The 104,387-nt window shown below is 41.3% G+C and overlaps 2 protein-coding genes and 1 long non-coding RNA gene across 6 annotated transcripts; all 3 read left to right on the top strand.

The window, feature by feature from the left end:
- The first annotated feature begins 1,851 nt into the window (after positions 1-1,851).
- LOC106583736 (NLR family CARD domain-containing protein 3-like) lies at positions 1,852-35,786 on the top strand. Of its 3 annotated transcripts, XM_082972277.1 has the most exons (15): positions 1,852-1,974; positions 2,277-2,510; positions 6,367-6,483; positions 7,491-7,580; positions 10,380-10,496; positions 12,418-12,534; positions 13,610-13,694; positions 13,818-14,046; positions 16,456-18,253; positions 18,536-18,709; positions 26,016-26,189; positions 33,242-33,415; positions 34,053-34,226; positions 34,490-34,536; positions 35,166-35,786. In XM_082972277.1, the coding sequence occupies exons 2-15, from the start codon at positions 2,293-2,295 to the stop codon at positions 35,693-35,695; spliced, it is 4,044 nt and encodes a 1,347-aa protein (XP_082828403.1). In that variant the 5' UTR covers positions 1,852-1,974; positions 2,277-2,292; the 3' UTR covers positions 35,696-35,786. The 3 variants fall into 3 exon arrangements, with proteins under 3 accessions (XP_082828403.1, XP_082828404.1, XP_082828405.1); XM_082972278.1 differs by lacking the exon at positions 7,491-7,580; XM_082972279.1 differs by lacking the exon at positions 35,166-35,786 and having other exon boundaries at positions 34,446-34,536.
- Positions 35,787-56,935: 21,149 nt separating this feature from the next.
- Positions 56,936-81,540, top strand: LOC106593326 (NLR family CARD domain-containing protein 3-like). 2 transcript variants are annotated; one of them, XM_082972259.1, is made up of 9 exons: positions 56,936-57,012; positions 68,379-68,446; positions 70,527-70,625; positions 76,687-76,803; positions 78,070-78,186; positions 78,475-78,559; positions 78,671-78,899; positions 79,261-81,052; positions 81,336-81,540. In XM_082972259.1, exons 3-9 carry the CDS (start codon positions 70,543-70,545, stop codon positions 81,523-81,525), a joined length of 2,613 nt encoding a protein of 870 aa, XP_082828385.1. In that variant the 5' UTR covers positions 56,936-57,012; positions 68,379-68,446; positions 70,527-70,542; the 3' UTR covers positions 81,526-81,540. The 2 variants fall into 2 exon arrangements, with proteins under 2 accessions (XP_082828385.1, XP_082828384.1); XM_082972258.1 differs by having other exon boundaries at positions 79,255-81,052.
- Positions 81,541-85,886: 4,346 nt separating this feature from the next.
- On the top strand, positions 85,887-88,237 carry LOC145876907 (uncharacterized). The gene is made up of 3 exons (XR_014391561.1): positions 85,887-86,100; positions 86,348-86,394; positions 86,884-88,237. It is a non-coding gene; the product is annotated as an uncharacterized LOC145876907 (long non-coding RNA).
- The last annotated feature ends 16,150 nt before the right edge of the window (positions 88,238-104,387 follow it).

Genomic DNA, 104,387 nt, shown 5'->3' with positions numbered 1-104,387 from the left:
CCAGGAAGAGGGAATGAGAGAGGGAGGGAGACTGAGGTTAAGACCTCACACCACCACCAGGAAGAGGGAATGAGAGAGGGAGGGAGACTGAGGTTAAGGCCTCACCTCACCACCACCACCAGGAAGAGGGAATGAGAGAGGGAGACTGAGGTTAAGACCTCACACCACCACCACCACCAGGAAGAGGGAATGAGAGAGGGAGGGAGACTGAGGTTAAGACCTCACACCACCACCACCACCAGGAAGAGGGAATGAGAGAGGGAGGGAGACTGAGGTTAAGACCTCACACCACCACCACCACCAGGAAGAGGGAATGAGAGAGGGAGGGAGACTGAGGTTAAGACCTCACACCACCACCACCAGGAAGAGGGAATGAGAGAGGGAGGGAGACTGAGGTTAAGACCTCACACCACCACCACCGGAAGAGGGAATGAGAGAGGGAGGGAGACTGAGGTTAAGGCCTCACATCACCACCACCACCAGGAAGAGGGAATGAGAGAGGGGGAGACTGAGGTTAAGACCTCACACCACCACCACCACCAGGAAGAGGGAATGAGAGAGGGAGGGAGACTGAGGTTAAGGCCTCACACCACCACCACCACCAGGAAGAGGGAATGAGAGAGGGAGGGAGACTGAGGTTAAGGCCTCACACCACCACCACAAGCAGAACACAGCACTGCGCCCCAGGGTTGGGGTCAATTCCATTTTAATTCCAGTTATTCAGGAAGTACACCGACATTCCAATTATCTTCAATGTTTCTTAATGAGGTTTACTTTCTGAATTGACTGGAATTGAAATGGAATTGACCCAAACCATGCTGTGCCCACTGACCACCAGAGGAGGCTGGTAAGGGGAGGATGACCGGCTCATAATAAGGTCTGGAATGAAGTGAATGGAACTGTACATGTGTGTTTGATGTGTTTCATACCATTCCATTAATTGTATTCCAGCCATTATTATGAGCCTGTCCTCCATGCCACCAGCCACCACTGCTGACCACAGACCACAGACCAGAGACAAACATTCTGACTGGCAACCAACCCATGGATACATTAGTCTGGTCCCAGATCTGTGTGTGCTTTAGCCAACTCCTTTAGATATACATGGCATGACAATGACAATCAGAAGAGTTGGTTTAAACCGATCTGAATCAGTAAACTAAGAGTTGGTTTAAACAGATCTGAATAAGGAAACTAAGAGTTGGTTTAAACAGATCTGAATCAGGAAACTAAGAGTTGGTTTGAACAGAACTGATTCAGGAAACTAAGAGCTGGTTTGAACAGATCTGAATCAGGAAACTAAGAGTTGGTTTAAACAGATCTGAATCAGGAAACTAAGAATTGGTTTGAACAGATCTGAATCAAGAAACTAAGAGTTGGTTTGAACAGATCTGAATCAGGAAACTAAGAGTTGGTTTGAACAGATCTGAATCAGGAAACTAAGAGTTGGTTTGAACAGATCTGAATCAGGAAACTAAGAGTTGGTTTGAACAGATCTGAATCAGGAAACTAAGAGTTGGTTTGAACAGATCTGAATCAGGAAACTAAGAGTTGGTTTGAACAGATCTGAATCAGGAAACTAAGAGTTGGATTAAACAGATCTCAATCAAGAAACTAAGAGTTGGTTTAGACAGATCTGAATCAGGAAACTAAGAGTTGGTTTGAGGGTGTCAATAATTTGGACCCCACTGTATACTTCAAAGTTAGAGATATGTTGAAACTGGATCCATCATAATGATTCTGCATTTTATAGTATGTCATGGCCTTTACTGGCCAAAGGTTAAACTACTGTTATGTTTCTGATATACTATGGTGTTTTGTCACTAGACTTTGACCAGATATTATTGTATCCAAAGATCAACTGTACCTAGAACATAGATACAGAGCCACTTGTCATCAGGAAGGTGCTCTCTCAGCACAACGGAAAATATCTCAATGACTTGACATGTTCTGGTTGTGAATTCAGGCTACAAGGTAAGAATCTTCCCAGGGATTATTGTAAAGTGTGTAGGGACATTAAATGTATGGTGTTATTTTAGTATAGTGAATGACAGTAAAACACTCAGATCTAACAGTCCATTTCACCTGGGACAGCTACGTGACAGTTCAATCTTACAAAATGGCGCTAACTGGGCGTAGGCAAGTCAAATTCAAAAACATATTGTTCATATCTCGTATTATACGATTCGTCACTGTGTTAACCACAACCAACATGTTGGATCTCTGTTTAGTTGTCACTGTGTTAACCACAATCAACATGCTGGATCTCTGTTTAGATGTCAGTGCTCTAAAATGAATCTCTCTGGAGCGAGAAATGAGGGGGTCCTTGCCTCTAAAATGAGTCTCTCTGGGGAGAGAAAGGAGGGGGTCCCTGCCTCTAAAATCAGTCTCTCTGGAGCGAGAAAGGAAGGGGTCCATGCCTCTAAAATTAGTCTCTCTGGGGAGAGAAAGGAGGGGGTCCATGCCTCCAAAATGAGTCTCTCTGGGGAACATGACATCAAAGCTAAGAGGTGAGTTGACAATGTTGTTTAAGAACTTTCTTTCCAAAACATTATATCCACAATTTTTTCATATTTGTTATTTTTCATCAGAAATTATTGCTTATGGGTACCTTGTATGGAAAATATTGTTGTTCCATGATTTCAATTCATAGATTTTTGTGTATGAATTTTTGTTTTGCAAAACGCTATATAGCTGGAATGAAATGTTTGTATCCTGTATATTTGACTGTGATATGTGGTTGTCTCACCAGCACACACACACACACACACACACACACACACACACACACACACACACACACACACACACACACACACACACACACACACACACACACACACACATCTTTACCAGCATACACACACACACATCTATAGAATTTTAGCATGACACAATCATTTAGCCTACTCTTAGTTATTGCCAAATATGTTGGCAGGCATAACTTTATTGTTTTTATCAATTCTGATCGTTGTTGCAAGCTGAATTTGGACAATATATCCGTTATATCAACACACTTCACTCCTGTTTAAACCAAAAAGGGTTCTATCTTGCTTAATATACTGAACCACTAAAGTTCTATACAGAACCCTTTATAGGAGGTTAGGAAGTGTCTGAGTATACAGTATATATAGAATATATATAGAACCCTTTATAGGGGGTTAGGAAGTGTCTGAGTATACAGTATATATAGAATATATATATAACCCTTTATAGGAGGTTAGGAAGTGTCTGAGTATACAGTATATATATATTTTGTTTTATTTATTTTATTTCACCTTTATTTAACCAGGTAGGCAAGTTGAGAACAAGTTCTCATTTACAATTGCGACCTGGCCAAGATAAAGCAAAGCAGTTCGACAACATACAACAACACAGAGTTACACATGGAGTAAAACAAATATACAGTCAATAATAAAGTAGAAAAATAAGTCTATATACAATTTGAGCAAATGAGGTGAGATAAGGGAGGTAAAGGCAAAAAGGCCATGGTGGCAAAGTAAATACAATATAGCAAGTAAAACACTGGAATGGTGGATTTGTAGTAGAAGAAAGTGCAAAGTAGAAATAATGGTGTGCAAAGGAGCAAAATAAATAAATAAATAAATACAGTAGGGAAAGAGGTAATTGTTTGGGCTAAATTATAGATGGGCTATGTACAGGTGCAGTGATCTGTGAGCTGCTCTGACAGCTGGTGCTTAAAGCCAGTGAGGGAGATAAGTATTTCCAGATTTTAGTAGTTCGTTCCAGTCATTGGCAGCAGAGAACTGGAAGGAGAGATGGCCAAAGGAGGAATTGGCTTTGGGGGTGACCAGAAAGATATACCTGCTGGAGTGCGTGCTACAGGTGGGTGCTGCTATGGTGACCAGTGAGCGGAGATAAGGGGGGCTGTTCGATGCTAATGCAGAACGCCACAGGATGTTTTTGTGTTGATAAGAGCAGTCCAGTCTGGAGAGAACCAAGAGCTATATCTGTTCCTGGTTCTAAATTTCTTGAATGGAGCATGCTTATTTTAGATGGAGAGGAAGGCATTTAAAAAAAAATAACCAGGCATCCTCTACTGACGGGATGAGGTCAATATCCTTCCAGGATACCCGGGCCAGATCGATTAGAAAGGCTTGCTCGCTGAAATGTTTCAGGGAGCGTTTGACAGTGATGAGTGGAGGTCGTTTGACCGCTGACCCATTACGGATGCAGGCAATGAGGCAGTGATCGCTGAGATCTTGGTTGAAAACAGCGGAGGTGTATTTAGAGGACAAGTTGGTTAGGATGATATCTATGAGGGTGCCCGTGTTTACGGCTTTGGGGTGGTACCTGGTGGGTTCATTAATAATTTGTGTGAGATTGAGGGCATCAAGCTTGGATTGTAGGATGGCTGGGGTGATAAGCATGTCCCAGTTTAGGTCACCTAGCAGCACGAGCTCTGAAGATAGATGGGGGGCAATCAGTTCACATATGGTGTCCAGAGCACAACTGGGGGCTGAGGGTGGTCTATAGCAGGCGGCAACGGTGAGAGACTTGTTTTTAGAGAGATGGATTTTTAAAAGTAGAAGTTCAAATTGTTTGGGTACAGACCTGGATAGTAGGACAGAACTCTGCAGGCTATCTCTGCAGTAGGTTGCAACACCGCCCCCTTTGGCCGTTCTATCTTGTCTGAAAATGTTGTAGTTAGGGATAAAGATTTCAGAGTTTTTGGTGGACTTCCTAAGCCAGAATTCAGACACGGCTAGGACATCTGGGTTATAGAGGAGGTTAGGAAGTGTCTGAGTATACAGTATATATAGAATATATATAGAACCCTTTATAGGAGGTTAGGAAGTGTCTGAGTATACAGTACATATAGAATATATATAGAACCCTTTATAGGAGGTTAGGAAGTGTCTGAGTATACAGTATATATAGAATATATATAGAACCCTTTATAGGAGGTTAGGAAGTGTCTGAGTATACAGTATATATAGAATATATATAGAACCCTTTATAGGAGGTTAGGAAGTGTCTGAGTATACAGTACATATAGAATATATATAGAACCCTTTATAGGAGGTTAGGAAGTGTCTGAGTATACAGTATATATAGAATATATATAGAACCCTTTATAGGAGGTTAGGAAGTGTCTGAGTATACAGTATATATATAGAATATATATAGAACCCTTTATAGGGCTCTTTGATCAGAACTCTAGAGGTTCTTCTTCACTGAACTGATCTTCATTATATCCAAACACACTGGTGGTCAGGGAGGCATCTCTTTGTTTGAATGATGGCCCACGTCAACTCCGGCTGACTTTTTTACAATACAATATAATACAATATATTACAATACATTACAAAACAACTTTGTTACAGCAAACAACACACATGTCTCTTCTGCTCCGTTCTTAACCCCAGCACCATATAACCATAAGAGTAAATTGTCTTTATTGTCAGCACTTCTACGACCAATTTTCTACTCTGAGATGCTTTGTGGATATGGGCCCAGATTTCAAAATATTGTTAAAAAAAACTTTGAATGTTTGTTTAACATAATAATAAAAAATGAATATCACTAATGTAACCCACTGTAAAGACTGGGTTTAGTTGTTTTTGCCACTGTTCTGGAACTTCCCGTACAGAACTGTCCGTGTCAACATACGGTGTGGCGCCAAGCGGTTACGTGCAGAGTGGGCTGAGGTGATCTTGGGGAATAACTACAGAGTTCACTACAGTGTTGAGATGCTGAAGTTTATTATTCAATTTGCTTTTTGCTTAATGGTCAGGGACAGTATGACTGTAGCCAGATCCTTTTCTCTCTCTATCCTTGTTTCATTTTGTGGTTCACTGGATTCGTGATCATCATCGAGACGAGGTACAGAACAACCTGCTAGCTAGCCAAGCTAGTCGGTACAGCTCGGTAAGCTAGCTAGCTACTCTACCAGCAGCATCCTAGTTAACCTAGCTAGTCGGTACAGCTAGGTAAGCTAGCTATCTACTCTACCAGAAGCATCCTAGTTAACCTAGCTAGTCAGTACAGCTAGGTAAGCTAGCTAGCTACTCTACCAGCAGCATCCTGGTTATTTTCCTGTGAGGGGGAGTGGTGGTGTATCCAGGGAGAAAACTAAACTAATCTACTGAAATATAATTTGTGGTCTTATGCTTCCATCTACTGGAATTATTTAGCAACTACAGTACTACTGAATAATGGGTAATTCCTTACTAAAGTGGTAATTACTCAGAATTGCAAAATATAACATTTTCTAGTTCATTTTACCACTTACAACCATTAAATAACCATTTATAGCATAACAAACATTGAAACTGACATAAACCAAAAATACCATACATTTAGTAGATGAGAGATGTAATGTTTGTCTCTGTTGTGTTGAAGTCCAATCAAGCAGGAGAGACCAGCCTCCCCTGTACCCAGCTGTGTGTCCATGAAGAGTAACAAGTCTATGGATCGTCCTATAGATTTTAGAGAGGGAGATTTTTCTACTGAACAAAGGTAAGAAGAACTCATGGGTCATGGTCAGTGAGTTAAACAACACTGTCTCTAGTCATTTCTCCTCTTCCATTTTCCCATTTATTGTTGTTGTTTTCATAATCCATAGGCTTTTCCTTTTGTCCATTTTAATAGTCATAAAACAATATTAAACAAACACAACATTCCCCCCACGTGTGTCTGAACTCCCTGGATGAGGAGCTGTGATCTCTACTTTTATTTTACTTTTATTTAACTAGGCAAATCAGCTAAGAACAAAATCTTATTTTCAATGACAGCCTAGGAACAGTGGGTTAACTGCCTTATTCAGGGGTTGAACGACAGATTTGTACCTTGTCAGCTCAGGGATTTGAACTTGTCACCTTTTGGTTACTAGCCCACTAGGCTACCCTGCCGCCCCTATCTATCCTGATTGCCTAGTCACTTTTACCCCTACCTACATGTGGATATTCCCTCAATTATCTCAACTGCTTGGTACCCCTGCACATTGACTCAGTACTGGTACTCCTTATAGCCTCATTATTACCTCAACTACCTGGTACCCCTGCACATTGACTCAGTACTGGTACTCCTTATAGACTCATTATTACCTCAACTACCTTGTATCCCTGCACATTGACTCAGTACTGGTACTCATTATATACTCATTATTACCTCAACTACCTGGTACCCCTGCACATTGACTCAGTACTGGTACTCCTTATAGTCTCATTATTACCTCAACTACCTGGTACCCCTGCACATTGACTCAGTACTGGTACTCCTTATAGTCTCATTATTACCTCAACTACCTGGTACCCCTGCATATTGACTCAGTACTGGTACTCCTTATAGTCTCATTATTACCTCAACTACCTGGTACCCCTGCATACTGACTCAGTACTGGTACTTCTTATAGCCTCATTATTACCTCAACTACCTGGTACCCCTGCACATTGACTCAGTACTGGTACTCCTTATAGCGTAATTATTGTTATTTTGTGTTACTATTTCCTTTTTTTATTTACAAGGTATAAGGTCAACGTAGCAAGTCTGGTGAACAGGGCAGAGTTCCATATCCGCAGGCAAACCAGTACAAACTGGATCAGCAGCACTACAAGGTATCACTTCCGGTGGAGCATGTATCAATACTGATAGGATGAAAAAAAAGGGAGTGCTGCTCTCGGGATCAGTTCTCTCCATTCAGATATTTCCTTAACATTATAATCATGTCTCAATACTGACCCAGGATCAGCTTCCATTATCACCTATGGCTGCAAGTATTGAGGAAGCTTAGTCTAATGCTTACCCAATAAAAATGCACTAAATCCCAGATTTGGCACATCATTGTGTTCATGTTAGGATACACAACATTACATATATTAAGACATATTTCAGACAGTAGCCAACAAGTATCAAAATATTACTCAATATATTGAACAATATGATTGAAATAGGCCTACTCTTCATATTTTAATGCAGTCATCTCAGTTTATATTTGAAGCAAATTTGTATAGATCCCTTGTTTGAATCAATTGCAAATCAAATCAAATGTATTTATATAGCCCTTCGTACATCAGCTGATATCTCAAGGTGCTGTACAGAAACCCAGCCTAAAACCCCAAACAGCAAGCAATGCATGTGAAAGAAGCACGGTGGCTAGGAAAAACTCCCTAGGAAAAACTCCCTAGAAAGGCCAAAAACCTAGGAAGAAACCTAGAGAGGAACCAGGCTATGAGGGGTGGCCAGTCCTCTTCTGGCTGTGCCGGGTGGATATATAACAGAACATGGTCAAGATGTTACAATGTTCATAAATGACCAGCATGGTCAAATAATAATAATCATAGTAGTTGTCGAGGGTGCAACAAGCACGTCCGATGAACAGGTCAGGGTTCCATAGCCGCAGGCAGAACAGTTGAAACTGGAGCAGCAGCACGGCCAGGTGGACTGGGAACAGCAAGGAGTCATCATGCCAGGTAGTCCTGAGGCATGGTCCTAGGGCTCAGTTCCTCCGAGAGAAAGAAACAAAGAAAGAGAGAAAGAGAGAATTAGAGAGAGCATATTAAAATTCACACAGGACACCGGATAAGACAAGAGAAATACTCCAGATGTAACAGACTGACCCTAGCCCCCCGACACATAAACTACTGCAGCATAAATACTGAAGGCTGAGACAGGAGGGATCAGAAGACACTTTGGCCCCATCCGATGACACCCCCAGACAGGGCCAAACAGGCAGGATATAACCCCACCCACTTTGCCAAAGCACAGCCCCCACACCACTAGACATTGGCAACTTTGTATTTGTAGTCAACTTTGTTCTGAATTCATCTGCGGTCACAGAGAGACTGATAAACCATGTAATTCTATGTTTAGCTGAGATCTTCTGTGTATAAAGTCACGCGGGAGGTTAAAAAAAGCATCTAACGACTCACTCAGCTGTTCTAGTGGTCTGAGACAGGAGGTAGATTACTCAGCTGTTCTAGTGGTCTGAGACAGGAGGTACATTACTCAGCTGTTCTAGTGGTCTGAGGCAGGAGGTAGATTACGAGCGTTTTCAAAGTTAATGACAATGGTTTTTTGAAACAGCTTAGAGATTTAACGATGGCTCCCACAAAGATTCTAATGATGAACTTGGCCTTAAAATGCTTTTGGGAAACCAAGCCCTGAATAAAAACATCTGTTAAATGACTAAAATGTCAAATGTAAATTTTTTACATACAGATTTTTACATATAGATTTTACATACAGATAGAAAAAATAAAAAAAAGATTAGTTTCCACCTTCCCCATGGAACTGCAACAAATTCAATGATGTCAATTTCTTCATGCAGGTTCCTGTGCCATCTTTGCACTACATATTATTGTTTATTTGATCTCATATTTAAAGCTGTATTGAATTCTTATTTTTTTAAATGTAAATATTGATGTCATAAGTGTATAATTTGCCCAGTCTTTTATAAAAAATGTAGTTATTTGTTATATTTGAATGTGTAAAACCTAACAGTACTACTGATTTTTCTGAGAGTGAGGCAGCTGTATATTATTACTGTGTAAAACCTAGCAGTACTACTGATTTCTATGAGAGTGAGGCAGCTGTATATTATTACTGTGTAAAACCTAGCAGTACTACTGATTTCTCTGAGAGTGAGGCAGATATATATTATTACTGTGTAAAACCTAGCAGTACTACTGATTTTTCTGAGAGTGAGGCAGATATATATTATTACTGTGTAAAACCTAGCAGTACTACTGATTTCTCTGAGAGTGAGGCAGATATATATTATTACTGTGTAAAACCTAGCAGTACTACTGATTTCTCTGAGAGTGAGGCAGATATATATTATTACTGTATAAAACCTAGCAGTACTACTGATTTCTCTGAGAGTGAGGCAGATATATATTATTACTGTGTAAAACCTAGCAGTACTACTGATTTTTCTGAGAGTGAGGCAGATATATATTATTACTGTGTAAAACCTAGCAGTACTACTGATTTCTCTGAGAGTGAGGCAGATATATATTATTACTGTGTAAAACCTAGCAGTACTACTGATTTCTCTGAGAGTGAGGCAGATATATATTATTACTGTATAAAACCTAGCAGTACTACTGATTTATCTGAGAGTGAGGCAGATACATAGCATTTGCAACAACAACAAAAAATGTGACTCTCTGAAATGAAACCAACAAGTGTTAGGTTATGAACAAATTCTTGTCTGTCATTGAATATCCCAATGCCATGATTAGACAGTGAAAAATCACACCAATCTCTTTCATAATTTCTTTAATCAATAAAAGCTAATTTACAACATTTCTGAAAAGTGATATATAGTGTTTTGGAATGAAACTCTTCTTTTGTTTCCCCATCTGAGTTCAGAGTAGATGAGAGATGTAATGTTTGTCTCTGTTGTGTTGAAGACCAATCAAGCAGGAGAGACCAGCCTCCCCTGTACCCAGCTGTGTGTCCATGAAGAGTGACAAGTCTATGAGTCAACCTATACAGTTTAGAGAGGGAGACTTTTCTACTGAACAAAGGTGAGAAGAACTCATGGGTAATGGTCAGTGAGTTAAACAAGACTGTCTGAGGTAAATGCGAAAAAAGAGGCCTTATTTCAGGTCATTTTTCACCCTGCCAGCTCCTATTAGTTCTACTGAGCACCATGGCACCAACTCACCTTCTGAACGTTCTATTCCCAGCTCTTTGTTCTGCTCATTGTAGGTTTACCTCAAGTATTATTATTATATATTTTTTTTTTTTATTAGAGTATTAATATTAATATTATTAATTATTATTATTATTATAGCTACTTGGTGCTCACTTCGCCTGGGTACACATTGTGGTGACCCACAGTGCTAGTGATGTTTGGCACAAATCGATCAAACATTCAACTTTTTCTGGTCATGGTTAACCATATTTGTTTTCAGAAAAAGGTATACAACCTAAACAAAACACATGTCACTGGCCTCATTTTCAAGATGTGGCCCATTTAAACAGTCAGAATATTTTTTTTATTAAGAAATAACACTTTTTTGGACGACTTATTGTTTCTGAATGGCTAGTGGGTAATTTGATGTGCATCAAAATCTTCATTCGTAGGCATCGGATTGAGCGAATGCTCAGCAGGTTCACTGAGTTGCAAACCAAATGGATAGGTCTAGCTCATTGATTTGTTGATCTGACGCAGTTCCTACCTCAGATTATGAGCCTAGCAGATGTCGTGAATGAGTTATGTAGTACCCACAGAAGGCCACAGGAGGAGCAAGAGAGATATAAACACATAATGTTTTTTGCCTTAAAAACCCTGAACCTAACAATCAATCACATGTATTTATTAAGCCCTTTTTACATCAGCAGATGTCACAACGTGACATGCAGAAACTCTAACCCTACGTATTACCTGTTTTAGCCTTAACTTTAACCCCTAACCCTAATTCCAGGGTGGGGTAGCCTAGAACACTTTTAGAAACTATTTTAGTAATAATATTATGTTAGTAAATACAATTATAGTACTAAATAGCATTTTGATTATTTTGTTAATCAAAACCTGTCTAAGCATTTAGCTTTTTGTTTTTTGTTATTTTATTAAATGTATTATTGCAAGGCAGAACACTTGATAAACAAGACAGATTAGTTTTATTTTTCAAATATGGTTTGAACTGGGTGACCAAGCAACCTCTATGTTAAAGTCCAGGAATTGGTGTGGGATAGGTGGGGCAGGTTTGAGACTTATCTAAGGAATTAACAACAAAAATGCACTTATTTCACCAATGTCTGTCCGTGAATTAATCACTTTTAATTGCTACATTTCCAATAGATGGCAGCATAAGACCATGAAGCATCAGTTATAGGCTACAAGCAGCAATATGATTGACATAAAATAGCATGCATCCACAGACTATATGTCCCATGATTTTCTAAAATGGTCACTCATTACTTTAGGTAGCTATAGATCTCGTATTAGGGCTGTGTTGCTTTTGGGAGAGCAAAAAAATTGTGACTATAGCAGGTATTTAACCCTGGGTAAATAATCACTAGTCAGAACCTCAACCTCAACCTCAACATGCATTATAAAAAATTATCTTAGTATCTGATATTGCGAGTAAACAACCTCGGAATAGAAAAGACAAGAGTGCGTCTTCCAGCCCGCCAATAAATTACATCATGCAACCATTGTGTTTAGTAAATTTACCTCAACATGCTCCTCACTTGTGCGAGAAGGCAGAGTGGGTCATTGCTGGTTGATGAATTTGACAATGAATGTACTAGGAAAATACGTTTTTCTTGACCAGAGGTGACTGAATTAATGTTCAGGCATATTGAAATCATTATAGTAATGAAGTATAATTTAAAAACATGAGTATAAAAACAGGTAATAGTAAACATGAATCATCATTATATTATTTCACGGCCATTATATAGATGAGAGATGTAATGTTTGTCTCTGTTGTGTTGAAGCCCAATCAAGCAGGAGAGACCAGCTTCCCCTGTACCCAGCTGTGTGTCCATGAAGAGTGACCAGTCTATGATTCAACCTATAAAGTTTAGAGAGGGAGATTTTTCTACTGAACAAAGGTAAGAAAACTCATTGGTCATGGTCAGTGAGTTAAACAAGACTGTCTAGTCATTTCTCCTCTCCCATTTTCCCAATATTATTGTTGTTTTCATAATCCATAGGCTAATACTTTTGTCCTTTTCGCAGTCCTAAAACAATATTAATCTAGCAGGTGTCGTGAATGAGTTATGTAGTACCCACAGAAGGCCACGGGGAGGTGCAAGGAAGCTATAAACCTATACAGTTTTTTGCCTTAAAAACTCTAAACCTAACAATCAATGAAATGTATTTATGAAGCCCTTTTTACATCAGCAGATGTCACAAAGTGCTGTAGAGAAACTCTAACCCTAGCTATAACCTATTTTAGTCTTAACCCTAACCCCTAACCCAAATTCTAGGGTAGGGTAGCCTAGAACACTTTTAAAAATTATTTTAGTAATAATATGTTAGTAAATACAATTATAGTACTAAATAGCATTTTGATGATTTTGTTAATCAAAATCTGTCTCCACATTCAGCTTTTCCATTTTGTTATTTTAATATTTTATTGCAAGGCAGAACACTTGATAAACAAGCCTCATTAGTTTTATTTTTCAAATGTGGTTTGAACTGGGTGACCTGGTAACCTCTATGTCAAAGTCCAGCAATTGGAGTGGGATAGATGGGGCAGGTTTGAGACTGATCTAAGGAATTAATGAGAAAAATACACTTTATTACATCATGCAAAACTCCCTGTTAGTAAATTACCTAACAATCAATCAAATGTATTTATAAAGCCTTTTTACATCAGCAGATGTCACAAAGTGCTGTACAGAAATTCTAACCCTACGTATAACCTATTTGATCCTTCACCCAAGTCCTAGGTATAACCTATTTTGTTAATTTCCATAGTCCTAAAACACTATTAAACAATCACAACATTCCCACCCGTGTGTGTGTGTGTGTGTGTGTGTGTGTGTGTGTGTGTGTGTGTGTGTGTGTGTGTGTGTGTGTGTGTGTGTGTGTGTGTGTGTGTGTGTGTGTGTGTGTGTGTGTGTGTGTGTGTGTGTGTACACTCCCTGGATGAGGAGATGTAATCTCATGTTTTGTCCACAGAAACCAACAGGAGAGATCAGAGTCAGAGATTCTCAGTGGTCAGTCTTCCCAGAGTCATCAAACAGACCTGGCCTCCATATTCATTGTATGTGATCCTGTTATGTACATTTGTTTACCTCAAGTTAAGTTGGTCTGTCAATCATTAATTAATGTGTTAATGAGAAAACATTTATTCTCTTGCAAAACTTATTTACTTGATTTATTTCAGTTGCTTGAAGAGAATATTATGACATTTGTGAAGAACGAGCTGAAGATGTTCAAGAGGATTCTGAGTCCAGAACTCCCAGAAGGCTTTGAGAGTCAGAAGCAGGATAAGGAAGTAGTGGGTGCTGAAGATGAGAAGCAGGAGAGCAGTGCCAGAGAGGGGGCTCTCAAGATCACACTGCACGTCCTGAGGAAAATGAACCAGAAGGAGCTTGCTGACACACTGGAGATAAGTAAGAGCTGTCTGCTCCATGATGAATGCTGTTTTATAACATTTAAAACTAGTGTGGGCTAATTGGGACACACTCCCAACAGCCTGTGAAATAGCAGGGTGGCAAATTCAAAACAGTAAAAATCTCATAATTCAAATTTCTCAAACATCGAACTATTTTACACCATTTTAAAGATACACTTCTCCTTAATCCAACCACATCATCTGATTTCAAAAAGGTTTTACGGCGAAAGCAAAACATTAGATTATGTTAGGACAGTGCCTAAAAAATAAAAGCCACACAGCCATTTTCCAAGCAAGGACAGGCGTCACAAAAACCAGAAATACAACTAAAATTTAGCACTAACCTTTGATGATCTTCATCAGATGGCACTCATAAGACTTCATGTTACACAATACATGTATGTTTTGCTCGATAAAGTTCATATTTATATCCAAAACCCCCATTTTACATTGGCCCGTAATGTTCAGAAATGCTTTTCCTCTGAAAACTTCCGGTGAATGAGCACATCAATTTAAAGAGATACTCATCATAAACGTTGATAAAATATTAAACTGTTATTCAAAGAATTATAGATAAAAATCTCCTTAATTAATGCAACCGCTGTGACAGATTTCAAAAAAGCTTCACGGGGAAGGCACACTTTGCAATAATCTGAGATCAGCGCTCAAAAAACATCAGGCAATACAGATACCCGCTTTTTTGGAGTCATCTAAAATCATAAATAGCATTATAAATATTCACTTACCTTTGATGATCTTCATCAGAATGCACTCCCAGGAATCCCAGGTCCACAATAAATGTTGTTTTGTTCGAGAAAGTCTATCATTTATGTCCTTTTTGTTAGCGCGTTCAGTAAGCTACTCCAAATGTAGGAAGCGCACCTAAAATTTCACGATGAAAAGTCAAAAAAAGTTATATTTACATTCGTAGAAACATGTCAAACGATGTATAGCATCAATCTTTAGGGCCTTTTTAACCTGTTTAGGATAGGGGGCAGTATTGACACGGCTGGATAAAAAACATACCCGATTTAATCTGGTTACCACTCCTACCCAGTAACTAGAATATGCATATACTTATTACATATGGATAGAAAACACCCTAAATTTTCTAAAACTGTTTGAATGGTGTCTGTGAGTATAACAGAACTCAAATGGCAGGTCAAAACCTGAGAGATTCCTTTACAGGAAGTGGCCTGTCTGACCATTTCTTGAACTTCTTTTCCATCTCTATCATTTACTAAGGATCTCTGCTCTAACGTGACACTTCCCACGTCGTCCATAGGCGCTCAGAGCCCGGGAAAAAACAGAATGTCGTCATTCCAGCCCCAGGCTGAAACACATTATCGCCTTTCTCAAGTGGCCGATCAAGGGACACTGGGCTTATGCTCGTGACCCCGACCGCCCCCGCCTTTGGGATTTTTTCCTCTGTTTGCCGAAAAGGAGATTCCCTGTCGGAATATTATCGCTTTTCTAAAATGTCGTAAAAATTGATTTTAAACAGCGGTTGACATGCTTCGAAGTACGGTAATGGAATACTTAGAATTTTATTGTCACGAATTGCGCCATGCGCGCGACACTTCTTTACTATTTCGGATAGTGTCTGGAACGCACGAACAAAACGCCGCTATTCGGATATAACGATGGATTATTTTGGACCAAACCAACATTTGTTATTGAAGTAGCAGTCCTGGGTGTGCATTCTGACGAAGACAACAAAAGGTAATCAAACTTTTAACTTTTCCACTTCTGAGAGCCTATGGCAGCCGTAGGAAGTGTCACGTAACAGCAGAGATCCTTTTTAATGGATAGAGATGGCAAAGAAGGCCAAGAAATGGTCAGACAGGGTACTTCCTGTACAGAATCTTCTCAGGTTTTGACCTGCCATTTGAGTTCTGTTATACTCACAGACACCATTCAAACAGTTTTAGAAACTTTGGAGTGTTTTCTATCCAAAGCCAATAATTATATGCATATTCTAGTTACTGGGCAGGAGTAGTAACCAGATTAAATCAGGTACGTTTTTTATCCAGCCGTGTCAATACTGCCCCCTAGCCCTAACAGGTTAACACAACACCTAGTGACCTCATCAAGTAGCAGCAGGGATATGTTGTGGTGATTCATTTAGAGAGAGAAAATGAGAGACAGAGGAGAGAGAGATGAGAGAGAGATGAGAGAGAGAGAGACAACATTAATAATACCATCAATAATAGCAATAATAATATAATCAGTCACACCAGTCTGTAATGCATTATGAAAACATTTACACATTTATACAGTCAGTTAAGGGAAGAAATTATTATCATTTAACCTCCATAACAGTCCTAATTTAACACTTTATAACATTCCTTCAGTACTGTAGGCGTTAAAACAGACGTAATATGAATATCCTCTGTGTTACTTATAGATTCAGATGAGCTTGCTGTGATTTGCCAACGTGAACTCAAATCTAATCTAAAGAAAAAGTTTCAATGTGTATTTGAGGGGATCGCCAAACAAGGAAACCCAACACTTCTCAATAAGATCTACACAGAGCTCTACATCACAGAGGGTGGAACAGGAGAGGTCAATAATGAACATGAGCTGAGACAGATTGAGACAACAACCAGGAAACAAACAAGACCAGAGACTTCAATCAAATGTAACGACATCTTCACACCCTTAACTGGACAAGACAAACTTATCAGAACTGTGCTGACAAAGGGAGTCGCTGGCATTGGAAAAACAGTCTCTGTGCAGAAGTTCATTCTGGACTGGGCTGAAGGAAAAGCAAATCAGGATGTCCAATTTGTATTTTCCTTCCCTTTTCGGGAGCTGAATTTGATGAAAGGGGACAAACACACATTGAATGAACTTCTGAATCACTTCTCAATGGAAACAAAACAATCAAGAATCTCCAACTACAACAAGTACAAAGTTCTATTCATCTTTGATGGTCTGGATGAGTGCCGACTGCCCCTAGACTTCCAGAAGAACAAGATCTGTTGTGACGTCACAGAGTCAACCTCAGTGGATGTTCTGCTGACAAATCTCATCATGGGAAATCTGCTTCCCTCTGCTCTCCTCTGGATAACTACCCGACCTGCAGCAGCCAATAAGATCCCTTCAGGGTGTGTTGACCAGGTGACAGAGGTACGAGGGTTCAATGACCCACAGAAGGAGGAGTACTTCAGGAAGAGATTCAGTGATGAGGACCTGGCCAGCAGAATCATCTCACACATAAAGACATCAAGGAGCCTCCACATCATGTGCCACATTCCAGTCTTCTGTTGGATTTCTGCAACAGTCCTTGAACACTTGCTGAAACATAAGAGAGAAGAGATGCCCAAGACTCTGACTGAGATGTACACACACCTTGTGGTGTTTCATACCAAACAGAAGAATGAAAAGTATATTGGGAAAGAAGAGACAGGTCCACACTGGAATAAAGAGAGCATTCTGTCACTGGGAAAACTGGCTTTTCAACAGCTTGTGAATGGCAATCTGATTTTCTATGAAGAAGACCTGAAAGAGGCTGGCATTGATGTCAATGAAGCCTCAGTGTACTCAGGATTGTGCACAGAGCTCTTTAAAGAGGAATGTGGGCTGTACCAGGACAAGGTGTACTGCTTTGTTCATCTGAGCATTCAGGAGTTTCTTGCTGCTGTATATGTGTTCCTCTCATTCATCAACAACAATGACAATCTCATGGACAAACTGCAAACAAAATCCAATAACTTTTCTTCGCTTTTCAGAGATGAGCCTGAAATTACTTTTTACAAGAGTGCTGTGGATAAGGCCTTACAAAGTGAGACAGGAAACCTGGACCTTTTCCTCCGCTTCCTTCTGGGCCTCTCACTGGAGTCCAATCAGAAGTACTTACAAGGTCTACTGACAAAGACAAGAAGCAGCTCAGAGACACATGAAGAAACAGTCAAGTACATCAAGGAGAAAATCAGGAAGAATCCCTCTCCAGAGAGGAGCATCAATCTGTTCCACTGTCTGAATGAACTGAATGACCATTCTCTAGTGCAGGAGGTCCAAAGCTACCTGAGGTCAGGAAGTATCTCAGAAGCCAAACTGTCACCTGCACAGTGGTCAGCTCTGGTCTTTGTGTTGCTGACTTCAGAAAAGGAGCTGGATGTGTTTGACCTGAAGAAATACTACAGATCAGAGAAAGGTCTTCTGAGGCTGCTGCCAGTGGTCAAAGCCTCCAGAGCTGCTCTGTGAGTACATCAAATGACATATAAGAACTAATCATCAGGAAGAAATATTCAGTTTAGAGAAAAATATATTATAAAATGTATACAATATTATATTGAAATACATATTGAAGCAATGCATTGATTATCACATTAGTATAACATATTTACTGTACAATTCTAGGAGACGGAAGATTAATCTATATGTTGTTTGAGAGAATAAACCAAATGCATCAGCCATTGTCCTTCTACACTACTCGTTAAATTAACAGTGTGTTTGTGAAGTCATGATGATCTCTTTGTCAGGCTGTCAGGCTGTGGAGTCACAGAGGAAGGCTGTGCTTCTCTGGTCTCAGCTCTGGAGTCAAACCCCTCACACCTGAGAGAGCTGGACCTGAGTAACAATGACCTAAATGATTCAGGAGCGGAGCTGCTCTCTGCTGGACTGGGGAATCCCCACTGTAAACTGGAGACTCTGAGGTCAGTATTCCTGTAGTTGGTCAACAAGTGATAACTGTTCACCAGATTCACATGCGTTTACACATAGTCAACATCATATGTGTTTGGACAGTGAAGCTTACAGTTTTAAATTTGGTGCTATGCTCCAGCATTTTGTATTTGAGATAGAATGTTTCATGTTAGGTGACAGTACAGAATGTCACCTTTAATGCAAAGGTATTCATACATATATATTTTACTGTTTAGAAATGAAAGCACTTTATGTGTGAAGTTCTCCCATTTGAAGAAGTCTTAATTATTTTGACAATTTCACTTATATTTTGTTAAAGTTGTCATCCGTTTAGTATTTGGTGCCATATTCCATGCCTGCAGTGATTACATCAAGCTTGTAACTCTACAAACTTGTTGAATGCATTTGCAGTTTGTCTTGGTTGTGTTTGGATTATGTTTTGACTAATAGTCATTGAATGGTGAGTAATGTCCTGTCATTTTGGAGTCACTTCACTTGTATTGTCAGTAAGAATAGAAGATGTTTCTGAACACTTCTACATTCATGTGGATGCTACCATGGTTATGAATAATCAGGAATGAATCGTGAATAATGACTAATAACAAAGTTATAGAGGCACATAGATCAGAATAAATGCTAACCTCCCCTTTTATTGGTAATGGTGAGATTAGCATGTTTTGTTGTAGCCTCTGTAAATTTCTCATTCATTATTATTCAATATTCATTCATTGCAGCCTCTGTTATTGGTAATGGTGAGAGGTTAGCATGTTTTGTTGCATCCTCTGTTATTGGTAATGGTGAGAGGTTAGTATGTTTTGTTGTAGCCTCTGTTATTGGTAATGGTGAGAGGTTAGCATGTTCTGTTGTAGCCTCTGTTATTGGTAATGGTGAGGTTAGCATGTTTTGTTGTAGCCTCTGTTATTGGTAATGGTGAGAGGTTAGCATGTTTTGTTGTAGCCTCTGTTATTGGTAATGGTGAGAGGTTAGTATGTTTTGTTGTAGCCTCTGTTATTGGTAATGGTGAGAGGTTAGCATGTTTTGTTGTAGCCTCTGTTATTGGTAATGGTGAGAGGTTAGCATGTTTTGTTGTAGCCTCTGTTATTGGTAATGGTGAAGGTTAGCATGTTTTGTTGTAGCCTCTGTAACTTTCTCACTCATTATTATTCATGATTAATTCATGATCTTACTCAATCATGGAATCATCAGGTTTAATTTAGTAGTGTTTAGAGACAATTTATCTACTCACTTATAAAGAAAATTACTCCAGCCACCATTAATACTGGGCAAAACTGTGTTGTTTGTTTTGTTGCAATGCTTTGCTTTATCTTTGCCAGGTCGCATTTGTAAATGAGAACTTGTTCTCAACTGCCCTACCTGGTTAAATGAAGGTGAAATAAAAATGAAAAAAAACTCAAAAACTATAAACTCAACCAAAACAAAATGCACATGGAATCAACAAGTTTGAGTCACAAGCTTGATCTAGTCGTTGCTTTCAAGGAATATCGGACCAAATACTAAACTTTTAACTACTTTAATACACTATGAGTGAATTGGTCAGAATACTTATGACTTCTTCAAATGGGGGGACAAGATACATAAAGTGCTTTCATTTCTAAGCATGAAACAGATATGTATATAAGGGAACACCCCCTTGAAATGGACAAAATAACATGGGAACATATTGGCACCGCACAATCATACAAACAATGGACAATACCACCCAATTTCGTCCACATTCATCCAAATCATATTGCAAATTTCATATGGAAAATGCCAAGTGTCAAACCCCAAAAATCCTATAGATGGCAAGCGCGCTCCACCGTGAATTTTCTTATTGCAAATGTAACACAAGTCAAGACCCAAGAGTACTTTTTTTTTTTGCTTGTCCATAAGGCATATGTTTTGTGCATTTGCAATATGATTTCATAGGAAGTCAAAAGTCGAAGACAAAAGTCACTTTTTTAAATTTTTTATGCCAAATTCCATAAGAAATTTCCAAATACAATATGAAAGTATTGAATGTGCCAAATCAGGATGTTTTGTCCATTTGCCATGTACGATCATAGGAAGTCGGTTTCCAAACCCAAAAGTCAGTGAACCATGTCCAAATGGCATTTATACTGCCCAAATGATATATAGCCCTTTGTTAAGCCATGAATCAACCTAGATGGTCTATTTGTCATGTATGATGAGGGAGAAGTGGGACACTTGTTTTTAAAGGATTTTTTGAAAAACGTCCAAAATGACCAGGGGTGCCCCCTATTGGATGGATACGAGTGGGGGGTGCTCCCTACCCAAACCTTAGTCCCCTTGCTCCCCCCTAAAGGCATTAAAAACCATTTTAAAAATGTGCTTCTGATAACCCATTCCAATCACCAGGTGCACGGCTGTACATTGACTGGTCCAATGAACTCGGGATGGCCGGGCAGTGACTGTGGTTCCTCTCCATAGCTCGTTGTGTTGATTTCATCATGTACATTTGGTGATGTTTTTTCACTGTTGAATCATATTGCAAATGCACGTTACATTTGCAACATGTTTCAATGGACATTTAGCATCACGAATTTGACATGCTCAAAAATACTGCAGAAATGCGTAATCGACTGGCCCAATGAACTCGGGATGGCCGGGAAGTGACTGTGGTTCCTCTCCATCGCTCGTTGTGTTGATTTCATCATGTACATTTGGTGATGTTTTTTCACTGTTGAATCATATTGCAAATGCGCTTTACATTTGCAATATGTTTCATTGGGCATTTAGCATCACGAATTTGACATGCTCAAAAATACTGCAGAAATACGTAATCGACTGGCCCAATACACTCGGGATGGCCCGGAAGTGACTGTGGTTCCTCTCCATCGCTCGTCACCCAGCAAGTCATCGTCCATCAGTCAATTAGATGTCATTCTGACACCAAACTGATACCATCTGACACCAAATCCACTTTTTCCAACTCGTTTAGAAGCCAACTATCACATATATCAGAGCAGGCCCATAAATCACAGCACCTTCAGTTTAAACCATAATCAAAGAATAAAACACGTAGTTACGTTTTAGCTGTGGGTCCAGCTCTGACATTATGTATAGGCCTATGTGAGGTGACCCTGAATCCCGAGTTTCAGCTCGATAGGTAATTCGGTGCCGGAGCAACAACCTTAATTGGTGCTGAAAATCCACTTTTTCCGGGCGTTGCTACGGGGTCCTTGAATGAGCTATCGGACAGAAACGTTGGTGTCCGTCTCTATGGGCCGAGGTGGTTTAAATGCACAGTTTTGCGACCATGGGACATTTCTAAATGTCGCCGTTTTCATGATGTTAAAATGAATTGAAGATATTGCAAATGTACGAGGCTGTTTCTCGGTCTGAGAACCATCTAGAGCCACATAACTCACCGAGCACTATCAACTTGAGCTCTAGAACAGGTTTCTAAAGTTTCAGAGCTCTAGGTCTGATGGTTCTTTGACAGTTTGAACAAAAGTAACTATTGCGGGCTCTGTGTGTCTCTAGGCCCCACACTATCACTCCATCCGTGCTGTTTGTGTGTATTATTTTTTCTTGCAAATCCGATGAGATAAATTACTGATTGACAGATAAATTACTGATTTACAGTTCATGAGGGTTACCTAGTCACACATATGAGGTTTTGAAATGATCTGACTTTTTTAACCCTTCAAAACAGCCCCTGTGACCCATATTTAAGGCACTTCCAGTTTGCACAGGAAGCTATAAGTTTAGACATATACTGATTGGGGTATGCTCTTACCGAATCCTGAGATTAAAGTCTCTATGTTAAGAATTGACTGATCTACACAGGGTTGAATGCAGTGCTTTTCACAATCTGCAGGCTGGTTATATCAAAACACCTTTAGGGTGTTTATAACAACTTCCGGTTGCTCCAGGACGCTTAGAATCGACACGGGTAGACCTCATAGTGGCCTGATTGATAATCATCAAAGACAGGTTCATAAGGCATTCATAACCCACATAGGCTTCAGGTAGAATATAGGGTAATAGGCAATGAAATTCCTATGGGGAGAGATGTCATTGTAAACTGTGAGATTTAAACACCTTCTTTTCACTGTTAACCTCTATGGGCTAGGTGGGACGCAGGCGTCCCACCCGTGGTGCACTCCATCAACAGCAGGTGCATTTCAAGAGCGGCAAATTTGAATCCAAATAAATGTCAAAATTCAAATTTTTCAAACATACAACTATTTTACACCCTTTGAAAGATAAACATCTCCTTAATCTAACCACGTTTTACGATTTCAAAAAGGTTTTATGGCGAAAGCATAAATTTAGAGTATGTTAGGACAGTACATTTACAAGAGTTGTGTGTAATGTTTTGTCAATTCAAAGACAGGGTCACCAAAACCATAAAACCAGCTATAATGATGCACTAACCTTTTACAATCTCCATCAGATGACACTCCTAGGACATTATGTTTGACAATGCATGCATTTTTAGTTCTATCAAGTTCATATTTATATCCAAAAACAGCGTTTTACTATGGCATTGATGTTTAGGAAATCGTTTCCCTCCAATAACCGGCAGTCAAGTCAGCATCACAAATTAAATAATTAAAATTAGAAAACATTGGTAAAATATTATATTGTCATTTAAAGAATTATAGATTTACATCTCTTGAACGCAATCAACTTGCCAGATTTAAAAATAACCTTACTGGGAAATCACACTTTGCAATAATCTGAGCACTGCGCCCAGAAAAATACGCGTTGCGATACAGACTAGTCGTCATGTTGGGGAGATCTAAAATCGAAAATACTATGTAAATAATCCATTACCTTTGATTCTCTTCATCAGATGTCACTTCCAGGTATCACAGGTCCATAACGAATGTAGTTTTGTTCAAAAAAGCTCATCATTTATGTCCAAAAATCTCCGTCTTGTTAGCACATGATCTAAGCCCGCCGGACTTCACTTCATGAACGAGGGGAAAAAATATATTTACGTTCGTTCAAACATGTCAAACGTTGTATAGCATAAATCATTAGGGCCTTTTTTAACCAGAACATGAATAATATTCAAGGTGGACGAATGCATACTCTTTTATAACGTATTGGAACGAGGGTACCCAACATGAACTCGCGCGCCAGGTGTCTAATGGGCCATCATAGTTCCATGGCTCTTGTTCGGTCAGATCTCCCTCCAGAAGACTCAAAACACTTTGTAAAGGCTGGTGACATCTAGTGGAAGCAATAGGAAGTGCCAAAATATTCCTCAGCCCCTGTGTTTTTCAATGGCATAGGTTTAAAGGTAATACAACACATCAGATATCCACTTCCTGTCAGAAAATGTCTCAGGGTTTTGCCTGCCAAATGAGTTCTGTTATACTCACAGACACCATTCAAACAGTTTTAGAAACTTTAGAGTGTTTTCTATCCATATATAATAAGTATATGCATATTCTAGTTACTGGGTAGGATTAGTAACCAGATTAAATCGGGTACATTTTTTTTATCCAGCCGTGCAAATACTGCCCCCTAGCCCTAACAGGTTAATGGTTAATGCCACACGGTCAAGGTTAGGCTTGCACAGATTGGGAGGACCTCAGGAACGTTCCTGAGGTTGAATTGTGCTTCTAACCCTAACGGTTCTCTCGCTGTCACCCAAAAGCACTTGAAATTTAGGGCCAGGCTTCATTATGGGCCTACTTTTTCTCACGGTCGCTGTGCTCAGACCGAGCGAGCTACGGTCAAGCGGGGCATCTCGTTGAACTCGGCACAGCCTAGAGATAATGGTAATGCCATTGCAGGCTCTGTTTGTCTTTAAGCACCGCACTCTGTCTCTCCATCCTTGCTGTGTGTGTGTGTGTGTGTGTGTGTGTGTGTGTGTGTGTGTGTGTGTGTGTGTGTGTGTGTGTGTGTGTGTGTGTGTGTGTGTGTGTGTGTGTGTGTGTGTGTGTGTGTGAGAGAGAGTTTTTCTTTGACATCTGATGGGATATATGACTGATTTACAGTTCAGGAGGGTTGCCTAATCACACATATGAAGTTGTGGAAAGATCAGACCTTTTTAACCTTTCGAAACAGCCCCTATGACACCACTTTAAGGCACTTCTGGTTGACACAGGAAGCTGAAAGTGAGCACATATCCTCCTTGGATTAGGCTCTTATAGAATATTGAGATGTAAGTCTTTACATTAAGAACTGACTTATTTACAGAGGGTTGAACGGGTGTGTGTTATTTCAGAAAATCACAGATAATCACAGAAATCTCACAGAGCTCTGAAACCCGCCTTAACGGATTCATCTGAACACGCTGCAACTGGATCTGTAACTTTTTTGAAAAACAAAAACCTTTTTTTGAACATCACCAATTGTACAAAGTACAATTTCTCTTAAATTACAATAGATAAATGGCTGGTTCTTTTTTCCTGAAACCGTAGGATCATGTACTTTGACGTGAAGCAGTCAAATTAGCGCTCTATTTTCATTTTTGACCTTTAATCCCAGAAAAATGGCCATAACTCAAAAAGCGTTGAGGCCTAGACTCCATCTTGTTCGGGGCCAACTGCCCATTATGCCAAACCTATGCTCACCAAGTTTCGTCTTCGAAGTCTTTTCCGTTTAGGAGAAAAGGCCACGTCGTGATTGGTGATGTTTGTTACATTTGCAATATGTTTCCATTTGCCCTCTTGTGGTATAATCCGGGACAGGTGAAAAATGACAACAAATTTAACATTTTATAAAGCGGAAACCGAATGTTCGAGAGACTCCGTTCGATGACTTCCCGGAAGATCCGGCCCCTGTGCACGGCCCAACGCCACCTGGAAATTTTACAAACGTTCGCGGACGTCTAGTAAGGGACTGTAAATTTGCAATATGCACTTTCTCATCGATCATACAGCAAATACCGAAATGTTCCCTTCAAGTATGAAAATACGCTTAAATACAAGGTGACATTATATACTGTCACCTCATATGAAACATTTGATCTGAAATCCAAATTGCTGGAGTATAGAGCAACATTTAAAATGTTAGCTTCACTGTCAAAATAGATATGGTGTGGACTGTATACTCAATACAATCTAAATCTGATACCTCACTGTCTGTCTTTTGACTGATACTGCTTTTAAAACTGGTCTGGTCAATACTCAAATATTTGTACTATACATGTTTCTATCTGCAGGTAATACTTGGATAATTTGTTATTTCTACTAATGACACATTAATTTATGAATAGATATGGAAGGTTTCAGGACACTGATACCTAAATATGTTGAAAAAAATATACTGCCACTATTTTCACCAACAAAGAATAGCAGTGTGGTTTTAATATTATTTTATTCTTTGCAGGCTGTCACGCTGTCTACTCACAGAGGAAGGCTGTGCTTCTCTGGTCTCAGCTCTGAGGTCAGACCCCTCACACCTGAGAGAGCTGGATCTGAGTAACAATGACCTGAAGGATTCAGGAGTGAAGCTGCTCTCTGCTGGACTGGAGAATCCCTACTGTAAACTGGAGACTCTGAGGTCAGTATTCCTGTAGTTGGTCAACAAGTGATAACTGTTCACCAGATCCACATGTGTTTACCAGGCACACAAAGTCCACACCATATGTGTTTGGACAGTGAAGCTTACAGTTTTAAATTTGGTGCTATGCTCCAGCATTTTTGGATTTGAGATATAATGTTTCATATTAGGTGACAGTACAGAATGTCACCTTTTATTTGAGGTTAATGGTGAGGTTAGTATGTTTTGTTGTAGCCTCTGTTATCGGTAATGGTGAGAGGTTAGTATGTTTTGTTGTAGCCTCTGTTATTGGTGATGGTGAGAGGTTAGCATGTTTTGTTGTAGCCTCTGTTATTGGTAATGGTGAGAGGTTAGCATGTTTTGTTGTAGCCTCTGTTATTGGTAATGGTGAGAGGTTAGCATGTTTTGTTGTAGCCTCTGTTATTGGTAATGGTGAGAGGTTAGCATGTTTTGTTGTAGTCTCTGTTATTGGTAATGGTGAGAGGTTAGCATGTTTTGTTGTAGCCTCTGTTATTGGTAATGGTGAGAGGTTAGCATGTTTTGTTGTAGTCTCTGTTATTGGTAATGGTGAGAGGTTAGCATGTTTTGTTGTAGCCTCTGTTATTGGTAATGGTGAGAGTTTAGCATGTTTTGTTGTAGCCTCTGTTATTGGTAATGGTGAGAGGTTAGCATGTTTTGTTGTGGCCTCTGTTATTGGTAATGGTGAGAGTTTAGCATATTTTGTTGTAGGCTCTGTTATTGGTAATGGTGAGAGGTTAGCATGTTTTGTTGTAGCCTCTGTTATTGGTAATGGTGAGAGGTTAGCATGTTTTTTTGTAGCCTCTGTTATTGGTAATGGTGAGAGGTTAGCATGTTTTGTTGTAGCCTCTGTTATTGGTAATGGTGAGAGGTTAGCATGTTTTGTTGTAGCCTCTGTTATTGGTAATGGTGAGAGGTTAGCATGTTTTGTTGTAGCCTCTGTTATTGGTAATGGTGAGAGGTTAGCATGTTTTGTTGTAGCCTCTGTTATTGGTAATGGTGAGAGGTTAGCATGTTTTGTTGTAGCCTCTGTTATTGGTAATGGTGAGAGATTAGCATGTTTTGTTGTAGCCTCTGTTATTGGTAATGGTGAGAGGTTAGCATGTTTTGTTGTAGCCTCTGTTATTGGTAATGGTGAGAGGTTAGCATGTTTTGTTGTAGCCTCTGTTATTGGTAATGGTGAGAGGTTAGCATGTTTTGTTGTAGCCTCTGTTATTGGTAATGGTGAGAGATTAGCATGTTTTGTTGTAGCCTCTGTTATTGGTAATGGTGAGAGGTTAGCATGTTTTGTTGTAGCCTCTGTTATTGGTAATGGTGAGAGGTTAGCATGTTTTGTTGTAGCCTCTGTTATTGGTAATGGTGAGAGTTTAGCATGTTTTGTAGCCTCTGTAACTTTCTCACTCATTATTATTCATTGTTCATTCATGATCTTTCTTGATCATGGCAGTCACATGCCTGATGTAGTCATTGTGTTCAAAGAATATGGGACCAAATACTCAACTTCTGACTACTTTAATACAATATAAGTGAATTGGTCAGAATTCTTATGACTTCTTCAAATATGGGGACTAGATACATAAAGTGCTTTTATTTTTATAAATGGTGAATCAGATATGTATGAAAATATCCTCAAATTGAAGGTGACATGATATACTGTCACCTCATATGAAACATTTGATCTGAAATCTAAAATGCGGGAATATAGATCCACATTTAAAATGTTAGCTTCACTGTCAAAATAGATTTGGTGTGGACTGTATACTGAATACAATCTTAATCTGATACCTCACTGTCTGTCTTGACTGATACTTTTTTATTTTATTTATTTCACCTTTATTTAACCAGGTAGGCAAGTTGAGAACAAGTTCTCATTTACAATTGCGACCTGGCCAAGATAAAGCAAAGCAGTTCGACAACATACAAAAACACAGAGTTACATATGGAGTAAAACAACATACAATCAATGATACAGTAGACAAAAATAAGACTATATACAATGTGAGCAAATGATGTGAGATACGGGAGGTAAAGGCAAAAAAAGGCCATGGTGGCAAAGTAAATAAAGTATAGCAAGTAAAACACTGGAATGGTAGAATTATAAATTGAAGAAAGTTCAAAGTTAAAATATAAATAATATGGTGCAAAGGAGCAAAATAATAAATAAAATAAATAAATACAGTAGGGGAAGAAGTAGTAGTTTGGGCTAAATTATAGATGGGCTATGTACAGGTGCAGTGATCTGGGAGCTGCTCTGATAGCTGGTGCTTAAAGCTAGTGAGGGAGATAAGTGTTTCCAGTTTCAGAGATTTTTGTAGTTCGTTCCAGTCATTGGCAGCAGAGAACTGGAAGGAGAGACGACCAAAGGAGGAGTTGGCTTTAGGGGTGACCAGAGAGATATACCTGCTGGAGCGCGTGCTACAGGTGGGTGCTGCTATGGTGACCAGTGAGCGGAGATAAGGGGGGACTTTACCTAGCAGGGTCTTTTAGATGACCTGGAGCCAATGTGTTTGGCGACGATTATGAAGCGAAGGCCAGCCAACGAGAGCGTACAGGTCGCAGTGGTGGGTAGTATATGGGGCTTTGGTGACAAAACGGATTGCACTGTGATAGACTGCATCCAGCTTGTTGAGTAGGGTATTGGAGGCTATTTTGTAAATGACATCGCCGAAGTCGAGGATTGGTAGGATGGTCAGTTTTACGAGGGTATGGTTGGCAGCATGAGTGAAGGATGCTTTGTTGCGAAATAGGAAGCCAATTCTAGATTTAACTTTGGATTGGAGATGAGTGATGTGAGTCTGGACGGAGAGTTTACAGTCTAACCAGACACCTAGGTATTTGTAGTTATCCACAAATTCTAAGTCAGAACCGTCCAGAGAAGTGATGCTGGACAGGCGGGCAGGTGCAGGCAGCGATCGGTTGAAGATCATGCATTTACTTTTACTTGTATTTAGGAGCAGTTGGAGACCACGGAAGGAGAGTTGTATGGCATTGAAGCTCGTCTGGAGGGTTGTTAACACAGTGTCCAAAGAAGGGCCAGAAGTATACAGAATGGTGTCGTCTGCGTAGAGGTGGATCAGAGATTCACCAGCAGCAAGAGCGACATCATTGATGTATACAGAGAAAAGAGTTGGCCCAAGAATTGAACCCTGTGGTAGCCCCATAGAGACTGCCAGAAGTCCGGACAGCAGGCCCTCCAATTTGACACACTGAACTCTATCAGAGAAGTAGTTGGTGAACCAGGCGACGCAATCGTTTGAGAAACCAAGGCTACTGAGTCTGCCGATGAGGATGTGGTGATTAACAGAGTCAAAAGCTTTGGCCAGGTCAATGAATACGGCAGCACAGTATTGTTTCTTATCGATGGCGGGTACGATGTCGTTTAGGACCTTGAGCGTGGCTGAGGTGCACCCATGACCAGCTCTGAAACCAGATTGCATAGCGGAGAGGGTGCGGTGGGATTCGAAATGGTCGGTAATTTGTTTGTTGACTTGGCTTTCGAAGACCTTAGAAAGGCTGGGTAGGATGGATATAGGTCTGTAGCAATTTGGGTCAAGAGTGTCACCTCCTTTGAAGAGGGGGATGACAACAGCTGCTTTCCAATCTATGGGAATCTCAGACGACACGAAAGAGAGGTTGAACAGGCTAGTAATAGGGGTTGCAATAATTTCGGCAGATAATTTTAGAAAGAAAGGGTCCAGATTGTCAAGCCCAGCTGATTTGTAGGGGTCCAGATTTTGCAGCTCTTTCAGAACATCAGCTGAATGGATTTGGGAGAAGGAGAAATGGGGGAGGCTTGGGCGAGTAGCTGTGGGGGGTGCAGTGCTGTTGAATGCAGTAGGGGTAGTTAGGTGGAAAGCATGGCCAGCCGTAGAAAAATGCTTATTGAAATTCTCAATTATAGTGGGCTTATCGGTGGTGACAGAGTTTCCTATCCTCAGTGGGCAGTTGGGAGGAGGTGTTCTTATTCTCCATGGACTTTAGTGTCCCAGAACTTTTTAGAGTTTGAGTTGCAGGAAGCAAATTTCTGTTTGAAAAAGCTAGCCTTGGCGTTTCTAACTGCCTGTGTTTATTGATTTCTAACTTCTCTGAAAAGTTGCATATCGCGGGGGCAGTTCGATGCTAATGCAGAACGCCACAGGATATTTTTGTGTTGGTTAAGGGCAGTCAGGTCTGGGGAGAACCAAGGGCTATATCTGTTCCTGGTTCTAAATTTCTTGAAAGGGGCATGCTTATTAAAGATGGTGAGGAAGGCATTTAAAAAAAATAACCAGGCATCCTCTACTGACGGGATGAGGTCAATATCTTTCCAGGATACCAGGGCCAGGTCGATTAGAAAGGCTTGCTCGTTGAAATGTTTCAGGGAACGTTTGACAGTGATGAGTGGAGGTCGTTTGACCTCTGAACCATTACGGGTGCAGGCAATGAGGCAGTGATCGCTGAGATCTTGGTTGAAAACAGCAGAGGTGTATTTAGAGGGCACGTTGGTTAGGATGATATCTATGAGGGTGCCAGTGTTTGCGGCTTTGGGGTTGTACCTGGTGGGTTCATTAATAATTTGTGTGAGATTGAGGGCATCAAGCTTGGATTTTAGGATGGCTGGGGTGTTAAGCATGTCCCAGTTTAGGTCACCTAGCAGCACGAGCTCTGAAGATAGATGGGGGGCAATCAGTTCACATATGGTGTCTAGAGCACAGCTAGGGGCCGAGGAGGGTCTATACCAGGCGGCGACGGTGAGAGACTTGTTTTTGGAGAGGTGGATTTTTAAAAGTAGAAGTTCAAATTGTTTGGGTACAGACCTGGATAGCAGGACAGAGCTCTGCAGGCTATCTCTGCAGTAGATTGCAACACCGCCCCCTTTGGTCGTTCTATCTTGTCTGAAAACGTTGTAGTTAGGGATGAAGATTTCTGTCACGTCCTGACCAGTAGAGGGTGTAGTTGGGTCAGGACGTGGCAGAAGCGAGTGTGTGTTTTTTATTGTTTCATTGATTTTGGCCGTGTGACTTCCAATCAGGCACAGCTGTAGAGGGTTGTGGTTGATTGGGAGTCACACATAAGTTGCCTACGTTTCCTTTGTGTTTCGTGGGTAAATGTTCTTGTCATTGTGGTTGCACCTGACAGGACTGTGTTGGCTGTCAGTTTTGTTGTTTTTGTAAATTGCATAGTGTTCGTTTAAATAAATATGACGAACCTTAACTCCGCCGCATTTTGGTCCACTTCTTCCTCAGACAGCCGTTACAATTTCAGAGTTTTTGGTGGATTTCCTAAGCCAAGATTCAGACACAGCTAGGACATCCGGGTTGGCAGAGTGTGCTAAAGCAGTGAATAAAACAAACTTAGGGAGGAGGCTTCTAATGTTAACATGCATGAAACCAAGGCTATTACGGTTACAGAAGTCATCAAAAGAGAGCGCCTGGGGAGTAGGAGTGGAGCCAGGCACTGCAGGGCCTGGATTCACCTCTACATCCCCAGAGGAGCAGAGAAGAATGAGTATAAGGGTAGGGCTAAAAGCTATAAGAATTGGTCGTCTGTGACGTCCAGAATAGAGAGAAAAAGGAGCAGGTTTCTGGGGGCGATAAAATAGCTTCAAGGTATAATGTACAGACAAAGGTATGGTGGGATGTGAATACAGAGGAGGTAAACCTAGGCATTTAGTGATGATGAGAGAGATATTGTCTCTAGAAACATCATTGAAACCAGAAGATGTCATAGCATGTGTGGGTAGAGGAACTGAGAGGTTGCATAAGGTATAATGAGCAGGGCTAGAGGCTCTACAGTGAAATAAGCCAATAAACACTAACCAGAACAGCAATGGACATTGCATATTGACATTGAGGAGAGGCATGCTTAGCCGAGTGATCAAAGGGTCCAGTGAGATTCAGACAGCTAGCCGGGCCATAGGTAGCAAGCTGGTGGAAGATGGAGGGAGGTCTGTTTTTAGCCACCTTGTGCGTTTCCGTCTGTGGGTTAGTGGGGTTCCGTGTGGAAGGGGGGGACCAGTCCAAGTTGGCAAAATAGTTAGTTATAGTGGCCCAAGAAAAGTGTCCGATAGACCTATTCAGATCGCAGCCGATAAGACAGCTAACGATTAACGATTAGTGGGCCGCAGATGGGCGATCAGGTTACGTCGCGACGGAGGGGCCAGTTGGATAACTCCCTCGGGCAGATAACGTCGGTGGTCCAGTCGTGAGGGCCCGATGGGTCTCCGCATCGGCAGTAAAGTTGGTCAGGATAGGTGATTGTAGCCCAGGGGACACTTCAGCTGGCTAGCTCAGGAAAAGCCCACGAGTGGCTGACGGAACTCTTCAGCTGGCTAGCTCCGGGATAATGTGTGTTAATTCCGGGACCGACGTTGCCAATAGTCACTCAGGTAGCAGCTAGTTAGTTGCAAGATCCAGGTGTAAATGTCCTGAGCCTGCGGTAGAAATCGGGGAAAGGAGAGAGAATAGGTCCGGTGTGCTCTGGTCTGAGTCGCGCTGTACAAAAACTGCCGATAGCTTTTCGAACTAATGGATAGCTGAAGACAGCTAACCGTGGCTAGCTGAACTCCAACGTTAGCCAGTGAAAATGGCTAACCTCTGGCTAGCTTCTGTTGTGGATTTCGGATTTGAGGTAAATAATACTTTCTTTTTTAAATTGGTGAGGCGGGTTGCAGGAGAGTGCTTTGAGGTTGAGTTGTAGAAGAAAAAAAAAAATGTAAAAAGATAATGCGAAGAAAAATATGTAAATATATATATACACGGGACACGACAAGAGGAGGGTAAAGGACGTCTGAACTGCTACGCCATCTTGGAAGAACTGCTTTATATACTTTATATACTGGTCTGGTCTGTCTACTCAAGTATTTGTACTTTAAATTTTTCTCTCTACAAGTGATATTATGATCATTTTTAAAAATGATACATCCATTAATTTATGAAAAGATATGGCAGGTTTCAGGACACTGATGTATCTGAATATATTGAAAAAATATACTGCCACTATTTTCACCACCAAAGAATAGCAGTGTGATTTTAAGATGATTTGACTCTTTGCAGGCTGTCAGGCTGTCTAGTTACAGAGGAAGGCTGTGCTTCTCTGGTCTCAGCTCTGAGGTCAAACCCCTCACACCTGAGAGAGCTGGATCTGAGTAACAATGACCTGAAGGATTCAGGAGTGAAGCTGCTCTCTGCTGGACTGGGGAATCCCCACTGTAAACTGGAGACTCTGAGGTCAGTATTCCTGTAGTTGGTCAACAAGTGATAACTGTTCACCAGATCCACATGTGTTTACCAGGCACACATAGTCCACACCATATGTGTTTGGACAGTGAAGCTTACAGTTTTAAATTTGGTGCTATGCTCCAGCATTTTGGATTTGAGATATAATGTTTCATATTAAGCGACAGTACAAAATGTCACCTTTTATTTGAGGATATTCATACATATCTTTGTTACTGTTTAAAAATGAATAGTGAATAATGACGAATAACAAAGTTATAGAGGCACAAAGATCAGAATAAATGCTAACCTCCTCTGTTATTGGTAATGGTGAGAGATTAGCATGTTTTGTTGTAGCCTCTGTTATTGGTAATGGTGAGAGGTTAGCATGTTTTGTTGTAGCCTCTGTTATTATTGTAGCCACATTTAAAATGTTAGCTTCACTGTCAAAATAGATATGGTGTAGACTGTATACTCAATACAATCTAAATCTGATACCTCACTGTCTGTCTTTTGACTGATACTGGTCTGGTCAGTCTACTCAAATATTTGTATTTGTATATTTGAATATGTTGAAAATAATATACTGCCACTATTTTCACCACCAAAGCATAGCAGTGTGATTTTAATATGATTTGACTCTTTGCAGGCTGTCAGGCTGTCTAGTCACAGAGGAAGGCTGTGCTTCTCTGGTCTCAGCTCTGAGGTCAAACCCCTCACACCTGAGAGAGCTGGACCTGAGCTACAATCACCCAGGAGACTCAGGAGTCAGACTGCTCTCTGCTGGACTGGAGGATCCACACTGCAGACTGGAGAAACTCAAGTATGTAGAGGGTTTATGTCAATATTCATATCAGACATGTTTGACTTATCAGGCTAGTTAATACTAACATTCTTAGTTATATGCTGACCGTGTGTGTGTTTGTGTGTGTGTGTGTGTGTGTGTGTGTGTGTGTGTGTGTGTGTGTGTGTGTGTGTGTGTGTGTGTGTGTGTGTGTGTGTGTGTGTGTGTGTGTGTGTGTGTGTGTGTGTGTGAGTTCAGGTGTATCCCTCAATGACTGTCTGTTCTTCTGCTTACCGCTACAGTGTGGAACATGGTGGAGCGAACACAATGGAACCTGGGCTTAGAAAATGTGAGTGTTGACATCTGTGAAGAACATTTAATTTTATTCTTTATTTACCTAAGAACAAATCCTTATTTTCAATGACAGCCTAGGGGTTAACTGCCTTGTTCTTCAAGGGAAGAATGACAGATTTGTACCTTGTCAGCTCGGGGATTCAAACTTGCAACCTATCAGTTACTAGTCTAACACTCTAACCACCTGTCGCCCCAAATATGACTAAGAATAAGTCTCAATTCAAGTTAAGTCAAAGTCAAAGACCACCATCTTTACTTACTTGGTCATATTAAATACCAGCAGTAGTTCTACAGAAGCAGAAATCAGGGACACCAAAGTTTACAAAGAGTTGATATGACAATGTGTGTGTGTCTGTGTATGTGTGTGGTGCGTTCATGTTACATAAGAAATGTGTGTTTGTGTTTATGATGAATACAGGTGATTGTTTGTGTAATTAATGGGAATAAGTGTGTTTTATATTACAATACAGTATAACATATGATCATTCAACAAGTCTCAAGTTACCTTAACTTCTCCTTTTGATACCTACAAACATCTACATTAAATGAATTAGTGAAAAGTGAGTTAACATTCTAATGTGAATGATGATGATTTGTAATATTGTGTCTGGTTTCATCCATCAGATGTCTGTGATCTAACACTGGACCTAAACACAGTAAACAGACTCCTCTCTCTGTCTGAGGAGAACAGAAAGGTGACATGTAGGAGAGAGGAGCAGCCGTATCCTGATCACCCAGAGAGATTTGAGGTCTGTGAACAGGTGCTGTGTAGAGAGGGTCTGACTGGGCGCTGTTACTGGGAGGTAGAGATGACTGGGAGAGGGGCTGTTATAGGACTGACATATAAAGGAATCAAAAGGAGAGGAAGGGTTAATGACTGTGGGATTGGATGCAATGACAAGTCCTGGAGTCTGATCTGCCATGACAACCGTCACAGAGCCTGGCACAATAATATCTCCACTACCATAGACGTCCCCTCCTCCAGCTCCCACAGAGTAGGAGTGTATCTGGACTGGCCAGCCGGCACTCTGTCCTTCTATAGAGCCTCCTCTGACACACTGACCCACCTGATCACATTCACCTCCACATTCACTGAGCCTCTCTATCCAGGGTTTAGGGTTTATGATGTTGACTCCTCAGTGTCCCTGAAATAATAACCTGATACACACACTGGACACACACACACACACACACACACACACACACACACACACACACACACACACACACACTCACTCGCACACACACACATGGACTCGCACACTCACACACTGGACTCGCACACTCACACACTGGACTCGCACACTGCACCACACACCTGGCACACTCACACACATACTGGACACACGAACACACACACACTGGACACACACACACACTAGACACACAAACACACACACACACACTTGACACACAAACACTGGATACACAAACACACACTGACACACATACACTGACACACATTGGATACACACACACACACACACACACTGGACTCACACACACACACACACACACACACACACACACACACACACACACACACACACACACACACACACACACACACACCCCCCCCTGGACTCACACACACACTGGACTCACACAAACTAGACACTCACACACACTAGACACTCACATACACACACACAGGACACATACACACACACACAGGACACATACATGCACACACTGGACACATACACACGCACACACTGGACACATACACACACACACACTGGACACATACACACATACACACACTGGACACACACACACACACACACTGGACACATACACACACACACACACACACACACACACTGGACACATACACACACACACTGGACATACACACTGGACACAAACAGACACACACACACACACACACACACACACACACACACACACACACACACACACACACACACACACACACACACACACACAGACTGGACACACACATACTGGACAGACACACACAGGACACACACACACACACTGGACTCACACACACTGGACACACTCAACACACACACACACACACACACACACACACACACACACACACACACACACACACACACTGGACACACACATACTGGACAGACACACACTGGACTCGCACACTCACACACTGGACTCAAACACACTGCACTCACACACACTGGACACACACACACACATACTAGACACACGAACACACACACACTGGACACATACACACACTGGACACACACACACACTGGACACACACACACTAGACACACAAACACACACACACACACACTTGACAAACAAACACTGGATACACAAACACACACTGACACACATACACTGACACACATTGGATACACACACACACACACAAACAATGGACTCACACACACACACACACACACACACACACACACACACACACACACACACACACACACACACACACACACCACACACACACACACACACTGGACACATACACACTGGACACATACACACATACACACACACACTGGACACATACACACACAGGACACATACACACACACACACACTGGACACATACACACACACACACACCTGGACACATACACACACACACTGGACATACACACTGGACACAAACAGACACACACACACAGACACACGCACACACACACACACACACACACACACACACACACACACTGGACACACACACACTGGACATACACACTGGACACACTCAACAAACACACACATACACACACAGACACACACTCACACATCTTCCTATAATTGTGAGGACCTTGACCCAGGATCTTCAAATGAGGACACCTCATTCCAGCACTAAGTGGTCCCACAAACACAGAGGTGAAAATATTACCAGAATATTCTGCAAATGTTGATGAAGACGTCGCTCAATCCACCCAAAACAACATGTAGTCTTTCCACAAGACTCCCATGAAGTTATAGTGTGACGTTATGAGTCGACGTTAAAGTAACATTCTCAGAACATACTGCACTTGTTTTATACTGTTTTAGATGTATCCTCTGTTTAAATATTTAAACTCTTACAATAACACCGTTAAAATACCAATGTGATAATTAGTTGTATGTCTTTTATGTTGAGTAACTAATTGTATAATTATATATGGACATACGCTCCATAGTTGTACAAGTATACAAGGATATATTGTACTTTTCATAATAAAACATACTTGAAAACAAGAAAAAACATGTTATTTGTGAAAACAATTTTGTTATTGATTTTACATTGCCTCTGTCAGTCTCAGGTTGACGTTTGTCATGAATCTTGACCTGGAGGCAGAACTGTGTGATTTCCTCTAGATATGCCAGCTGCAAAATCAAACTTGGCTGTGGAAAATAATGTTGTTTTATGGTCTTAATTTAAGGGAAGGATTAGCAGTGTGGTTAGGGTTAAGGTTAGGATTAAAATATGGTTTTATTACTTTGTAACTGTGCCAGCTAGTGACCACTTTGCTGAACTGCCTCCAGGGCAAGATTCATGACAATAAATGCCAACCTGCCTCCCAGTCATCCCCTCCTTATCTTTACAAGCCTGCAGAACATGCAAGCTAGTGATGTGGGGGTTCTCTCATAACCCTCAGTCCCCAGGTGGGTAGATGGCAGGTTTTCTAAAGAGAAGCTAGTGATGTGGGGGTTCTCTCATAACCCTCAGTCCCCAGGTGGGTAGATGGCAGGTTGTATTAAGAGAAGCTAGTGATGTGGGGGTTCTCTCATAACCCTCAGTCCCCAGGTGGGTAGATGGCAGGTTGAATAAAGAGAAGCTAGTGATGTGGGGGTTCTCTCATAACCCTCAGTCCCCAGGTGGGTAGATGGCAGGTTGTATAAAGAGAAGCTAGTGATGTGGGGGTTCTCTCATAACCCTCAGTCCCCAGGTGGGTAGATGGCAGGTTGTATAAAGAGAAGCTAGTGATGTGGGGGTTCTCTCATAACCCTCAGTCCCCAGGTGGGTAGATGGCAGGTTGAATAAAGAGAAGCTAGTGATGTGGTGGTTCTCTCATAACCCTCAGTCCCCAGGTGGGTAGATGGCAGGTTGAATAAAGAGAAGCTAGTGATGTGGGGTTTCTCTCATAACCCTCAGTCCCCAGGTGGGTAGATGGCAGGTTGTTTAAAGAGAAGCTAGTGATGTGGGGGTTCTCTCATAACCCTCAGTCCCCAGGTGGGTAGATGGCAGGTTGAATAAAGAGAAGCTAGTGATGTGGGGGTTCTCTCATAACCCTCAGTCCCCAGGTGGGTAGATGGCAGGTTGAATATAGAGAAAACAATAGGCTACATAAAAAAATCCATAAATGTATAATTATTGTGCAGTTTACACTAAGTGTACAAAACATTAAGGACACCTTTCTGTCCATGACAAACTGACCAGGCTTAACTCAATATTAGGAAGGTATCCTTAATATTTTGTCCACTCAGTGGCTCTGACCCTTTACGTAACAGACAATCCTCTATTCCGGGAACCTTCTTTAAATGTTCCCAAATGTTCCACACTGATACTCTCTCACAGCTGCTCCAGGGCCTCTTGGGTTGAGGAGTCATTCTCTTCTAACCTAATCACAGCTGCTCCAGGGCCTCTTGGGTTGAGGAGTCATTCTCTTCTAACCTAATCACAGCTGCTCCAGGGCCTCTTGGGTTGAGGAGTCATTCTCTTCTAACCTAATCACAGCTGCTCCAGGGCCTCTTGGGTTGAGGAGTCATTCTCTTCTAACCTAATCACAGCTGCTCCAGGGCCTCTTGGGTTGAGGAGTCATTCTCTTCTAACCTAATCACAGCTGCTCCAGGGCCTCTTGGGTTGAGGAGTCATTCTCTTCTAACCTAATCACAGCTGCTCCAGGGCCTCTGGGTTGAGGAGTCATTCTCTTCTAACCTAATCACAGCTGCTCCAGGACCTCTTGGGTTGAGGAGTCATTCTCTTCTAACCTAATCACAGCTGCTCCAGGACCTCTTGGGTTGAGGAGTCATTCTCTTCTAACCTAATCACAGCTGCTCCAGGGCCTCTTGGGTTGAGGAGTCATTCTCTTCTAACCTGATCACCGCTGCTCCAGGGCCTCTTGGGTTGAGGAGTCATTCTCTTCTAACCTAACCACAAACAAAGAAAGGATTCAAACAAATAAACATGATGGTCCAACACATTAGGGGATGGGGCGGCATAGGGAAGGTAGGGGAGAGGAGAGGGGGGGCATAGGGATTGTAAGGGAGAGGAGATGAAAAGGAAAGACTTCCTCCGTGTCAGGTAAGCAGCCTCAGTCTACCCTCACCAACTTACCAGACTGAGTGAGTTCTGAACATCCCTCTCTGTCCTCTGATGCTGTCAGGTAAGCAGCCTCAAAGTCTACCCTCACCAACTTTCCAGACTGAGTGAGTTCTGAACATCCTTCTCTGTCCTCTGATGCTGCGTCCAAGTCTTCTTGGGTCTCTTTCTGGTGTTTTTGTCTTGACTCTGTTTTTTCAGTTAGTTGCCAGGCTGCCTGAAAAGCACAGAAAGATGGCACATACATAAGAGTTATAAACTATCCAAATAAATAAAGAGAGTCCCACACTCCATATATAAACTCCCAGTAATTTATTGGGTATTTACCAACGTTTCAGCATCACTGTGTCTTCTTCAGGGTGATGTCATGAATACTTGAACCAAGTTATGTAGACAAACAGTGCAATTAGTGCAACCAATCACAATAGTGAGGGGTGTGTCATAATTTTTTTAATTAATTAGAATGAATTAATGAAACTGTTAAAAATAACAATAGTTTATGGAATATTAAATATAGTAGGCTATATTATATATATATATCCCCTCTTCATTATGATCTTGGATCAGGTACCCCCTCTCCATGTAATCTGATTCATTATGATCTAGGATCAGGTCCTCCTCTCCATGTAATCTGATTCATTATGATCTAGGATCAGGTCCCCCTCTCCATTTAATCTGATTCATTATGATCTAGGATCAGGTCCCTCCTCTCCATGTAATCTGATTCATTATGATCTAGGATCAGGTCCCTCCTCTCCATATAATCTGATTCATTATGATCTAGGATCAGGTCCCCCCTCTCCATGTAATCTGATTCATTATGATCTAGGATCAGGTCCTCCTCTCCATGTAATCTGATTCATTATGATCTAGGATCAGGTCCCTCCTCTCCATGTAATCTGATTCATTATGATCTAGGATCAGGTCCCCCTCTCTCCATATAATCTGATTCATTATGATCTAGGATCAGGTCCCTCCTCTCCATGTAATCTGATTCATTATGATCTAAGATCAGGTCCCTCTCTCCACGTAATCTGATTCATTATGATTGTTTTGTCTCATGTCTTTATATTCATATAGCTTGGGGGCCATGTAATCTGATTCATTATGATTGTTTTGTCTCATGTCTTTATATTCATATAGCCCGGGGGCTATGTAGCTGTATTGAAATGACCTTGTTTTATAACCTTCTTTGTTGCTCAGTGGTACTTCAATTGTCCTGACCATGTCCAATTCTTTCACACAGTAATGCTCCAGCATCCACTCAGAGCTTATGCATCTAATGCATTCCTCAAATACTGCAGAGTTGTTAAGAAAGTCCCTGAGATTGTCATGTTCAACCATATTTATTTGTCAGATGAAACCTGAGGGGATCACTGTAGTGTGTCATAAACGCATCCAAATTGGTTCTTCGGTCCTCAACAATGTTATTCTCTACCATAGCTGGGATGCAGTGTTCTTTCCTGATTTTCTAAATAAAAAGACAGATACTGTTTTAGAGACCTTCAATTAGCTGCTCAGTGTTGATCTCTGTGGCTTGAACATATTCAGTCTCTGACAGACTCTCTACATCGCTCATGTCATCTTCAATGGGATCAGTCCCAGTCTCAGATTCATCATGAGGACAATTCTCATCTAAGTTGTATCTTAAAGCTCTGTGTGTGACTGATAGACGCTGAAACATCTATTTGTTTTCCCACACCCATTAACTCCACAGGTAATTACAACATGTGGTTCATGCTGGTGATAGAGGACAATATGTGTCAGTAGTCTGGACACAGAGAAAGGATGCTCGTTGCAAAGTGGACAGTTGAATAGAGTTGGCATTCTTCAGAAAGATTGTGAACCTTGGAATGATGGGATGGAATCATTGGTACTCAGACACTTGCAGACATCATCAAGGGACCAGTCTTCCACAGCCACACTCTAAATCAAGTTGACACTAAAAGCAGAAGTGAAATGTATTAGAGTTGAGGCTCAAACACCTATCCCAGAGCTTGTCAGGAAAGGTGAAGATATCCGTCTCTTATTTATCTGAGGCCATATTTCTGCCTGTCATTAGTATTTCATTTTATTTGTTTATTGGGATCCCCATGATCTGTCACAAAGCAGCAGCTACTCTTCCTGGAGTCCAACAACTATAAAGTTGTATCCAGGTATATTAGACATCTCTTTACAGGACAATGGAATAGTGGTGGTAGCAGCAGCTACTCTTCCTGGAGTCCAACAACTATAAAGTTGTATCCAGGTATATTATACATCTCTTTACAGGACAATGGAACAGTGATGGTAGCAGCAGCTACTCTTCCTGGGGTCCAACAACTATAAAGTTGTATCCAGGTATATTATACATCTCTTTACAGGACAATGGAACAGTGATGGTAGCAGCAGCTACTCTTCCTGGGTTCCAACAACTATAAAGTTGTATCCAGGTATATTAGACATCTCTTTACAGGACAATGGAACAGTGGTGGTAGCAGCAGCTACTCTTCCTGGAGTCCAACAACTATAAAGTTGTATCCAGGTATATTAGACATCTCTTTACAGGACAATGGAACAGTGGTGGTAGCAGTGGATGGACTTTTTGGTTTTCCTGGAAAAAGGGATCTGGATCAGGTTATGAGCCACCAAAACATGGGGAAAAGTACTTTACAAACCAAGCTGATGTGGATGGATTCGTTTGTAAGCCCATATCACCGACAGGGGTAATGCCTGAATGTAATATGCGCTGCATTTTAAGGATACCTTCCATTGTTACCTTAAGCACAACTGGAAGGGAATGTGAACAACATCTAGAATGATTTGAACTCATGATATCAAACCTGGCCACTAATTCATATTTAAATGATGCAGTTGTCCCTCCACTTCATCTGGTTGACTCAGTGGTCTGATGGTTGGAGACGGTATGTTGGTATTGTGTATGTTGAATGTAATATTATTGGTTGACTCAGTGGTCTGATGGATGGAGACGGTATGTTGGTATTGTGTATGTTGAATGTAATATTATTGTTTGACTCAGTGGTCTGATGGTTGGAGACGGTATGTTGGTATTGTGTATGTTGAATGTAATATTATTGGTTGACTCAGTGGTCTGATGGTTGGAGACGGTATGTTGGTATTGTGTATGTTGAATGTAATATTATTGTTTGACTCAGTGGTCTGATGGTTGGAGACGGTATGTTGGTATTGTGTATGTTGAATGTAATATTATTGTTTGACTCAGTGGTCTGATGGTTGGAGACGGTATGTTGGTATTGTGTATGTTGAATGTAATATTATTGGTTGACTCAGTGGTCTGATGGATGGAGATGGCATGTTGGTATTGTGTATGTTGAATGTAATATTATTGTTTGACTCAGTGGTCTGATGGTTGGAGACGGTATGTTGGTATTGTGTATGTTGAATGTAATATTATTGGTTGACTCAGTGGTCTGATGGATGGAGACGGTATGTTGGTATTGTGTATGTTGAATGTAATATTGTTTGACTCAGTGGTCTGATGGTTGGAGACGGTATGTTGGTATTGTGTATGTTGAATGTAATATTATTGGTTGACTCAGTGGTCTGATGGTTGGAGACGGTATGTTGGTATTGTGTATGTTGAATGTAATATTATTGGTTGACTCAGTGGTCTGATGGATGGAGACGGTATGTTGGTATTGTGTATGTTGAATGTAATATTATTGGTTGACTCAGTGGTCTGATGGATGGAGACGGTATGTTGGTATTGTGTATTTTGAATGTAATATTATTGGTTGACTCAGTGGTCTGATGGATGGAGACGGTATGTTGGTATTGTGTATGTTGAATGTAATATTGTTTGACTCAGTGGTCTGATGGTTGGAGATGGTATGTTGGTATTGTGTATGTTGAATGTAATATTATTGGTTGACTCAGTGGTCTGATGGTTGGAGACGGTATGTTGGTATTGTGTATGTTGAATGTAATATTATTGGTTGACTCAGTGGTCTGATGGTTGGAGACGGTATGTTGGTATTGTGTATGTTGAATGTAATATTATTGGTTGACTCAGTGGTCTGATGGTTGGAGACGGTATGTTGGTATTGTGTATGTTGAATATAATATTGTTGGTTGTCTCATGCAACATCCATTTAGACACTGAACCTGGTACCACTGTGTGATCTGCTTCAGGCAACAGCTCAGTACATTATACCTGTACTGTACTAGATATTATTAGTTATCAACAGCTCAGTACATTATACCTGTACTGTACTAGATATTATTAGTTATCAACAGCTCAGTATGTTATACCTGTACTGTACTAGATATTATTAGTTATCAACAGCTCAGTACATTATACCTGTACTGTACTAGATATTATTAGTTATCAACAGCTCAGTACATTATACCTGTACTGTACTAGATATTATTAGTTATCAACAGCTCAGTACGTTATACCTGTACTGTACTAGATATTATTAGTTATCAACAGCTCAGTACGTTATACCTGTACTGTACTAGATATTATTAGTTATCAACAGCTCAGTACGTTATACCTGTACTGTACTAGATATTATTAGTTATCAACAGCTCAGTACATAATACCTGTACTGTACTAGATATTATTAGTTATCAACAGCTCAGTATGTTATACCTGTACTGTACTAGATATTATTAGTTATCAACAGCTCAGTACATTATACCTGTACTGTACTAGATATTATTAGTTATCAACAGCTCAGTACGTTATACCTGTACTGTACTAGATATTATTAGTTATCAACAGCTCAGTACATAATACCTGTACTGTACTAGATATTATTAGTTATCAACAGCTCAGTATGTTATACCTGTACTGTACTAGATATTATTAGTTATCAACAGCTCAGTACGTTATACCTGTACTGTACTAGATATTATTAGTTATCAACAGCTCAGTACATTATACCCGTACTGTACTAGATATTATTAGTTATCAACAGCTCAGTATGTTATACCTGTACTGTACTAGATATTATTAGTTATCAACAGCTCAGTACATTATACCTGTACTGTACTAGATATTATTAGTTAACAGCTCAGTACATTATACCTGTACTGTACTAGATATTATTAGTTATCAACAGCTCAGTACGTTATACCTGTACTGTACTAGATATTATTAGTTATCAACAGCTCAGTACATAATACCTGTACTGTACTAGATATTATTAGTTATCAACAGCTCAGTATGTTATACCTGTACTGTACTAGATATTATTAGTTATCAACAGCTCAGTACGTTATACCTGTACTGTACTAGATATTATTAGTTATCAACAGCTCAGTACATTATACCCGTACTGTACTAGATTAAGCCAGATGAAGCCAGAACATCGATCTCATCTTCATGGAGGACATTGATGCCAGATTCAGCCACATGTGAAGTAATTAACCTTTTTTATTCAAGATCTCATTGACTTGAACATTTGAAAAGCAGTTTTCTCCAAAAACAGTTTTAACATGAACATTTTGTCCATAACTTTTTAGAGAAACTTTCCTGAATTGAATCATGGGACCAGATTGGTTGTTCCAGTTTTTCATGCTGATGGACATGACTTGCCATCTCAGGTACTTGAACAGGATCATTAATATTGTCAGTAGGTGTTTATTCATATTTTATAAGGTTTAACCAAATAACCCTTTTACCATGGTATGACATGATTTTATACTTCTAGATGAAATTCAACACCCGATATGTGGAAGGTGCTGGACTGGTAGATGGGGTCAGCAGATGGAGAGGCTGTGGTCGTATCTGAGGCGCTTTGGGAAGGTCACCGTCCCATCTTATTGACCTCCTGACTGATGCACTTCTCCACCATGGGAAAAATATACGCCAGAGGCAACGTTAGTACACTTCGAATTGTTCTTAATTTACTTGATGCTGGTTGACTCTAGTCATGTTCCTAACATTTCCTGTTGTTTTGTTGTAGTGGACTCTCTGCCACAGAGGTTTTCACCAGCAACAGAAGTTGCAACAGAGGCAGAAAGGGAAATGGCAGAAATTGCAGTCTCTTCCAGGTAAACCATTGTATCAATAATCTAAGCATAGAATTTCAGTAATGATTAGAAATGTTGTCACATCTGTCATTGTTGTTATGTTGTAGGAACAACACTGGACACCATTAGGGATTGGGGCAGGAATGTCAGTGTCACCCTTGAGAGGCAAAAACCTGCTCTGTGCTGGGAGAAGCAATATGTTGCAATGCTCCAGCAACATACAATTGCAATGTATGTAATTCATTTCAAATGACTAAACAAAGTTATTTTTCGGCATCATTATTGTATGCCTTCTCTAATCCATGTTTTATTTTCAAGGCACAACAGGAAAGTGGAGATGGAACAGCTGTTTTTCAGCTTGTGCAAATCGAGAGGTACTTCCTCAGTTTTTAACAGTGTAATTGTTAGATCAATTAATATAATTGATCTCCCTGGTCAAAGTATTTAGAACCTTTCTGATGACAGAAAACTGAAGACGATGGAGAGGAAGAACAGCATCCTCCATCGATGGTCCCCCACCAGCAGTCTCTTCCAGACTGCACTCCACAGACTGCAGAGTAACAGATTGATGGTTGTTAAAGGAATTGATGATCTTGACGATAATAATCAATAATCAATTCGCCTTGACTAATGCCCAAGGTTTGTAGGACAATGGGTTAAAATAATTAGGCAAGGACTCAGCTTTCTGCAAAAGGTTTCTGTAGCTTTATTCATGAGAACGTTCTGCCGTCAGGATAACAAAACAGTCATTATATAGTTCTTGCTTACGCACATGCATTTACACACAATCTGTTGATGACCTGCAACCCCCATAAACTTCTCACACTGTTTATCACCTTCTGGCTCAGCCTGTTCCTTTCCTTCAAGGTTAGGAACAGGCTGAAGTTTTACTCCCTTGACCATCTGCTTCTCTATCTCTCTATACTAATTGCATACACACATTTCTTTCCCTCTCCAGTGGTTCCTGGACCTTCCGGAACTAATCAGACTTATCGATCCCTACATTGATCATTACATTGATTATTCATTAAACCTGCTGTATGACTAATAATTCATCATGGTTTATTGATTAATTTACCTTTATTGGATAATTCTCTTATCAATTCCACCCTTAAATGGTGTATTTTACCTCACGTCCAGTCTCATTCCAAACGTCGTAAATTGTTGTATCTGCACGAACCCAGCCTTTACTAAGAGTCATCCATACATCAATTGTCTTAAAATCATTTATTTACTAAACTAAGTAATTCACAGAAAGCATACAAACAGTAATTATCGTCACAAAGAATTGGTAGAGTAATGTGCCCTAGTGGGCTATACCGGCAAGGCTGGTGTCTTGTTAACGAGAGTCTTGTCTTTAAATAGCTGTAAAATAGTCATATGTTTGAGAAATTGAAGTAATAGGATTTTTAAGGTTTTGAAAATCGCGCCACAGGCTTCAACTGGCTGTTACGTAGGTTTGTACGAATTCGTCCCGCCTAGCCCAGAGAGGTTAAACAAAGGGTCATAAAAGGTCAGCTGAGGAGGCACACAGAGTTCATTAATATTAACAATTGATATGCTAATCCTTTGCACCTGAACGCTCACTCATTCGGGAACAATTGCAATCAATATATATCTACGCTCAGTGTGTCGTCGGGATCCTTGTTGGAGAGTCGTTGGAGAGTTCTCTCTCTCTCTCTCTCTCTCTCTCTCTCTCTCTCTCTCTCTCTCTCTCGGTTAGAATGGATCTTTCAAAGCGACATTCATTAATGTCATCATAGAATGGATGTCTCGTCGGTCTTCGCGTTCAATTATATAATTTCTAGCTGCAGACTATTAATTTATATCAAAGACTTGTTCTTATTCTGTCGCTATCCATAGTCTAAAAGTTAACCACGTGGTATAGTTCACTTTCAGTAGAGGAATTGGATGGTCAAACCTATTGGCCAACTCGCAATGGAGTGGAGGCCTGGTCTGAAGAAAGTAAATCAGGGTGGGGTTTTATAGTGAACATAGAACAGGCTTGTCACATGACGCCTGGTCCTGTCTGTGTCCCTGGGGGCATGCCGATGACTGATTTAATCTTTGAACATAAATACATTCTATCACATTAACATCAGTACACAGCATCTCAATGTATTACAAAATAGATTTATCCTAATTAATACATTCTATACAACCATTTGAATGCAAGTCCCATAGCCGAGGCTATTATATAAACAGTTTTATGGTAATATGGCTATATTGTCTCTTCTGAGTATCACAAAATTGTACCAAGCGGACCAGTTCGTAGCTGGATTCTTCACCAATCTTCCATACCTTCTCCAGAACATAAATGTCATTCAGTTCCCCAATTCTGTGAGTTGGAAGAATTTCCTGTGTCTCTCTATGGGCCATGTGGCAAGAGATTCTCCTCTGGAATTTTACCACCCCTTCACACAGGGCCTGGGTGGGGGGAGGTAGGTTGGGGGATGGTGCAAGGGGGGAGGGGTCAACTGTCCTCCCTGTACTCAAAGAGGGCAACGTCATGACAATTGTATGTATTTTTCAATGACAGCCTGTGTTGTGATGTCAGCAGGAAAACTTTCTGGAAAGTAGCATGTTATTATAGACAGTGACAGAGATTCGCCATTTTTTAAAGTTACCTTTAGGTCATTTGACTAGAAAATGTCTGATTAACCTGTTATGGCTAGGGGGCAGTATTTTCACGGCTGGATAAAAAACGTACCCGATTTAATCTGGTTACTACTCCTGCCCAGTAACTAGAATATGCATATAATTATTGGCTTTGGATAGAAAACACTCCAAAGTTTCTAAAACTGTTTGAATGGTGTCTGTGAGTATAACAGAACTCAAATGGCAGGTCAAAACCTGAGAGATTCCTTTACAGGAAGTGGCCTGTCTGACCATTTCTTGAACTTCTTTGCCATCTCTATCTTTTACAAAGGATCTCTGCTCTAACGTAACACTTCCTACGTCTTCCATGGGCGCTCAGAGCCCGGGAAAAACCTGAATGTCATCATCCCAGCCCCAGGCTGAAACACATTATCGCCTTTCTCAAGTGGCCGATCAAAGGACTGTGGGCTTAGGCGCGTGCCCTGGCCGCCCCCGTCTTTGTGATTTTTCCTCTGTTTGCCGAAAAGGAGATTCCCGGTCAGAATATTATCGCTTTTTTACGAGATAAATTGCATAAAAATTTATTTTAAACAGCGGTTGACATGCTTCGAAGTACGGTAATGGAATATTTAGATTTTTTTTGTCACGAATTGCGCCATGCGCACGACCCTGATTTACCATTTCAGATAGTGTCTGGGATGCACGAACAAAACGCCACTATTCGGATATAACGATGGATTATTTTGGACCAAACCAACATTTGTTATTGAAGTAGCAGTCCTGGAAGTGCATTCTGACGAAGACAACAAAAGGTAATCAAACTTTTATAATAGTAAATCTGATTTTGGTGAAGGCTAAACTTGCCGGGTGTCTAAATAGCTAGCCCGTGATGGCTGGTCTATGTACTTAGAATATTGCAAAATGTGCTTTCACCAAAAAGCTATTTTAAAATCGGACATATCGAGTGCATAGAGGAGTTCTGTATCTATAATTCTTAAAATAATTGTTATGCTTTTTGTGAACGTTTATCGTGAGGAATTTAGTAAATTGTTAGTAAATTCCCCAGAAGTTTGCGGGGGGTATGCTAGTTCTGAACGTCACATGCTAATGTAAAAAGCTAATATGAACTTGATTGAACAAAACATGCATGTATTGTATAACATAATGTCCTAGGTGTGTCATCTGATGAAGATCATCAAAGGTTAGTGCTGCATTTAGCTGTCTTCTGGGTTTTTGTGACATTATATGCTAGCTTGAAAAATGGGTGTCTGATTATTTCTGGCTTGGTACTCTGCTGACATAATCTAATGTTTTGCTTTCGCTGTAAAGCCTTTTTTAAATCGGACAGTGTGGTTAGATAAAGGAGAGTCTTGTCTTTAAAATGCTGTGAAATAGTCATATGTTTGAAACCTTATGGAAACTTCCCAAACGTTATGGACATGCTGCCTATGCTTGCATATTAAAATGTAGGGCCCCTAACCTCCATTCACTATTCCAGTGCAGGCTATGGATGACATGGTTTTGTTGTGGACCATTCTAAATAAAAAATAATTCCACACATACAATACCAGTCAAAAGCTTGGACACTCCACTTCTTTATTTTTAAACAGAAGCTATTGATAATAAGAGGGGCCAGCATATGAAGTGTTGTTGTGTAGCTACCAGTCTGTCCTAGAAGGGAATGTCGATGTGGGTGGTAGTAGTCATGCGGAAGCTATTGATAATAAGAGGGCATCAGCATATTGAAAGGTTCCTCCTGGAACCTAATATGAATCCATTGATTAGGAAAGGTTAAATTATGAACCCAATGATTAGGAAAGGTTAAATTATGAACCCATTGATTAGGAAAGGTTCCCAGAGGAACTCTAAAGATGAAAAGGTTCTTGTAAGAATCTTTTATACGTTTCAACTTTTTTAAATTTAACCTTTATTTAACTAGGCAAACCAGTTAAGAACACATTCTTATTAACAATGATGGCCTACCTATCACGTCCTGACCAGTAAAGGGGTTATTTGTTATTGTAGTTTGGTCAGGACGTGGCAGGGGGTGTTTGTTTTATGTGGTTCGGGTTTTTGTTAGTCTATGTATTATGTAAGAGGGGTGTTTGATTTATGTGTTCCGGGGTTTTGGGTAATGTTCTATGTTTTGTATTTCTATGGGTTTTCTGTGTTGTGTATTTCTTTGTTGGCCTGGTATGGCTCTCAATCAGGAACAGCTGTACATCGTTGTTGCTGATTGAGAGTCATACTTAGGTAGCCTGTTTTTCACCTGTGTTTTGTGTGAAGTTGTTTTTGCACTGCTAGGGTTAGCCTGCAAGACTGTTTGTCGTTCGTTTTCTTGTTTTTGTGTAGTGTTCAATAAAGTTTAAAATGAGCATTCACGTCCCTGCTGCATTTTGGTCCACTCCACACGACGACCGTTACACTACCCCAGCCAAACCTGGATGACACTGGGCCAATTGTGCGCCGGCCTATGGGACTCCCAATTACAGCCGCTTGGGATACAGCCTGGATTCTTAGTGTGTTCTTCTGAAATAGATTTTCTTCATATCATATCATCAGTTTCTTTAGACATGTCTAAAATAAATAATGGATTTATTGTGAAGGTGTAGGCTATATTACATGGATTTATTAGACTTTTTAAAATGTAGATGTTCTAAAGGTCTGCATCAGTGGCTTGTAGGCTGTGTGTGGAATCCAGGAGATGGTTAATGTTTTGATGTTAATTAAGGGTAAATTACCATGAGACTGACAGTTATCAGGGTAACAAAATGTCATGACCGACACAGCCCTAGGTGACATCAATAAGGGATCATAGCTTTCACCTGGATTCACTTGGTTAGTCTATGTCATGGAATAAACAGGTATTCCTAATGTTTTGTACACACAGTGTATATCATGTGTATATAATAAACAAACTTGATCTGAGTAGGGAAGGGGGCAGGGCAGCCAGAAAGGGAGGGGAAAAGATTGTAGGTGAATAAAACATGAAAAATACATAGGCCCTTAAATTATGTGTCCTCAAATATGATGTAATCTAAACATCTCAGATGAGCCAAGGAGGACAGATGACAACAGCAGGTCAGTGGAGCACTTAGAACAGCAGCAGCCAGGAGGACATGGAGGGAAGAGGATGATTTAGGAAACCCAGACACAGACCTAGAGCTGTGGAGTCATGATGTAGGAGACCCAGACACAGACCTAGAGCTGTGGAGTCATGATGTAGGAGACCCAGACACAGACCTAGAGCTGTGGAGTCATGATGTAGGAGACCCAGATACAGTCCTAGAGCTGTGGAGTCATGATGTAGGAGACCCAGACACAGACCTAGAGCTGTGGAGTCATGATGTAGGAGACCCAGACACAGACCTAGAGCTGTGGAGTCATGATGTAGGAGACCCAGACACAGACCTAGAGCTGTGGAGTCATGATGTAGGAGACCCAGATACAGGCCTAGAGCTGTGGAGTCATGATGTAGGAGACCCAGACACAGACCTAGAGCTGTGGAGTCATGATGTAGGAGACCCAGATACAGGCCTAGAGCTGTGGAGTCATGATGTAGGAGAAACAGACACAGACCTAGAGCTGTGGAGTCATGATGTAGGAGACCCAGATACAGTCCTAGAGCTGTGGAGTCATGATGTAGGAGACCCAGATACAGTCCTAGAGCTGTGGAGTCACGATGTAGGAGACCCAGACACAGACCTAGAGCTGTGGAGTCATGATGTAGGAGACCCAGATACAGGCCTAGAGCTGTGGAGTCATGATGTAGGAGACCCAGATACAGGCCTAGAGCTGTGGAGTCATGATGTAGGAGACCCAGATACAGTCCTAGAGCTGTGGAGTCATGATGTAGGAGACCCAGATACAGTCCTAGAGCTGTGGAGTCATGATGTAGGAGACCCAGATACAGACCTAGAGCTGTGGAGTCATGATGTAGGAGACCCAGATACAGACCTAGAGCTGTGGAGTCATGATGTAGGAGACCCAGATACAGGCCTAGAGCTGTGGAGTCATGATGTAGGAGAAACAGACACAGACCTAGAGCTGTGGAGTCATGATGTAGGAGACCCAGATACAGTCCTAGAGCTGTGGAGTCATGATGTAGGAGACCCAGATACAGTCCTAGAGCTGTGGAGTCACGATGTAGGAGACCCAGACACAGACCTAGAGCTGTGGAGTCATGATGTAGGAGACCCAGATACAGGCCTAGAGCTGTGGAGTCATGATGTAGGAGACCCAGATACAGGCCTAGAGCTGTGGAGTCATGATGTAGGAGACCCAGATACAGTCCTAGAGCTGTGGAGTCATGATGTAGGAGACCCAGATACAGTCCTAGAGCTGTGGAGTCATGATGTAGGAGACCCAGATACAGACCTAGAGCTGTGGAGTCATGATGTAGGAGACCCAGATACAGACCTAGAGCTGTGGAGTCATGATGTAGGAGACCCAGATACAGTCCTAGAGCTGTGGAGTCATGATGTAGGAGACCCAGACACAGACCTAGAGCTGTGGAGTCATGATGTAGGAGACCCAGACACAGACCTAGAGCTGTGGAGTCATGATGTAGGAGACCTGGACACAGACCTAGAGCTGTGGAGTCATGATGTAGTAGACCCAGACACAGACCTAGAGCTGTGGGGTCATGATGTAGGAGACCCAGATACAGACCTAGAGCTGTGGAGTCATGATGTAGGAGACCCAGATACAGTCCTAGAGCTGTCATGATGTAGGAGACCCAGACACAGACCTAGAGCTGTGGAGTCATGATGTAGGAGACCTGGACACAGACCTAGAGCTGTGGAGTCATGATGTAGTAGACCCAGACACAGACCTAGAGCTGTGGAGTCATGATGTAGGAGACCTGGACACAGACCTAGAGCTGTGGGGTCATGATGTAGGAGACCCAGATACAGACCTAGAGCTGTGGAGTCATGATGTAGGAGACCCAGATACAGGCCTAGAGCTGTGGAGTCATGATGTAGGAGACCCAGACACAGTCCGAGAGCTGTGGAGTCATGATGTAGGAGACCCAGATACAGGCCTAGAGCTGTGGAGTCATGATGTAGGAGACCCAGATACAGACTTATAGCTGTGGAGTCATGATGTAGGAGACCCAGACACAGACCTAGAGCTGTGGAGTCATGATGTAGGAGACCCAGACACAGACCTAGAGCTGTCATGATGTAGGAGACCCAGACACAGTCCGAGAGCTGTGGAGTCATGATGTAGGAGACCCAGATACAGACCTAGAGCTGTGGAGTCATGATGTAGGAGACCCAGACACAGACCTAGAGCTGTGGAGTCATGATGTAGGAGACCCAGATACAGGCCTAGAGCTGTGGAGTCATGATGTAGGAGACCCAGACACAGACCTAGAGCTGTGGAGTCATGATGTAGGAGACCCAGATACAGGCCTAGAGCTGTGGAGTCATGATGTAGGAGAAACAGACACAGACCTAGAGCTGTGGAGTCATGATGTAGGAGACCCAGATACAGTCCTAGAGCTGTGGAGTCATGATGTAGGAGACCCAGATACAGTCCTAGAGCTGTGGAGTCACGATGTAGGAGACCCAGACACAGACCTAGAGCTGTGGAGTCATGATGTAGGAGACCCAGATACAGGCCTAGAGCTGTGGAGTCATGATGTAGGAGACCCAGATACAGGCCTAGAGCTGTGGAGTCATGATGTAGGAGACCCAGATACAGTCCTAGAGCTGTGGAGTCATGATGTAGGAGACCCAGATACAGTCCTAGAGCTGTGGAGTCATGATGTAGGAGACCCAGATACAGACCTAGAGCTGTGGAGTCATGATGTAGGAGACCCAGATACAGTCCTAGAGCTGTGGAGTCATGATGTAGGAGACCCAGACACAGACCTAGAGCTGTGGAGTCATGATGTAGGAGACCCAGACACAGACCTAGAGCTGTGGAGTCATGATGTAGGAGACCTGGACACAGACCTAGAGCTGTGGAGTCATGATGTAGTAGACCCAGACACAGACCTAGAGCTGTGGAGTCATGATGTAGGAGACCTGGACACAGACCTAGAGCTGTGGGGTCATGATGTAGGAGACCCAGATACAGACCTAGAGCTGTGGAGTCATGATGTAGGAGACCCAGATACAGACCTAGAGCTGTCATGATGTAGGAGACCCAGACACAGTCCGAGAGCTGTGGAGTCATGATGTAGGAGACCCAGATACAGACCTAGAGCTGTGGAGTCATGATGTAGGAGAACCAGACACAGACCTAGAGCTGTGGAGTCATGATGTAGGAGACCCAGATACAGTCCTAGAGCTGTGGAGTCATGATGTAGGAGACCCAGATACAGTCCTAGAGCTGTGGAGGTCATGATTTATTGTCAGACGTTTATTGTCATGCAAAAGACTGCTGGTCTCAAGGTAAATTACTGTTAATTAACATAAACACGTTTATCAACTTCAGGCTTCAGCTGTATACATGCCATATACAAACCACTGATGAGCACCTTTGGAACATGTACATTTAACAAGTCTAAATGTATTATTCACCAACACAATGAATCAATAATTTATTTTAGGCAGATCTAAAGAAACATGTATTTCAGAAGAACAGAATATGAGTTGACCTACTGTATGTTATCTGGCTATGGTCCATGTCATAGGATGTTTATTTATTTATTTTTATTTTATTTATTTCACCTTTATTTAACCAGGTAGGCAAGTTGAGAACAAGTTCTCATTTACAATTGCGACCTGGCCAAGATAAAGCAAAGCAGTTCGACAACATACAAAAACACAGAGTTACACATGGAGTAAAACAACATACAATCAATGATGCAGTAGAAGAAAAAAAAATAAGACTATATACAATGTGAGCAAATGATGTGAGATAAGGGAGGTAAATGCAAAAAAAGATGCCATGTAGGCTTGTTCATTTAGTAGACTAGATACTGTATGTTATCTGGCTATGATATAGACTGTAGGCTTGTTCATTTAGTAGACTAGATACTGTATGTTATCTGGCTATGCTCCATGTTATAGACTGTAGGCTTGTTCATTTAGTAGACTAGATACTGTATGTTATCTGGCTATGATATAGACTGTAGGCTTGTTCATTTAGTAGACTAGATACTGTATGTTATCTGGCTATGATCCATGTCGTAGACTGTAGGCTTGTTCATTTAGTAGACTAGATACTGTGTGTTATCTGGCTATGATATAGACTGTAGGCTTGTTCATTTAGTAGACTAGATGGGCCTATGCTTATAAGTCCTGTGCCATTATTTTATATTACATGATTATTAGTAAGAAAAATATAATTGAATTTAGCTGAATAAAATTGAAAGGATACTTTTCTCATTCCAGAGTGAGTGTTCATATGAAGTGTCTATGTTGAGTATAAAAGTGGTCATTTGAAACAGTTATTTGGCAACTTTAGTTGTGATTGATACAAACCTTATTAAAGCCAATTCTAAAGGGTAGTTTCACCAGGACATCTAACTGAGTCATTTCAACAGTGGTACAGTAACAGGTAGTCAGGGAGACATGCACTTATTAAACACATCCCCTACATTCATCTAGAAATATAACAGACTTTATTATAGTTTCACCAGGACATCTAACTGAGTCATTTCAACAGTGGTACAGTAACAGGTAGTCAGGGAGACATGCACTTATTAAACACATCCCCTACATTCATCTAGAAATATAACAGACTTTATTATAGTTTCACCAGGACATCTAACTGAGGCATTTCAACAGTGGTACAGCAACAGGTAGTCAGGAAGACATGCACTTATTAAACACATCCCCTACATTCATAACAGACTTCATTCTAAAAATATAATGTTGAGTATATTATCAAAATATTGCCACTTTATTCTCGAAATATTGCCACTTTTAAAAGTACTATCAAAAAAGTGTGACTTTAGAGAGAGAGAAAAAAAGAAAGAAGGGATTGAGGGGTAATTTAATCAGATTGGCTTTTTGGACAGGTCAGAGTCAATGTTTGAAGTTGTTGGCAATACACTGTAGATGTATGTGTTCAAAAGTAGCTCCCAATGTCTTCAAATCCCTGGGGAGAGAGGAGCTGCTACCCCTGGGGAGAGAGGAGCTGCTACCCCTGGGGAGAGAGGAGCTTCTACCCCTGGAGAGAGAGGAGCTGCTACCCCTAGGGAGAGAGGAGCTGCTACCCCTGGGGAGCTGCTACCCCTGGGGAGAGAGGAGCTGCTACCCCTAGGGAGAGAGGAGCTGCTACCCCTGGGGAGAGAGGAGCTGCTACCCCTGGGAAGAGAGGAGCTGCTACCCCTGGGGAGAGAGGAGCTTCTACCCCTGGGGAGAGAGGAGCTGCTACCCCTGGGGAGAGAGGAGCTGCTACCCCTGGGGAGAGAGGAGCTACTACCCCTGGGGAGAGAAGAGCTGCTACCCCTGGGGAGAGAGGAGCTGCTACCCCTGGGGAGAGAGAGGAGCTGCACATTGTAAGAGCTGTAAAGAGAGAGGGAGTGGAGAGAGAACAGGCAGAACCTGATATGTAAATGAGCAGAGCAAACGAAAGTAACTTTCGAAGACCGAATGATCATTCCAGACTCTGTTTCTATTGAGAGAGAGATAAAAGGTAAGATGATTATTGTGTATTCATATAGTTGATGATATTGTTATGTGTATTCATATAGTTGATGATATTGTTATGTGTATTCATATAGTTGATGATATTGTAATGTGTATTAATATAGTTGATGATATTGTTATGTGTATTAATATAGTTGATGATATTGTTATGTGTATTCATATAGTTGATGATATTGTTATGGTATTCATATAATTGATGATTTTGTTATGTGTATTCATATAGTTGATGATATTGTTATGTGTATTCATATAGTTGATGATATTTTTGGTGGACAGTGTTATAATAGTCCTACTCTCCTTAAAATGTTTTTGATATAAATTAGATGTGTGGGGTGAATTTGTTCTGTGCCCATCTGTGTGCCCCAGGGTGATCGCTCCTACACTATCTAGAATCTAAAAGGGTTGTTTGGCTGTCCCCATAGGATAACCCTTTGTAGAACATATTTTGGTACTAGGTAGAACCCTTTTGGGTTCCATGAAGAACCCTTTCCACAGAGGGTTTTACACTGAAGCCAGAAGGGTTCTACCTGGAACCCCAAATAATCTCCTATGGGGACAGACGGAGGACCTGTTTGGAACCCTTTATTCTAAGAGTGTACTGGATCATAGGTCTACAGACAAGTCTTCTCAAAACATTTTTAAAACATTTTGTGGAAAGCCAAACAATAACTTACACTTCCTCAAAACAGGTTGTGTGTATTCATTAGTGCCGACCGTAGCAAAACGTTTGGCAACAGAAATCGTTTAGGTCACATTGTACAGTGTTTGGAGTAAACTGTTTATGCATCATTTTAGAACTGTTGGCTGTGGAGTAAACTAATGAATACAACCCAGTTTGTAGCCAACAACTCGGCTGTTTATACCTGATGCTGAAACCTGAACATAGCCTGAGGGGTGTCCTATGATGCAAGCTAGATATACTGGTTTTCTAAAGTTAGCCAGCTTCAGTTATCTTCACATTCCATCTCAGGCCTCATCCATCAGAATATACAGAGCGCTAGTCATCAGGAAGCTGCTCTCTCATCAGAACAGAAAATATCTCAATGACTTGACATGTTCTGGTTGTGAATTCAGGCTACAAGGTGACAATCCTGTCAGGGATTATTGTAAAGTGTGTAGATAAATTAAATGTAATGTTAGTATAGTGAATGACAGTAAAACACTCCTAACGGTCTACTACTACTGAGACAGGTTGGTGTAATGTTAGTATAGTGAATGACAGTAAAACACTCCTAACAGTCTACTACTACTGAGACAGGTTGGTGTAATGTTAGTATAGTGAATGACAGTAAAACACTCCTAACAGTCTACTACTACTGAGACAGGTTGGTGTCAGTTTAATCAGACAAAATGGAGCTGACTGGACGTGGTCAAGTCAAATTCAATATATCAATATTCAGATATTATAGTTCTACATTTAACATTTCAATGTAATTGTATCATAGTTCTACTATAGTGTAGTGACCCTCTACATTTCATATGATAATGTAATTGTTTCATAGTTCCTCTATAGTGTAGTGATCCTCTACATTTCATATGATAATGTAATTGTATCATAGTTCCTCTCTAGTGTAGTGATCCTCTACATTTTATATGATAATGTAATTGTATCATAGTTCCACTATAGTGTAGTGATCCTCTACATTTTATATGATAATGTAATTGTATCATAGTTCCACTAAAGTGCAGTGATCCTCGCTATTTGAGCCACTTCACAATTCCAACCAAGTGACCCAATTGGTGCCAATGGCACGATGCGTAGGTTGTTGGCCTTTTACATGTGCGATCTGGGTTCGCTTCCCTGCCCCGCTGTTCGCTACATTGGTGTCAGAAGTGGTATGGTGTCTGGGAGGCCATCAGAATGCATGGACCGGATGTGTGAGGGGTTCTGGTAGTTGAAGCACGGGACTTGCTTTTATAGGGAGCAGTGTGAGCCAGGTTACAATTCCCATCGCAGCTATAGGACCCTGTTTATACTGATACTGGCCCCGCGGGTTAACCCTATTTATACTGATACTGGGTTAACCCTGTTTATACTGATACTGGGTTAACCGCTGATGTGGGATACCCTCGATACTGGGCCGTCTGAAGGGGCCCTATTTATACTGATACTGGGTTAACCCGCTGGGTTCCTATACTGATACTGGGTTAACACTATTTATACTGATACTGGGTTAACCCTATTGATACTGATACTGGGTTAACACTATTGATACTGGTACTGGGTTAACACTATTGATACTGATACTGGGTTAACACTATTGATACTGATACTGGGTTAACACTATTAATACTGATACTGGGTTAACACTATTAATACTGATACTGGGTTAACCCTATTGATACTGATACTGGGTTAACCCTCTTTATACTGATACTGGGTTAACCCTATTGATACTGATACTGGGATAACCCTATTAATACTGATACTGGGTTAACACAATTTATACTGATACTGGATTAACACTATTTATACTGATACTGGGTTAACACTATTTGAGCACATCAATTTACAAAAATACTCATCATAAACGTTGATAAAATTTACAACAGTTATAGAAATAATTATAGATATACTTCTCCTTAATGCAACCGCTGTGTCAGATTTTAAAATAGCTTTACGGAGAAAGCATATTTTTCAATATTCTGAGTACAGACCTCAGCAATCAAAGCAAGCTATACAGATACCCGCCAAGTTCTGGGTTCAACTAAACTCAGAATTAGTATTATAAATATTCTCTTACCTCCGAGGACTCCGACTTCCACAAGAAACGTTCGTTTTGTTCAAAATACTCCATATTTATTTCCAAATACCTCCGTTTTGTTCGTGCGTTCAGATCACTATCCAAAGGCATAACGCGCGAGCGTAAATCATGACACAAAAAGTCAAAAGTCAAAAGTATACTGATACTGGGTTATACCTATTTATACTGATACTGGGTAAACCCTATTGATACTGATACTGGGTTAACACTATTGATACTGATAATGGGTTAACCCTATTTATACTGATACTGGGTTAACCCTATTTATACTGATTCTGGGTTAACACTATTGATACTGATACTGGGTTAACACTATTTATACTGATACTGGGTTAACACTATTGATACTGATACTGGGTTAACACTATTTATACTAATACTGGGTTAACTTCTATGGGCTACGTGGGACGCTAGCGTCCCACCCCCGGTACACACTATCAACAGCCAGTGAAATATCAAGGGCTCCAAATTTCTCAAACATACAACTTTCTCAATCTTACACCCTTTGAAAGATAAACATCTCCTTCATCTAACCACGTTGTCCGATTTCAAAAAGGCTTTACAGCGAAAGCATAAAGTTAGATTATGTTAGGACAGTACATTGACAAAACATTACATACAGCCATTTTCAATGCAAAGACAGGCGTCACCAAAAGCAGAAAACCAGCTAAAATTATGCACTAACCTTTGACAATCTTCATCAGATGACACTCCTAGGACATTATGTTAGACAATACATGCATTTTTTGTTCTATCAAGTTCATATTTATATCCAAAAACACGAAAGTATTGCCACGAAAGTACAAAAAAAAAATATTTACGTTTGTTCAAACATGTCAAATGTTGTATAGCATAAATCTTTAGGGCCTTTTTCAATCAGAACTTCAATAATATTCAAGGCGGACGATTGCATTGTCTTATAAAATGTTTCGGAACGAAACAGTCCTCACATGCATGCGCGTCATAGTAGTATAGGCCATCCGCTTATGACAAACTTTCCAGGCTTCTCGATCGGTCAGTTTTTACCGGAGAAGACTCAAACCACTTTGTAAAGACTGTTGTCATCTAGTGGAACTCACTGTGTGTTTCATAGGCAAAGGCATGAAAGTAATTCCACACATCAGCTTTCCACTTCCTGTTAGGATTTGTCTCAGGGTTTTGACTGCCATATGTTCTGTTATACTTACAGACACCATTCAAACAGTTTTAGAAACTTCAGAGTGTTTTCTATCCAAATCTAATAATAATATGCATATCCTAGCTTCTGAGTGTGTGTAGGAGGCAGTTTAATATGGGCACATTTTCAAAATTCTCAATACTGCCCCCTAGCCCCAACAGGTTAACCCTACTTGGGGCGGCAGGTAGCTGCACTCCAACGCTTTAGTGGTTAGAGCGTTGGATTAGTACCCAAAAGGCTGCAAGATCAAATCCCCGAGCTGACAAGGTAAAAATCTGTTGTTTACCTCTGAACAAGGCATACCTGGTTGGGGCTAGGGGGCAGTATTTGCGCGGCCGGATAAAAAACGTACCCGATTTAAACTGGTTACTGCTCTTGCCCAGAAACGAGAATATGTATATAATTAGTAGATTTGGATAGAAAACACTCTAATGTTTCTAAAACTGTTTGAATGGTGTCTGTGAGTATAACAGAACTCATATGGCAGGCCAAAACCTGAGAAGATTCTATACAGGAAGTGCCCTGCCTTACAATTTGTTCTCCTTCTGTGGCATCTCTATCGAAAATACAGCATCTCTGCTGTAACGTGACATTTTCTAAGGCTTCCATTGGCTCTCAGAAGGCGCCAGAAAGTGGAATGACGTCTCTCCAGTCTCTGGGCAAAAAACAGAAGGAGATTTTGTAAGAACAGTGACACTGGAGATGCGCGTTCATGTGAATTCTCCATGTTTTTCTTTCTCTCTTTGAATGAATACAATGTCGCCCGGTTGGAATATCATCGCTATTTTACAAGAAAAATTGCATAAAAATTGACATGCTTCGAAGTACGGTAATGGAATATTTTGACATTTTTTGTCACGAAATGCGCTAGCGCGTCACCCTTAGGATACTGACCTGAACGCACGAACAAAACAGAGCTATTTGAACATAACTATGGATTATTTGGAACCAAAACAACATTTGTTGTTGAAGTAGAAGTCCTGGGAGTATATTCTGATGAAGAACAGCAAAGGTAATCCAAATACTCTTATAGTAAATCTGAGTTTGGTGAGGGCCAAACTTGGTGGGTGTCAAATTAGCTAGCCCTATCTACTCAGAATATTGCAAAATGTGCTTTCACCGAAAAGCTATTTTAAAATCTGACATCGCGATTGCATAAAGGAGATCTGTATCTATAATTCTTTAAAAAAATGTTATGTATTTTGTGAACGTTAATCGTGAGTAATTTAGTAAATTCACCAGAAGTTTGCGGTGGATATGCTAGTTCTGAACATCACATGCTAATGTAAAAAGCTGGTTTATGATATAAATATGAACTTGATTGAACAAAACATGCATGTATTGTATAACATAATGTCCTAGGAGTGTCATCTGATGAAGATCATCAAAGGTTAGTGCTGCATTTAGCTGTGGTTTTGGTTTTTGTGACATATATGCTTGCTTTGAAAATGGCTGTGTGATTATTTGTGGCAGGGTACTCTCCTGACATAATCTAATGTTTTGCTTTTGCTGTAAAGCCTTTTTGAAATCGGACAACGTGGTTGGATTAATGAGAGTCTTATCTTTCAAATGGTGTAAAATAGTCATATGTTTGAGAAATGGAAGTTATAGCATTTTTGAGGTATTTGTATTTCACGCCACGCGATTCCACTGGCTGTTGACTAGGGTGGGACGCTAACGTCCCACTGCCCCAGAGAGGTTAACCCACTGTTCCTAAGCCATCATTGAAAATAAGAATTTGTTCTTAACTGACTTGCCTAGTAAAATAAATAAATAAATACTGGGTTAACCCTATTTGTGCAATGCATAGGGTGTTTTCCTTGTTCACCAGTGACCTGGGTTCACTGCCCTGCCCCACTGTTTGCTACAATATTAATATCATAGATTACCTGTTAACCTCTATGGGCTAGGCGGGACGAATTCGTCCCACCTACGCAACAGCCAGTCTAATCCTGTGGCGCGATTTTCAAAACGTTTGAAATGCTATTACTTCAATTTCTCAAACATATGACTATTTTACAGCTATTTAAAGACAAGACTCTCGTTAATCTAACCACACTGTCCGATTTCAAAAAGACTTTACAACGAAAGCAAAACATTAGATTATGTCAGCAGACTACCCAGCCAGAAATAATCAGACACCCATTTTTCAAGATAGCATATAATGTCACAAAAACCCAGAAGACAGCTAAATGCAGCACAAACCTTTGATGATCTTCATCAGATGACAACCCTAGGACATTATGTTATACAATACATGCATGTTTTGTTCAATCAAGTTCATATTTATATCAAAAAACAGCTTTTTACTTTAGCATGTGACGTTCAGAACTAGCATACCCCCCGCAAACTTCCGGGGAATTTACTAACCATTTACTAAATTACTCACGATAAACGTTCACAAAAAGCATAACAATTATTTTAAGAATTATAGATACAGAACTCCTCTATGCACTCGATATGTCCGATTTTAAAATAGCTTTTCGGATGAAGCACATTTTGCAATATTCTAAGTACATAGCCCGGCATCACAGGGCTAGCTATTTAGACACCCAGCAAGTTTAGCCTTCACCAAAATCACATTTACTATAAGAAAAATGGTCTTACCTTTCCTGTTCTTCGTCAGAATGCACTCCCAGGACTTCTACTTCAATAACAAATGTTGGTTTGGTCCCAAATAATCCATCGTTATATCCGAATAGCGTCGTTTTGTCCGTGCGTTCCAGAAACTATCCGAAATGGCAAATAACGGTCGTGCGCATGGCGCTTTTCGTGACAAAAAAATTCTAAATATTCCTTTACCGTACTTCGAAGCATGTCAACCGCTGTTTAACTTGTTAGGGCTAGGGGGCAGTATTGTCACGGCTGGATAAAAAACATACCCGATTTAATCTGGTTACTAATCCGACCCAGTAACTAGAATATGCATATACTTATTATATATGGATAGAAAACACCCTAAAGTTTCTAAAACTGTTTGAATGGTGTCTGTGAGTATAACAGAACTCAAATGGCAGGTCAAAACCTGAGAGATTCCTTTACAGGAAGTGGCCTGTCTGACCATTTCTGGAACTTCTTTGCCATCTCTATCTTTTACAAGGGATCTCTGCTCTAACGTGACACTTCCTACGTCGTCCATAGGCGCTCAGAGCCCGGGAAAAAACAGAATGTCGTCATCCCAGCCCCAGGCTGAAGCGCTTTATCGCCTTTCTCAAGTGGCCGATCAAGGTACTCTGGGCTTATGCGCGTGACCCGGTCGCCCCCGTCTTTGTGATTTTTCCCTCTGTTTGCCGAAAAGGAGATTCCCGGTCGGAATATTATCGCTTTTCTACGAGAAAAAATGCATAAAAATTGATTTTAAACAGCGGTTGACATGCTTCAAAGTACGGTAAAGGAATATTTAGAATTTTTTTGTCACGAAATGCGCCATGCGCGCAACCGTTATTTACCATTTCGGATAGTTTCTGGAACGCACGGACAAAACGACGCTATTCGGATATAACGATGGATTATTTGGGACCAAACCAACATTTGTTATTGAAGTAGCAGTCCTGGGAGTGCATTCTGACGAAGACAACAAAAGGTAATCAAACTTTTATAATAGTAAATCTGATATTGGTGAGTGCTAAACTTGCCGGGTGTCTAAATAGCTAGCCCTGTGATGCCGGGCTATGTACTTAGCTATTTTAAAATCGGACATATCGAGTGCATAGAGGAGTAATGTATCTATAATTCTTAAAATAATTGTTATGCTTTTTGTGAACGTTTATCGTGAGTAATTTAGCAAACTGTTAGTAAATTCCCCGGAAGTTTGCGGGGGGTATGCTTTTTCTGAACGTCACATGCTAATGTAAAAAGCTGGTTTTTGATATAAATATGAACTTGATTGAACAGACATGCATGCATTGTATAACATAATGTCCTAGGGTTGTCATCTGATGAAGATCATAAAAGGTTAGTGCTGCATTTAGCTGTCATCTCTATATGTTTGAGAAATTGAAGTAATAGTATTTCAAACGTTTCAAATATCGCGCCACTGGATTCAAGTGGCTGTTACGTAGGTGGGACGAATTCGTCCCGCCTAGCCCATAGAGGTTAAAATCAATTTTTATGCCATTTTTCTCGTAGAAAAGCGATAATATTCCGACCGGGAATCTCCTTTTCGGCAAACAGAGGAAAAAATCACAAAGACCGGGGCGGCCAGGTCACGCGCCTAAGCCCAAAGTACCTTGATCGGCCACTTGAGAAAGGCGATAAAGCGCTTCAGCCTTTATCAACAGGGTGAAATGTAACAAATTACATCAAAGTTGGGAGATAACCAGTCCCAGTTTAACATCTCTACTCAACAGCCAGTGTAATCCCGTGGCGCGATATTCAATTACCTTAGAAATGCTATTACTTCAATTTCTCAAACATATGACTATTTTACACAATTTTAAAGACAAGACTCTCATTAATCTAACCACACGGTCTGATTTCAAAAAGGCTTTACAACGAAAGCAAAACATTAGATTATGTCAGAAGAGTACCCAGCCAGAAATAATCAGACACCCATTTTTCAAGCTAGCATATAATGTCACATAAACCCAAACCACAGCTAAATACAGCACTAACCTTTGATGATCTTCATCAGATGACAATCCTAGGACATTATGTTATACAATACATGCATGTTTTGTTCAATCAAGTTCATATTTATATAAAAAAAAAACAGCTTTTTACATTAGCATGTGACTAGCATGTGACTAGCATTCCCACCGAACACTTCCGGTGAATTTACTAAATTACTCACGATAAACGTTCACAAAAAACATAACAATTATTTTAAGAATTATAGATACAGAACTCCTTTATGCACTCGCTATGTCCGATTTTAAAATAGCTTTTCGGTGTAAGCACATTTTGTAATATTCTGAGTAGATAGCCCGGCCATCACAGGCTAGCTATTTTGACACCCACCAAGTGTGGTACTCACCAAACGTTGATTTACTATTAGAAAAGTTTGATTACCTTTGCTCTTCTTCGTCAGAATGCACTCCCAGGACTTCTACTTCAATAACAAATGTTGGTTTGGTTCCAAATAATCCATAGTTATATCCAAATAGCGGCGTTTTGTTTGTGCGTTCAAGACACTATCCGAAGGGTAAAGAAGGGTGACGCGCCCGACGCGTTTCGTGACAAAAAAATTCAAAATATTCCATTACCGTACTTCGAAGCATGTCAACCGCTGTTTAAAATCAATTTTTATGCTATTTTTCTCGTAAAAAAAGCGATAATATTCCGACCGAGAGTCGTTGTTTTCGTTCAAAGAGAGAGAAAGTAAAAACATGGTGTCGGCTTGTGCCCGCGCCTCCAGTCTCATTGTCCTCAGGTCGACCACTTACCAAATGCGCTAATGTTTTTCAGCCATGGCCTGCAAAGCCACCATTCATCGTTCTGGCGCCTTCTGAGAGCCTATGGGAGCATTAGAAAATGTCACGTTATGCCAGAGATCCCCTGTTTTGGTTAGAGATGATCAAGAAGGCCATGAAATGGTCAGAGAGGGCGCTTCCTGTTTGGAATCTTCTCAGGTTTTGGCCTGCCAAATGAGTCCTGTTGTACTCACAGACACCATTCAAACAGTTTTAGAAACTTTAGGGTGTTTTCTATCCAAATCAAACAATGATATGCATATTCTAGTTACTGGGCAGGAGTAGTAAGCAGATTAAATTGGGTACGTTTTTTATCCGGCCGTGCAAATACTGCCCCCTATCCCCAACAGGTTAAATCACCATGACAAGCATTTCATTATTTCTCCAGAGCAGCAAGGGAATCTAGAGACTCAACCTTTGTAGAATCACAATCACCTTTATTCACCAAGTACATTTGCACGTACATATGTAGGATCTTAATTTGAGCCAATTTACTACAGCAGGAAAATATTCCTGCAGGAACAGGAAATGTGAATTATTATGTGAATTATACTTAATTGACATTTTTGTAGGAGTTACTACATTTTTCGTAAGGAAAAGATCTAAGTGGAAATTACAAACTTCAGAAGCCTTTGTAAACCTTTTACATTTGAGTCATTTAGCAGACACTCTTATCCAGAGCATACATTTCATGCATTTTTATTTTAATGTACTGGCCCCCCATGGGAATCGAACCCACAACCCTGGCGTTGCACACACCATGCTGGCGTTGCAAACACCATGCGCTACCAACAGGGCCACAAGGAATACACTACAAGTTTTACATGTCCTGCATTGCTGGAAAGTTATTCTGCAGTGGGGGGTGATCAAATGAAGATCCTATATCTGTACATATAATTGTACATGGGGATATGTATGGGGGTCTATAACATCCAATCACAGAGGTTTACAGCAGCTGACAGTTGCAATGTTATTGCTAATAAGTCAAACTGCCCTTTTCAGATAAAGATTAGCCTTCCCTGTAGCTCAGTTGGTAGAGCATGGTGTTTGCAGGGTTGTGGGTTCAATTCCCATGGGGGGCCAGCACAGAAAAAATAAAATGTATGAAATGTATGCATTCACTACTGTAAGTCGCTCTGGATAAGAGTGTCTGCTAAATGACGTAAATGTAAAGACATAATCTCTGTACAGATGTAGGATCTTAATTTGATCACCCTGTTGCAGAAAAAATAAACTTGTAGTGTATTTGAGTGTAATTAAACTTTAAAAAAGGTTTCTGAAGATGATAAATTCCACAAAACTGTTCATTAATTATAATCCACATAATAATTAAAATGTCCTGTTTCTGCAGGATTATTTTCCTGCTGTAGCAAACTGGCTCAAATTAAGATCCAACACCTGTAGCAATATATCTCTAATGTATATGGCTATATCAGGATATATATACCTCTCTCTAATGTATATGGCTATATCAGGATATATATACCTCTCTCTATTGGATATGGTTATATAAGGATATATATACCTCTCTCTAATGTATATGACTATATCAGGTTATATATACCTCTCTCTAATGTATATGACTATATCAGGATATATATACCTCTCTGTAATTTATATGACTCTATAAGGTTATATATACCTCTCTCTAATGTATATTGCTCTATCAGGATATATATACCTCTCTCTAATGTATATTGCTCTATCAGGTTATATATACCTCTCCCTAATGTATATGGTTATATCAGGATATTTATACCTCTCTCTATTGGATATGGTTATATATAGGATATATATATACCTCTCTCTAATGTATATGACTATATCAGGATATATATACCTCTCTCTAATGTATATGACTCTATATATGACTATATCAGGATATATATACCTCTAATGTATATGACTATATCAGGATATATATACCTCTCTCTAATGTATATGGCTCTATCAGGATTGGCTTTTGACCATTTGACATCTTTTATTTACTGTTGTTTAGGCTGGTTGAATGCGTTGCCTATGAAAGCTACTTCATCTGCAAGAAAACAGGCAGCTGCACCAGTGACTGTAAGTCATGTGATTTCCTCATATGAAATTAAAAGTAGGTTTGTAACCTACGCAGTTACAAAACGGCTGTTGAAACTGTGGCACATATTTCTCGGTAACATTAAATAAATGTGTTGGTATGTAGGAAAGACTGGCAGACTCTCGTACTGTATGTCTAGGTTACCTACAAACTATTATAAGGTTAGGGCGACGTCAGACATTAAATAGTCAGAGTAGGTTTGAGATATGATCACTTATCATGCTGACAAACCTGATGGTCTCTGTGAACTGATCTGAACAGGTTTAGACTGGTCATCTATGATATGTAGGTTATATACAGTACATTCTCTGTCCTGCTACTGGTAGGACTATAACATTATGTTGATCTGAACAGGTTTAGGCTGGTCATCTATGATATGTAGGTTATATACAGTACATTCTCTGTCCTGCTACTGGTAGGACTATAACATTATGTTGATCTGAACAGGTTTAGACTGGTCATCTATGATATGTAGGTTATATACAGTACATTCTCTGTCCTGCTACTGGTAGGACTATAACATTATGTGAACTGATCTGAACAGGTTTAGACTGGTCATACATTTTAGGCCTTCAGTCTATATTCTCAGGTACATTTAGAAAATAACAGATTGAAAGACAATATATATCCTACTTTTAATGAATAAAAATAATTTTGAGATTTGGCCTTGTGTTGTTGCACTGTCTATAACTACCTTAACAAACAGTGACTTATTATTATTATTAATATTATTATTATTGTTGCTGTACTGTCTATAACTACCTTAACAAACAGTGACTTATTATTATTATTAATAGTATTATTATTGTTGCTGTACTGTCTATAACTACCTTAACAAACAGTGACTTATTATTATTATAAATATTATTGTTATTATTATTATTATTGTTGCTGTACTGTCTATAACTACCTTAACAAACAGAGACTTATTATTATTATTGACAGTTACCATGGAGATTAAATGTCACAACTACATGTTCATGTGATGCATTAAATCACCTGACTGTTTCTATGTCTGTTAGTAAATGTTTTATTTCTCAAAGAGATAATGAATAAATGATAACAATTGACCTTCAATAATTAGTTGTTACTGTGTTGACCACAACCAACATGTTGGATCTCTGTTTGTGCACGTGTCCCCCCTGCGGACTCGTGTTGACGGACCACAACCAACAGGGCCGAGTCCCGGCCCCCCTGCGGATCTCTGTTTAGTTGTCACTGTGTTAACCACAACCAACATGTTGGATCTCTGTTTAGTTGTCACTGTGTTAACCACAACCAACATGCTGGATCTCTGTTTAGTTGTCACTGTGTTAACCACAACCAACATGCTGGATCTCTGTTTAGTTGTCACTGTGTTAACCACAACCAACATGTTGGATCTCTGTTTAGTTGTCACTGTGTTAACCACAACCAACATGTTTTATCTCTGTTTAGTTGTCACTGTGTTAACCACAACCAACATGCTGGATCTCTGTTTAGTTGTCACTGTGTTAACCACAACCAACATGCTGGATCTCTGTTTAGTTGTCACTGTGTTAACCACAACCAACATGCTGGATCTCTGTTTAGTTGTCACTGTGTTAACCACAACCAACATGTTGGATCTCTGTTTAGGGGTTACTGTGTTAACCACAACCAACATACTGGATCTCTGTTTAGTTGTCACTGTGTTAACCACAACCAACATGCTGGATCTCTGTTTAGTTGTCACTGTGTTAACCACAACCAACATGCTGGATCTCTGTTTAGTTGTCACTGTGTAAACCACAACCAACATGCTGGATCTCTGTTTACTTGTCACTGTGTTAACAAACATGCTGGATCTCTGTTTAGTTGTCACTGTGTTAACCACAACCAACATGCTGGATCTCTGTTTAGTTGTCACTGTGTTAACCACAACCAACATGTTGGATCTCTGTTTAGTTGTCACTGTGTTAACCACAACCAACATGCTGGATCTCTGTTTAGTTGTCACTGTGTTGACCACAACCAACATGTTGGATCTCTGTTTAGTTGTCACTGTGTTAACCACAACTAACATGCTGGATCTCTGTTTAGGGGTCAGTGCTGTAAAATGAGTCTCTCTGAGGAGAGAGAGGAGGGGGGCCCTGCCTCTAAAATGAGTCTCTCTGAGGGACATGACACCAAAGCTAAGAGGTAAGATGACAATTTTATGAAGAATTTATTATGTTTATTTCCAAAATAAATAGCAATCTCAAGATGAATGCAGTTACTGTAAATCTCTCTAGATAAGAGCATCTGCTAAATCAGGGGTTCTCAATCCGGGGTCTGTGGAGGTACTGCAGGGGTTCCGCGGCACCCTGACTGTACTCGTTGCAATGTAAGACATTTGATAGAACTTTCACATGACACGACCACTTTGCCTGCTCTTAATTATTGCCTAATATAATGGCATGCATATTTTTTTTAACCAATTGTGATCGTTTTTACAAGCAGAATTCTGACAATATTACCGTTATATCAACACACTCTTCACACCCGTTTAACAACTCTAAATAGCTTTGGCATAGTAGACATCAAGTCCCTTGCCAATAATGTTGCCGACAACGTTGCATACAATGTTAATTTTCATCAAACACATATTATGCCCTAGATGCCTTCAATTGCCTAATTTATAGCCATGTCCAATTTAGGATTATTTTTTAACAATGTGATGTTGCGCTCCAAAGGGAGAACTTGAAATAACATGATGTAGATAATTAAATAAGTTTTAAAAACGTGTTTATTATACACTCTTAGAAAAGAAGGTTCCTTATAGAACCAAAAAGGCTTCTATCACTTCCTTAATATATGGAACCACTAAAAGTGATATATATTTTTGGGTTCAGTGAAGAAGAACCTCTAGAGTTCTGATCAACGAAAGGTTAATGTTTTGAGGACGTGAACCCAGCAGCCCTCCAGGGGTCAGATCAATTCATCCCGTTTTTTCCAGCGCCCGGCCCGGGATATAAACCAGCCACCTTTGAACCACAGGTCCAACTCCTGCCACAGCTCCAACTCCTTAGCCGCTGGGTGAAAACCTGAGTTAATTTTCTGAAATAAGCATGAGTTAATCTGCCAAAATGAAGACAAAATGTTTTAGAGACATACATGGTATCACTTGTTATACATAAGTATTATACATAAATCATTGCCAAAAGCACAAGACATATATTATTAATGGATTGATCATATAGAAATATAAAACATTATTTTTAACTACTCCAAAGCAATGACGTGTTTGAGGAACCATTTGACTCACTGCATTATTCTATAGTATTATCAAGACACCTGCTGTTAACTCTTAAATCCGTGGAGGGCTTCTCCCTCTCTTGTTGACGGATGCTGGCTACCTCTGTCCGGTTCTCCTCTCTTCACTAGATGGACGGTAACTTTAGTGTTTAAACCCTCTGTGTCCAAGGACCAAACTTTTGAATATTATTTTCGGGGCTCCTCAGTAGGCTGGACACATTACATTTTTAACAATGTTTTTTTTGTTGATAAAAAGTACTTAATTGCATCCGCCATGGAGCCCAGTTTCGTAACATTACCTTATGTCTCTAGTTGTGAAGTAATTGCTAAAGAACAGGCCTTATTTCAGGTCATTTTTCACCCTGCCAGCTCCTATTAGTTCTATTGAGCACTGCAGCACCAACTCACCTTCTGTTCTGCTTTTCCATTGTTATCAATGAGACTTGTCGGCATTAAATTGAACGATGACCTCAGGTAACTTATTAACAGTATTACAGCTACTTTTTGAGTGATATCACTATTCGCCTGTGTTTATGTTGTGGTGACCCACAGTACTAAATGTTAAACATTTTCTGGTCATGGTTAACCATATGTGTTTTCAGAAAAAGGTTTACAACTATAACAAAACACGTCCCTGTCCTCTTTTTCAAGATGTAGCCGATTTAAACAGACAGAAGACATTTTTTAATTAAGAAATAACACTTTTTTTAACGACTTGTTGTCCCTAAATGGCTGCTGGGTAATTTGATGTGCCTCGAAATCTTCGTTCGTAGGCATCAGTTTGAGCGAATGAAGCGCAGGTTCACTGATTTGCAAACCAAATGGACAGGTCTAGCTCATTGATTTGTAGATCTGACGCAGTTTGCTACCTCAGATTATGAGTTTAGCAGCTGTCGTGAATGAGTTATGTTGAGTTATGTAGAACCCACAGAAGGCCACAGGGAGGAGCTAGAGAGATGTAAACCCATGTATTTATAATGCCCTTTTTACGTCATCAGATGTCTCAAAGTGCTATACAGAAACTCTAACCCTAGGTATAATCTATTTTATCCTTAACCCTAGTCCTAGGTAGAACCTATTTTAGCCTTAATCCCTAACCCTAATTGTAGGATAGGGTAGAGTAGCCTAGAACACGTTTATAAACTATTTTAGTTATACTATTATGTTAGTAAATACCATTATAGCACTAAATAGCATGTTGATTATTTTGTTAATCAAAACCTGTCTAATCATTTTGCTTTTTTGTTTTGTTATTTTATTATATTTATTGTTGCAAGGCAGAACACTTGATAAACAAGACACATTCGTTTTATTTTCAAATGTGGTTTGAACTGGGTGACCTAGTAACCTCTATGTGAAAGTCCAGCAATTGGCATGTGATAGGTGGGGCAGGTTTGAGACTGATCTAACGAATTAATGATAAAAATACACTTTATTTCTCAGCTGCCTCACAAATGTCTGTCAGTGAATTAATAACTTTTAATTGCTAAATATTTCCAATAGATGGCAGCATAAGACCACAAAGCATCAGTTATAGGCTACAAGCAGCAATATGATTGACATAAAATAGCATGCAACCACAGACTAAATGTCCCATGATTTTCTAAAATGGCCACTTTACTTTAGTTAGATATATATCTCATATTAGGCCTGTGTTGTTTTTGGGAGAGCAACATAAATAGTGACTATAGCAGGTATTGAACCCCGGGTAAATGATGACTAGTCACCACCTCAACCGTAGTATACATGCATTATAAAACATTTTCTTAATTCCGAACTGAATTTGGTAAAAGGGCTTTTATGTTCTCTGCGCCATCGTCTTGGAACGCCTTACAAAATACTTTTAAACTGGAAGAACTCGTCCCGATTGGTATTTTTAAATCACTGATGAATGATCTTGAGACTGATTCCCTGACCTGTCAATGTTTTTAATATGCTGTTTTGATTTTGTTATACTCTTGTGAATTCTATGGTTTTTACTAGATTACTTGTAGTTTTTCATGTTGTTTGTCTGTAATTTTTGTAATGTCTTGGTGCTGGATATCTTGGCCAGGACGCTCTTGAAAAGGAGATTTTAAATCTCAATGAGCCCTTCCTTGTTAAATAAAGGTTAAATAAAATTAAATAAAATTCATATCTCATATTGGGACTAAACGGCCACGATACAGAAAAGACAAGAGTGCGTCTTCCAGCCCGCCAATAAATTACATCATGCAACCCTCCCGGTGAGGAAATTTACCTCAACATGCCCCTGGAGAAGGCAGAGTGACGACACCAGCCTTTTAGTGGGGCTGAGTTGACTACTTGTGTGAGAAGGCAGAGTGGGTCGATGCTGGTTGATGAATTTGACAATGAATGTACTGGGAAAATACGTTTTTCTCAACCAGAGGTGACTGAATTAATGTTCAGGCTTATTGGTAATCGAAATAGTGATGAAGTACAATTTCAAAACATGCCCCTATTTAAGATTACTCTGATGTTTCTTTGTTGATGTACCCAATGATTAATGATAGACCTACCGAGCAAGTTATGTCCTCATTGTGATTTTACAGACGTATTTAATATCTCTTATTTATACACTTTATTTGATTATTTATGAAATACATATTGTTATATTTGATAGCACTTATATGTTTTTCCTCCAACCCCTTTCGATGTGAACGGATAAAGATCAGTGATACTATCAAGAGCAGTGTGCGGTTTCCTTTTTCCCTCAAAACATGAGCATAAAAACAGGTAATAATAAACATGAATCATCATTATTTTACTTCACGGTTATCTATTAAATGTTTTTTCAGTCCTTCCTCTTGCGTTAGTAGTGTGGAAAGGGACAGAAAGAAGCTCACACAGGAGTTTTCCTGTGAGGGGGAGTGGTGGTGTATCCCGGGAGAAAACTAAACTAATTTTCTGAAATATCATTTGTGGTCTTATGCTGCCATCTATTGGAATTATGTAGGAACTGCAGTACTACTAAATAATTTTTAATTCCTTACTAAAGTAGTAATTACTCAGAATTGCAAGATATAACATTTTCTAGTTCATTTTACCACTTAACCTGTTAGGGATAGGGGGCAGTATTTTCAAGGCCGGATAAAAAAACGTACCTGATTTAATCTGGTTATTACTCCTGCCCAGAAACTAGAATATGCATATAATTAGTAGATTTGGATAGAAAACACCCTAAAGTTTCTAAAACTGTTTGAATGGTGTCTGTGAGTATAACAGAACTCATATGGCAGGCAAAAACCTGAGAAGATTCTATATGGGAAGTGCCCTGTTTGACCATTTCTTGTCCTTCTATAGCCTCTTTATCGAAAATACAGGATCTCTGCTGTAACGTGACATTTTCTAAGGCTTTCATTGGCTCTAGGAAGGCGCCAGAACGTTGAATGATAGCTCTGCAGTCTCTGGGCGAAAAACAGCAGGGGTTTTGGTGAGTGGTCCTTCTGAGGACAATGGCACTGGTGCACGCATGCATGTGACGACTCCATGTTTAATTTCAGTGTTTGAACGGATACAACGTCTCCCGGTTGGAATATTATCGCTATTTTATGAGAAAAATTGCATAAAAATTGATTTTAAACAGCGTTTGACATGCTTCGAAGTACGGTAATGGAATATTTTGAATTTTTTTGTCACGAAACGCGTCGGGCGCGTCACCCTTCTTTACCCTTCGGATAGTGTCTTGAACGCACAAACAAAACGCCGCTATTTGGATATAACTATGGATTATTTGGAACCAAACCAACATTTGTTATTGAAGTAGAAGTCCTGGGAGTGCATTCTGACGAAGAACAGCAAAGGTAATCCAATTTTTCTTATAGTAACTCTGAGTTTGGTGAGTGCCAAACTTGGTGTGTGTCAAAATAGCTAGCCATGATGGCCGGGCTATCTACTCAGAATATTACAAAATGTGCTTTCACCGAAAATCTATTTTAAAATCGGACACCGCGATTGCATAAAGGGGTTCTGTATCTATAATTCTTAAAATAATTGTTATGTTTTTTGTCAACGTTTATCGTGAGTAATTTAGTAAATTCACCGGACGTTTTCGGTGGGTATGCTAGTTCTGAACGTCACATGCTAATGTAAAAAGCTGGTTTTTGATATAAATATGAACTTGATTGAACAAAACATGCATGTATTGTATAACATAATGTCCTAGGAGTGTCATCTGATGAAGATCATTAAAGGTTAGTGCTGCATTTAGCTGTGGTTTTGGTTTTTGTGACATATATGCTAGTTTGAAAAATGGGTGTGTGATTATTTCTGGCTGGGTACTCTCCTGACATAATCTAATGTTTTGCTTTCGTTGTAAAGCCTTTTTGAAATTGGACAATGTTGTTAGATAAAGGAGAGTCTTGTCTTTAAAATGGTGTAAAATAGTCATATGTTTGAAAAATTGAAGTTTTTGCATTTTTTAGGTATTTGTAATTCGCACCACTCTATACCATTGGATATTGGTGAGGCGCCTCGCCAATATCCAATGATAGAGCGTGGCACATCAACCACTTTATATCTCCCTCACTAACTTTAAGCATAATTTATCTGAGCAGCTTACCGATCGCTGCAGCTGTACACAGCCCATCTGTAAATAGCCCTTCCAATCAACCTACCTCATCCCCATATTGTTTTTATTTACTTTTTTTGCGTTCGGTCACATTTGAGAGTGAGGCAGATGTATAGCATTTAGCAAAAAAAAGATGATTATTTGTCCCTCTGAAATGAAACCATCAAGTGATAGACTTTAAACAAATACATGTCTGTTATTGAACAGCCCCATGCCATGATTAGATAGTGAAGAAACACAACAATCTCTTTCATAATTTCTTTAAACAATAAAAGCTAATTTACCAACATTTCTGAAAAGTGAAATATAGCATTTTAGAATTAAACTCTTGTTATGTTTCCCCATCTGAGATCAGAGAGGATGAGAGATATAATGTTTGTCTCTGTTGTGTTGAAGACCAATCAAGCAGGAGAGACCAGCCTCCCCTGTACCCAGCTGTGTGTCCATGAAGAGTGACCAGTCTATGGATCAACCTTTACTGTTTAGAGAGGGAGACTTTTCTACTGAACAAAGGTAAGAAGAACTCATGGGTCATGGTCAGTGAGTAAAACAACACTGTCTCTGGTCATTTCTCCTCTCCCATTTTGTGTGTGTGTGTGTGTGTGTGTGTGTGTGTGTGTGTGTGTTTGTGTGTGTGTGTGTGTGTGTGTGTGTGTGTGTGTGTGTGTGTGTGTGTGTGTGTGTGTGTGTGTGTGTGTGTGTGTGTGTGTGTGTGTGTGGTGTGTGCACTCCCTGGATGAGGAGATGTAATCTCTAGTCACTTTTACCCCTACCTACATGTACATGTTACCTCAATTATAGTCTCATTATTACCCCAACTACCTGGTACCCTGCACATTGACTCAGTACTGGTACTCCTTATAGCCTCATTATTACCTCAACTACCTGGTACCCCTGCACATTGACTCAGTACTGGTACTCCTTATAGTCTCATTATTACCTCAACTACCTGGTACCCCTGCACATTGACTCAGTACTGGTACTCCTTATAGCCTCATCTCTGAGAGTGAGACAGATATATATATATTATTACCGTGTAAAACCTAGCAGTACTACTGATTTCTCTGAGAGTGAGACAGATATATATTATTACTGTATAAAACCTAGCAGTACTACTGATTTCTCTGAGAGTGAGGCAGATATATATTATTACTGTGTAAAACCTAGCAGTCCTACTGATTTCTCTGAGAGTGAGGCAGATATATATTATTACTGTGTAAAACCTAGCAGTACTACTGATTTCTCTGAGAGTGAGGCAGATATATATTATTACTGTATAAAACCTAGCAGTACTACTGATGTCTCTGAGAGTGAGACAGATATATATTATTACTGTGTAAAACCAAGCAGTACTACTGATTTCTCTGAGAGTGAAGCAGATATATATTATTACTGTATAAAACCTAGCAGTACTACTGATGTCTCTGAGAGTGAGACAGATATATATTATTACTGTGTAAAACCTAGCAGTACTACTGATTTCTCTGAGAGTGAGGCAGATATATAGCTTTTTGCAAAACAACATGAATATTTGTCTCTGAAATGAAACCATCAAGTGATAGATTTTAAGCAAATACATGTCTGTTATTGAACAACCCCATGTCATGACTAGATAGTGAATAAACACAACAATCTCTTTCATCATTTCTTTAAACAATAAAAGCTAATTCACCAACATTTCTTAAAAAGGACATATAGCTTTTTGGAATTAAACTCTTGTTTCCCCATCTGAGCTCAGAGTAGATGAGAGATGTAATGTTTGTCTCTGTTGTGTTGAAGCCCAATCAAGCAGGAGAGACCAGCCTCCCCTGTACCCAGCTGTGTGTCCAGGAAGCGTAAGCGGTCTATAGATCAACCTATACAGTTTAGAGAGGGAGACTTTTCTACTGAACAAAGGTAAGAAGAACTCATGGGTCATGGTCAGTGAGTTAAACAACACTGTCTCTAGTCATTTCTCCTCTCCCATTTTCCATTTATTTTTGTTGTTTTCATAATCCATAGGCTAATCCTTTTGTCCATTTTCATAGTCCTAAAACAATATTAAACACAACATTCCCTCCCTGTGTGTGTGTGTGTGTGTGTGTGTGTGTGTGTGTGTGTGTGTGTGTGTGTGTGTGTGTGTGTGTGTGTATGTGTGTGTGAACTCCCTGGATGAGGAGATGTAATCTCATGTTTTGTCCACAGAAACCAACAGGAGAGATCAGAGTCAGAGATACTCAGTGGTCAGTCTTCCCAAAGTCATCAAACAGACCTGGACTCCATATTCAATGTATGTGGTCCTGTTATGTACATTTGTTTTTGTTTACCTCAAGTAAAGTTGATCTGTCAATCATTCATTAACGTGTTGATGAGAAAGCATTTATTCTCTTGCTTAACTTAGTTGCTTGAAGAGAATATTATGACATTTGTGAAGAACGAGCTGAAGATGTTCAAGAGGATTCTTAGTCCAGAACTCCCAGAAGGCTTTGAGAGTCAGAAGCAGGATAAGGAAGTGGTGGACACTGAAGATGAGAAGCAGGAGAGCAGTGCCAGAGAGGGGGCTCTGAAGATCACACTGCACGTCCTGAGGAAAATGAACCAGAAGGAGCTTGCTGACACACTGGAGAAAAGTAAGACCTGTCTGCCTCATGTTGAATGATGTTTTATAACATTTAAAAGCTGTAGCTAAAGTACAGCTAAAATAGCTGTGTAACTCAATGATATTGTAGCAGCCTTAACACAACACCTAGTGACCTCATCAAGTAGCAGCAGGGATGTGTTGTGTTGATTAATTTAGAGAGACAGAGAGACAACAATAATACCATCAATAATACCAATAATAATATAATCATTCACACCAGTCTTTACACATTTATACAGTCAGTTAAGAGAAGAAATGATAATAATTTAAAACTAAATAACAGTCCTACAATACTGTAGGCATTAAAATAAACGTGATATTAATATCCTCTGTGTTATTCCTAGATTCAGATGAGCTTGCTGTGATTTGCCAACGTGAACTCAAATCTAATCTAAAGAAGAAGTTTCAATGTGTATTTGAGGGGATCGCTAAACAAGGAAACCCAACACTTCTCAATAAGATCTACACAGAGCTCTACATCACAGAGGGTGGAACAGGAGAGGTCAATAATGAACATGAGCTGAGACAGATTGAGACAACAACCAGGAAACAAGCAAGACCAGAGACTGCAATCAAATGTAACGACATCTTCAAACCCTTAACTGGACAAGACAAACGTATCAGAACTGTGCTGACAAAGGGAGTTGCTGGCATTGGAAAAACAGTCTCTGTGCAGAAGTTCATTCTGGACTGGGCTGAAGCAAAAGCAAATCAGGATGTCCAATTTGTATTTTCAGTCCCTTTTCGGGAGCTGAATTTGATGAAAGAGGACAAACACACTTTCATTGAACTTCTCAATCACTTCTCAATGGAAACCAAACAATCAAGAATCTCAAACTACGACAAGTACAAAGTTCTGTTCATCTTTGATGGTCTGGATGAGTGCCGACTGCCCCTAGACTTCCAGAAGAACAAGATCTGTTGGGACGTCACAGAGTCAACCTCAGTGGATGTTCTGCTGACAAATCTCATCAAGGGAAATCTGCTTCCCTCTGCTCTCCTCTGGATAACTACCCGACCTGCAGCAGCCAATAAGATCCCTTCAGGGTGTGTTGACCAGGTGACAGAGGTACAAGGTTTCAATGACCCACAGAAGGAGGAGTACTTCAGAAAGAGATTTAGTGATGAAGACATGGCCAGTAGAATCATCTCACACATAAAGACATCAAGGAGCCTCCACATCATGTGCCACATTCCAGTCTTCTGTTGGATTTCTGCAACAGTCCTTGAACACATGCTGAAACATAAGAGAGAAGAGATGCCCAAGACTCTGACTGAGATGTACACACACCTTGTGGAGTTTCATACCAAACAGAAGAATGAAAAGTATCTTGGGAAAGAAGAGACAGGTCCACACTGGAATAAAGAGAGCATTCTGTCACTGGGAAAACTGGCTTTTCAACAGCTTGTGAAGGGCAATCTGATTTTCTATGAAGAAGACCTGAAAGAGGCTGGCATTGATATCAATGAAGCCTCAGTGTACTCAGGATTGTGCACACAGCTCTTTAAAGAGGAATGTGGGCTGTACCAGGAGAAGGTGTACTGCTTTGTTCATCTGAGCATTCAGGAGTTTCTGGCTGCTGTATATGTGTTCCTCTCATTCATCAACAACAATGAGAATCTCATGGACAAACTGCAAACAAAATCCAGTAAGTTTTCTTCGCTGTTCAGAGACGAGCCTGAAGTTACTTTCTACAAGAGTGCTGTGGATAACGCCTTACAAAGTGAGACGGGAAACTTGAACATTTTTCTTCGCTTCCTTCTGGGCCTCTCACTGGAGTCCAATCAGAAGCACTTACGAGGTTTACTGACAAAGACAAGAAGCAGCTCACAGACCCATGAAGAAACAGTCAAGTACATCAAGGAGAAGATCAGGGAGAATCCCTCTCCAGAGAGGAGCATCAATCTGTTCCACTGTCTGAATGAACTGAATGACCATTCTCTAGTGGAGGAGATCCAAAGCTACCTGAGAACAGGAAGTCTTTCTAGAGCCAAACTGTCACCTGCACAGTGGTCAGCTCTGGTCTTTGTGTTGCTGACTTCAGAAAAGGAGCTGGATGTGTTTGACCTGAAGAAATACTCCAGATCAGAGGAAGGTCTTCTGATGCTGCTGCCAGTGGTCAATGCCTCCAGAGCTGCTCTGTGAGTAAATAAAATGACATATAAGAACTAATCATCAGGAAGAAATATTCAGTTTAGAGACACATATGTATTATAATATGTATATCATATTTTATTGAATAACATATTGAATCAGTGCATTGGTGTTCACATTAGTATAACAATATGACCATACAATTCTTGGAGACGGAAGATGAATCTATATGTTGTTTGAGAGAATAAACCAAATGCTTCTGCCATTGTCCTTCTAATTTACTCGTTAAATGAACAGTGTGTTTGTGAAGTCATGATGATCTCTTTGCAGGCTGTCAGGCTGTGGAGTCACAGAGGAAGGCTGTGCTTCTCTGGTCTCAGCTCTGGAGTCAAACCCCTCACACCTGAGAGAGCTGGATCTGAGTAACAATGACCTGAAGGATTCAGGAGTGAAGCTGCTCTCTGCTGGACTGGGGAATCCGCACTGTAAACTGGAGACTCTGAGGTCAGTATTCCTGTAGTTGGTCAACAAGTGATAACTGTTCACCAGATCCACATGTGTTTACCAGACACACATAGTCCACACCATATGTGTTTGGACAGTGAAACATACAGTTTTACATTTGACGCATTTTGAACCGTGTGTGTGCGTGTCAAGTGTGTGTGTGTCCTGTGTGTGTGTGTCCTTTGTGTGTGTGTGTGTGTGTGTGTGCACATGTATCACTCAATTAACACACACACACACACACACACACACACACACACACACACACACACACACACACACACACACACACACACACACACACACACACACACACACACACTAGGGCTGGAAGATATGGCCCAAATATTATATTGGTGTTTAAAAAGATTTGGACGGAGAGACTGTATTTTTAGCTTTTGAATAGTAAAAGTTGTACATTTGATTTATGAGTAGTGAGTGATCCCAGGGTGCTTTATGAGTAGTGAGTGATCCCAGGGTGCTCTATGAGTAGTGAGTGATCCCAGGGTGCTCTATGAGTAGTGAGTGATCCCAGGGTGGTTTATGAGTAGTGAGTGATCCCAGGGTGCTTGATGAGTAGTGAGTGATCCCAGGGTGGTTTATGAGTAGTGAGTGATCCCAGGGTGCTTTAGGAGTAGTGAGTGATCCCAGGGTGCTTTATGAGTAGGTAGTGATCCCAGGGTGCTTTATGAGTAGTTAGTTATCCCAGGGTGCTTTATGAGTAGTGAGTGATCCCAGGGTGGCAACACATACATTCTAAGTGATTTCAATGATTCTTTCTCCATTCTGATTGGTTTATACTGTTCAATTCAACTTCAACCAAAACAAATGTCAGCACTTTTATCATTTCTGCATTTCCACTCAATTGCAGTGATGGAAAAAGTACCCAGTTGTCATTCTTGAGTAAAAGTAAAGATACCTTAATAGAAAATTACTCAAGTAAAAGTGAAAGTCACCCAGTAAAATACTACTTGAGTAAAAGTCTAAAAGTATTTGGTTTTAAATATACTTAAGTATCAAAAGTGCGGCGGCAGATAGTCTAGTGGTTAGAGCGTTGGGCCAGTAACTGAAAGCAGTGCATTGGTGTTCACATTAGTATATCAATATGACAATACAATTCAAGGAGAGAGCAATGAATCCATATGTTGTTTGAGAGAATTAACCAAATGCATCTGCCATTGTCCTTCTACATCAATTAATTAACAGTGTGTTTGTGAAATGATGATGATCTCTTTGTCAGGCTGTCAGGCTGTGGAGTCACAGAGGAAGGCTGTGCTTCTCTGGTCTCAGCTCTGAGGTCAAACCCCTCACACCTGAGAGAGCTGGATCTGAGTAACAATGACCTGAAGGATTCAGGAGTGAAGCTGCTCTCTGCTGGACTGGGGAATCCCCACTGTAAACTGGAGACTCTGAGGTCAGTATTCCTGTAGTTGGTCAACAAGTGATAACTGTTCACCAGATCCACATGTGTTTACCAGGCACACATAGTCCACACCATATGTGTTTGGACAGTGAAGCTTAGAGTTTTAAATTTGGTGCTATGCTCCAGCATTTTGAACTGTGTGTGTGTGTCCAGAGCGTGTTTGTATGTAAGTCCTGTGTGTGTGTATGTCCTGTGTGTGTATGTGTGTCATGTGTGTGTGTTCAGTTCATCCAGTGCGTGTGCGTGTGTGTGTCCAGTTTGTCCAGTGTTTGTGTCACTCAATGAACACACACACACTAGGGCTGGGCTATATGGCCAAAATATTATACCACAAAAAAAAAACGTTGATGGTATTTCTTGTTTCTGAATAGTAAAAGTTGTACACTTGCTTCATGAGTAGTGAGTGATCCCAGGGTGCTTTATGAGTAGTGAGTGATCCCAGGGTGCTTTATGAGTAGTGAGTGATCCCAGGGTGCTTGATGAGTAGTGAGTGATCCCAGGGTGCTTTATGAGTAGTGAGTGATCCCAGGGTGCTTTATGAGTAGTGAGTGATCCCAGGGTGCTTTATGAGTAGTGAGTGATCCCAGGGTGCTTGATGAGTAGTGAGTGATCCCAGGGTGCTTTATGAGTAGTGAGTGATCCCAGGGTGCTTTATGAGTAGTGAGTGATCCCAGGGTGCTTTATGAGTAGTGAGTGATCCCAGGGTGCTTGATGAGTAGTGAGTGATCCCAGGGTGCTTTATGAGTAGTGAGTGATCCCAGGGTGCTTGATGAGTAGTGAGTGATCCCAGGGTGCTTTATGAGTAGTGAGTGATCCCAGGGTGCTTTATGAGTAGTGAGTGATCCCAGGGTGCTTTATGAGTAGTGAGGGATCCAAGGGTGGCAACACAAACGTGATTTCAATTAATCCACTGTTCCTGGTAGGCCGTCATTGTAAGTAAGAACTTTTCTTAACTGACTTGCTAAGTTAAATAAAGGTTAAATTTTTTTTAAGTCATTGATAAAATGTACTTAGGTATCAAAAATAAAAGTATAAATAATTTCAAAATCCTTATATTATGCAAACCAGATGGCACCACTTTCTTTTTTAATTTTTTATTTACAGATAGACAGGGTCACACTCCAACACTCAGACATCATTTTTAAACAAAGCATTTGTGTTTAGTGAGTCCTTCAGATCAGAGGCAGTAGGGATGACCAGGATGTTCTCTTGATAAGAGTGTGAATTGGACCATTCTTCTGTCCTGCTAAGCATTCAAAATGAGTACTTTTAGGTGTTAGGGAAAATGTATTGAGTAAAAAGTATAGTATTTTCTTTAGGAATGTAGTGAAGTAAAAGTTAAAGTTGTCAAAAATAAAACAGTAAAGTAAGTAGTACTTGAAAGTATTTTTACCTAAGTCCTTTACACCACTGCTCAATTGAGATAATTTCCACACTGCCACGTAGGGCTGTACGATATGGGCAAATAATCTAGGACTTATTTTTAACCAAATGTTGCAATTGTGATTTGACTTACGAATTAGAGCAAAACTGTTAGAATCATGGAAATAGAATGACTATTCTAATTCTATAGTTAGAGTATAATAGTGGGTACTTTGAATACAGTGTTTGAGATGACAACGAATTAAAATGCCAGGGAGGAGTTATTGTGACAGCGTAGGAACTAAAGTGTTGATAGGTGTTTCCTAGGGGACCCTATAAGCTTTGGCTACGTTGCGTGTTTTCTCTTAGCTACTTCATGTAGCTAACATGTTCTTGCTTTGCATATTCCTCTTTGATTTAGAAGATACTGTTGCACCAACAACATGCTGATTTAGGTTTACACCATCACTGGTATTATCAGGCTGTATTAGCTAGCTACGTTTGATCTTACTCAGTACATTTATTAGCTAGCTAGCTATTAGCATTAGCGGCTAACAATTAGCGTCTAACAAGATTCTAGGGCAACTTGCAAAGAAAAGACAAACTTGCTGTTTTCTTGATGTAAGAAACACAGACTAATAGTGTCATTATAGAACACTAGTGGATTTATATAAAGAAGCAAAGTGAAAACAGCATTGTTGTCATCAACATTGTTCCATGTGCTGCATTGACCATGCAGAGTGAAAACAGCATTGTTGTCATCAACATTGTTCCATGAGCTGCATTGACCAGGCAGAGTGAAAACAGCATTGTTGTCATCAACATTGTTCCATGTGCTGCATTGACCATGCAGACAGAACGCAAGTGTCTTGCGGTTGAGGAACATCAAATGCGCTCCTTGAGTGACAGGGGAAGTGGCTAGGTCACTGTGGAAAGTGTCACGGAGAGAAAGAGCAGACTCAAGTATCGAAGTAAACTATAAAAATTGACATTACACATGGCGTGTCACATTTAACAAACCAAACATTAAAATACCGGTATACAAACAACGGACACACACAAACACTGGACACACACGCTGGACACACTGGACACACACATTGGTCACACACACTGGACACACACACTGGCACACAATGGACACACACACACATTGGACACACACACACACACATAAACACTGGACACACACGCTGGACACATACACTGGGCACACACACACTTGGGCTCCCGAGTGGTGAAACGGTCTAGGCAGTGCGTCCCTGGTTTAAATCCACATTTGATCTCAAATCCAAAATGCTGGAATATAGAGACACATTAAAAATGTTAGCTTCACTGTCAAATAGATATGGTGTGGACTGTATACTCAATACAATCTAAATCTGATACCTCACTGTCTGTCTTTTGACTGATACTGATTTTTAAACTAGTCTGGTCAGTCTACTCAAATATTTGTACTATACATTTTTCTCTCTACAACTTTGATAATTTGTCATTTATAATAATGATACATTAATTTATGAATAGGTATGGCAGGTTTCAGGACACTGATATATCTAAAAATATATAAAAAATATACTGCCACCACCAAGGAAAAGCAGTGTGATTTTAATATGATTTGACTCTTTACAGGCTGTCACGCTGTCAAGTGACAGAGGAAGGCTGTGCTTCTCTGGTCTCAACTCTGAGGTCAAACCCCTCACACCTGAGAGAGCTGGACCTGAGCTACAATCACCCAGGAGACTCAGGAGTCAGACTGCTCTCTGCTGGACTGGAGGATCCACACTGCAGACTGGAGAAACTCAAGTATGTAGAGGGTTTATGTCAATGTTCATATCAGACATGTTTGACTTATCAGGCTAGTTAAGACAAACATTCTGACCACAACTTGGACAAAGTTTTATGCTGATTGTGTGTGTGTGTGTGTGTGTGTGTGTGTGTGTGTGTGTGTGTGTGTGTGTGTGTGTGTGTGTGTGTGTGTGTGTGTGTGTGTGTGTGTGTGAGTTCAGGTGTATCCCTCAATGACTGTCTGTTCTTCTGCTTACCTCTACAGTGTGGAACATGGTGGAGAGTACACAATGAAACCTGGGCTTAGAAAATGTGAGTGTTGACTGCTGTGAAGAATATGACTAAGAATAAGTCTTAATTCAAGTTAAGTCAAAGACCACCATCATTACTGACTTGGTCATATTAAATATCAGCTGTCGTTCTACAGAAGCAGAAATCAGGGACACCAAAGTTTAAAAAGAGTTGCTTTGACAATGTGTGTGTGTGTGTGTGTGTGTGTGTGTGTGTGTGTGTGTGTGTGTGTGTGTGTGTGTGTGTGTGTGTGTGTGTGTGTGTGTGTGAGTGTGTGTGTGTGTGTGTGTGTGTGTGTGTGTGTGTGTGTGTGTGTGTAATTAATGGGAATAAGTGTGTTTTATATTACCATACAGTATAACATATAATCATTCAACAAGTCTCAAGTTACCTTAACTTCTCCTTTTGATACCTAGAAAGATTTACACTAAAATAATTAGTGAAAAGTGAGTTAACATTCTAATGTGAATGATGATGATTTCTAATATTGTGTCTGGTTTCATCCATCAGATGTCTGTGATCTCACACTGGACCCAAACACAGTAAACAGACTCCTCTCTCTGTCTGAGGAGAACAGAAAGGTGACATGGAGGAGAGAGGAGCAGCCGTATCCTGATCACCCAGAGAGATTTGAGGACTGTCAACAGGTGCTGTGTAGAGAGGGTCTGACTGGGTGCTGTTACTGGGAGGTAGAGTGGAGTGGGAGAGAGGCTGCTATAGGAGTGACGTATAAAGGAATCAACAGGAGAGGAAGGGTTAAGGACTGTTGTCTTGGATGGAATGACAAGTCCTGGAGTCTGTTCTGCTCTGACAACTGTTACATTGTCTGGCACAATAATAATCTCACTACCATAAACGTCCGCCCCTGCAGACCCCACAGAGTAGGAGTGTATCTGGACTGGCCAGCCGGCACTCTATCCTTCTATAGAGCCTCCTCTGACACACTGACCCACCTGATCACATTCTCCTCCACATTCACTGAGCCCCTCTATCCAGGGTTTTGGGTTAATGATGATTCCTCAGTGTCCCTGTGTCAAACACAACATGATGTTTCACTCTAATCATGTATGTTATGTTTGATCAGATTATGACATTTAAATACATGGAGTAACACACACCAATTTCAGGCCAGTTTATTACTGTAAATAATATAGACCTCTGTGTCTGTCTCTTTCCATGGTCCTCTGGACACACACTCACACACACATGCACGCACACACACACACACACACACACACACACACACACACTGGAGACACACTGGAGACACACACAATTGGACACACACACACACACACACACACACACACCACACACACACACACACACACACACACACACACACACACACACACACACACACACACACACACACACACACACACACACACACACACACACTGGACACTCATACACTGGACACACACACACACTGTAATGGAACATGTTAATTGTATGTGTCCACATAACTGAGTATGTTACTAACCTTGTGAAACTGTCCTGTTATAATGTCCTGTTCTTGGGAGTATAATCCTGTGTTGCAAACCAGCTGTTCCTGCGAGTTCCGCCCAAGAACAGGAAACTATGAAGATATGTGCTTATTAACCAATGCTTCAGAATTCAGACTGTCTACACTGTGGAACTCTGTTATTCTCTCTGAGATCACAATGGTTCTGAATTCAGACTGTCTACACTGTTGAACTCTGTTATTCTCTCTGAGATCACAATGCTTCTGAATTCAGACTGTCTACACTGTGGAACTCTGTTATTCTCTCTGAGATCACAATGCTTCTGAATTCAGACTGTCTACACTGTGGAACTCTGTTATTCTCTCTGAGATCATAAATAAACAATCTGGGTTTGACTTGGACTCCAGCAGATCTTCAATTGTATATATCCATGACAACACAAACCACACAAACACACTGTATACACATACTGGAAACACACACACACTGGACACATACTGGACACACACACTGGACACACACATACACAGTCTGGGCCAACACACACTGGACACACACACCAGTTTGGGCCAGTTTATTCCTGTAAATACACTGAACTAAAATATAAAGGCAACATGTAAAGTGTTGGTCCCATGTTTCATGAGCTGAAATGTTCCATATGCACAAAAAGCTTATTTCTGTCAAAATATTTTACATCCCTGTTAGTGAGCCTTTCTCCTTTGCCAAGATAATCCATCCACTTGACAGGTGTGACATTTCAAGAAGCCGATAAAACAGCATGATCCTTACACAGGTGCACCTTGTACTGTGGACAATAAAAGGCCCCTCTAAAATATGCAGTTTTGTCACAGAACACAATGCCACAGATGTGTCAAGTTTTGAGGGTGCGTGGTATGCTGACTGCAGGAATGTCCACCAGAGATGTTATAGAGAATTGAATGTTAATTTCTCTAAGCCACGTTGTTGTAGAGAATCTGGCAGTATGTCCAACCGACCTAAAAACCACAGACCACATGTATGGAGTCATGTGGGCAAGCGGTTTGCTGATGTCAACGTTGTGAACAGAGTGCCTGATGGTGGGGATGGGGTTATGGTATGGGCAGGCATAAGCTACAGACAATGAACATCAGTGCCTTTTATCGATGGCTATTTGAATGCACAGAGATACCGAGATGAGATCCCATTGTCGTGCCATTCATCCAGCATGATAATGCACGACCCGATGTCGCAAGGATCTGAACACAATTCCATGGCCTGAGTACTCACCAGACATGTGTTATGACATCTTCTGTTTGGGTGTCTCAGGTCTGAGCCATGATCAGAATGTGTCTCTGTCTATTTCCAGCCCTGACATTTCTATCTGTCCTGATCTAGTGTTTCACCTCTGACCTCCTCACACCGTCTCACTGTCCATGTCTGCTTTTAGCCCCCACCTCTATTTCACTGTGTTATAATGGACCTCATGCTTGTTATGTTACCTCTGTAACCAGCTATCAAACATACTGTAATGGCTGTCGGGAGAGAGAGTAGACCAAGGCGCAGTGGAGTTAGTGTTCATCATGATTTTAATTAACGTAAGAACACTATACAAAACTGAACAAAAACACCACAGCAAAACAGTCCTGTTAGGAAATAATCTAACAGAAACAATTACCCACAAAACCCCAACGGAAAAACAGGCACTTATGTGTGACTCCCAATCAGCAACAACCAACAACAGCTGTGCCTGATTGGAAGCCACACGGCCAAAATCAATGAAACAGACAACATAGAAAATGAGCATAGAACGCCCACCCAATGTAACACCCTGGCCTAACCAAAATAAGAACAAAAAACCCCTCTCTATGGCCAGGGTGTTACACATACTGAGCTTTCTGACCCTATCCCATGGCCCTACTTTCTAGAACTAAACATTTAAAGTCCTCTTTAAATTTTGCTTAGTGTCCTTTTACTTATGTATTATGTATTTGCTGTGTATTGGAATTGTGCCGCAGAGCATCATGGGGGTTTGTATGTGTTGAGATGATCACGTTCCAGATAAATGGTTGAACTGATTCCTGTCTCCCGTCTCATCATTATTGAATTGTTATACAGACGTGGTTATGAAACCCACCAGACATAACAACAGATTGGTGATGAGTAAGTCTGAACCTACAGGAACTATTCTGTCTGAAAGAAGTCTGTTTTTACAACTGTTTAAAACTGTTATTTTCTGTGGTACAGTCTAGGCTAATGTTAGGACAGTGTATTTCTAGCAGAAGCAAGTGCATAGTGGAGCTAGCTAAGAGAGAGAGTTAGCATTGTCATAGATGACAGAAAGGACTCGAATGTGATTAAAAATGTGATTAAAAAGGGAGGAATATACATTGATTAAAGGAAAGGACATTTATTCAACTGTGAAGATGAACTATGGAATTAAAAACTGCTAAATGAGTGAAGTGAATGAAGATCATGTGACTGAGGAAAATATTGCTGTGGTTGAGGACAATACTGAAGTGAGTGACAATCAGGATCCTATTGAGAAATGAAAAATAGCTGGAATTGTTGGAAACATTGGACAGTTTGATCAAAGTATTGAGCAGTGGAGCTCATGTACAGAACGGTTTGAATGTTTTGTTCTTGTAAATGACATTGATGAGGACATTGTGCTTACAGTTTTAGTGTAATGGGGCCAAAGACATGTAATTTACTAGGTCAGCCTGCTACAGCCAGACAGAACAGGTAATAAGACGTATGGGGATATTGTGGAGATACTTAAAGGACATTTTTCACCAGAACCACTAGTTAATGCTGAAAGGTTCAGGTTCCACAGGAGACATCAGGAAGAGGGAGAATCAGTACCAATGTTTGCTGCTGCATTAAAGAAACTATCAGAACACTGTGAGTTGAATGGTGTTGTAAATGACATCATTAGAGACAGACTAGTATGTGGGCTACGGAGTGAAGCTACACTAAAGAGACTGTTGACTGAAAGTCATCTGACCTTGGTGAAGGACATTGAAATCAGTGTGTCTATGGAACTAGCTGCTAAAGAGGCTCACCAGTTGAGTTCATCAGGAACTTAGTGGATTCATCTAACAATCCTAATCACCAGCTGATACATTGTAATCTCATACACAGGGTTCACCTTCCACCTAGAAAACATAATGTAATGATAATCAGAACCTCTCCTCTGTGTGATCTATGTAATCAAGGTGCCTTGGCCTCCTTTAATCATATGTACTGGGAGTGACCAGGGGACATGTTTTGGAAAGAGGTTCCCTCTGTCTTATCTGCTGTAGTGGATATCATCATACCTTGTCCCCCAAACTGTTATCACTTAATGACAATTCACCACTATCATTACAGAAAATATGTTTAATGTTGTCAGGTTTGCCAGCAGCTAAAATGATGTTGGAACTAAGATGGCTACCACCACACTTCATTGGATCAGCACTTTATACATATCATGTATTATCAACTATCCACTGCTAGGATCCATGGGGCCAAACAACAATTGACAGCTGGTTATCTGCAGCTGAAACCCTACAAGTGTGTTTTTACCCAACAGATTTCCCTTTCATTATAATTTTAGTCCAAATGTGTGCCTTACTGATTTTATCAACTTGATTTAGTATTTAAATTAATAGAGATCAGGTTGGGTGGGTTGGGGTGGTCCCAGGAGGGGATGGAGGGTGGGTTGGGGTAGTCCCAGGAGGGGTTGGAGGGTGGGTTGGGGTGGTCCAGGAGGGGTTGGAGGGTGGGGTGGTCCCAGGAGGGGATGGAGGGAGGTTTGGGGTGGTCCAGGAGGGGATGGAGGGTGGGTTGGGGTGGGGTGGTCCCAGGAGGGGTTGGAGGGTGGGTTGGGGTGGTCCAAGGAGGGGATGGAGGGTGGGTTGGGGTGGTCCCAGGAGGGGTTGGAGGGTGGGTTGGGGTGGTACCAGGAGGGGATGGAGGGTGGGTTGGGGTGGTACCAGGAGGGGATGGAGGGTGGGTTGGGGTGGTACCAGGAGGGGTTGGAGGGTGGGTTGGGGTGGGGTGGTCCCAGGAGGGGTTGGGGTGTTCCCAGGAGGGGTTGGAGGGTGGGTTGGGGTGGTACCAGGAGGGGTTGGAGGGTGGGTTGGGGTGGTACCAGGAGGGGATGGATGGAGGGTGGGTTGGGGTGGTACCAGGAGGGGTTGGAGGGTGGGGTGGTCCCAGGAGGGGATGGAGGGAGGTTTGGGGTGGTCCAGGAGGGGATGGAGGGTGGGTTGGGGTGGGGTGGTCCCAGGAGGGGTTGGAGGGTGGGTTGGGGTGGTCCAAGGAGGGGATGGAGGGTGGGTTGGGGTGGTCCCAGGAGGGGTTGGAGGGTGGGTTGGGGTGGTACCAGGAGGGGATGGAGGGTGGGTTGGGGTGGTACCAGGAGGGGATGGAGGGTGGGTTGGGGTGGTACCAGGAGGGGTTGGAGGGTGGGTTGGGGTGGGGTGGTCCCAGGAGGGGTTGGGGTGGTCCCAGGAGGGGTTGGAGGGTGGGTTGGGGTGGTACCAGGAGGGGTTGGAGGGTGGGTTGGGGTGGTACCAGGAGGGGATGGAGGGTGGGTTGGGGTGGTCCCAGGAGGGGTTGGGGTGGTCCCAGGAGGTGATGGAGAATGGGGTGGGGTGGTACCAGGAGGGGTTGGAGGGTGGGTTGGGGTGGTACCAGGAGGGGTTGGAGGGTGGGTTGGGTTGGTACCAGGAGGGGTTGGAGGGTGGGTGGGGTGGTCCCAGGAGGGGTTGGAGGGTGGGTTGGGGTGGTCCCAGGAGGGGTTGGGGTGGTCCCAGGAGGTGATGGAGAATGGGGTGGGGTGGTACCAGGAGGGGTTGGAGGGTGGGTTGGGGTGGTACCAGGAGGGGTTGGAGGGTGGGTTGGGTTGGTACCAGGAGGGGTTGGAGGGGTAGGAGGGGGGGTTGGGGTGGTCCAGGAGGGGTTGATGCTGCTCAGGTGAGTGATTGTATATGTGGTTTATTATAATTATATTTCCCTTCAATAACTGGTGTACATAATATACTGATATATATATATATATATATTTTTTTTTTTAACCTGTTAGGGCTAAGGGGCAGTATTTACACGGCCGGATAAAAAACGTACACGATTTAATCTGGTTACTACTCCTACCCAGTAACTAGAATATGCATATAATTATTGGCTTTGGATAGAAAACACCCTAAAGTTTCTAAAACTGTTTGAATGGTGTCTGTGAGTATAACAGAACTCATATGGCAGGCAAAAACCTGAGAAGATTCCTTACAGGAAGTGCCCTCTCTGACAAGATCTTGTTCTTGTCTCTGTTTATTGAAGACTGAGGATCTTTGCTGTAACGTGACACTTCCTACGGCTCCCATAGGCTCTCAGAGCCCGGGAAAAAGCTGAATGATATCGAGGCAGCCCCAGGCTGAAACACATTTGCGCTTTTGGCAAGTGGCCGATAAGAGGATAATGGGCTTAGGCGCATGAACGAGTCGAATTGATTTTAAACAGCGGTTGACATTCTTTGAAGTACGGTAATGGAAAATGTAGAATTTTTTGTCACGAAATGCGCCGTGCTCGTAACCCTTATTTACCCTTTCGGATAGTGTCTTGAACGCACGAACAAAACGCCGCTGTTTGGATATAACAATGGATTATTTGGGACCAAACCAACATTTGTTATTGAAGTAGAAGTCCTGGGAGTGCATTCTGACGAAGAACACCAAAGCTAATCAAACTTTTCTAATAGTAAATCGGAGTTTGGTGAAGGCTAAACTTGCTGGGTGTCTAAATAGCTAGCCCTGTGATGCCGGGCTATCTACTTAGAATATTGCAAAATGTGCTTTCACCAAAAAGCTATTTTAAAATCGGACATATCGAGTGCATAGAGGAGTTCTGTATCTATAATTCTTAAAATAATTGTTATGCTTTTTGTGAACGTTTATCGTGAGTAATTTAGTAAATTGTTAGTAAAATCGCCGGAAGTTTGCGGGGGGTATGCTAGTTCTGAACGTCACATGCTAATGTAAAAAGCTGCTTTTTGATATAAATATGAACTTGATTGAACAAAACATGCATGTATTGTATAACATAATGTCCTAGGTGTGTCATCTGATGAAGATCATCAAAGGTTAGTGCTGCATTTAGCTGTCTTCTGGGTTTTTGTGACATTATATGCTAGCTTGAAAAATGGGTGTCTGATTATTTCTGACTGGGTACTCTGCTGACATAATCTAATGTTTTGCTTTCGTTGTAAAGCCTTTTTGAAATCGGACAGTGTGGTTAGATTAACGAGAGTCTTGTCTTTAAATGCTGTAAAATAGTCATATGTTTGAGAAATTGAAGTAATAGCATTTCTAAGGTATTTGAATAACGTGCCACAGGATTCCACTGGCTGTTACGTAGGTGGGACGATTTGGTGCCACCTACCCTAGAGAGGTTAACAGTGTTGTCTCTAGCTATATAACCATTCCTGCTGCTATTTGTTCTGATATATATTTTAACAGTATTGTGTCTCTAGCTGTATAACCATTCCTGCTGCTATTTGTTCTGATATATATTAACAGTTTTGTGTCTCTAGCTGTATAACCATTCCTGCTGCTATTTGTTCTGATATGTATTTTAACAGTAAAGAGATATACCTTCCTAGAGAAGGCTAAGCTACCAGATGTTGTCGACACTGTACATCGCCTCAGCACGAGAAGGCAGGGTGACTCCAAGCCCAGAGGTGTCATTCTCCAGTTCACATCACGGATCTACAGGGATGCCACTTTGAAAGCACGTGACAACAACCTTTGTTTGCTGAAGACCTCTAGAAAGCAGAATTGAGAAAGGAGAGAGAAACTGTGGCCAGCTGTGGAAAAAGCAGGAAAAAGGAGAAAGCAGCTGTCACGTCTACTCCCACTCCTCTCCTCCGGCGTTAGACGTCCCCGGTTTACTAACCACCGGTCCTGGCAACCATCATTACGCCCACCTGGCATCAATCATTAGACCCACCTGGTATCAATCATTAGATACACCTGGCATCAATCATTCGACCCACCTGGCATCAATCATTAGACATACCTGGCATCAATCATTAGACCCACCTGGCATCAATCATTAGACACACCTGGCATCAATCATTAGACACACCTGGCATCAATCATTAGACCCACCTGGCATCAATCATTACTCACACCTGGCATCAATCATTAGACCCACCTGGCATCAATCATTAGACACACCTGGCATCAATCATTAGATGCACCTGGCATCAATCATTACTCACACCTGGCATCAATCATTAGACCCACCTGGCATCAATCATTAGACACACCTGGCATCAATCATTAGACCCACCTACCATCAATCATTAGACCCACCTGGCATCAATCATTAGACACACCTGGCATCAATCATTAGACGCACCTGGCATCAATCATTAGACGCACCTGGCAACAATCATTAGACGCACCTGGCATCAATCATTAGACGCACCTGGCATCAATCATTAGGAACACCTGGCATCAATCATTAGGAACACCTGGCATCAATCATTAGGAGCACCTGGCATCAATCATTAGATGCACCTGGCATCAATCATTAGATGCACCTGGCATCAATCATTACTCACACCTGGCATCAATCATTAGACCCACCTGGCATCAATCATTAGACACACCTGGCATCAATCATTAGACCCACCTACCATCAATCATTAGACCCACCTGGCATCAATCATTAGACACACCTGGCATCAATCATTAGACGCACCTGGCATCAATCATTAGACGCACCTGGCAACAATCATTAGACGCACCTGGCATCAATCATTAGACGCACCTGGCATCAATCATTAGGAACACCTGGCATCAATCATTAGGAACACCTGGCATCAATCATTAGGAGCACCTGGCATCAATCATTAGATGCACCTGGCATCAATCATTAGATGCACCTGGCATCATTCATTAGACGTACCTGGCATCAATCATTCGACCCACCTGGCATCAATCATTCGACCCACCTGGCATCAATCATTAGACCCACCTGGCATCAATCATTAGACACACCTGGCATCAATCATTAGACACACCTGGCATCAATCATTAGACCCACCTGGCATCAATCATTACTCACACCTGGCATCAATCATTAGACCCACCTGGCATCAATCATTAGACACACCTGGCATCAATCATTAGACCCACCTGGCATCAATCATTACTCACACCTGGCATCAATCATTAGACCCACCTGGCATCAATCATTAGACACACCTGGCATCAATCATTAGACCCACCTACCATCAATCATTAGACCCACCTGGCATCAATCATTAGACATACCTGGCATCAATCATTAGACGCACCTGGCATCAATCATTAGACGCACCTGGCAACAATCATTAGACGCACCTGGTATCAATCATTAGATTCACCTGGCATCAATCATTAGGAACACCTGGCATCAATCATTAGGAACACCTGGCATCAATCATTAGGAGCACCTGGCATCAATCATTAGATGCACCTGGCATCAATCATTAGATGCACCTGGCATCAATCATTACTCACACCTGGCATCAATCATTAGACCCACCTGGCATCAATCATTAGACACACCTGGCATCAATCATTAGACCCACCTACCATCAATCATTAGACCCACCTGGCATCAATCATTAGACACACCTGGCATCAATCATTAGACGCACCTGGCATCAATCATTAGATGCACCTGGCAACAATCATTAGACGCACCTGGCATCAATCATTAGACGCACCTGGCATCAATCATTAGGAACACCTGGCATCAATCATTAGGAACACCTGGCATCAATCATTAGGAGCACCTGGCATCAATCATTAGATGCACCTGGCATCAATCATTAGATGCACCTGGCATCATTCATTAGACGTACCTGGCATCAATCATTCGACCCACCTGGCATCAATCATTCGACCCACCTGGCATCAATCATTAGACCCACCTGGCATCAATCATTAGACCCACCTGGCATCAATCATTAGACACACCTGGCATCAATCATTAGACACACCTGGCATCAATCATTAGACCCACCTGGCATCAATCATTACTCACACCTGGCATCAATCATTAGACCCACCTGGCATCAATCATTAGACACACCTGGCATCAATCATTAGACCCACCTGGCATCAATCATTACTCACACCTGGCATCAATCATTAGACCCACCTGGCATCAATCATTAGACACACCTGGCATCAATCATTAGACCCACCTACCATCAATCATTAGACCCACCTGGCATCAATCATTAGACACACCTGGCATCAATCATTAGACGCACCTGGCATCAATCATTAGACGCACCTGGCAACAATCATTAGACGCACCTGGTATCAATCATTAGATTCACCTGGCATCAATCATTAGGAACACCTGGCATCAATCATTAGGAACACCTGGCATCAATCATTAGGAGCACCTGGCATCAATCATTAGGAACACCTGGTATCAATCATTAGATGCACCTGGCATCAATCATTAGGAACACCTGGCATCAATCATTAGGAACACCTGGCATCAATCATTAGAAGCACCTGGCATCAATCATTAGATGCACCTGGCATCAATCATTAGATGCACCTGGCATCATTCATTAGACGTACCTGGCATTCATCATGAGGCACACCTGGCATCAATAATTAGATGCACCTGGCATCATTCATTAGACGCACCTGCGCTTTATCATGAGGCACACCTGGACTCCATTACCTCACTCATTACCTCCCCTTTATCTTGAACTCCCGTAGGTTCGTTCCCCAGGCAGTATTGACTATGTTTCATGTCCGTAGGTTACTCTTGTTTCCTGTATTGGTCCATATTCTGTTTATTATTAAACTCACCACTTGCTTCCCGACTCCCAGTGTCTACGTTACAGCGGCTTACTTCATCGGAGAGTGTGCTTTCATCAACGGATCTGAAATCAGCCTTCCTCCTTGACTACTGCTATAGACTGTGACTGATGGTCAACATAGGCTACCTAGATATCTACCTCTGATGTGACCAGATCTCACTCCTGGCTGTGACTGATGGTCAACATAGGTTACCTAGATATCTACCTCTGATGTGAGCAGATCTCACTCCTGGCTGTGACTGATGGTCAACATAGGTTACCTAGATATCTACCTCTGATGTGAGCAGATCTCACTCCCGGCTCCAAGGTGACTCCATAATCTAGCATCTCCGTAATCTAGCATGGGTAGGCTGGTCATGGGTAGGAGGGTCACGGGTAGGAGGGTCATCTGAATCAGGGTTAGTTTGGCAGCTGCGGTGAAAGACGAGTGATTACTATAGAGGTAACCAAGTCTAGATTTAACCTTAGCCTGCAGCTTTGCTGAGAGAAGGACAGTGTACTGTCTAGCCATACTCCCAAGTACTTGTATGAGGTGACAACCTCAAGCTCTAAACCCTCAGAGGTAGTAATCACACCTGTGGGAAGAGGGGCATTCTTCTTACCAAACCACAGGACCTTTGTTTTGGAGGTGTTCAGAACAACGTTCAGGACACTAAGAAAGCTTTGTTGTAGAGTTGAGATGGTAGAAGGGGTGTAGCAGGGAGAAACCTTGATGTCACAAATCAAATTCTCTTTCTCCCCTTTCTCACACCTCTCCCTGAAGTGTGCACTTGTTCACTACCCCTCATGGATTGTAAAGAAATATTGTGGAAACTCTGTCAAGCAATCCAATGATTTCACATTTTGGAGGGGGAGTGAACGATTGCACAATTCAGGAAGAAGGGTGAGAGGAGGTAGAAGCAGAATGTTTCCTTTCTCATTGGTGGAGAGGAGGTAGAAGCAGAATCTTTCCTCTCTCATTGGTGGAGAGGAGGTAGTAACAGAATGTTTCCTCTCTCATTGGTGGGTTACAGTATATATTAATAGCTCTTATTTTCAGACCTTGTTTAATTTTTCATCTTTCCCTCCATATCCATTGGCATATTCACGAATTCCTTCACTCTCTCTCTTCCTCACCCTCTTCTCTCCTCCTCCCTCCATCAATCATCTTCTCTCCTCCTCCTCCCCCTTTTTCTTCTCTCCTCCTCTCCTCCCTCCATCTTCTTCTCTCCATCTTCTTCTCTCCTCTTCTCTCCTCCTCCTCTCTCCACTACCCCTCCTCTCCTCAGTTTAAAGAGCAACACTGCCACCTACTGAGCATCCACTTTCTTCTCCTTCCTCCTCCACATCTGTTTACTTCTTCTCCCTCATCTTCCTCTCCCTTCATCAATCCATCCTTCTCCTACTCCTTCATTCCTCTCCCTCATCTTCTCTTTGGACCTCCTCCTCCTCCTCTTCTTACCATGTCCTCCTGTTCTTTTTCTCTCCCTGCATCTGTTCTCTCTCTCTCCTCCTCCTCCTCCACTTCCTGTAGAGGTGGTGTCTACTCCCTCAGGAACTTAATAGTATTTCCTTCTAAACACACACACACACACACACACACACACACACACACACACACACACACACACACACACACACACACACACACACACACACACACACACACACACACACAAAACACACACACACACACACACCTATCCAAGTCCTGAGGACGTCCCATGACTCTGGACCAGAAGGTTGATCCCAGTGGTAGAGACGGAGGGTGGTGGATGGGGGATAACCCCATGACTCTGGACCAGAAGGTTGATCCCAGTGGTGGAGACAGAGGGTGGTGGATGGGGGATAACCCTATGACTCTGGACCAGAAGGTTGATCCCAGTGGTAGAGACAGAGGGTGGTGGATGGGGGGTAACCCCATGACTCTGGACCAGGAGGTTGATCCCAGTGGTGGAGACAGAGGGTGGTGGATGGGGGATAACCCTATGACTCTGGACCAGAAGGTTGATCCCAGTGGTAGAGACAGAGGGTGGTGGATGGGGGTAACCCCATGACTCTGGACCAGGAGGTTGATCCCAGTGGTAGAGACAGAGTGTGGTGGATTGGGGGTAGACAGTACTGTTTTAAGTCTATCCCAAACCTTAACCATTCATAATTAGGGGCTAAACTTAATGTTTTAACCCTATCAAAAAGGTATAATTTTTCATCGCTAATTGCCCGACTCAGCCCTTTAACATCGGCTTGGCCAACTATCATCACAATACATTGTGTTAACATAGGCTTGGCCAGCTATCAACACAATACATTGTGTTAACATAGGCTTGGCCAGCTATCAACACAACACATTGTGTTAACATAGGCTTGGCCAACTATCATCACAACACATTGTGTTAACATAGGCTTGGCCAACTATCACCACAACACATTGTGTTAACATAGGCTTGGCCAACTATCATCACAATACATTGTGTTAGTAAGTACAGTGGCAAGAAAAAGTATGTGAATTACCTGGATTCCTGCATAAATTGGTCATAAAATGTGATCTGATCTTGATCTAGGTCACAACAATAGACAAACACAGTCTGCTTAAACTAATAACACACACACACACAATGATATGTTTTCATGTCTTTATTGAACCGACCGTGTAAACATTCACAGTGCAGGGTGGAACCCTTGAATTTAATAACTGGTTGACCCTCATTTCAAAGCAATAACCTCAACCAAATGTTTTCTGTAGTTGTGGATCAGACCTGCACAACAGTCAGGAGGAATTTTGGACCATTCCTCTTTGCAAAACTGTTTCAGTTCAGCAATACTCTTGGGATGTCTGGTGTGAACTGCTCTCTTGAGGTCATGCCACAGCATCTCGATCGGGTTGAGGTGAGGACTCTGACTGGGCCACTCCAGAAGGTGTATTTTCTTCTGTTGCAGCCATTCTGTTGTTGATTTACTTCTGTGTTTTGGGTCGTTGTCCTGTTGTCCATCACCCAACTTCTGTTGAGCTTCAATTGGCGGACAGATAGCCTTACATTCTCCTGCAAAATGTCTTGATAAACTTGTGAATTAATTTTTCCGTCGATGATAGCAAGCTGTCCAGGCCCTGAGGCAGCAAAGCAGCCCCAAACCATGATGCTCCCTCCACCATACTTTACAGTTGGAATGAGGTTTTGATGTTGGTGTGCTGTGCCTTGTTCCTTCCAAACAACTCAACTGTAGTTTCATCTGTCCACAGAATATTTTGCCAGCAGCGCTGTGGAACATCCAGGTGCTCTTTTGCGAACTTCAGACCTGCACCAATGTTTTTTTTGGACAGCAGTGGCTTCTTCTGTGGTGTCCTCCCATGAACACCATTCTTGTTAAGTGTTTTACGTATCGCAGACTCGGCAACAGAGATTGTAGCATGTTCCAGAGATTTCTGTAAGTCTTTAGCTGACACTAGGATTCTTCTTAACCTCATTGAGAATTCTGGTCTGTGCTCTTGCAGTCATCTTTGCACTCCTAGGGAAAGTAGCAACAGTGCTGAACTTTCTCCATTTATTGACAATTTGTCTTACCGTGAACTGATGAACATCCAGGCTTTTAGAGATACTTTTGTAACCCAACAATTCTTAATCTTAGATCTTCTGAGATCTCTTTTGTTCGAGGCATGGTTCACATCAGGCAATGCTTCTTGTGAATAGCAAACTCAGATTGTGTGAGTGTTTTTTTATAGGGCAAGGCCGCTCTAACCATCATCTCTAATCTTGTCTCATTGATTGGACTCCAGGTCAGTTGACTCCTGACTCCAAATAGCTTTTGGAGAAGTCATTAGCCTAGGGGTTCACATACTTTTTCCAATCTACACTGTGAATGTTTAAATTATGTATTCAATATAGACAAGAAAAATACAATAATTTGTGTGTTATTAGTTGAAGCAGACAGTGTTTGTCTGTTGTTGTGACATAGATGAAGAACAGATAAAATTTGAGGACCGATTTATGTACATATATCAACACAAACATTTTATAGTTTTATCATTTAATCATTTTCAGGGACAATGTTTCATTTAATTTTGACGTTATGTTTTCAAGTTTACACGTTACATTCACTATTGTTCATTCTGCTTCAGTCACTGCCTATATAGACCACCCTGCTCCTCACTGCCTATATAGACCACCCTGCTCCTCACTGTCTATATAGACCACCCTGCTCCTCACTGCCTATATAGACCACCCTGCTCCTCACTGTCTATATAGACCACCCTGCTCCTCACTACCTCTATAGACCACCCTGCTCCTCACTGCCTATATAGACCACCCTGCTCCTCACTGCCTATATAGACCACCCTGCTCCTCACTGCCTATATAGACAACCCTGCTCCTCACTGCCTATATAAACCACCCTGCTCCTCACTGCCTATATAGACCACCCTGCTCCTCACTGTCTATATAGACCACCCTGCTCCTCACTGCCTATATAGACCACCCTGCTCCTCACTACCTATATAGACCACCCTGCTCCTCACTGCCTATATAGACCACCCTGCTCCTCACTGTCTACATAGACCACCCTGCTCCTCACTGCCTACATAGACCACCCTGCTCCTCACTGCCTATATAGACCACCCTGCTCCTCACTGCCTATATAGACCACCCTGCTCCTCACTGTCTATATAGACCACCCTGCTCCTCACTGCCTAATAGACCACCCTGCTCCTCACTGCCTATATAGACCACCCTGCTCCTCACTGCCTATATAGACCACCCTGCTCCTCACTGTCTACATAGACCACCCTGCTCCTCACTGCCTACATAGACCACCCTGCTCCTCACTGCCTATATAGACCACCCTACTCCTCACTGCCTGAATAGACCACCCTGCTCCTCACTGTCTATATAGACCACCCTGCTCCTCACTGCCTGAATAGACCACCCTGCTCCTCACTGCCTATATAGACCACCCTGCTCCTCACTGCCTATATAGACCACCCTGCTCCTCACTGTCTATATAGACCACCCTGCTCCTCACTGCCTATATAGACCCCCCTGCTCCTCACTGTCTATATAGACCACCCTGCTCCTCACTGTCTATATAGACCACCCTGCTCCTCACTGCCTATATAGACCACCCTGCTCCTCACTGTCTATATAGACCACCCTGCTCCTCACTGTCTATATAGACCACCCTGCTCCTCACTGTCTATATAGATAGACCACCCTGCTCCTCACTGTCTATATAGACCACCCTGCTCCTCACAGCCTATATAGACCACCCTGCTCCTCACTGCCTATATAGACCACCCTGCTCCTCAATGCCTATATAGACCACCCTGCTCCTCACTGCCTATATAGACCACCCTGCTCCTCACAGCCTATATAGACCACCCTGCTCCTCACTGTCTATATAGACCACCCTGCTCCTCACTGCCTATATAGACCCCCCTGCTCCTCACTGTCTATATAGACCACCCTGCTCCTCACTGTCTATATAGACCACCCTGCTCCTCACTGCCTATATAGACCACCCTGCTCCTCACTGTCTATATAGACCACCCTGATCCTCACTGCCTATATAGACCACCCTGCTCCTCACTGCCTATATAGACCACCCTGCTCCTCACTGTCTATATAGACCACCCTGCTCCTCACAGCCTATATAGACCACCCTGCTCCTCACAGCCTATATAGACCACCCTGCTCCTCACTGCCTATATAGACCACCCTGCTCCTCACTGTCTATATAGACCACCCTGCTCCTCACTGCCTATATAGACCAGCCTGCTCCTCACTGTCTATATAGACCACCCTGCTCCTCACTGCCTATATAGACCACCCTGCTCCTCACTGCCTATATAGACCACCCTGCTCCTCACAGCCTATATAGACCACCCTGCTCCTCACTGTCTATATAGACCACCCTGCTCCTCACTGCCTATATAGACCACCCTGCTCCTCACTGCCTATATAGACCACCCTGCTCCTCACTGTCTATATAGACCACCCTGCTCCTCACAGCCTATATAGACCACCCTGCTCCTCACTGCCTATATAGATCACCCTGCTCCTCACTGCCTATATAGACCACCCTGCTCCTCACTGTCTATATAGACCACCCTGCTCCTCACTGCCTATATAGACCACCCTGCTCCTCACAGCCTATATAGACCACCCTGCTCCTCACAGCCTATATAGACCACCCTGCTCCTCACTGCCTATATAGACCACCCTGCTCCTCACTGCCTATATAGACCACCCTGCTCCTCACTGCCTATATAGACCACCCTGCTCCTCACTGTCTATATAGACCACCCTGATCCTCACTGCCTATATAGACCACCCTGCTCCTCACTGTCTATATAGACCACCCTGCTCCTCACTGCCTATATAGACCACCCTGCTCCTCACAGCCTATATAGACCAGCCTGCTCCTCACTGTCTATATAGACCACCCTGCTCCTCACTGCCTATATAGACCACCCTGCTCCTCACTGTCTATATAGACCACCCTGATCCTCACTGCCTATATAGACCACCCTGCTCCTCACTGTCTATATAGACCACCCTGCTCCTCACTGCCTATATAGACCACCCTGCTCCTCACAGCCTATATAGACCACCCTGCTCCTCACTGCAAGACTGAGGACATCAAGCATCTGTGTCACGTGTTGACGTGTGTTTCTGTGTTTACATGTTTATATTTATACTGGACAGAGAAGGAACCCTGGG

This window comes from Salmo salar, unplaced genomic scaffold (assembly GCF_965601325.2).
Source record: "Salmo salar unplaced genomic scaffold, fSalSal1 ptg000619l, whole genome shotgun sequence".
Lineage (NCBI taxonomy): Eukaryota > Metazoa > Chordata > Actinopteri > Salmoniformes > Salmonidae > Salmo > Salmo salar.
Note: the sequence above shows the minus strand (reverse complement) of the source record. Positions and strands in the feature narration are given on the sequence as shown.

What these genes read in the sequence shown, in the direction of transcription:
- LOC106583736 (XM_082972277.1), top strand. Translation starts at nt 2,293, where the DNA reads ATGAATCTCTCTGGAGCGAGAAATGAGGGGGTCCTTGCCTCTAAAATG. An exon ending in CATGACATCAAAGCTAAGAG is followed by an intron (nt 2,511 to 6,366) that starts GTGAGTTGACAA and finishes GTTGTGTTGAAG; the next exon opens with TCCAATCAAGCAGGAGAGAC. An exon ending in GACTTTTCTACTGAACAAAG is followed by an intron (nt 10,497 to 12,417) that starts GTGAGAAGAACT and finishes GTTGTGTTGAAG; the next exon opens with CCCAATCAAGCAGGAGAGAC.
- LOC106593326 (XM_082972258.1), top strand. Translation starts at nt 70,543, where the DNA reads ATGAGTCTCTCTGAGGAGAGAGAGGAGGGGGGCCCTGCCTCTAAAATG. An exon ending in CATGACACCAAAGCTAAGAG is followed by an intron (nt 70,626 to 76,686) that starts GTAAGATGACAA and finishes GTTGTGTTGAAG; the next exon opens with ACCAATCAAGCAGGAGAGAC. An exon ending in TGCTGACACACTGGAGAAAA is followed by an intron (nt 78,900 to 79,254) that starts GTAAGACCTGTC and finishes TGTTATTCCTAG; the next exon opens with ATTCAGATGAGCTTGCTGTG.